At 42.9% G+C, this 125971-nt stretch overlaps 6 protein-coding genes across 7 annotated transcripts; 2 read left to right on the top strand and 4 right to left on the bottom strand.

Moving 5' to 3' along the window:
* Positions 1-18438: 18438 nt before the first annotated feature.
* On the bottom strand, positions 18439-20205 carry Ir94h (Ionotropic receptor 94h). The gene is made up of 2 exons (XM_018098429.1): positions 19373-20205; positions 18439-19315 (listed from the first exon to the last, which is right to left on the bottom strand). The coding sequence occupies exons 1-2, from the start codon at positions 20203-20205 to the stop codon at positions 18439-18441; spliced, it is 1710 nt and encodes a 569-aa protein (XP_017953918.1).
* A 12997-nt stretch (positions 20206-33202) lies between these two features.
* On the top strand, positions 33203-102618 carry LOC108649072 (uncharacterized). Of its 2 annotated transcripts, none has more exons than XM_018098071.3 (4): positions 33203-34934; positions 85904-85968; positions 99497-100029; positions 100126-102618. In XM_018098071.3, exons 3-4 carry the CDS (start codon positions 99592-99594, stop codon positions 102130-102132), a joined length of 2445 nt encoding a protein of 814 aa, XP_017953560.1. In that variant the 5' UTR covers positions 33203-34934; positions 85904-85968; positions 99497-99591; the 3' UTR covers positions 102133-102618. The 2 variants fall into 2 exon arrangements, with proteins under 2 accessions (XP_017953560.1, XP_030247000.1); XM_030391140.2 differs by lacking the exon at positions 33203-34934 and adding an exon at positions 78696-79449.
* Positions 102619-105113: 2495 nt separating this feature from the next.
* LOC108649468 (uncharacterized) lies at positions 105114-107097 on the bottom strand. Its single transcript, XM_018098440.2, has 2 exons — positions 106498-107097; positions 105114-106445 (listed from the first exon to the last, which is right to left on the bottom strand). The coding sequence occupies exons 1-2, from the start codon at positions 107095-107097 to the stop codon at positions 105114-105116; spliced, it is 1932 nt and encodes a 643-aa protein (XP_017953929.2).
* A 715-nt stretch (positions 107098-107812) lies between these two features.
* On the bottom strand, positions 107813-110257 carry LOC108649479 (uncharacterized). The gene has a single exon (XM_089256649.1). It carries the CDS (start codon positions 109160-109162, stop codon positions 107813-107815), a length of 1350 nt encoding a protein of 449 aa, XP_089112775.1. The 5' UTR covers positions 109163-110257.
* Positions 110258-110352: 95 nt separating this feature from the next.
* On the top strand, positions 110353-111044 carry LOC108649074 (kunitz-type serine protease inhibitor PILP-2). The gene is made up of 2 exons (XM_018098073.3): positions 110353-110510; positions 110561-111044. Exons 1-2 carry the CDS (start codon positions 110405-110407, stop codon positions 110785-110787), a joined length of 333 nt encoding a protein of 110 aa, XP_017953562.1. The 5' UTR covers positions 110353-110404; the 3' UTR covers positions 110788-111044.
* An 11-nt stretch (positions 111045-111055) lies between these two features.
* Positions 111056-112187, bottom strand: LOC108649073 (tabinhibitin 2). The gene is made up of 3 exons (XM_018098072.3): positions 111989-112187; positions 111521-111927; positions 111056-111462 (listed from the first exon to the last, which is right to left on the bottom strand). The coding sequence occupies exons 1-3, from the start codon at positions 112142-112144 to the stop codon at positions 111162-111164; spliced, it is 864 nt and encodes a 287-aa protein (XP_017953561.1). The 5' UTR covers positions 112145-112187; the 3' UTR covers positions 111056-111161.
* Between the last annotated feature and the right edge of the window lie 13784 nt (positions 112188-125971).

The raw sequence follows: 125971 nt of genomic DNA, 5'->3' as shown, positions 1-125971 counted from the left end.
CGGGGCGAAGGCGATGCCAGGCGCTGGCACAGGTAGCGCAGCTAGTCGGCCATCGCTTGAGCCCGATACGGCATGGATATGGTAAATATATAGGCATGTTCAGTTCTCATCGCTCGAGGTGGAGCGCCGCTTGCAACATTTAGTGGCAGGCTTGTTGCTGGTATCGCAAGTCATTTGTCAAATTGCTAAACTGACATTAAAGCCGCTTCGGTGGGTCGATAAACGCGCCGCAAATTTGACATTTCGCTGGCGATGATCGATGCATATCCAGGGAGTGCAACCTGGTGACATTTTTGCGCCAATTTCGGTCGCTGGGCCATCAGTTAAGCAACAGCAACAGCAACAGCAACAACTGGCGAGCTCTGTGCGCATTTTTCGCTTTCAGTTTGCATGCGTGGGAGTTGCACGAATTGTGTCGTTAAATAATGCGCCATGTCGGCAAATCCTGCACGAGGAAGAGGCCCCAGACGGAGCGGAGCAAAGGCGAAGCTAAAACTGGTTGGCTGCTTAGAGCGGAAGCGACGATGCTGCCTGCCGTTGTAGTTGCAGTTGTAGCTGTTGCTGATGCCGCAAAAGGCAACGGCCAACGGGCAACGGCCAACGGGCAACTGGCAACTGGAGCAGCGTTTTGGGTGGCCGTCATGCCGGCCTTGCATTTGATATTGCAGCAGCCGCTTTGTTTAATTGATAGACGACCCACGCCGGCGACAAAGCTGCGCCAGCCATGCGGCACGCGATTTAACTGTTGCTCATTGTTGTTGCTGTTGCCGTGGCGGTTGCCGTAGCTGTAGCTGTTTTGCCTTTGCCAAAGCCGCCAGTGGCAGAAAACCCATCGAACTCAAACTGTGCGCGCACGCGCATGCAACAAACGGCGACGGCGTTGACAGATTGATGCCCCCAACAGCCGCACGGGCATCGACTAGTGCAGCACGGCCGAGGCCCCCGCTTCATTATTCAAATTGCTCGTGTGTTTCTGCGGAATTTATCAAAGTCGCTCCGCAGAGACGCTGCCAGCTGAGCTGGAGCACCCACCGGGTGGGTGCCGGGCTGGGTGTGCGGTATGTGTGCCATTTGGATTGAATTCGTGTCGCGTGGGAGTCAACTGTTGTTGTTGTTGTTGTTGTTGTTGCTTTTCGTTTCGTTTCTTCTTTTTTCTGTGCAAACAAAACTATCTGCAGGTCAGTTAAGATAAGTAGTCGCATGTCCAACAACTTTCCTTTTGGCTAAGGGCAGCCTCTGCACTCGAACTGCAACAGCAACAGCAACAGCAACAACTGCAGCAACAACGGCAACTGCATTTTGGGCGCGGCCAAAATTCTCATAAATCTGTGGCCCCAAAATGTAAGCAATATGTAAGAAATATGCCCGCACATAAGTACACACATGTATATGTGTGTATGTATGTATATGTGCACAGTTGTACATTGCTAGCTGAGTAATTAAAGCAGTTTAACATGTATTTCGATGGAAGTTGGCCAGTTTTTGAAGCTGTCACAACATCAACAAGCCTTCATTCATGCGCTGCGACAGGCAGCCAGCCAGCCAGCCAGCCAGGCAGTCCGGCTAGCCAGTTAGCAAAGTCAGGCAGTCAGTCAGTCAGTCATTCAAAAGCCAGCCGAAATGTTGCCATAAATCAACTCATTTGAAATGCATCAACTGCAGCAATCAGAAACAGAAACAAACTTACAAAAAATAAATAAATAAATAAAAAATAAAATAAATATCTGCCAAAAAAAATACCCAAAAATCGAAGTCAGTTACACAAATATTTTTACACGTCGCTGGCGACGATTGCGATTTCCAATTCCAATTGAAAGAGTGACAATGCGCGGGCGGGGCAGCACACAATCAAACATATTCCAACACACACACACATACACATGCATACTATGCCAGCACTGCAGTTGCCAAACTTTTGCCGCCAATTTCCTACAAAACATATGGTATATAAACAGCTGACTTAAACAGCGCTCTATCAGAAAACTATTGCGTCAAATGTTAAAGTTACATATTTTTTTGTCTAACTAGAATGTTTAAAAAATAAAAATTAACAAAATTCTGAAATACCTAAAAAAAAAAAAATTGACTTTATGCCAAAAAAAACTTAAAAAAAACCACAGTGCACTGTCCAGTTGTCCAAGCTGGCGTGTTGCACAATGTGTGAAAACAGGATCAAAGTCCTGCCTAAACATTTGTCAACGTTTTCAGCGTTTATGTAATCTGCATATATTTTTTTTCGGTTTGCTCTTTTTATTCACTTTGCTGGCTTTTGCGGGCTTGTCATGAATATGCGCCAATTAAGCATTTTGTCTGTGTGTGAGTAACATGCATCAATCAAATGCTCGCAGGATAAACATTGCCCCAGTCAGTTGGTCACTCTGTCAAATGGACCCAACAACATGCAATGCTCTGTGCCGTGGGTGACTTGTAAAATTGTTCGAAATCGGTGAATTAGAGACGAACAAGTGAGAGTGATGGAGCGAGTGAAGGCTGACCGACGAAGAGACACCCTGCACACAATCTTACTAAGCTCGTTCGTAAATATGAAATATTTAATGCATGATAATACATTAGATGAATCTATAAATGTTCGTAATATATAGTTGACAAGGATTGATTGGATTAAGTTATTGTAAATGGAAAGAAAATAATATGCGTATAGGTTGTATGCTCTCTAGAGTTACCTAGTAAAGGACCAATGGATAGAAGTTCATATAATATGAGAGACGGTTTCTGATTTTGTTCATATGTTTAATGATTCCTCGATGTGCTTCTTCTTCCTGTTGTATATATATTTTTAAAACCATTATGCCTTGAATTCACTTCTCAATGTTTTTTCTCATCAACATTTCTCTACTTCAATTCCTAAATATAAAATGTGTCAGATAAGAAGCTTTAGTAGCTCACTTTTCATTTGTTGTTGTTGCTAGTTTCAACTTGTCTTGAGCTCATATAACAAAACGAATACATACAAGCCAGCTTCATTGTACGTTCCCATTCATAACCATAATCAATCTTGACTCTAACAAATGCTGCCCCTTGTTCACTTAACAGTCGATTGAGCAGCCCTCGCATAAATGCAAATGCATGCACACACACTGAGTGGACAGCCACCGTCTGTCTGTCCGTCTGTCTGTCTGTCTGTCTGTCTGTTTGTCTGGCTACTCAAATCTCATGTTGAGCGACAGCCTCGGGGTTCTGAGAGGCCGTCGATGAGTTTGGGGCGTGGCATGGTTATTATTAGCATCGCATGGCAATTTCTTAATTGATTTCGTTGCTGGCCATGTTAATTGAACGCTGAGAGTCGGCACGGATGTAACATGTCGATAGTCGTCGCAGCCAAGTCAAACTGAAAAACCTCAGACTGACTGACTGTGATCAGTCCACCCCACCCCACTCCTACCCCATCCAGTCCAGTCCAGTCCAGTCCAGTCCAGTCCAGTCAGTTGTCAGTCAGTCAGCAGTGGATTTGTTAGTCAAACGGGCCAACTAGCTCCACAATGGCCTATGTGGGCCGCCAATGTGTCCAGCTGTTGTTGTTTTTGTTATCGTTGGAAGGCATTGTGGGTTTCACTTATCAAACCACAATAACAGCAAACAATTAAATGCATTTGCACGAGTTATAAATATGAATGTCAGGATGCTAAGCTGCAGAGATGCAGAGATTCGTGTGCATTTTGACCCACATGGACTGGCGGCAACTGCCAGCAATTTGCCACCTAAAAGGAAAATTATGAGCACCAGCATCAGCAGCTCAAAACAAACGATCGGCAATAAAGGCGAACAGGAAAACGCGTCACGTCACTTCTGCACAAATGGCAACTGAACTGAGTCGAATCGAGTGGAGTGGAGTCGAATCGAGTGCTGTGTGGCGCACTCAAGTGTGTTGGGTGGGTGGAAGTGAGGAGGCCGCTGCTTCCCACAATTTCAGCCATGCGGCGCACAAAGTCAACAGCATTTTCGTTATAATTTCTATTATTTTCCCTTTTGGCATAATTGCAGACAATTTACTTAACGATCAATAGCGGCAGGCAAACGGCAAACAGCAAACAGTCGACGAAAAATTTATTAGCTCCCGCAGCTCGGGCTGGCAGCTCGAGCGCAAGGAGCGGGGCACAATCATGTGTTGGCTCCACACCAGCTCTCAGATGCGGCTGCTGATGGTCCACATCGGTTGCATCCGTGAGAGTCGCGAGAGTCGTGTTGCTGTCGCTGCCGCTGTCGTTGCTGCTGCTGCCGGTTTCTATCCTTGAGCTAATACGAATAACTTTTTGCTTGCCACAAAACATTTATTTAAAATAGAGCAGAGCAATGCCGCACCGCCGGCAATGGAGCAGCAGCCATGGCCATGACCATAGCCGGGCTGGGCCCAATGGATGAACGCTGTTCATATTTTAATTACGCGACTTTATCACGTCAATTCACGGCGGTTGTGGCACGATATGACAGCCGGACAGCCGGACAGCCGGACAGCAGGACAGCGGTACTGAACCCGTTTGCAGACCCTGATAGAAAACATTCGATAAATCCAACTGCAATTTGTTCGAGCTGCCTTTCCCGCCAGTCGCACATATCGACAGAGCAGAGAGTAACAAATTGAACCATTAGTTCTATATAACATCTCTGTGAGGCTGGGCCAACATTCAAATTGAGGAACTTATCAACAGCAATATCTAAGCGACGTTGATTGATATTTTTAGTTGTTTAATTAGATCCATTAGTTAGATTGTGTTCGCCGCAAATTGAGGTCAGGCCCATCAATCAGTCAACAACTTGGGTCCATAAATAGAACTCAAATTCAATATTTCGATTGTCTCGCACCTATTCTAACCTGCACCGATAATCAACTCTTCAACGAATCAACGCATCCAAAGTCTTATGCTCGTAGAGCTCACTAATTTGCCATAATGTTGTGCAGACAGTCGCCCGCTGATTGTCGATAATGTCGGGCTTAATGCACATTTAACATACGAGCAGGGAAGGCGGACAACAGTGAGAGAGAGAGAGAGTGGTAGGTGGGGGTGGTTGGGGGAGGGCATGACACTCTTAGGGCTATTTACCTGTCAAAGTCCAAAGTGTGAGAACTGCTTTGACTTTTCAGTCATAATAACAAATGAGCAATAAATTTCTAAATTTTCGCCAATAAACAAACGTAATGATCATGTTCATCAGTTGATGATCGTGCCCAAACAACGGTGTTGTTGTTGTTGTTGTTGTTATAGCCATTGCATTGAAATAGCTAAAGAGCCATGCCCGTGCCCATTCACTGGCCGGACACCCACTGCTGATTATGTTCGTCTGGGGCAACGTCTGTATAGGCCGTGGTGAAAATCTCTGGCGATCTTCGACCATCTTCGTTAGATCAACGGCGGCTGATCAATGCGGTGGTCAGCAATGTTGTTTATGTGCTGCTGATTATGAGCAGGCGTCACTGGCAAACACATAATCGGACAAAGTGGGCTCTGGAGCTGCAGCTGAAGCGAAGGTAGAGGCAGCGGTACAGCGACTGTGACTGAGGTTGCAATGATGTTAGCTTTTTGATGTTTCAACAACGTCGAACTTTGGGGTCACAGCAGCTACGACGCATCGTAAATCATTCATAGAGGCAGCAGAGGCAGCCGCATCGGCAGCATCCTCCGGCGCAGCATCTTCGGCAGCCGCATCGACTGCAACAACGTGAAATTTGTTGCATTGGCCGCACACAACAAATTGATTTTAGTCACGATACTGTCAATTAGCCAGCCATGGGTCAGCCAGCTTGCAGCCAGCCCATGGTACTAGTTCCACTCCGGCCGAGGTGTTGATGCCGGCGAACTTTGCCGGCTGCCTTCTGACCCGCGCATGAGGTCCCATTCGGGACGCAGCTGTGCAGCGTTTAGATGCGATTAACGCTGCAAAATTATTGTTATAGTTGGCCGCCAGGCAGGGCTGCCAGAGCTGCCAGAGCTGGCTACTTTATTAAATCAAAGTATTTTCACATGATTATCACGTGAGTCGCCGCCTGCCACTCGCTGACCTCACACGCTGTCCGTGTTTATGGTCAGCTTGGGGCCGGCCATTGTTTCTCTCTGAACGGCCTTTAATATGCACGTCAGAGCATGGATAAAATGGTTTTTATGTTTTCCGATGTTGCTCTTAATGCCAGCAAGTTATTGCCTCAGCCTTTCGCTCGATCTAATTGAGTGATTTCTTAAACTAAAAAAAAAAACTAAAAAAAAGGAGGCTTCACGGAAAAAAAAAAAACTAATTAACTTTTTTGGTTTGCCTGAGGTATTTGAAATTTATTTGCTTAGTTGGGTGGAAATCGTTGAAATGCCTGGCGATAATTAAAGCCAACTACGAAACGCTAGTACCTGCTCGGCCGATACTCGCTGTGTGCTCCTTTTTGGGGCCGGCGCATTGTCAGGCGTACCTGTTAAGAGATACTTTGAACCTGTTGTACAGTTAGAGTTACAATTTGCAATGGCCAGGCAGGCAGGCAGGCAGTTCAGTTCAGTTCCTGGCTTGTTCTCATTGTATATCGATGGCGATGCACTTGAAAATCGTGATTTCACCTTTTGAGCATGGCAAGGCAAGGCAAGGCAAGGTAGGCTAAGGTAGACTAGCAGCAATTGCCAACTGGCAACTGGCTGCAGCTACAGCAACACCACCAGCACCACCACCAATCACAACAACAACAGCAACAACAACACAAATGCTTCTAAATGGCAAAGTAAACTGATTTACAATCAAAGGCAACGAAGCGCGCAAAAGAGTCGCAATGAGGTTTCAGCTCAGCTCAGTTGAGTTGAGTTCAGTTGAGTTCGATTTAGTTCCGTTCAATTCGTTTGCTAGATCCCGTTGGCTGCTTCTCCCTTGGCGCTGCTGCTGCGGCTGCTGCTGCCAGAGTCGCTGCCATCAGCAGCGCAAAATCAATTGAAGTAATTACGAAATGAAGGCACGAACTAATAAACTTGGTCGTCGTCTTTGGCCCTCGATTTGGTCGTCTTAACGAGCTTGTTGCTTCGCCCGGCGAATGGCTATTGCGGACGTCTCGGACGTCGGACGATGGCACCGCGCCCAATTTACAGTTAGTTTAAATTAATTAAACGAAATGCACTTAATTAGAAGGCAATTCCCATTGGCAATATCCATAGACATCCGACTCGAACGCCAGCTAGTGCGCATTCGGACTTGGATTTGGATTTGGATTTGGATTTGGATTTCGTTTTTGGACTTGGCAAGTGCATGACTTTTGCTGCCCAACCTCAAAATGAAATCAGGTCAAGCCCGGCCCGAGACGCCCAAGCTCGCAACAAATTTGCGCTGCTGCAGCGCCCGGACAGGCGCAATCGATCGCACGTCAAAAACTGGGGCCAGCCAGCATCAGAGAAATATGGTTTTTCATTTAAGCCAGGTCAAGCCGCCCAGCAAAGGTGACCCGTGCTGCTGCTGCTGCTGCCGCAACGGAACGAAAACGAAAACGAAAATGAAATCAGAGAGCGCCATTTGTAAGGGCATCAAACATTTTGACCAGGCCATCAGCGCACCGAGGCTCCATGGCGGCGCTGGCGCTGACAGACAATTTGCTTATAAGGTTTCATTGTTTTCCGACGCGCAAAGATCAAAACAAAACACAAATCCAAAACAAGACCCGAAATAGGAGAAAAAGATGCGCCACACCCGCAACTGAAAACAGAAAACAAAAATGAAGCAGAAGAAGAAGAAGAAACAATTGGACAGCTCGAAATTAAAGCCATTGTCTAGGCATTGGGTCAAGTGCTGACAGCCTCGGTATTGATGTTGGCGCGTGTGCAGCTTTTGGATGATTTAACGCCGGCTCAACGGGTTGGGGTTCGGGTTCGGGTTCGGGTTCTGCTAGATTTATTAACAATTGCATACATACATATGTATGTATTTGTTAAAATAATGGCTGCTCAACCCCAAATTATATTTATTGGCTAACCCCTCTGAAATGAGCCAATCAAATGAGCCAGCCTAGGCTAGCTGCCCTAGCCAACGCCTACGGATCGGGTGAAAGTTGCTCCGAAAACGTGCGCCCAATTTGACACCCAGCAAAGTGCACTCGCACTCGATCCGTGGCCACAAATGGAGTCCGAAAATCGGTTTCAATTAAAGCCGAAACGTGCTGGAGACCAAATTAAATGCTACAAAGCGCGCGCGGCAAAAATTTTGATTATTTGTACAGCTCAAATTAGAAGGAAAGTCGCCAATGGCAGCCAGTTCAGCTGGCAGTCCAACTTCAAGTAATCAACCTCATCATCACCTTTTGTGGCTGTGGTTCAGTGTGGCTCAGTGGCGTGCTGCCAAAGTAGGTTGACCGGGTGGCTGTTTGTCGGTGACCCACAGCGACGGCCACATCCATATCCACATCCACATCCACATCCATAGCCATAGCCATGACTGGATTTCGCAGGCATTGGATGCCAGCGAGATGAAAGCTTGCCGAGTGGCCGAGTGAATGAAGTGAGTGCTCTCCGTTGACTGAGTGCCAAAGTAATTAGTCTACTAGCGAAAATATTTTTGGGCAAGCTTGCAGTTCCGCATAGCTGCTTATTAGGCCTAAATGCCGAACACGGGCCAAACAAATCGACTTAATTGATTAGACATTCAAAATGTTTTTGGGGCTCAGCGAAGAAATTTAAACGATCTTCAAATGCACTTCAACATGCTTCATCATCTGGCAGCGCTTTGCTCTTTGCTTTGGCCGCTTCATCAAAGCGAATAACAAATAAATAAGCTAAAAATAAATCAAGCCAAATGGCTTGTTGTTGTTATTGTTGCTATGGACAGCATCAATCAGAGCTTGAGCTGAAGATGGAGTTGGCGGCGGAGATGGAGGTGGAGCAAAGCCAGTCAGGCCGAAGGCGTTTTACAGTTTCACCGTACGAAGCTTGGCTAAAAATAAATAAACAGTCAAGTGAATAAGCCACATAAACAGCTGGCGTTCAAAAATTAAGTTAATAATTCCTCAAAAAAATGAGTAGAAAAATTAGAAAAAAAAAACTCAATAAAATATTTGTTGAAATCTACTACAAAGCGCAATTGATAATCTGCTCCCCTCCTTCCGTCTTCCTCCTCGTTTGGCTTTAATTGAATATTGCTTTATGGCTTGGCCACTTCCAGCGGAGCTAGCTGAATGCCCGCTGCCTGCTATATTATGTATGTGGAAGGAGTTTGTTTTGGATTCGCGCTTCGAGTGTAATTAAAAAGCCGTTCAGCATCAAAGTGTGCTCAGACAGCGGCCCTGACTCTGCCTCTGCCTCTGCCTCTGCCTCTGCCTCTGACTCCGACTGCATCGAACTTTAATTGAACACCTCAAAATGATGCGCACGTAATGCAGATTTACAGCGGCAATGAGGCAGCAGAAACAATGGCCCGATGTCCGGCATCTCCTCGTGGCATCCTTGTCAAACTTAATGAGGGCAGTGGCTGGCTGGGGCTTAACATGCCCCATCGAGCGGCGGCCCGAAGTTTGCACAAGAAATTAAACGCGAACGATGCGCGCAGCTGAAGAAATACCCATAAAGGCGAAATGAAGTTCCATGTCCGTGTATCAGTTGTGCATCTACTTGCCCTTAAGTAAAGTACAGTATCTTGTTGCAACTTCATTTCGTGGCATGGCCCCAAATATTTTCGCCTCGCTTTTCTGATTTTGCTTTGCTTTGCTTTGCTTTGGCGACCGCAACATCAACATCAGCAACAACAGCAACAGTTACAAGCAGCAACAAGCAGCAGCAACAACAACAACAACAACAACATGCATGCCGCATATTTTTGGTTACGGCCTTGTTGTTGCTGCCGCTGCCGCTCAACGCCGTGCAGAGCCGTCAGGACTGGCTGGAATTATTTTCTCTCCCTCGTCGTATATGTTTCGTTTACGTTTTCTGGTTTGGGTGTTTTTATGTTCTTATAATGCGACTTATCAGATTTTTCGAAGCTGACAATGGCCGAAAAGTGGCCTGCCCCAGCAGCCGGTGGCAACGGCCGCGAAGGTTATCGAGCAGCGCTGCAAGGAGTGAGGGGGCCGAGTGGAGACAACTCTGCTGCGGCTTTAATGCGTGCGCCGACGTCGCCGCATCTTGTATTAAATTTGGTTTTCCCTTGGCAGCTTTGCAAAAACCAAAAAAAAAAAAAAAAAAAACACTCAAGATTCCCTCAGCTCTCGCCACGCGCCTTGATTTTTGCCATGATATTATTATTATTATTTTTTTCGTTCTTCGTTTTTTGATGATTTTCAATAAAATTAAATTGAAAATAAAAATAAAATAAAATTTTATGTTATTATTATGTTGACGCCGCTGTGACGAGGCCTCATAAGAGATCGCCACTGATAGTTGGGCCGAAATGCATTAACAATGTATGTGACCGATAAGACGCCACAGGCAAGACAAATGGGTTTCCAAAATATTGTAAGCAATCAAGAAATATTGTACATATGTACACGCATACATGCAAACATATACACACATGCGAATTGCCTCACTGTGAGCAATGCCAGAAAGAAATTGTGTAGATTCGTTGTCTTTGGACTTGGGAAGTCCACTTAAACTATGCTACGTGTGTAATGTTATTGAGCGAATTGACATAACAAGCTGGAGGAATCGTGGCAGATTGCATAAGCTATAAGCTATATGCATTTATAATCAATTCCAACAACACTTGCTTATCTCTCTGTAGCTGAACACTTGTGATTTCTGATGGTTGATTCTTGTATACCCTAGCCAATATAGCTTAGCTCATGTTCTTCAATTCATTTACATTTTGACCAGCATTTCAAGACATTAAACCAATGTCAGCTGGAGACATCGAATGTAAAAAATGTAATTTACTAGATGAGTACCTGAAGGACGTGACGGACATTTTCTATTTATATTCCTATCAAGTCTGCACTTTTATTAATCTTCACCTATTGCTTAATTCAAATTTTTCTATTTTATTAGATGAATTTTCTTTCAAATACATTTGGCTTAACAATTCTTAAATTTACATTTGGTCTGCCTTTCTGTGTATCATGTCTCTTTGATCAATTAAGCCCCAGAAAATGGAGATTTAATATTAAATAATCAATCTTATATACCATAGGGATTAAGAGTTTTAATTTTGCCTTAAATACCGCATCAAATTTCGTTATAATTTTTATGTTTTTTTTTTTTTTGTTTGTTAATAACGTATTTTAATAAAATTTGTCAGCTCTGATCTTCATGTATGTACATGTACATGTATAAACTTAAGGGAGTATATTTATTTTCATTTGTCATTAACTATAAATTAAAAGTTTTTACTCATTTTAATTTTTTAAATAATTTTTAGCGCAAAATGAAAAAGTGGTGCTATTATTTTTTCGGCATTTTTTCGGCTTTTTTGAGAATTTTTTGAATTATATAAAAACTATGAATATTTTTGTGATAATTCTTTTTTGCCGTAATAACTAATTAATTTCTGCTTATCTGATTGAAAAAATTACATCAATACATTGATAAATGTGTCCAGGAGAACTCCTCAAACTCTGAATATGCAAGTGGTGCTATTTTATTTTTCGCAGCTGTATATGGGCACCTTTTTACCCCATTAATTTGAAGTTGATTTTATTTTAAAATGTTTATAATAATTATTTATAAATATACTATTATTTTGTTATTTATTATTTTATTTTAAAATGTTTATAATAATTATTTATAAATATATGATCTGATGATCAGCTAGAGATTCCTAAAATACCCTTTAAATATGTGGCAGCACACAGTAGATGCTTTCATAGGTTTCTTCACATCCAAGATCCCGCCACTAATGAACATCATCTATGTGTGGGCACTCAGGGTATCTGCTAGCCGCCCACTCCCCACTAGATCACACTCTTACGTGCTGTTGACGGCAAATCAAGTCAGCTTTGCGCTCATCCTTGCTGCGTATCGTTATGTGTGCCACAACTACTCGCATTTTGCTGCCAGATGCAGTAACTGGTAATGATCGTTTAGGCCCTGCCGCAGTTTTGTGTTTTGTGTTTGCGGTGTTCGGCTTATGGTTTTCGGTGTCGGTGTTTTGCGCTTGTCAAATATTTGCAAATCGCTTTGACATCTGGTTCGACAACTTGTTATCGTCCGTGTGTACCGTCGCCCAGTTCACCCGGCTCGCCCGGCTCGCACATATTTCGTTTTTAATAAATTGTAGCACAATTTGATATGGCAACGCCACGCCCGTGCCCCGACTTCAGTTCAGCTTCAGCTAAAGCAACAGCAGCAGCAGCAGCTACAGCCTCAGCATGAGCTTCAGTTTCGACTCTGGCAGCGGCTATTGCAGCTGTCATGAGCGCAATGCAAAAAATGGCATAAAGTCTTTGATTAGGCGTGGAAAAATATTGTCGGAAAGCATTTTAATCGTTTTGATTAAAAGCCACCACGCCTAATTAGTTGGAAGTTTTCGCTTTTCGGCAACCGGTCCGGCCAGCCAGCTCCGCTCGGCATCCCAGCGCCAGCTGTTGGCGTTTGCCCATTGATTGGGCAGCGAACCTTTCGTCAATCGGCGCACATGTGCGGGCAGCCAATTTAACAAATAATTCATAGGAACATAAATCGCGATAACGCCACGGCTGCCACATCGTCATGCCTGTCTGGGCATTGTGACTTTGACTGCGCCACTCTGACTGGCAGTTGTTGCCACAAATTGTTGCCAATTGTTTTGGCCAAAACAAATACACCGAATCCGCCGAACGGGCACGCCCACTGTTGTAAATATTTGAGCGTTTTGTATTTTGTTCTAATTAATTTTGCTGTATTTCTATATATATTTTTTTTCTCTCTACCATTTTGCAACGTTCGCGCACCCGCCAAGCATTCAACACATTTGGCGATAAGCATCGCGAAAAGCTAAGCAAGCGAGCAAACGACATTGGTAAATATGGGCGATTAGCAGCGAAGTCTAGCGGGGCCAACACGTGCTCCACGATTCGCCACTCAGCCAGACGCGAACAATGAGTAGCTGGAAGAGAAGTATTTAACGAACCAATAAGCGATCATTATTCTTGCTTAATTCGCATGGGTCTATTGATTCTGGCGTCGCGTTATGAAAATTGTGAAACTGTACGAGCGGCCCTCGCTGGTGTTGGGGCACACATAACAAAAACGTGCCAGTGCACAAATGACTTGCGGAGCAGCCGCCGAGCAGCGCGAGTGCTTTTAAATTGAAAATGTTGATTGAACTCAAGTTCGTAGCCTAAGTCTTTCGTTCGCTTCGACTGCTCACTTAGCAGACAAATGCAGGCAGCGCCGCCAACGTGGCCCGTTGTTTTTAAGCGTGACACCGAACTGTTGTAGTAATTAATAATAGCAGGCAGCAACAACAAATTATGTTTTTAATAACTGTAAATTTGTAGTTGTAAAAATTTACGATTTAATTGCCGATCGCTTGAATTTATTATGAGCACTAAATTTTATCATATCGTTCATGTATCGTACTCTAGTTATCGTGTGTTTCTATGTGTGCGTGTGTGTGTGTGTGTGTATTTATCAGTTTCCATTTTCGATCTACTTTTTAACTGCATTTGACCTTTGGCAACGCAGCGGCCCACCCAAGCCGCATTGACCTAGGCCTCGGCCAGAATCCGATATCTCTTGGTCCGGCTGGGCAATAGCCATGCTTAGCAGCTAATTGAATGGCGGCTGCAAGAGTCAAGATCATTCACAGCAACGTCAGTGTCGTCTCCATCTCCCTCTCCATGATCACATTCATCTTCATCTTCATCTCCATCTTCATCTCCATCTTTATCTTCATCGGCAATTGCAACTGCAACTGATCCAACTGCTTTTCAGCTGCTTAGCATTTTTTTCTGGCCATTTTGGCTCAATCGTGCCCGTCGACAACGTCGTCACCATCGCCATTGCCGTTTTGTTTAACTACAATTACTTATTTAATCATAATTTTGTTCGCGTTTCAACAATCATCAATCATCAAATGCAATGCCGACAGCGGCCGGCAGAATTCTGTGACTGGGCCAACTGTCAGCCTGACAGATTGCCCGCTTTCGGCGAGAGAGCAGAGGCTGGAAGCCGAGCAGGAAACCGGAGACGCTGAGCCAGGGGCAGATGGCAAGAAGCAGCTGGCCAAGCCAAGTGGAATGCGCTGCATGCCTCAGCTATGCGGCAGCACGGTCTGCTGCCCGCTCGCCGCCCGTTCGCTGCTCCAGCTGTTCAGCGCAAAAAGTAGCGTCAGCGGCAGCATCAGCTTCAGCATCAGCGTAAGCGGCAGAACGCTACAATTATCTAGTCAGCAGTCAGTCAGTCAATCGGCTCGTTGAACTTGCAACCGGCGCTCTAGCTTCAGCTATGGCTGCGGCCACAGCCGACACCACTTCTGCCCCGCTGCTGCCCTCGCAATCGCACAAATCAATCGATCACGTTTTATAATGCTGCAGCAGACTTGGTTTTCGAGAGAAAAAAAGCAACAACAACAACAACAATGCCGAGGAAAAACAAAATGAAAATAAATAAAAATAGAGGAAAAACTGAAGCGCAACTGAATGAACTTTCCAAACGGACAGCGCGCGGCTCGCAAAATGCTGTCGGCGTCAACTGAGCAGCAGCAGCAGCAGCAGCAGCAGCGGCAGCAGCATCGCGGCTAGATGGATTGATTGATTGCCTGAAACAGTTAGCAGACATTGTCTGGCTTGGCTTATTGCTATTTATGATCTTGATCTATGGATCGAGGGCAAAAGCACATGCGGCGACGTTGTCGTTGCCGTTGTCGTTGTCGTTGTCGTTGTCGGCCAGCCAGTGCACATGCTGATAATCAGCACGAAGCCAGTGCCGATGCCGATGTCGATGTCGATGCCGATGCTGAAGCCGATGCCGATGCCAAAGTCGAAGCCGAAGCCGCAACGACTGCAACTGAAACTGATAATGATGCCAGCACTGGCCTTGATTGCGGCTCTGGTCGAGGTTTCTGTTATTTTGGTGCATTTTTTGTTTTCTTTCATCTTTCAATCATGCTCGAGTGCCGGGCAGGGCAATCAACGCTCGCTACATGCAGCAGTTACCGCCTAGTTTTTGATTGAAAATATTTTGAAAATCGTTACAGAAAAACCTTTAAGGGTAACACTGCCCCCAACTCGCTCGAGTCCGATCCAGAGCACAGGTTAAAGAGCTGACTGGTGTTAAGTGCACGATAATCGATTCGACTCGCTGCAGACCAGCCCAATTTTGGTGTTGGCGTTAAACGGCCAAGCGAAAATTGCCTATTTATGGGCTGAAGCATTTACTGACGTAGTTGTTGCTCTGTACGCTGTTGTTGTTGCTGTTGATATGGCTCTGACTGCCAGCAGGCAGGAAACCATATATTTGCATGTCCACCGAAAGAGTCCATTAAATATTGGGCAGCAAAAAAATATGTGTATGAATACGAAATGGAATCAGAAAAAACGCACAATCAAATATGTGCATTGAAATGCATTACAACCGCCCGTATTGGGCATATAGAGGCGGCGCAAAAATTGAAAATTGACAAAAAATCGCATGAAAACATTTCAACTGGTTAACACAATTCGCGAGTTTTTTACAGCGCTTTAATTACGCATGTGCCAAAAAGACGGCGATGTTGAAAAGAACTGTGCGTTTTTTGCTGTCTTGATGTTTGTTTTTTTTTTTTTTAATTTTTAATGTGTGCTGCTCGGCAGCAATCAATGAAAAGTCAATAAAAATCGCCAGACAGACGTTCACACGATCAGTCAGTCGGTCGCGCACACACGAGCCAAAGAGTTATCATTACGTTTGAGTTTAACATGCGACATAGGTGCCGCAGTGACAACAGCAACAACAGCAACACCAACAACAACCACGTCGACGACGACGACGTGTTAAGTAGCATTTTATGAGATCATTTGAGATGTCGGCGCTGGCGGAAACGGCAGCAGCTGCAGGTGCGCCAGATCAGCGCTGCAAGCTGGCCGAAAAAGTTAGCCAAACTGGCAGCCAGTTAGCATGCTAATTACACGCCAGCAACATGTCGCCAAGCACTTGCTGTTGTTACTGTTACTGCTGCTGCCGCTGGCACACACGCACATTAAAAGACTTAGGCAACGAACAGCGAAAGGGAACTCTAAGATCAAATGTAATGTAAAGCCGCGGAAACCAAATTAATTACACCAAAATAATGTATACACACATACATGTGTATATGTATATATATATTAATATGCAATTCACTTTGAAATTAGCGAACACAGAGTTCGTTTATCGATCGGGATGGCAACCGTTGCGGGCTGCTGCAAATGCGCTAATGATTTATTTAAAGCATATTGCCACGGCCACATTGAGGCAGCCCGACCCCGAGCCTAACTGATTGGCCGGCGGGGGCCAACGAGGTGGGCGTCATAGGCCTGGGCCTGGCCGCACCCTGTATGCGTGGCATTGGCAACGACCCAGCCAAGCTGACCCAACCCCACTGCTCTATCTGTGGCTGCGTATCGGCGCCTCGGGTGCAAAACGAAATCGACATTGAATGCGCTACCACAAAATTTGTGTGGAGTCTGGCTGTGGGGGGTGGTGGAATGGGCTGGGCCATTTCCGTTCGTTGAATAGCGGGCAAACATGATATCGCACATTTCAATCAATTTACTTATTATTGCCGACATCGACGAACGGCCGGCCAGCTCTGGGGGCAATCCCGTTAGTATAATAGACCATAAAGGTGCGCTCGAAATGTCGGCGAAGAAATTTCACTGCCACAGCATATACATACATACATATATATATTTATTTATATTTCGAGATATGCATATAAGTTTATGCGAAGCTTTCGTCTGAGGCGTGAGATGCGACCGCATGCAAATTTATGCACGACGCGACGCTGCGGCCCAGCTCCACGAAGTGTTCGCCTGACAGACACTTGTCAACATTTCGGCTCAGCCATTTTGTTCTCGACTAAACTATGCAAATATGTGTCAGGCCCGATGGCAATGGCAGAGTCATGTCAGCTGCTTGACAACAACAAATGAAGATCAAAGTTGGCTTATTTATTTTATTTTATATATGCATCACAGCAGAGATGCAGTCGGTGTATAAAAGCCGTTACGCCCCTGCAACTGCAACTGCGACTGCAACTGCAGCATCGAGACGAGGCAGCTCAGCAGCTCAGCAGCCAGCCAAAAGCACTTGGCAAACACTTGGCCTGGCTAAACTTAATGCAACAGCAACACTAACAACAGCAGCAGCAGCAGCAGCTATTGCCGGCAATGGCAACACATTTTTCGCGCCCAAATGTGTTGGAGGCGTTTTGTTGTCCACTTAGAGACGAGGGGCTGTCTGTCCATGCCCCAGCAGCCGCCGTCGTCTGGCTGGCAGGCTGGCAGGCTGGCAAGCAGCCAAGCAGGCAGCCACTAAGCGTCTTAGGCACACGTCAGACTGTCGCTTCTGTCGGTGGCGTGTGTTGCTGTTGCAGCTTGCCTTTTGTTGCCTTTTGGCGCCCGTTGTTGTTGTTGTTGTTGCTGTTGTTGCTGTTGATTGTGGCATTTTGATTGATTTCTTTTGACTTTTGGCAGCAGTCGCAAATATTTGGTAATCCCACAATCCAGCCAGACTACAAGACGCTTCATCAGCAATTTTAATGCATACGTTAGTATTTTAACACCTTGGAATTGGCAGTTGCAGCGGCCGATGACTATTTTTGGTATTTTAATGCCAGCTTAGTGCAACTTTCTACCACAGTCGACAATGCGATAGAGTTGAAGTCAAAAACAGTTTCATATGGCTTATTCTGCCAAAGCCCCTGTGTGTGTATGTGTGTGCGTGTGTGTGTGTGTGTATCAATGGATACTTTTTTTAAAAGTTGCTCAAGCAAATTGACCATAAACTTGATTTCTGCGCACATTCAGCGACAATTTGTCAAAAATTCTGGCCGCCTTCTCCAGCAGCTCGAGTATTAAGGTCAGCGTCAGCATTGAATTGAACACCTGGACGACCACTGCGATGACGCGTTGCCCATTCCGGTCAGCTCGACCAGGGCGGTCGCCATCTGACAGTGACTCATGCGCTTGGCTTCAAGGTAAAGGCGAACCTTTTGCCGTTCTGCAATTGCAGAGCATTCGTATATTTCTGCATATGCAAACGAGAGCGAGCATATTTTGCATAAAGACATTCGAAAAAGCGTAAGCCTCAAGCACAAATCAAAGAGCTGATAGAATACATATTCATATCTCATATTTGAGATAGTTTCCAATTATATCTGACCGAGTGAGTCTCTAGCGAGGTGTTGAATAGCTTGGAGCCTTCATTTGCTTGTGCTTGCTGCCTGGATTTAGCATAATTCGGTGGTTTTCTTGTGGTTGCGACTCAATTCTGTGGCCGAAATGAATCTTCGTGTAGTTCGTCGTGACGTTGCGGTGGCTTCCTGACGGCCAATTTGCATTCATTTTATATGCCACAAAGCAGCAATGACTTGTGCAGCTCTCTACAAGCTATCCAGCCACACATTGACATAGAACGGCAGCAGCTCGGCCACGAAAACAGTGGCTGCCAGAAGTAAGCCGCCGCCAAGGCAGAGACCCACATACCACAGGTCCTGCAGACGCAGCGGCTGCACCTGGCTGGCCGTGCTGTAGTCCTTGATTTTCATGCGATCAGCTTGGACCATATCGATGAGGCTGTGTCGCATCCAATGGTTGATGAGGCCCGACGAGCGCGATCTCATGGTGAACATCATCAGTCTTTTGCGGAAGATGGACTCGTCGGCCAACAGGATGCTGTAGGGATAGTTCTGCGACAAGCATAGCTCGGAGTAGCGAAAGACCGGCCTTTGAAAGTAGCTCTGCAGCTCTTTCATTACGACCCATTTGATGGCTGTGATTGGGTAGGCCCAGCTCGTGTTGAAGCTATTTCGCAGCTGGAAAAACTCCGTGTGATTCCGAGTCAGCCTGAATGCCGACGCATATCTGGCGCGGAATTCGTCGTCCATGTCGTAGAATTCCTCGCGCAGACCAAATATACGAATATTCGATGCTAGCAAGGCGTCAAAGCTGTCGATCGGTGCTTCCATGGGACACATGTTGATCAAGGAAACTAACTGGGCCTGGCAGGCGCACAGCACTAGTAGAGCTAGTATCCAGGGTGTTATCCGCAGGCTACGCAAGCAATAGCGAAGCCAAGCGGGAACGAGCAGACGATCCAGATAGAGCCAGAGATAGTAGGAGCCTAAACTGATGAGCAGCAGAGCCAATGCCTTTGCCTCCAGGACTCTCGCGAATACTGCACGCAGATCTATGTGACGCTCGATTGGCAATATGATGCACCAGGCGCCATAAAAGATGGGATACGAGTACTGATAGTACCTATGAGGAGACATCCAATGACAATGGGCTCTAAGGTCTGCCAAGTACATTGCTTACCTGCTCTTCAATCTGTGGGACATTTGTGTACTCAGCAGTCCAAAGTCAATGCTTCCATTCCTTGTGAACTCGAGCATATAGGCCTCGGTTAAGACTCTGCCCGGCCGCCAAGTGGGCAAGACGATTGAAATATTGGCCCCAAGCTTCTGCGCAAATGTCTCTATCAAGCGCCATCCGTATCCCGAAACTCGTGGCTCTCCGTTTGCATCGAGCTGAATGATTGAAGTTGGCTCGGAATAAACGGGCATGATGCGCACAGTGTAGCCTCCAAGGTTGGCCAGCTGGTCAGGAAAGAGTTCACCTTCTCCTCCAGCTAATCTAGAGTGCAGTAGGTTTCGTTTGATCAGCGTGAAGCTGGGGAATGCTGAGAAGCTGTAGAGAGTCAAATGGCTTCCGTCTTGCTGAAAGTAGAGCACCACATTGAGAATGGAATTCTTCAGGCAATAGGCTAGGATCTGAGTGGCTAAGGAGTCCTTGTCCGATTGACGAATGGCGCTGCTGTGCAATAGCTCAATGAGCACAGGCATATCTCTCAGGTGATTCAGACTCGCAGATAACCCAGCCAGGGCGGGCACGTCGAAGCTCGCTGGCAAGCAGGCCAAAACAAACAGCTCGCTGGACTGTTGCTCTTTCAGCTGGGCAAAGGGCATTCGACTGTGCCACACCCACTGCGGTCGGTCGCTCAAGTTGCCCCACTGCTGCCACCGCTGCCAGTCGCAGTCCAGCCTGCCGGGATTGTAATAAAATATGCTTCTTCTATCGACGAACTGCAGCACCAAGGCGTACAGCTGGTAGATTTCCGCAGCAATGCTGGCATTGCCGTTGACCCACATGACGTCCGCCAGCAACCACAGAGCACTGCAGCACCGCAGCGAGAAGTCGTAAGTGTAACGCAATGCATTTCACATTGTTTACCCTTGTAATTGCTTGGGGATATGCCAATTATGGCAATAATATGTTGCCCGAAAATAATGATTGCTGTATTTGCATTGACAGCGCGAATAAACAAACAAATTTACTGTTTAAACATGCATTACTGTTAATCAGTTGTGGTTGCATATCGCACACATAAGAATGCAAGCCTTTTGTATGGCACAACTCCTGCCCAACTGGCCAGGTCAACCCAAAGGGCAGCCGCAGGTAAGCCAAGTTATTTTTACACCAGAGTATTAATGCCCATTGATGAAATGAGAGGGTATATTGGTTTAGTACAATGCTACTTCTGCTATAAGTTCGCCTGAGCGGAAGTCCTGGGTATCCTCGACTACTATATCTAAAAGAATTAGTAGATATAGATATACTATCTTCATCCATTGGGAACAGGGTGTTTCCTAAATCTTGATCCCAGAATTATTAGCTCTTCTGTTGAACCCTGAAGAGTATTGTGCAGTCGTGTATGCCCGCCTGTAACATACTCACATATCTCTGTTTCGTTTCGTTTGGCTTATTTCTTGTTTCGCTGGATGCCAGAGTTCATACGGCGTTCTTTATGGGCGCAATAAAACATGATGGCCATCTCCAGTGATCCTTCTGGACAGCAATCGCATAGCAGCAGGAGAAAGTTTCGCTTACAATATTAATTTCAGGGTCGAAATTGAAAATCGACTTTACGTTTCATCGACATATCAAATCATTTGCAGCAAATTATGAGCGTTAGGCCAAACGAAATAGTGTCAGCCGTCTCCAGTGACACCTACTGCACGATTACGGTCCCAAATTGCCCCACATGTCGTGCGGCTCGCCAGATCGGCGGGGCATCCCATCTCTCTTTGGGTTCGCTTTTCCACAGGCAGCCCACGGTCACGGCCACATAATTTATGGATCGTGTTGTGAGAAATTTGTCAACAAATCGTGGCGCCATAAATTGTTGATTTTTCCTCCTCTTACGCTTCCTCTTGCGCGCCCACTTAATTTTCTTTTCTCCCTCTCTCTCTCTCTCTCGCTCTCTCCATCTCGCTCTGTGTGGCTCAGTATGGCAATTGTCAGAGGCTTGGAAATATGTGAGACTCTGTCTACATTCATAATTTCAATTGATTCATTTCGACAATGATTAACACTCAGAATCCCTCCACGGGTATAGCAGACTTTGTGCTTTACAGTTAGCTGCTGCCTATTGAGTTATTCATTTGGCCAAGCTTGGCATCAGGTGTCGACTCTGCTGCCTAAATAGTCAGAAATCGTGAATACAAATTTGTATTATGCTGCTGCAAGTAAATGCCTCTTATTATGGCGAATAGTAGTTCTTCGGTTTATGCTAATCGAATTGGCCCAGGCACAGACAAGCAGCCAGGGGGAAGGGCACGGAGACAACATCACAGCTTCTCAACGGGCACTATAAGCCACAATTTGTTAGCTGATACTTGGGTGCCTGTTGGCAGGGTTTTACATAATTTGGTTGTTTTCTTGCGGTTTGCCTGCTCGCTGCTCATTTCTGACGCCGAATTGAGTCTTCGTGCTGTTCGTCGTGCCGCTGTAGTGGCTTCTTTGCAGTCGATTTGCATTTATTTTATTTGCGGGCCAAACAAACAGCAGGCAAAAGACAAGCAAAACAACAAACAACTCAAGGTGTAAGTTGGTAGCTTTGTTTACAGAATTTTCACCCACTGCCAGCGCCACAGGCGGCAGACGGTGTAGAGCTGCGACCAATATCAGCAGGACACGGCTGGCCTAGACTTGGCTAAGACTAATTCTCATGTATATCGAAATCTGATATACTGACAAACAAAAACGAGCTGATCTGTCCAGAACTGCCTGGTGGATTACGCAACTTTGCCTGGACATTCGAGCAACTGTTGGACTGCTGTTGCCCAAGTTGTGGTGTCAGCGTTTTTAAGGGCTGACTTGCAAAACTCCATGAACTCAATTAATATGGCATTGTTCAACATTGTCTAGCACAATTAGATAAAGAGCCAAAGAGTCGGGCTATGAAAGCAAAAGTTTCGCGTTGGACAAATGCTGTTTGGCCTGACCTGTCGCCGGGCTGCCCACTTGGCTGGGCCAACACAAAGCAAGCGCGACGACAATGGTCAAATGTGCTGGCCAAAGTGAAGATGCAGCTGGGATCGCAGACCCCAAGCCACGACAGCGAGACACTTGCATACAATGAATTGTTTGTCTACACACACACACACACACACACACATACATGGAGCAGAGAGCGAGAGAGACACCCACATGGCTGCACACTTGTGACTGTGGCTCGGTCTTAAGCTTTGCCCCTGCACAAGACGGGCAGCAATGTCCATGTCCATGTCATCATCATCATCATTATTATCATTGTTGTCGTCGTGCTTGCAGTGTCTCTATGGCCATGCCACTGTCCATCCATTCGTCCGTCTGTCCGTTCTGTCTGTATGTCTGTCTGTCTGTCTGGCTAGCACTTGTTTTATCGTCATTTTACAAGCATTTTTCATAAATTACAGTTTATTGTTGTTTGATAAACGGCCAACGGTGGGCGCTACTTGTATTTGTATTTTGTGTGTCCAGCAACAACGACACGCAAATAAAACCCAAACAAGAAATTATTGTAGTTTTTATTGTATTAACGTCAGCATCGTTGGCGTCGTCTGCCGCTGCTTGCCTCACTCGCTTGATAAGTTAAGCGTTGACATCTTTATGTGCGTGTGTGGGCACTAAACAAGCAAACAAACCCAGCGTCATCATCGGCAGACGGCACTCGGCACTCGGCACTCGGTCTGCAGTCTGCACTCCGCTGTGGTCCAGCTGCCCAGCTGGCCAGTTGGCAACCACAAACCGAGCAGGAGCCATCATAAAAATCAAATAAACAAATGCGTGTTCAATTTTGGGCTGCCTCGTGTCATGGCTTGATGACAATTAAAAATTCATGATGCGCAGCTTAACGAGCATGAGAACTTCTTGTGACTTGGCCTGAGATCTTGAGGTGAAACATTTCGAAATGGTAAACGGTTTACATATGTATAACAGAAGCTGCAGCTCAGGGCATAATCATGGATAGAGAGTGAGAGAGAAAGATTTAGTAATCTATAAACACTTTTATTTCATGCCTTTATTCGATAATCAGATCTGATTATGAGATTATAAGCCAAGGATTTGCATAATGACATAATACAGCTTGTACTTTTTTATGGTCGAGTTTATTATACCAAAGGCTAAGCACTAGAACTAAACATGACTTCTGATAGAAAACATGGCTTAGATATGGATATATCAGCAAAAATCTATTATTATGTTCAACTATCATTTTAAGAAGAGACTTTTATGAATTTAGATTCACAGTTAATACTTGATATAATATAATTATAATTAATTATGCTTAAGATATTTTAACTGACAATTTGAAAAAAAAAAAAAATTAGTTTTAAATTTGTTTTCAATTAAAATTTTTTTTACATATTTGACACTTATATTTATTTATTCCTAATTAAGTAAATCATTTTCATTGGACATTTTAAAATATAGCCTATCCAAATATTCTTGAAAAAAATATTAATATATATTTTTAAAACATATTTTTTTTTTTTTTAATTTAAATAAAACCGAAATTAAAATGTACATTCTATACACTCCTAGTTATCCGTCAAAGGCCAGGTTAATGAACAAATTTGTAGGCCAACTGGGTGGAACCGAGGCTCAATTATTAGAAACAAAAATAAAAATGAAATAGAATATTTTGAAAAATGTATCCTTATTTTGAATGCAATGCAAAAACACAGCCAGAGCTCGCTCCACCCTCGCCGAATAAATATATCAGAATATGAGCTGGCGCTATTCAAATGCTAAATAAAGCCCAACTCGCCCAGTTTTGTGATTTACGATTTCGCTGCTGGCCCCTCAGGGCGCCCGAGTGCAAATTACCAATGTAAAAATGCATGGAGCCAGCGAGTGCCGGGAGCGGGGCGTACAATGTGCGCTGTGCGGTGGCATTTGCATAATTTTATGGCCGCAAATTCCGCTAAAACAACTTAATTAGATTTAAAATAAAATAAAAAAATCGAAACTATAAAAACAAGAAGTAAAGAGACTTATTTGAATGCACTTAAATAAACAAAATCAAATCGAATATGGAGAGCATGTCCCTTCGGGCAGCCTGCCAATGATTTATCGCCCCGCTGCCTGCCAATGGCACCGTTTTGGTAACTGAAGCTGAGTGATTTAGCTGCAAAAGTAGCCGATTGAGCGAGTGACTTGGCTGGCCGCAACGAGAGCAACGCCCGCCGTTTAGTTGGCCGCAACGCGTTCGTCTCTAATGGCCGCTAATCTAGTTAACAGTTTTTCAATTATAAACGATTTTGTGCAGCTGATAATAAATGCGATAAAACATATTTGCGGCCGGGCCGATGCCAAGCGGCTGATTACATCACAAGCAACGGGCAGTCGGGCAGTCGAGCAGTCGGACTGTCGGGCGTATTGCGGTTGCAAATGTCAAAATAATTTGCTTTTTAGCCGTGCCTCGTTATCTCGCCTAGTTGGCTGCAGGCGTTAATTGATTTAGTGGCTACGACTACCATGTAGTTACAAACGAATCAGGCAAGAGAGATACATTTTTAATGCTCCGATTGGAGCTGATACCATTAGAGGGCCGCCCTTTGATTGGGGCAATCTCTAATTGGCATTTGGGGCAGCAAATCTCTGAGTCATTTCTCAATTCAATAGATGGCTATAAAATTGCGTATTGAGAAATCGCCACATTGCGACCGCCCAAAGGCGGCAAACAGTCTTTACTTGGCAACAAATAAAATTAATGAGCTTCGAGCTGGACATGGACAACAGCAACGAAATGAAAAAGAAAATGAAAGAGAGGCAAACTGCTGCACCGCTAACCCAGTTCAAGTGACTTGCAAATGTCAGTAAGGCATTTTTTGATAAATGTGCCAAGCGGCGACGTTTCTATGCCAAACGAAAATGAAAATGTTTATGTGGCCCCTCCCGAAAGGTTGCCGCCCGCTCCTTCATCTCCATCTGCATCTCTGTCTGCGTCGCCGTCAGAGTCACAGTCACAGTCACATCATAATGATGCCCTCAATCCGTGCCAGTCAGCCAGTCCTTCACCAAGTCGTGCGCCGTCAACAAGGAATATGTCAGAGGCTGAGGCTGCTGCGGCTGCTGCGGCTCAACTCGAGTCTGTTCGGTGGCTCGACGTGTGCCTGTTTAGCAAACATTGTCTGGGCCGTGCGGCAGCCACATTTGACGAGAAGTCAAAATGTTGCAAATGTGTTTGCTGCTTTACATTTATTTTGTTGTTTAGTTTCTTTTTCAGTTTTGGTATTTTTTGGTTAGCTGCTATCCGCGTGACAGCTTTGGGCCATCAAATTGTGAGCTAATGTCGAAAATGCAGCTATATGCAAAACTGCAGCCAGACAATCGCACATGTCTGCGCCGGCGGCGCTTCTGCTGCGCCGAATTTCGAAATTGCGCCACAGAACTCGCCATTAATCGACTGTCGACTGGCAGTCAATCAAATTACAAATGGCCCTCGTTAGATTGAACTATTTTCGCATATTTTTGAATTTTTTTCTCTTGAATTTATGTTTTTTTTTTTTTTTTCGATTTTGCTCTCTGTTGGTTCCAGCAACGCTTCACTGCATCGAGGCGTCTGTTGAAATGCCGCGCATTTAAAACTAATTAAAATATTACGGGGCGTGGGGTGTATGTGTGTGTGTGTGTGCTTCGATGCAGTTGTAATTAAATTAATTGCCAGCAACTGCCTCTGGCCTGGCCCAAGCAGTTGCATAATTCAGCTGGCTTATTTGCTATTGTTGTTATTACGGGCAATTTTATGGACTAGCAATGATTTATGGAGTATGCCAAGGAGCTGGCTATGAACTGTAGATGAGTTGGTTAACCCATGTGGAATAGGGAAATCCTAGGCAAAGGATACAGCTGTGATCAGTATAAGCTCAGTCAACCTCTGATTAACTTAATTGCAATTGTAAACACATAATAAAATCTGAATAATCTTCCAGACTATTGACAAATGACCTGAGAATGAAAACAAAAGCAATTTCCTTACCTATGAGCTCATGAGCGCGAACAAAGGCAGCTCCCCCATAGCTGAGCTAAGTGAGCCCAACAATCTTTGTTTGCTTTGGGGCAGCTCATGATGGGGGCTGCACAGAGCTGCCAAGGAGCTGAAATGTATATGGCATGAATGCGATTACGAGCACAAGTGTGTAAGGCATGCAGCTTACAGCTTGCAGCTTGCAGTTTGCAGTGCTTTTGACTGGCGAAAACCAGGAAGTCAGTATGACAATTATAAATCATCTTCGCCTTGGCGAATTCACAGCTGTCATGATGAGCACTTCACTTGCCAGCCGCAGACAGCAATAAACAGTTGCTCATTACACAGACACCCACCCAAATAAATGGGGTAAGGGTAAGTCAAGCGTTGCGCTAAATGTGTGCACCTCAGCGCAGCAGCATTTGAGTAAACACGAACACCAACAATAACAACAGCAACAGGAATAACAACGATATGAACAACATCAACAAAGCAACATCAGTGAGCAGAGAGCAGAGAGCAGAGCGAGGCTAAGCAGGGCGTTGCAAGTGGTATTTATTTTGGGGGCCGAGGCAGCTAACTGGGTTTTATTCCCGAGACGCGGCGCGCACATAAAACACAAAATAAAGATTTGTGCCCAGCCGCCCCGCGGCCCGCTGTCAAATTTTAGCTTTTTGGACATGCTGCAAAAGGTTCTTCGCTTAGATTAGAAAAGCGTGTGCTTGTAATTTCTTCTCCTCAAGTATTTTCACATGTTGCAGCGTCATAAAGCCGGGCCAGGTCGTCGTGTCGACTCTGGCTGGTGCAGTTGCTGCAAATACCCTGTTTGCCATGCCAACAGGTAGGCAAGGTATGCTGCTAATGAGGTACTGAATGTAATGTAATGCAGAAGGTTTTGTTGAATGCCAAGAAAAGTTGAGTTTCACATCAGATTCAATACACTAGGTGAAGTACCGATTGTTAGATAAAGTATATAGCAACAGCAAACTATGTGTGAATGAGATCCATGCAAGATTTTGTTTTATTATAGTACTTTTCTCTGTTTCTCTCTCTCTCTCTCTCTCTCTCTCTCTCTCTCTCTCTCTCTCTCTCTCTCTCTCTCTCTATCTGCCCATACATATATACAATATAAGTTCTAGTGAACAACTTTACTAATCCTCAACTCAATGAATGCACTCTATATGCTTTTATTACTAAGAACTTTAATCTCCACATATTTATTAATAAACATTTTTCATATAATCTGATCAGCTCTTTGGGCTATCATAGTCTACGTTTCTTATTGATGGTCGCATGCTCTAAGCTTCCACTGAATTTATTAAATATAATAAGAATATTCCTCTGCATTCTCACAGAATCTTTCTTCGCTTTCTCTCATTCTACCTCGGTTTCTCATAAAAATTAATTTGCGGGCACATATTATATTAAAATTGCACAATAAAATAAACTTTATAATTCAAAAGGAACATTGAATGTATAATAATACAAATTCTTATATACATATTCATTTCTCGTCATAGAAATGAATATGAAAAGTCTAAGCAAAGCTGGGAAAATTAATATAGTCTATGCTATTTCATAGAGAATACTTTATATTAAAAGTGTATGATATAAATTATTGAGAATATATGAGATTTAGCTAATTTTGTAATACTTGCAGCAATACCCTATGGTATCTACTAGTCGTAGCCTCTCGACTTGTGCAGACGAAATTGTTGTTGTTGTTACGGCTGCGTCTATTAAAATGCTATTTTGACTGGAGTAGTTTAGTTAAACAGCGCAGCAAGCGCATCAGCAGCCTCTGCCGCCGTCGCCGTCGCAGTCGCCGCAGCAGCAGCAGCAGCAGCGTCATCGTTTCGAGTGCGAGTGCTGAAAAGCATTTTTATGTTCTCGTGGCGTCAAGTGCCGCTGCCGTCATGCACCGCACAGCAAAACGTTAGAAATTTCGCTAGACCCCAAACAAGAACAATGTTGATGATAATAGTAACAACAACAGTCAACAGTAAACAGTCAACAGCAACAACAACTGCAGCGTGCAAATAATGCAATTTGTGCAATGCGCCTGCGCAAACGTGGGAGTCGAAACTGTGTTGTCGGAGTCGGAGTCAGAGTCAGAGTTGCTGCCTCTGCCCCTGCCCCTGCCTCTGACTTTGACTCCAACTCCAACTCCGACTCCGAGTCCGACTCCATATTTTAGTGGCTTCCCCACTGTGCAGCCAGCTAGCTAGCTACCAACTGCTGTCAGTCAGTTAGTTGCTGCTGCCGCTGTGTGGCATTCGCTGCGACTGAGACGACGACGGCGACGGCGACGGCGACGGCAACTGCGGATGCGGATGCCAGTGCCACAAAACAAATAAGTGCATTTAGTGTTTAACAAATGTTCGCTTTTGCGCTGATGGCGCTGTTGATAAGCGCGAGCAAAATGAATTAACACAGCAATGATGCTGCTGCTGCTGCCGCTGCTGCTGCTGCTGAGGCTGACGATGACAATCACTGATGCTGATGATGATCAACAGTCAACAGCGGACAGTCGTTTACACCATTAGCATTCATTTTTCCAATTCATTTTAGATACAGATTGTTAAAGAGCCATAAAACGTTTAGAGCGAAATGCCTTAGACCATTTATCAAACGACTAAAACTTTTTTTTTTTTTTAACCGTCTGTTTTATTATTTTATTTATCTCACTCTTTAATTTTAGCATTTATTGTGAATTCCAAAAAACTTTTGTTTTATTTTTCTATTTATTTCACTCTTTAATTACACAATTTATTGTGAATAGTAGCTGTAGTAGAAGAAGTAGAAGCTATTTATTTTATTTATTTCACTCTAAATATTATGATTTTATTTTATTTTTTATCTATTATTATTTCTCTGTTCTAATTTCTAAGGTGGGTAGGCAGTAAATTAAAGGTAATTACAAGTATTATTTATTAACTTTCCATTTGTTGTAAGCTTAAAAATAAATACCTTTAATTCATTAGAGTTTTTTAGAGTTTTTATTTGGGGTCTTGCTTGGGATGTGTCGCAGCTTCTATTTGGCATCTCGTGCTCGGACATGATTCGCAATTGAGGACTCAGCTTGATGCCGAGCTGCAGGTACATTTTAATGGGTTAATGGCCATGCCAGTTCGGCCATTGCAATGCAGTGCAATGCAATGCGATGTTTGCCCGCCGAGAGACACAAAATTGAAGTGCATTGTGAACGACGGCCATAAAGCTGAAAATATTACAAACGCCCACGTCAGCTCAAAATTTCACCTAGTCAAGCTGCAGCAGCCGACAGCCAAGTGGACGTGGACCAAGATCCGTTTGCCCAGCTTGCAGTCGCAGTCGCTGCTGCTGCTGCTGCCGCTGGCAGACAAATGTGCAGCTGGCGGGCGCGGGTGTGTGTTTTCTGGTGCTGCAGAGAGTTTCATTTAAATTAAATTAGAGCCGCCAACTCTCTAACTGTAACAATGAGTGATGCACGCACTAAAACCTGACAGCCAAATGGCCCACAGCCAATGACAGCCGATGGCAATGCGTGGGCATAAATCAGCCCGGGTCGGGCCGGAGCCGATGTCCTCGTAAAAGCATTCGAACCATTCGGCGTTGTCAGGCAATTGTAATTAGCAATGAAGCTGCTGGCGGAGGCTGCCGACGATGCTCGCTCTGCTAATGGCCGGCATAATCATTATGAATTGAGATTGCGGCAATCGCAAACGCTTTGGCGTGCCACTGGCGCACTGAGTCCGCCCACACGGCGCGACAACTGGATGCTGACTATGCGCATTTCTGTGCCCATATATGTGTGAGTGTGTGTGCGGATCTTTCGAACCGAGCCAGTGTCAAGTAGTTCGTCATGGCATCTGGCAGACATCGATGTCGATGGCAGTCCGGCTTCAGTTCCGTTTGCTGCATGCAAATTAGAACAAGCTGGAAAAACACACGCGACGGCAAGCGCTGACAAACGGATTTGGCATGCACCTGCTGAATGGCGCTCGCTTTGTCTAGGCCTGACCCCAAACCTGACTTTCACAAGAGACTAGGAGCACCACTAGCAGCACTAGCACTAGCCGCAGCAGCAGCAGGCACTTTCAAGTTCAGAGACAAATGGGCGCGCATTCGATTCGATTTACTTTTAATTTATAATTTGGCAAACCTTTTGAACTCGACTGCATTGAGAAAAATGAAATTGTCGATGGGCCGCCGCGCAATTTGTGGTTGCAATTTCATTTCGAATTCAGTTCCGCATCAGTGTGCCGCGCACAGTATACAGTATAGTAATAAAAGTAAAATACTGCAAATAAAATCAGGTCAAATGGGGCACAATGGGCAGCAGCACGTAGCCAGAGAGCACTTTGGCCAAATCTGGCTGGCATTTGGTGGCTTTGCTGTGCGCGCCTTTCTAGTCAGCAGCCATTGACATTGACCCTGGCTGCATTTAAATCGCAGCTTAATTGACTTTTGTGCTGACGTCCACTTTGGCTGCGTATCCCCAATAGGCAGCAGGCAGCAGCAGCAGCAGGCAGCAGCAGCAGGCAGCAGTCAATGGCAATCAGATGAAGTCGACGTCGCCGTCGCTGCGTCAAGTGTGTCGCGTTGTCAAGGCAACGTGGACAAGACATCAATCATCACTAAATTAAAAAACATTTAAGATTCCTGCATGGGGAAATGCTAGAGATGCTGTTGACTCTCATAAATAATGCAGGAGGCAGCAACAAGATGCAGCTACGAAATGTCACATTAAACAGGCAATATTAAAGCTGAAAAGCAGATGACACCGAAATCATGTTAGGCGGCACTTGAATGAGTATCAAACGGCAGCTGCCATAAACACACAAACACGCCGTCAACGTGTCGACGATAGCTGAAAGGAGCAGACCAGATCAGGCCAAAGCCAAGCTAAAGCAGGAGCTGATATTGATGCTGTTGCTGTTGCTGTTGCTGTTTGCCGCCATCGACAGTCGTTTTACACTTGTCGCCGCCATTGACCAAAGTTGGCAATTGCCGCGCCACTTTTATGTGGCCTCCGCCTGGGGAGCAGCCGGGCTGCTGCCTCCGCCAACCGCGCTGCCCCAGCTGCAGTTGCATCAAAAACCAAGTAGGTGCAAACGCCGCACGTCAATTGCCAGCATTAGAGCTGGCAGTCCCAGTCGCTGTGTCAGCTCCAGTCCCAGTGCCAGTGCCCAGTCCCAGTTCCAGTCCCAGCCCCAGTCCCAGTCCCGATCCCAATCCCAGCCAGCGACCAAACAAGTTGTCATTGGCGCGTTATTTATGACAATGTTCAAGATGTTTCTTTTGCTGTTATGGACGCCCCCTTCTCTTCTCTGTTTATGTTAATGCAAAGTTCGCGTTGCAGCTCCCTTCTACCCTCACTCTCTCTCTCACACACACACACACACTGACAGTTGGGCTGCATTCAAGTGTCCGTCAATTGGCATCGTTAATAGAGTTCGAGCTCGAACCCCGGCAGCGAGTTCGTGTGCTGACCAAAAGCGGCGGGCGTGTGACAATTAAATTGTCAAGCGCAGGCCTTTGACATTGACGCGTGGCAAGTGTCACAGTTGTTGTTGTTGTTGTTGTTGTTGTTGTTGTTGCTGTTGCTGCTGCTGCTGCTTGGCTGTTTGCTGTCCTTGTCTGTTTAGCCAGTTAGCAGAAAGGGGCGCATTTCAATTATGATTTTAATCACAAAGCAGTTGAGCAGCAGCAGCCGTAGCAACAGCTTTATATATATTTCTCTTTTTTTTTTTCTTATATTTCTTTTTGCTTCTTTTAGCTGTTTTTATTCCGCTCGGCAAGTTGGTTTCTCACCAGAAAATTGGCAATTTTTTATGTGCTGATAAATGAGCCTTGATACGATTCAGCCTGAACTTGTCGAGAGGCGTTTGTGGAATTACCTGCGAAATTATGCCATAAACTGTACGAAATAAAAACAAAAAGACTTGACGCGTTTCAGCTAATAAAATTCATATAATTTTATTCAATTTCTTATCAACCAAATGGCCAGCGGGCCTCAGGTCGATTCTCTTAACGTTCACGCGTGCTTTGCTGTTTTTGTGTTCAGCCAACTCTTGTTGTTCTCTTTCAAAGAGTTGCGCTCGCGCACTCTGAGCGCCGCAGTCAGCAGCGGCTGTTGCGGCGACTGCGACGCCTTCCAGCGACGTCGTCGAAACCTCTTTTTATTGGTCAAAAGCTGATCGGCAACTGATAGCGCAGCTGCGAGTTGGAAATGAACCGCTAGGTCAGCCAGGCAGAGCGTCAGACTGGAAAATCACCAACGAAACTCAACAACGCCACAGCGAGAGAGAGAGAGAGCGCGACCGAGAGAGAGAGCCAGCTGGTGCTGAGAGCTTGCGAGCTGGCAGAGAGCGCCGTCGATCGGCGATAAACGAAGCAACGAACGACGCTGGCAGAGAGACTAAACGGCGACCGCAGCCAGCTGAACAGGTTTTTGAGTTTTAGCGGCTTTTTTGCCGTTGCTCCCAGGTTCGTATGCTCGCGCTCGGCTCCTCAATCGTAAGCCCTGGCTGCCTGGCTGTTGGCTTTTGTTATTGTTGCTGGCGCTGCTGCTGCTGCTGCTGCTGCTGGACTGTATTACTCGGTCAGTCGGTCTTTGAGAGGTTGTTGCTATTTTGCCACTTTTTTGCTTGGCGATTTTTGCTCGCTGCGCTTCGTTGGTGTTTTGCAACTTGTTGTTGTTGTTGTTGTTGGTGTTGATGTAGCTGTTGTTATTGTTATTTCTGCTGCTGCACCGGCAACGGCAACGGCAATTGCACTCAACTGCTGCTGCTGCCGCCGCGACTGTTGCTGCTGCTGCTGCTGCTGCCGCAACTTCGGCTGCGCTGGGAGCTGCGAGCTGCGAGCTGCCTGCAGTTTTCATCCTCTTGCAGTTTCTGTGCGACTTTCTTGCGGGACTGTTTAAACTTTTTGCGTTTGCGCGCGTTGCAAAAAACTTGGGGTTTTTTTTGCTGTTTTGTTCACGCGTCTTCGCAGTCGCGTGCGCGCGTTTCAGTTGCGATTTGCGTGCGTTTTGCATGCGATTTGCGTGCGTCTCTTAGCGCAACAGTTGGCCAACGAGCTAGCCAGCCATCGAGCCAACGAGCCAACGAACTGCATTCATAACGCATAGCAAATAATGTTTGCAGCTGCATCAAAAGCTTAAAATTTTTAATGTTTAGCCATCTGTGGCTACTACGAAACCCAAATCACTCATAAAAGCAGCCAAACAAGCAACAGTAAAAAGCAATTCAGTGCTGCCATAAAACCAAATTAATACACATACACATGCAAACACATGTACGTCTGCATGTATCACATTCGTGTATGTAAATCAGTGTGTACATGGGATATGCCCTTCGTCCAAATACCAGACGACTATATATATAACTATATATATACGTGTGTGTGTGTGTGTATATATCCGTACGTATATGGCCACATAAGTAGTGTAATCAAAAAGACAAACTTGTTTCCATCAACGGCATCGCGCAGTAACAAATATAAAACAAATTAAATTAAATTAATTTTAATTGCCGCCAAAAGATCACATAAAAAGCGTGCAGTAAAAAGAAAAATATCAGCAAATTAATTATATTGTATATAGAAAAACATGATGCGATAAAAAAGTTTACGATATAAAAATAAAAAAAAAAAAAATAAGAAATAAAAATATATATGCTAGTAGTAGTAGAAGCCCAACGACAGAAGCGATATCAACGCGACAGGCACGCTGCTAAACAAAAGACTTAGGCAACGAACTTGCTGCCGTTTCATTACTCGCCTGCATTATGTGCTTTAGTATTGGGTGTTGAGAGAGTTGCGCCAGATAACGGTGCTTCGGGTGATAGCAGCTAAACGAACAACAGCAACAGCACCAACAATAATAATAGTAACAACAATTACAACAACAATAACAAATGCAGCAATGTCGGCAGCAACAAAATGCAACAAGTAACAAACTAATTGACAAGTCAAATCCTGCCTGCCACAAACACAAACAGCTGGCAACAAGCGACCAGCTAGCAAGCAAAAACAACAACAACCGACGACAACAAAAACAATCGCCGGACAGCAGCTCGTCGGCTGGCAGAGTTGTGTGGCTTCAGCTTTAATCAAATCGCAGCGCCCCGAACGACAATTGCAAAGTGTGCCTCTTAATGTTTCCAAATGCATTTTACTGCCGCACACAAAAACACCAACAACTGCAGCAACAACCACAACAACAACAACAACAACAACAATATCAACAAAAAAGAAAAGAAACCAAATAAATTTACATAAATATTTCACGTGCTGCTTTTTGCAACTGTTGCACTGACGACGCGACGCGACGGTCACATCCGCGTTTCAAAGATTGAGATTTGCCAAGCTGGATAGTTGCAAGTGTTTGACTGTGTGTCTCTGTGTGTGCGTGCGTGTGTGCTCGCGCCCATGTGTGCGTATATTCCCCCAAGAATCTCAATCAGCTAAATGCCAGTGCCAGACAAATCCAAATAATAGTTCCAATCAAAATAATAAAAAACAAAAATAAAACAGAGAGCCTCGAGTGCGTGTGCGAGAGCGAGAGCGTTAATTGCTGTTCATTCGAATCGAGCTGGGGTAAGTGTAATTGTCTTCAATTCGTTCATAGTTATTATTTAGTCGTCTCTGCTTTGCTTTTATGCGTCTTTAATTGCACTTTATGTGCTGCAGCGGCCAACTAGATGCACAGACTCCCTGACAGAGCCGCAGATTCATCAATTAACAGACGCAACGATTTCAATTACAATTAACAAACAAAACAGCTGCCGTGTTTGTTGTTGTTGTTGCTGTTATTGTTGCCTTTGATTTTGCTTTAGCTGCTGTTGGTGGTGCGTTTGGCTATAAAACCGTTATTTAAAAGTTTGCCACAACAATTAATTGCAGTGATTTGAGAGAGAAAACATCAACTACAAACAGGCCAGTTGGCTTTTAAGACGACGCTCGCTGTCATTTCCTAGCTTTATGTAGAAAACTCAAAGAGCAGACTCTGTCCAGCCAATATCAGCAGTAGCAACAGCAGCAGCAGCAACAACAAAAAAACGCGCCATAATTACAAGTTCAGTTGAGCAATTTAAATAAAAACACTTCAACACTTTAACAATAGACGAATCAGCAGCAGCAGCAGCAGCTGATTGCCAGCCTCTGGCTGTCTGCCGCTCTGTCTGTTTGTCTGTCTGTCTTTCTGTCGGTCTGTCCAGAGTCAGAGCTAGTGTGTATGCCCAAGTCTGGTGATGCAATTTATTGGAAAAACGTTTTAGCTGGCACGCTTAATTGAAATGCAATTTAAATATTTATTCGCACAGCGTGAAACAAATGTAAAAAGCGACTATGCTCAAATATAAACAAATGAATATTCAATATTGGTATATACATTATATAAATATATATATATATCTTATAGAATATCTACACTTTATACTAAACAAATTAAGGGAAACACATTCAAAAGCGGAAATAATAGTGCAGTATTTTAATTACTTCTTAACTGCCTAGAAAAAATATACAAATTATTCACTTTAACATAATATTTTATAGAGTATCAAAGGGTGTTCTCAGCATAAAAAATATGGAAGAAAAAAATTCAAAACTATTTTTTTAATATTTTTTCTTTTTAAATAAATTTTTTGTATAAACAATAAATCTGAATGAAAAGATTATTTCTGAATATATTTTATATATTTGTAGTATTAAAAAATCATCATTTTTTTTGTATAAAAAAATTTTTAAATTCATATCATTCCATATCAAATCGTCTAAAGAACATTAAAATTTGAACAGAAGTTAAGTATTCTTATTCTCTTGTATTCTTACTATTTTAATCATTTTTCGAATAATTATATTTTATATAATATTCTCAATATCCAACAATACTGACTTTAATATATATATATAAAAAAATAAAACAAATAAAAAAAAAATTCAAAATTATTTTGTATATGCTTAATTAATTTAGTATATATATTTGGCGTTTTATTATATCGTAGGGTATTTTCCTATGCTGTGTTTCGACCTGTGCATTTATTGACTTCATATTTTTTATGTGCCACCAAATCAATTATAATGCTATAATTAAAGCAAAGCTGCAAAAAAAAAATATTTAATTAAGAGTAAGGAAATTACATAAAGTGTGCAAAAGTCACTTGCAAATAAATATGCAAAGAATTATTTAATTCTCACAATTGCGAAACACAAGTCACGAGATTCCGATGCCAGCTCCAATTGGGCGTGTGCTTCGCTCAGTACATAAAGCGCATTAAATTTAATTTATTGTCAGCAACAACAACAACAGCAGCAACAGCAGCAACATCAACAATAACAGATGCATCAGTAACAGTTAAAGCAACAACAACAATGTCGGCAATGGTTTAATTGCAGCGCTGACAAAGAAATTGCCAAGCTCTGATACAAAACGCCGCAAATGAGTTCAAGAAATGTTGGCTGACAATTTCTTGGTAGCTGCTCCGACTGTGTCTCTGACTCTGCATCTGCCCCGGCTTCTGACTCTGACTCTGACTCTGGGTTGTTAATTGTGGGCCGCCGCCGCCCGTCTGCCTGCCTGGTTAGATGGATGAGTCAACAAGAAATTTTCTTAATAGCCGTCTGGCTGCATTTTTTTTCTGCTCAAGTTTAATTTCATTTGTGGCTTTGCATTTGTTACCGTTGCCAGTTTTTTCTGCTCTTGCCATGCATTTTATGTTGTTTTTTTTTTTTAATTAATTCTTTTTTCTACTGCCATAATTTATGAACCTTTTTTGCCCGTGCAATTATTGTGACTGATTCAAAGTGCGACTCGTAACGCGTTGCATTTGATTTGCTTTGCCTGTAATTGTGCTCATTATGCCAGCTTTTGTTGTTGCTGTGGTTTTTGCACACAGTTTCGCGTCATTACACATGTTGTCTAGGCGGCGACAGACTGTCTGTCTGTCCGTCTGTCTATGCGTCTGTCACTCATTTGCTGATCACTTGCACGTCTGTCAGCCGGTCCATCCATCAGCCAGTCAGCCAGTCAGGCAGTCAGTGGGGCTGTCAATCTTATTTAGTGCCCATTTGGCTACTGCAAACGCTTTGATTTCCAGCTAAACGCTTAGCTGCCCTTTGTTTGTGGAATCGATGACGCACTTGACTGACATTTGCTGTTGATCTCTGATGTCATCGCCGTCATCGGCTGCCAGTGCAATGCCAGGCAGCGTAAATGTCACGCACTTATCCGGCTTGATCCGTTGTGCAGCATATAATACACAGCGACAAGTTTTGCTAATTCTAAGCAGCTGAGCGACGCGCAAGTTTGTTGCCTAAGTCTTTTGTTTCGCCATACCAGCTGGAATTCCCGGAATATTTCGCTTATACTGCGCCCGCGTCGATTACGGCAACAAAACCAACTGTAATGAGGCATGCGCAAATATTTCGTCTATTACGCAATACAACAACAACAACAAAGCAAAGAAAACCAACAACAACAGCAACTTTGGCCAAAATCGATGAGCTTGGCAGACGATACAAGGCGCCAACACAATATGCATACATTTTGGTTTGCTATTTGTTTTCTGTGTGTCCTAAGCCAACTTCATGCCACAAATGTGAAGAGTTTTCACTAATTTCGAGTTGCTGCGAAACAGAACACGCGAATAAAACAACAACAGCTCCACCAGCAACAACAACAACAACAAACAACAAACAGCAAACAATCAGCGCTGCTGCATAAATAAAAGTAAATTTAATGACAAGCAAAATATTTCTTGTCATGCCTATCAGATTACAAGATTTCTATATGAACTCGCAGATGACGCGCCTGTAAGTCTGAGTGTGAGTGTCGTTAAAACATGATTACTGGCGCTCACACAGACTAGGAGATGGACAGACAGAACCGTTAGTGTCATTTGAATGTGGCTGTTGCTCATATTACGAGTGCTATAATGCCCCGAGGCAGCCGAGAGTCCAGGCATCGGCGACATTGAGTTAGCTTTTGATAAAAACCACTTCAAAGAGCTCGCAAATGCTTTGCAGATGTTGCAAATTGCACCACGTAATGATGCATCAAGTGTTTCGCAGTGGACATTGTGGCACAGGCACAGGCACAGGCACTGCCATAGGCATGAGATCACATTTTTCGGTAACTTCTTATGAGTGGCCCAACTAGCGGCATCTAAATCCGTTTAATACACAACTCACCCAGCCATTTGCCATTAACACAGTTCAAATCGTTTCCCAGACAATAAATAAGCGGGGAAAAAAATGCCCCAGCTGAATCGAATACAAGTGGGAAAAGCTTCGGTCGTTTCTAAGCCCAATTGCCAGGCATAATCAATTTCACACATTACAACACCAAAAAATAGACAAAAACGACGCATGAAATTGCTAATTGTAGCGGAAGGGCCCGGCCCAGGGACTGGCCCAAATGACGGGCCTATTGGAGCGCCGTAGGCCACATCAGCGCCAATCGACAATTAAAATCGTAGCGAATTCCCAGGCAACAAAGGAAATTTAATTACGCCGCATGCAGCGACGCGTCGACCCTTCCGACTGAAAGCCAACAATCGAAAAGGGCCGAGGGAGGCCTTGTGGCCTATAATCAAGTGAGAAACTTGTGCGTTTCCAGCCTAATGAATTTTTCTGCCCAGCAAATGGGCGTGATAATTATTTATTAGAAATCCAAATCGAAATCACAATCAAATTGGCTGCGAAAGGAGGTCGCAGGCAGCTGGGAAATGTGCGCAGTTTAATAATTTATGAATTTTATTGCCTGCTCTGTGAATCCCATAATTAGCAATAAAAATTAAATAAAAATATCAAAAATAATTCACAGCATTACGGATGTGTTTGTGCCATTGGCTGTGACAGCTCTTAATTGTCAGCCGTGAAAAAAGACTCTGAGGTCGGCATCTCTATGCGTATATTAGCTAAACGGTCGATCAGCTTGGATGCTGAGCTGAGAATGAAAATGCTTTGCATTCATAATTTTGTTGAGCTGGCGATTTGTTTTTGTTTCGTTTAATTTAGCCATAAATAATTTATACACTTACCATAAGCATATATGAATTTAATAACGCTCTTAGTGGTCTCCCGGCCCATCAGAATTTCAAGCACGTCTCGCCAAATGCTGCCTCGTGTGAGGCGCAACGGCGCATAAATCTTTGTGTCAGCAGCTTGTTTTTGGTGACATCAATTAATTTGGCTTTGATGTGAATGCAGCGTGAAACGCCAAGAAATTAGCCAAAAATAAATGGAAAAATGGCCAAATTCATGCATACCAATTTTATTTTTAGTTTCTTAGCAGCGCATAGACAAAAGCTATAAAAATCAAATCAAAGATTAGTTTTCTTTTTGTTTCGGCTCATTGTTTTTGATTTTTTTCTCTCGCTCTCAGCTTTTTGTTTTTGCAACACTCGATTTGCATATTTCTCGTAGGTGGTTCAATGAACTTGCTGCTACGGTAGAGCGAGTCTCTGGATTTGGTGGGGGCGTCAGTCGATGAGGCGACGGCGACGGCAAGGCAAGACAACGACAGCGACACTTCCAGCTCGCGGCTCGAGTCGCCTACGCGTAATTTGACAAATTTGCAAACATTTGCATAAGATCTGAAAAATCAAAGCTAAACTAAATCCAATCAACAAATACAAAAAGCAATTATTCAACCCTCAACTAGCCCAAATATCGAAAATAATACAAACACCAATCTCCATCCATCCAGTTTCAGCTGCAACTTTCAAAAGGCCTGATAGCACAACATCTGACCAAAAGTCGACGCGTCTTTTGGCCCGCTGACAATTTCTATTAAGGCATTTTACGCGGACTAACGAGCCGAGGCAGGCGGAGATGCCCGACACCCAATTCACTCGCTTTTCTGCGACTCTTAATTGCAATTGAGCTGCTGCATGAGCTGCGTGCATTTGCGCCATGATTTGCAGATAGCTGGCATGGGAAGCGTCTGCGACGCTCTCAGGCTGTGCAGCCAACTTGGCTAATTGATAACGCCTCTTTAATTAATGTGCAGCTGTTGCCGCTGAGCGCTGAGCGCTGATCGCTGAGCAACGAGAGCTTACTACATACATACATAGATACTCATACCATACGTATATATATAAGCATTTTGTATATTGGCAAACGGGAAATAGTTCGACAAGAGCGTATGTAATTAGCGTACTTAGTGCACTCATGGCTCAAGAAGTAGTTGTTTATTAAAATTATTTAAACGCAATTTAACTGCGGCCTTCGGGCTAACCTCCTAAGCTAACTTTTAGCTCAACTCTTGCTACGCACTTGCCACAAAGTAATCTAAAATGCTAATTAAGCTGCCGGCATTATTTGTTGTTGTTGTTGTTGTTGTGGTTGTTGTTATTAACGCATGCAAAACGTATGTTACGTATACGCACCAGCAGCCGGTCGATTTGGTTTTCGAGCTCGGGCCGTGTCGCGTTTAGCTGTGCTGCGTGCATTAATTAATAAATGTCGTGATGTCGCTTTTGAAGTGTCTGTCATTATGAGATCAATTAATAGGAAAAAATTCTAGATCAAGGCGAAAATGTACAAAAATGTCGCACACACACGCACACACACACGGGACAAGCGTGCGTTGTTGTTATTGATCGACACGTAGTAGTTATTTTATTTCTATTTTATTTTGCTTTATTTTTTTTGTCCTCTATACAAACATATTGTAACTGCAGTGCGTACCCGACGACCCCTTTTAACCACAGCACACACATTTTAACTGCGTTTCCATAAAGTCTGAGCAGTCGGCGCATTTTATTTATTTATTATTTTCTATATGCTTTTGGGGTTTGCGCTTAATTGACGCAAAGCGTGCGTGACGTCAGCATAGGAATTACATCAGACACATAAATGGTCGGCAGATAACGAGATGCTGGAGAAATAAATCAACGAAACGATTATGCTCTGTTGACGCACCGGGATTTGGTTTTCTCAATTCATTAAATATTTGATGTGATAAATGCTTCTGCTTAAAGTTTGTAAATATAATTACATTGTGGAAAAATCGAACAGAATTTTTTATAATTGCAACTTACAGTAGTTGATATAAATTATAAAAAAAAATTTTAATAAATTGTAAAATGCATTATTTGAAAATTAAAAGTGTAAAATGAGAATATATCCAAATAAGCTGAACTGTCAACAGTATAAATACACTTTTTGAAGCCTTGAAATATCTTAAATCCCTTCCAATAATTTCTGAAAAATATATATTAAGAAAAAATATATTAATAACATATATTTATGTGGAAATTACCAATAAATAAAATTTTAACTTAGTGCTATCGGAAAATATGTAGAATAAATGAAAAATTACAAAAAAATATATTATTAATATTATTTAAACTATATTGTAGCTGCATTAAAAAATAAATTGAAAATAGAGTTCATAAAAGAAGGTTCAAAATAATGAGTTTTAAGGCTCTTCTAATTTAGCTAAATCGACTAAAATTTACTTTGACTGCATTCACGATTTAAATCATGAAAATTCCATATTTTTTTATTCTAGTCTCTAGCTACAGGGTATCTGCTAGTCACTCGCTATGCCTAGAGCGTGACTGATATTTACCATAATTTAATGTACAATTTGAAATACGCACTATTTGAGTACGGCTCGAAGTGCTGTACGTTTTGCATGGCTGTTGTAATTAATGTTGTTGATACGACGAAATCGCTTTGGCTGCGATTTCGTAGCTGATTTCATGTTACAAAGTTGCGTTGGTTGTTGCACTTGTTGCACTTGTTGCACTTGTTGCTGCTTGTTTTTGAGCTGTTATTGCAGGCGGTTTTATGTTACACACAAATATTTTGCGCTATTGACAAAAAGGCGAACAAAATCAAAATGGGCAGCTAAAAAGTGTGCATAATCTCTATTTGCCTTGCAAATGAGTGCGCAGCTAAGGCGACTTTAGATTTGAACTTGATTTTGGTGGCGGTGTAACAAAAGTCATGGGCTCCGCCAGGGGGGCGGCTCGGGTCGGGGACCGGGGTCAGCGTTAAACCTGACGTTGTCCGAATGTGCAGCTGTGCTCGATCGCTGTGCGTGAGAACCAGCTGGCCATTAACAACAACAACGACAACAACAATAACAGCAGCAGCAGCAGCAGCGGTGTGCATACTGTTGCCTTATATATATCAAGATTTCAATTTTGCATTTGTGTACTTGAAAATTGACGCCGCACGGCACGCACGCATTATTGTTGTTGCAATTGCTGTTACTGTTGTTGTTGTTGCGTCTAGCTGGTTAATAAATTTTAAGATACTTATCAATTAGCATACGAATTACATGCCTTGCAATCATAAATAATGCGTACGTTTTGCGCTGTTTGTTTATGAAAACGAAAATTAAAATCCAAAAAGAAAAAAAAAACAAACAACGCATTGATGCATTTACGTTGATTTCAATAGCTCTTTGGCCAGTAAGAATTGTAATTTATATGCATTTGTACACACACTTGGGCTGTGGGTGCGTGTTTGATTTGCCTTTGATTAGAAACGACAAATAAACAACAAATCATGCAGCACGAAACGGATGGAGTCGGAGTTGAGTTCAATTGAATTGAAACGAAAGACTTAGGCAACGAACTTGATGGCATGCACAAGAAATTGCCGCACCGAGCACTCAAACCCCGCCCACACCGCCAATACCGCCCATCCCACCCGATCAGCTCATTGTTATGCTCAACACTTTTGCGCTATATTTACAAATTGGGCCAATAAAACGAACACCAAGAGACCAGCAGCAGTCAACGCTAGCTGCACAGATACCAACAACAACACCAATCACAACAACATCAGAACTGTAAGACTATAAAAATCAAGCAAAACGGAAAACGGGCACATAACTAAAATCAACTCACAACTGCTGATGAATTTTTATGCATGTTTATATGGTGGTCATAAAAGTTGACTGTCCGCCTGCCTGCCTGGCTATCTAGCTGCCTGGCTGACTAGAAGTCAATGATTGTTTAATGAAACAACGGATAGTCTCTTGTCCAGACATTAAAATAACCAGCAAATAAATCAAATCCGACTCGCGATCGCCTGACCAGCTAGCTACACTTGATTATACGAGATTCGGCTTACAAATCCGCCCGCTTCGTTAGCCACTAACAATAACAACAATAACAACAACAGCAACAGCAACAACAACTCACCTGCTGTGCGTCCGCTACGAAATCAGAAAAGAAAGAAATGTCAATGGCGCGTTAATCCCTGCGCTATAAATGTACTGCTGTAGCTTTAGCTTTTGCTTCATCCGATAGCCGGCGATCTACGCAAAATGAATACGTTTGCCAAGGGATTAGCGCTGGGCGAGGGCCCGCGCGAGAGGCTGTGAGGCACGCGCTAAAATGTTTAGAAACCGTAAACGTTGATAAATTGACAGCGGGACAACGTTGCTCAAGTGCGGGCGCAGGCCAGGCCGAGAGCAACAGATTCCGTTATTGGTCAGCGATCCACACGCTCGCCCCGCCCCGCAGCGATATTGACAGCAGCCTCTCCATCAACCATACACACACACGCACACTCAGCATATATCTTTCACTCTCTCGCCTCGGATTGTTTATAAAATACGAGTCATACGCTCACATATTTTATCTGCTGCTCCAGATCTGAAACTGAAACTGAACTGAACCGAACTGATTCGGAATTGATATTGGAATCGGTATCCGAATCTGGCACCCGATTTTGTGTCTCCGCTGTCAGCCGCAATGACACTCCGGTCCATGATTTATGCGCGCACAATTCTCTTGTTGGCAGCCATTCAACGTGCTGTGCGTAGTTCGTATCGCTGGGAACAATGTGTTGAGGCAATTACGCCCACAAGCTGACGCTAATACGGTTTAAATACATATCGATGTTGGGGCATTTAAGCGTGTACCAGATGTACATGACTATGGGCTGAGAGGGGTTGATGGAGACGGGGGAGAATTTTTGTAATTTGACAATTGGAATTTCCCACAATTTTGGCTGACTCAAAGAAATGTGTCAAAGCTTTTAATATGACGTTAATTAAACGACCATAAAGCAAAGCCAACCAGTTGGCGACTCATCAGACGCCGCTGCCTCTGTTTCTGTCTCTCTCTCTCTCTCACTCAGTGTCTGCCTCTGTCTGTCTGTCTGTCTGTCGGTCTGTGTGACTGCGGTAAGTGCTCCTAATTGGCCGCCAGCTCGTCCTAAGCATTTTTTCGTTAATTTGCGAAACTGACAAACGCTTAGCATCCGTCTATCGTTATCTGCTCGCAATCGGAGCTCTGCTGCGCTAGTCTCGTGGCTTTTATGATTTTTTAAATGTAAGTCACGCTTTTGGCAATTAAGTGCCCCCAACACCAGCAGCAACACTGAGCGAGACGAGACCAAGCCTAACCGCACTGACTGTGGTGGCCTGTGGCCGCCCTCGACAGGTGGCAGCAGCCTTTCTGCCTCCTTTCTGGGCGCTGGGGGGTGTTGGCCATCTGATTGCAGACTCGCCTGCCAGTTTGCCTGCCTGTTTGGTCTTTCTTTGGCTGCTGCTGCTGCTACGGCTGCTGCTGCTGTTGCCAGCCTTCCTGGCTGCCTCTGTGCTACGTTTTGGCGACATGCGCCGCATTTGCAATTATTTTGCGGCTCATTAAACTTTTAAACACGCCGCTCACGTAGTGACGCGTCTGTCAGATGGCTGCCATGTAGCCAGCACTGGCCGCCGCATCCCCGCACCTGCCATCCTACCAACCGCCTGCCTGCCTGCCTGTGAAAATGTCATAAAAATCTCTGGGGAGTTAGCAGTCGGTTTTGCTGCTGGCTGCTTTGATTTCTGTGCTTGCTTTTTCCCAACGTTTTTAGCTTGCGAAATCGCAAAAGATTTCTTTTTTATCGCACAAGTTGCCTTTGTTGCTGTTGTTGCTGTTGGTGGTGCCGCTGTGGCCGTTTGATTGTTGCCAGCTTTTTATTTTATGATTATTATATTTTTTGAAAATTGCCAGCATCTCGCTGCTCGGCCACCCCGTCATAGTGCACACACACACAGTTGACACACGGAGGCACACACGCTGACAAAAGACTTAGGCAACAAACTTGGCAGTTTGTATATTTTTTTGTTGCCTTTGCTTTTGCGTGTTGATATAAATTGCTTGCCGACGCTGTCAAATGCAATTAGCTGCAGTTTTATTGAAAAGCGGGCAATCACCAAATGCCATTGACCAAAAATTGAAAAACCAAAATTGAAAAATACTTTTCTGCGCCGCATTCCACGGGACATTTCAATTAATTTTACTACGCGGCCGGCACTTTTCTCTTTCCCTCACGCATTGTTCGCCTGTGTGCCACTTTCTGGCCGTGACAGGCAACGGCAACAACAACAATAACAACAACAACGGCAACAACAACGGCAACGTTTCAATGTCGGCTTGCATTAAAGTGTCGTTCGTTTTGTGGTTCAAGTACGTTTGTCGCAGATAAGTCGACATCGCGCGGACCAGGCAAACGAGCAGATTCCATTTCATGGTCATTTGCATGGAAATCGCTCAGCTCGCGCCGTTGACTCCCAGCCGCCGTCTGCTCCAGCCGTCGTCTTCCGTTGTCAATAACGATTTTCATCATCAACGTCATCCTGGCCGGATTGCGGGGCACGGCTGCACAGGCACAGGCACAGCCACGGGCACAGGCACGGTCATGTATGAAAGCGGCATGTGAACCAGTTTGGTCCGCACACAGCAGCGCCATCTAGCGTGCAGTTTTCGCCATTCGCATATTCGCCACTAATGAAATATATGCGAAAGCCAGACGATGACCGCTATCAGCAAACAGCTTCGGTTTCATCGTTTCGTTCGTTCTTTTATTATTGTAATTTCAGTGCTCCTATCGCCGCCACCGTCACCGTCGCAGTCGCAGTCGCACTCAGAGTCCGAGTCGTAGCCGCAACGGTTTCGTTTTGTCCAAAACTATGCATAATTTATGAGAGTCGTTTTGGGCTGCATCGTTTTATTATGCTAATGCCTGGGTAATTTGTACGTTTTGGGTCTAGCAGCTTGGGCTTAGTGTCACTATTAAGCGACTAATTAATTTGTTCAAGACGACGCACAGGTAGAGATACACATGAATTGATTAGCATTAGAGGGCTAAGCGTGGAGGTGCCAACAGTACCATCAATCAATTAGCATGAAATCCGATCTGCACACAACTTGTGGAAGATTTTGCAATGCTCAAATACCAAATACAGTCAGTCAGCCATACAGCTATAGCTACAGCTACAGCTACATCTATGCAATGCAATGCAAAAAGAGAGCAATGTGCAGTGGAAAACGACTTGCTCGATTTTACAACAACATGGCATGGGGCTGACCACGTCGCCGTGTCTAGTCGGGCAGCGTGTGTGCCCCCGCGAGAGGTCGCCCAGCCTCAGATCCGGCTTTGCGGTCGTTCCGTCTGTTTGTCGCTCAGTCGTTCAGTTGTTCAGTCGCTCTGTCGCTTAGTCGCTCGGTCGATCTCAGGCCTTTGAGTTATGAACACATTGGAAATGCTTTAGAGCGCTTAATAATATGCAGTCTATTATTGTTATTGCTGGTGGTGTCGCTGTTGTGGCACATAAAACTTGCAATTGGCATTATTAACGCCATAGGCTCTGGCCATTCAATAATTCGTTATTCCAGCCGCAGCCGACTCTAGTTGGGGCGTGTGTGGGAATGCAGCGATTTGCAATATTTTGGCACAGCAAATGACGCTGATTGATTATGCCCATAACAGTCTCCGGTCTTCGGTCTCGCCTGCTTTTGTCCCTGTTCACACCTGGCAGCCAGCGCCTTAATGAACATTCAAATTAACTGCACTCTAATTAACCATGTACGCCTAGTACCCCCCACTCCATGCCCACTTGGCACGCAAATCGCGCGCACTGATTTTGTCAATGAAAAAACCATTTAGTTGGCCAGCTCGGGAGCTAATTAAAAGCCAAAGCGAGCAGAGCCGAGCGTTGCTAATAAATATATACATATATAGTTTTTATATAATGACTTCATAAAGTGCGTGCTCTGATTCAGCGGGGCGTGAAGTGAATAATGAAATCCATTGCGCTCGAGGCTTAGCAATGCGAATGCGATTTACCAGCCAAATGAGTGCAGCAACAGATTTGCGTGACTTGCAGCAAATACTTGCATGAAATTATTTATATATATATAATTGTTTTTATTTTTAATTTACGCTTTGCATTTACACCTAAAAGAATTGCAGAGGCTTTAAGTGAAGTACAGCAAATAAATGCAATTTACAGAGTTGTAATAGAAATTATGAAAAAAAAAAACTATATATACATTTTTGTGTTGATCTCGTGGAAATATTACAAAAATAATTAATTGATATATAAATAATGTGAATTACTTTTAACAATATTTTTACATTTATAAATGCCGCATGTTAACATCATAATATAAAATAAAATATATAAAATAAATAATATAAAATTAAAAATTAAAAAATCTGAAAAAATACGAAAAAATTATTAGCTATGCGAAACTTGACTCTATGATAACTTACTTGTAAGGAATTGAAAAATAAATCTGAAATAAACAGACAAAATCTGTTTTATATTACATATATTTTTGAAAGATTTTTATACATTTATATTTTAATATTAACTATATTTTTGTAATATTTATATGACTTAGTTTCGTATATTTATATACTTGCCGTAGATGTAGAAGTATAATAGTTAATAACATCGAAAAAACATCGTTCATTCTCTTCTCTCTCTCTCTCTCTATCTATCTATCCCCTCTCTCTCTCTCTGTCTCTCTCTCTCTGTTATTTTTTTCTCTTCTTCTCTCTCTCTGTTATTTTCTCTCTCTCTCTCTCTCTCTTTCTCTCTCTGTGTTATTCTCTTTATCTCTCTCACTCCCAATGCCTCACTCACTCTCTACCTTAGCACTTTTGTAAATACAAATTTTCCTCCGATAATTGCAGTATTAAATATTTGTTTAAATACACTCCAAGAAGTCCGTTAAATACTCGTATATACTCGGCTTTCAGCTGCCTCCCCCGATGTCGCAGGCAGTTGAGAAAAAAAGCCAAAATCAAAATGGAAATGAGTTGTTATTGCCAGATGATGCCTGCATTTGATTTCCGCGTTGCCTGGCGTTCGCTTTCAACTATGCCGCCGACGCAGACGCCGATGGTGACGCCGACAGCTCTAGGCTAGAGCTTGGCTGACGCGGCGTATGCGCATTTTTAATTGCCACAGCATGTTGCAGCGAAGATTGGCAGCATTTTCGACTGCTTTTTATCAAAGCGCTCGCGCAACGGTAAACGGCAAACGGCAAATTGATGTTGACATTTCAACAACGGGCCGTCGCTCGCTGGCGCGCGTTAATTTCAAATGGTTCACCAAAAATGGTCGCGTTATGAATTATCAATATGGTGCCGCCCCTGGTGACATCGGCCGGGCTGCAGAATTCGCCTCGAGTGGCTTTTCGCAACGCAGGAAATTGTTTTCATTGCAGTGAGCAATGGTCAGCGGCGGGTGCTCCATATACGGTCTAAATATTTGCTAAATCACACGCGCTCCACAGACTCGCAGAGACACAAGACAATACAGTACTTGTCGTCGTTGTTGCTGCTGTTGTTGTTGTAGCTGGAAGCTGAAAGCATTTGCTTTAGCTTTTGCTTTTGCTCTATGGGTCTACGTCTACAGCTACGTCTACGTCTACGGCTATGGCTATGGTCACGATTTTAACATTTTTGCGCATGCGCAGCGAGCACCCCGAAATTTTCGGCGTTGCCCATTAATTTTCATTGAAAAACGTTTTCATATTTTTGCCATAGCTGTAGCGCTGGCCGTTGTTGCCACATTTTCGTATAGCACAATATTTTCATTGTAGTGTTTTGGCATATATTTATGTGCCGTAAAAAATGCGATCAAGATTGGGCTAGGACTACAAACTGCTGCACACCAGGCACACAAGGCGAGGTTCGCGACTTATTTCTGCTGCCAAGCAGCCAGCTGCCAGCCAGCCAGCCAGCCAACCAGCCAACGAGCCAACTTCAAGTACACACAACATGCTGGCTGCATTGTTGTTCAACTTTGCACTTCAATTGGCTTGCTTGATGGCGAGCGAGCGTTTGGGGGAGCAGGCGTAAATTAATGGATTCATCGAAGCAAAAAGCAGCGCCGCAGCGCCGCAGCGCACCGAATTGAAGTTCAATGTTTGTGTTAACAACTTTGCACCTACATGTGCTGGCGACAAATCCAATCCAAGCGTACGCTGTATATATCTCAATTTCATTAATCAATTAGAGAGTTACTTTTTAATTAAGGCCAATTAATGCTAACCAGAAATGGAAACCAACAAAAATCTGTTTGGCTTGGCCCCACTTTTTGGGGTGTGCCCTCCTCCATGGCGAGTTCGCTCAGCAAATGCTAATTATATGCCAGCCGAGTACGAAGTGATTCCCTCTGTGTTTGCTTCGACCTGGGCAAGGTTATGATTTGGACAATACAAGAAGCGGTCTAGCTGGTCCAGCAGTGCGCCCGTCTATCTCTCTCTTTGCTACAGTGTAGCTGCGGCCACGCCCATTTAATTGCCACCTAGCGTTTGAGTTAACTAACTGTTCATAAATAGTTATGGCATACACGGACAGCGGCTGCGCCCACAAAGTTGCCACTGCAGCTCGGCTCGGCTCGCCTAGGCCCTACCCCCAATGCTCCAATGCCCAGCGCAAGTCCGAGAACGAGTCAAAGTCAAAGCGTCCAAGAGCCAAGTCCGAGTGCAAATCCAACCAGCCCCACCAGAGTGGCTCCAATGTGCCATTGTTAGTGCAAGACATTTAATTTCCCACTCTTGACTTGGCTTTGTTTTTAGTGCTGCTGCTGCTGCTGGCTGCTGTTGCTGGCTGCTAAAACTTGGTTAATTTAGCGCATTTTGGCTTAATTTGTGGCGCTGTTACCAATTTGATTTGCAGGCCAGGCATTGATTGCTTTATTAAGCGCGTCCTTGGCGCTAGCCAGCAAAATGTTGCAAGAATTGTCTTCCGCATGAAGCTGAGGCGGACTGAGTCAGTCAGCTCGTGCCCAAATGTCATAAAAGTGACTCAGTCTGGCAATGCTGCAAGACCTGACTGAGTGTTATTATGTACATTGAATAGTCAGCTTGATGGACAGATTTGCGTTGCTCTGAGAGGTTTTTAGTGTTTTGGTTCCCAGCGCCGTTTAACAGTTTTCAGTTTTGTGTAATTAAATTATGCGTTCTCTTTCGAGGCAATCCGAGCTGTGTTTCCCACTCGCATGCATTCGATATGCAAGCGCAGTGCAGGCTCCCAGGCATAAATCACACAGAGAGACCCCACACTCAGTCAGAGAGAGAGAGAGAGAGAGAGAGAGGCCTGGGCATCGCGGCTCCATTCATGCGTGGTCCCAGCGGCCCATTCAGAGGTGTCGCTGCTTGGATCGTTTATGCAAATATGCAAACACTGAACACAAAAGCCAACTACTACGCCCAACATGTCGCACTCGGCAGTCAAACAGCAAACAATCCGAGTCAGTCGTCAGTCAGTCCGTCAGTCAGTCAGTCAGTCAGAGGGCGTTCATATTCATAGGTCTAATTGGCTGTGTTGGGCCGTGAGATTCTATGGGGCATTCAAATGCAAAATGTTTTCGGGCCGCTTATTGTTATGCAGAGCAAACACTGATCCAGCATTTAGCTCACTTTGTGCGCACTTCACTGCAGCCAGCCACTCGAGAGATGGAGGTGGACGAGAGTGAGATAGAGAGAGCGCGAGAGAGAGGGAGAAAGGGATCTCAGGTCGATCTGCTCAAGTGGCATTTGCATAAATTAAGCCACTTGCTTAAGCCAATCACAGGCGCTTGGGCAGCAACTCAGCTATTCGTCATGCCACTGACAGTTGGCCAATATTTATGAGCCAGCAATAACATCAGCAACAGCAACAACAACAATGGCTGCTTTAAAGATGCGTTAAGCACCATTGCTTAAACATCGACTCCTTGTATCTATGTATTTATGGCCCGCTGAGTGTTTGCCTCTATGAAATCATCACAACAAAAAGTGAATGGGTTTTATGCTGTACTTATGGATACGTATAAATACACATATATATATATATATATGTATATGTATGCATAAATGTGCTCATAATGCGTCAATATACAGTTGTAGCCGCAATTATGGCCCGAAAATGTGTTTTGAATGGTTTATGGCTTATAATTTGGGTCCAAAGTGGCTTTGACCAGGTGGTTTTGTTTCTTTATAACCTACACACGCATTTAGAGTCGCGCTTAAGCCTAGAAAATTGTTGACACTTTTTCCACACGCAGACAACATTTCAATAATCGATCGTAAAACTTGGCAATGGGTGTGTCATTTCCGCCTCAAAGGAACTAAGCCCAAAGCCCATCAATGTGTGAAGTGCCATAAAACGATGTGTTAGACTCTTAAGCTCGCTAAGCCCCACACAAAGGAGCTGTTGCATTGTCTGTGGTCTTTAAATGTTTGATTTCGTATATTGTCGGGGTATTCCGATTTTGTGGGGTATCTGCATATATATAGAGGAATTCTGGTCGGCCATTGTCCGGCGATTCGCACTGAAATTAAGTCCGTTGTTTGCCAAAGTGAAATCGTTCATGAACTTGTCGCCCATAAGCCCGCCTCTCAAATGCAAATCATTTTCGGAAATAATTAATTTTAACTCCAAACGAAGACCATTAGCTTCATAACCGAAGACGTATTGATGGCCAGCCTGATTGATATGTGCATATATAATGACTGCAGTTATCAATAGCCAGACGTGATCTAAACACCCCACATGAGGGCTATAAAGCGAGATGAACTTTGCGAAACTCAACTGGAGATCTGCGCAGAGTTGTCATAAACGTTTCAGCGGCATGTAAATGGCCTGATAAGTATTAAACGGTTCAGCTCGACATTTTTATGATCTTTCACTTTTCATGCCGCGAAAGGCATTTTGTGGCTGGCATTAAATATTCTTGCCATGCTCAATTCACTCTGGCAGCACTTAAGATCCAAGTTGTACAAATTAAAAATTGCACTGAACTTATATCGAGTTAGCTAGCTGACTGTCCGGACGGACGGACGGACGGACTGTCTGTCTGTGCTGTGACCAACCCATTGGCAAACCAAAAACGATTTTGCCATTTTGGCAATTTGGTGCAATGCGAGCAACAAAAATGTTGAAATACTTTGCAAAATGCGAAAAGAAACGCAACTACAATAACAACAACAACAACAACAAAAAGCTGACAAAACTGAATGAAAAAGAAAAATGAACGAGTGTTTTTATAGCTGTTCAATTGATTTTGCTGCCGCAATAAATAAAACAGCGCACAGCCTATTATACAATATAATAAATCTCACATACTATGGGAGAGATACAAAAAGTGGGCGTGCTGCTCTGCTCTTGATGTTGTCTGCTGTCTGCTGTCTGCACTTTGCACATTAAAATGCCGCGCATGCGTGCCGCAGTGTTGCAAGCCGCACATGCCGCGCCTTCGCCCAGGATGTGGGCAGCTGAGGCCGTTGAGCAATTCCCTCGACGACAAATTTTCGACTAAGCCAACTCCCAATTGGCCTAATAATTGCCCCACCTACCCGCCCAGCTGATTGGGCCCGTCTTTGGTTGGCTGGCGGCGCAACGGGTCGAATCTTTCCGACTCGAGATTCGCTGCGCCTTTTGTTCGCGCTGCACGCTTAATTAAGCGCCGATATTTATTCGTAATAAATTCACTTTAAATGCATGTTTTCTCGCACATTAAAAGCGCATAAATTATAAATTAACACCCAAGTGCGTAGAGCCGGACACGCGGACAGCCGCCTCCTGCCGTTGCCGTTGCCGCTGCCGTTGCACCATCATCACTCATACGCAATGAAGACATTTATATGGCAAAAGCGCTTGGCGCCGGCCAGTGGAGCTTCTGCCTCGGCGAGTTATGAAGTAGTTTCAATAGCTCCAGCCAGTGGCGCTGGCCGCTGGAGAAAGTCAGCAAGGGGGGGGCCGCAGATAGACTATTGAAAATGCCTCTCGAGACGAGTGGCATAACATGCTATTAACATTTGCTGCTTATATAAGCGGGGCTAAGACATGTCATGAACTCTCGGCTTTGGCTTTGGCTTTGGCTTTTGTTAGAGCGCGCGCGCCCCCTGCAGCTGCCGCCTCTGTGGCAGCTTTCGACTTCTCACGCACTCGCCTGCCGTTGCCCAGTCTCGGCGGCAGCCTTCAGCGCGACTTGCAACTTATCGTCAAGTTTTTCTGTTTTTTCTAGCTGCCGCTGCCTTTGGCCGCACGCAATGGGCGTAGCCGGGCACCTGTTGCAGTTGTTGCAGTTGTTGCAGTTGTTGCTGCTTGAAATCAGAGCAAGGCTCTGTTGCTCTATGCGCGTGTGTGTGTGTGTGTGTGTGTGCGTGAGTGTGTCTTGTGGCCAAGTCCGATGACAGCATCTTGGGCAGCGACTTGTGCGCGTTGGCTTTTTGCTGTTGAACATGTTAATTCGCTGTGCGTTGCATAAAGAGCTAAACGAGCGGCCGTTACATGGCAGCCGCTTGCTAGCTGCTCCTTATTTTATGTAATTGGCAACTAAACACTTTCTTGCTCCGATCAACATCAGCATCAACATCGTCATCATCATCATGCGTATTTATGTGTGATTAAAATCGCGCACATTCCACTAACTGGGCTCCAATCGGCAATGTATATATGACTCTGTGCCTGCTTATATATGCTAAGTATGTGCTTTGCGTTAATTATAACACTTAAATGCTTCGCTTTAAACGATTTGCGGTTCAGACGTCTGGCATTTCCTGAGCGCGCATTCTTCCTGCTCGGGCCAATGAATTAGTGCGGTCAATAAATCTATGCAAAATCACATGACAAACGCAATGCGAGGCGTTTAATTGTGGCCTGAACCATATCGGGCCACAGGGTCGTATGAGTAACACATAATTGGGGGCTTATGGCAGCCAGGGGGCAGCACTTGAAAGAATTTTCAACTGAAATAGCTCATTACGCGCTCATTTCGGAGCAGCAGCAGCAGCACCAAAAATGGCAGCCACAATAATAACAATAATAACAATTAAAAACCAATTTTGTTGCTGCATAATAAACTAACAAGAAACTGGGCTATAATCACACATGGCTCAGACAAAAATTTGCTTAGTCAAGCGCCAAGTGCTAAGCGCTGACTGGGCGCAGCTATTTGGCCCACGGCTAAGCAGAAATGCGGCGGCAATGCACAAAATGTTATTGCGTTTAACAATTTGGCAATAAAACTTCATAGCTGCCACCACACATCGCCCAGAAATTATAACAAAAGCATTTATTATTAATAACAATTAAGTGCGCCACTTGAGCAGATGCCAGCCACCAGACACAATATGGTTTGCTTCCCCCCACGGCTATTCTGGCTGCAACTGCAACAGCAACAGCAGCAGCAACAGCAGCAACTGAAAAATGTTGTTGCTGCTGTTGTTACTGTTGCTGTTAAGCAATAATTAAGCAATTTTCATAATTACGAACAATGACCAATTTTTTGACACGCTCGCAAATCGCGCAAAATTTTTTTAACCAGCGGCAAATAGCGTCGCTGCCGCTGCCAGCGCCCCTGCTGCTGCTGCTGCTGCTTCGACGTCGACAGCGTTAAATATAAACGTAGTTTTGTGCTTTGCCAGTTGATGCATGCTTAATCAGAAATTCAAACACTGCATTAAATGCAACACGAGGCAGCGCTGCAGTTTCCTTTGGCTCTTGCCGCACTTTGAATGCGCTACGATTGCACAAGTTGCCACGCCAAGCTGTGGCGGCAGTATATCAAGGCGCGCTACGAATCGAAAGCTTTTAGCTAAACATACCCTCAAGCCAAGGAAAATGTGAGTTTGGGGTATGATGTTTGTGTGCAAGTGTATGTGACAGGCAGAAGGAGGAGTGGAAGAAGAGGAGGAGATGAGTTGATCTAGGAGGAGATGAGTTTACCTAGGCTACAGCAATCAATGCTCTGCTTATTCGTATGCCAGAAGAAGCTCTATTCATACCTAATATAATATTTGATCACTTTGACTGATCTTAATCTTCTAATTGCTCTCAAATCAAACCACCTGATCTAACTGCAATACATCCAAATATCAAACAGCTAAACCTATGTTACCCTCAGATCGAACAGCTGAACCACTGTCTGCAAAGCTTGAAATTTCAGACACCTCCCCCTACTAACTGCTCAATACATCCTAATCAATCTTCATATAAACTATCTACATATATCTTAGTCTATGCAAGCAGCCTAAACTGCTATGGGTATCTACTAGTCGAGCACTCCCCACTAGAGCACTCTAGCTGATTTTGATTGCAGCGCACTATATGCATCCGAGTGCAGTGCCACCTGACAATAATCACGTGCTGCATTGGCACCTCGTTCAGCGACCAAATTGACCAGGGGCTGCTGCTGCTGCTGCTGCTGCTGCCGATGTGTCGTGGCCGTGCTGCAGCGGCAGCTGATTTGGCTAACAATTTGTGCGGCGATTTATATAATCAGCAGCGACACAAAACGTGGCAACAATGCCGCATGTAATTTGCCATTGCTTTGGGCCAATCTAAAACAATTTACGTTTCGTTTTTCGGCTGCGAACAATTGGCCAAAATAGAAACCTGGAGCAGATACGTTTCATGTTGCAATTGGCCAGCTAGCCAGCTGGAGAGAGAGAGAGAGAGAGAGACAGCGAGACGCGGGCGACATCCGAGACATCCCACCCACAATTAATGTATAATAATTGCAAATTAAAACCGACGAAACAAAAAACCAGCGCGACTCAAATTGCAACAGCCAAACGCCAAGTGTTGCGAATGCAAGCCGAGTGCGGTTGGTTTTCTTGTGTTTTTCTGTTTTTGTTTGAGCACTCGTATTTGTTAAGAGTCGAGCCGAGTCAAGATATTAAACAATAATTGTAACTGTAAAGTGAGCTTAACGTGAGTGCATCAAAGCATAATTTTCTTGCAACAGAGCTGCCGCTACACACTGCAACAATTCATTGAAGAAAAAGAAAACGGAGAAGAAGAGAAGCGAAGAGAAGAGGAAAAGAAAAACACAAACAGACACAGGCAGACAGACAGAGGCACTGTGACTAACTGACTGACAGACAGACAGACAGACCGAGAGTTGGACAAACGGATAGAGAAGTCAAGAAACTCAGCTAGCACGTTAAACATACCGCCTTATAATTAGAGCAGAAATTCTGACGTTTCTATTTCAATTTTCCTAACAAACGCCACGCAAAACTGCCACGCCAAGTGACGTTTTGATTGAGTGATTGGCAACGAGTCAAGAGTGAGAGAGAGAGAGAGAGAGACCCGAGCAGACCCGGCTGACATGGTAGCCAACCAGGCAGCAAGTGTTGCCCACTGCGGTTGCCGTGGCTCTGCTCTGGCTGTGGTTACAAATATCTGCATACCAAGCGCTGCGCCTGCCACGGCAATAACTGAATGAAAATCATTTTTTTCTTCCATGTCTCTACTCATACACATAGATATATATGTATATATGTATATTTTGTTTGTAAATGTTTGCTGTTGTTTCGTCTCCTCTTGTGAAAGAAGGCATCGCGTTACCTTCGACTGTTCCAGCCGCATTGTTTTGTATCTCTTTTGAGTCCGGCAGGTAATTCAAGCACCAGAGAAATTTCAGCGCACATAACACATGAACTAAAGCGTGGTCGGGTCCACTTGCAGCCGCATTTATAATTATCACAAGACAATTGACCAAACTGTTGCTAGTTGTAGATTACAGTTGCTGCTGCTGTTGTTGTTGCTGTTGTTGCTGTTGTTGCTGGGGCGGCACACCCACTTTAATGCCATACAAGTTTCAAGTGGTAATTGCTCCAATTTGAATACGTAATAAAAATCGAATGAGCAGCAAATCGATTAGCAATCTAACGCGCCCATTGTGTGGTCGGACTTAGACTTGGCCTCTGCCGGTGTCGCAGTCAGCGTCGCGGCCAGCGTCGACGTCGCAGCTCAATACCTATTGGGGCTATCTCTATGCACGAACCAGACGTCGCGACGTTTGTCTACCGGATCGATCGGTTTGCGGATACTGTCCGCTGCTGTTGCTGCTGTTGCTGCTGGTGTTGCTGCTGTTGCGGTTGCTCAATGTGAAGGTCAGTAGGTGGCGGCCAGCAGCAGCAGCAACAACAACAGCAATCAATTAGACCCCTGAAACGGTAAAGCCAAGTGCAAAACTTATTATTAGACGTTTCACATGACTCAGGATCGGAGAGAAAGGCGTGTTGGCTACAAAACTGAATTCGTTTCACTGATTATAGAGCACAGAGCAGATATACTATATGGTATATAGCATATAATACGGCTAATTTTGGGCAGCTGTCATTAAAACAACTGTCGGCAGCACAATACAATTTACAATTGCTAATTTAAAACAATTATGTTTAACTGTAAACTTTAATAACATGAATTAGATCCATATCGTATGAGAGCGTTACAGCTGATAGGCAAATAAAAATTAAGTTTTAAATCCCTTAAGCAAATGGGTGCGACTGACTGTATAATACTTGTTCATGTTGACGGGAGGGAGGGAGTTTCGAAGGAGGGCGATTTGTGGACATAGGAGAAATACTTGTACTCAACATATTTATAGCCATGACAATAACAAGTTAACAATTTTTTATAAATAGATCACCATTTGCAGAGTTCAGCTTCAAATGTTCTATCTCAATCTAATACTAATATACCCCATTTATTTTTATGAATGTGTATTACAATGCTCATATTTGTGGAGCAGGATCTGAGACTCAGCTAATTGATTGCTAATTATGAAGATTTCATATCTGGCTATAATATGTTAATTACAGCCATTTAATAGGATCCATTATTATTATTATTAAAAAACCTTATTCTTTTTATATTTCTTTTAAATTAACATTTCATTCTTTGTATATAATAATAATGTTAGGTTAATGAACGCGTTCTTTTGATAAGTAGAGTCTGTTAAGGCTGTTGATCTTTGAAGGATTTTTCAAAATTTCTTAGATGTCGAAATTGAGAACTTGAACTAGAGGATAAGAATAAATGAAAATTTAGCTACTGCTAAATTGAAGTGTTCCATGGTTTCTTATTACTAGGAATATCCTTAGGATAATTATATTATATTTTATTTGATTAAGACTATTTTTATTATTATAAATAAATATATTACTTTTTTGGATTGGCAATGGAGTACCCCCATATTTTAACCCATTTAGTCGGGTTCATTGTTGCCGACTATTTCGCTAAAATCGTTTTCAACTGCGGGATTAATGTCGTCTTAGCTAATGGCGCACCCAAACCTCAAATTGTAATTGTAATTGGTAATTGCTTTCTTTTATGTTCGATGGGGCAGCTACGTCTTGGAGCTACGCGACTCTGACATAAACACGCACCCACGCAGCCAGGCAGCCAGCCGGCGACTTGCTGCTCCAATTTGATTTATTGTAGTCGATCTCACTCACTCTCTAGCTGAGTGGATCTATAGCTCTGTGTGCCTCTAACTCAATCTCTGTGGCACGAAGCCATTTCAATCGACCAAAAATGTTTTGACAGTTTGCAGTTATTGTTTGATGCGCTGTCATGTGATGAGTTCATTAAGTGTACAATAATTGAGCGTTAAATGTAAAGCTCGAGCTCAGCTTATGAATGAATGGGCGTGCGTTTTGACAGACATCGAATGAGTGGACTGAACTGACTGACTGACTGACTGACTGATGGACTGACTGATGGACTGAACTGAGCTGAACTGAGCTGACTGACAGCCTGACACTGATGGGCAAGTGTAATAGATACAATGAAAGTAGACGAAACCGAGCCCAAGATCGAACGCTTTTCGGCTCTGGCCACTTCCTGCTTAGCAGTGCTCTCAGTCGGTTATTTTATGCGCCGCTATCTAATTAAAACAAAGGCTGGGCTTATTTCTCAGCCTGGCCTTGATAAGAGCGAGCGGGCCGCGAGCTTTGAAGCCGCAGCTGCTCCTTTTTTCGTGGCCGTCGGCCGTCGGCTGAAGTGGAGCGCATTTGTTGTATTGAATTGCCAAGTGAAATTACAGATATTTGATGCTATTAACACAAATCTCGAGTCGCTTAGATGCCGCCACGCCGTGATGCTGGGTGTCGCTGTTTGCTGCGGCTATTTACAGTAGGCCAGGCCCAGCACTCCCACTCCGCCCACCTCTCCATTCCCTATCGCTCTCACTGTCCCTCCAACTGCATCGCCCTCCCTCCCTCTGCCACAGTTCGATATTGTTTTCCATGCGCGCGTGGCACATCGAAACGTATCGAATCGCGCTCAGGCTGCCTGATGAAATAGATCCGCTTTAATAGCGGTAATTAGGACCACACCTATGCGAGACTCAAAGTGATTTTTATTACAATCTGTGCACCTTCCAGTCGCCTCGCGTAACCTCGACTCGGCTCGGCTCGGCCCGGCTCGTTCTGTTTTATAGCTGCTGCCTTTGGCCAAAACTCGACTAGTTTCAATTTGCCGTTGCGATACACATACATATATTGTTGTATTTCATTTTCTCTGTTTATTGCTTCGCTTTTGCATAATATATGGATAGCCATACACACACACGCACACCTATGTACACACAGAAGTATTGACGCACAGCATTGACGCAATTACATGGAATATCAAACAAAGTCTTGGCCCCATATCAAACGACAAACTGACCTTAAACTTGCCAGGCGGCTTTTGTTATGGCAAATAACAGATTCAAATAAACTATGCAGCGGTCAGCTTCTATGTGCAATTAGTTTTTACTATATAAGTCTTATATATCTATTTTTTTTCGTTTCTATCAAACTGAGTTTTTTTTTATTTTTATTTTTATTGTGTTTCATTTTGTTTAGCTTTGTTTTTTGTTTTTGCTTTTTTTGTTGGTATCGCGTCGTGTGTTGAAAGTTTTTTGATTTCATAGCCAGGCGAGCGAGCAGCAGGTGGTCCCCTGCTGCACCGCCGCCAAAAGCTAATTGTGTTTTTCTCACATTTGCAGTTAGGCACCGTTGCTGGCAGCGTTGTTATATCTGTGTGTGTGTGTGTGTGTGTGTGTGTGCTCATATGTGCGCTTAAAACAAACACACAATAAATTGCCTTCGCACAGCATGCGTCCTTACTGTGGTGGTGCGGTGGTTCGTTCAGCGGGTTCTTTTTCATTTTGCGCCTCGGCTGCATTTTGCATGCTGTAAATTAAAGCATGTTAGCCAAATGTGGTTCCTTTCTGCAGTCGAAGCTTTCACTTAGCTTGGCGGAAATGGCTGGGATGCAACTGCAACTATTAAATAGGTTTAATTGCCTGTTGGCCTTTGTGCGGACGGCGAGCGAATAAATAAATTTGTCTGCGGCTGAAAATGAAAATCTCCAGCTGAAGCCGCAATTGTAATTGTGAAGAGCCGTTATGTAGATGCCGCGTCATGTTACAGATAAATTGCATCTTAACTAGATCAACAGATCAAAAAGGTCCGCAGCCAATAGTCAATTAATAAGCGCTGCCTCGTCTCATGCTAAACGGCTCGCTGACAGCCAGCCAACTACCTGTGTTGCTAGCCAGCCAGCCAGCCAGTCAGACGGTTATCTTCCGCATCCATATCAGAAGTTATCGCCTTGCGTCAGCCACTTTTGAAATTCTTAGGCCCGAAACCAGTTTTCGCGCAACTTCAGTTCCATCCGACTTCGGGCTTCATTAGACATCTGATTTGGAATGGAAACAACAGCAAAGCTATAATAATAATGTCACATGGCTCGATACGCCCTGTGACTGACACAAAATATGCACATATGCATGCACATATGTGGCCGAGTTTCACAGATTTTCACTTTGTATGCAAATGCTGGAAATGCAATGAAAGCAAAATTAATTTGCAACATAAAACGCAACAGAGTCGAGCTGAGTGAGGCTGAGGGCGGGGATTGAGTGGAGCAACAGGTGCATGGCAGCCTCCGCTGAATGAAAAACTCATCAAGCGCTCATGCAGATAAACAGTTAGGAAAGCCATAGGAGTGCCCCCAGCAGGCATTTTCTTTGCCTTCGCCCGACAAGTGGATCAGCAGCGCCGCCGCGAATCGAGCTGACCGACTTGCCCGCCGTAACTTCATATCAAGTGGCTGTCGGCAACTAGGACGGGGCGTCTCAGCTGCCCAGTTGAACGAATGCTACATCCCGTCGCCACGTGCAGGAATTTCGCAGAGTTGTGTCTCTCGATTCCAAGTCCAAGTCGATTGTTTGCATGGCGCAAACAACTGCCCGACGGCCAGGCTGGCTGGACGGCTGCTTTGACTCTGCGGCCGCCGCCAAGCTGTCTGGACGGCCGGCTGACTGTTGACTGTTGACTGTTTTCAATACCATATTGGTGGCAACTAGCTGTAACAGGCAGCCAAAGTAAACGCAGCTCGCTCGCTCGTATTAGTTTTAAATGCCACATTGGCATTGGGCAAATAGCTTGAACTCTGGCTCCACAGTTGAAGCTGACAAAAAACAAGAGATGAAAAGTCAGAAAAGTCGACTCTAGCTATACACTATAATGAGAGCTGAGCAAGAGTTCATATGCTATACATATATAATATCTCAGTTGCAAAGCGAGCTATTTAAAAAAAATGTGTAAGAATAAAAAAAAAAATAATAATAATAATAAATAATAAAAGTAATAATAATAATTTATATAAAAAGAAGAAACAAAATATATACTGTCTAGTCTCTTTACTTCGTATCCCGACAAATTAAAAAAATGTGTAAAAAAAAAAAATAAATAAGATAATAAAAAAAATAATAATATTAATTTATATAAAAAGAAGAAACAAATTATATACAGTCTAGTCTTGTTACTTCGGGTCCCGATAAATAAAAATATATCTCCGTTGCAAAGCAAGCTGTTTAAAAAAAATGTTAAAAAAAAAAAAAATAAGAATAAAAAAATAATATTTTATATTATAAGAAGAAACAAAATATATACAGTCTAGTCTCGTTACTTCGTATCGAAAATCGCGCTATATTGAAAATTCTCAATAATTTTTGTATTTCTGTGTTAAGAGAAAAATAACAACTTATTCCCTTTAAATTTCGAATTATCCGGATTTTACTGTAGTATATATCATTTTTAAAATATTTAAAAATATTGTTTAAAGTCTGAGGGAGACAAAACGTAAATAGGAATTCAATTTAATAAAGAAAACGTCAAAAATTATATTTAAAAAATAATAAATAAAAATAAATAAATAAAATAGTAGACTTGTTATATACATATGTCAAATTGTTATATATGTCATATATATCATATATACATATATTTAAGTTATATTAATTCCATTTCGTGACTGAGCATAAAATTGCAATTAATTTCGGCCAGCTCTTCGCATACTTACTGATAAAAGTCTGCATACCCTTCGCAAGGCCAACAGATGCCCTAACTGGCTTATTGACTCGAACGGTTTAATGCGCAGTGCAAACATAGCCACCGTTGGGACCACACACACACACACACACACACACATATATACACAAAGATAAACACATACTCATCATACAGGTGGGAGATTTAGCCACCGTTAAACAACTCGTGGCCATTGCCAGTGCTAATTGCGCAGAAAGCAAACAGTCAACAGCAGCAACAACAACAACAGTTGCAACAGCTGTTGACGGCACTACAATGTAAATCGCTGTAAATTGAATTTTTGCTGCTGTTGCTAGAAATTCTCAAGCACTTATGAAATTTTCACTTTTTTGCTTGTGCTTGTGCCATGGCGTGCGCCAATCCAAAACTAGGAAAATATGCAAAGCAAAAAGCCAGAGAAGAAGTAGAAAAAGAGAAATACAATTGGCAAAAAATTTGGCAGCTCTGCCATTTTTGGCCAAGTCGAATTGTGTTTTGTGCCATTATGGCCATTGGTACAGAAAGTTGTAAATTAATAGGCGAAAATACGTGAGGTTTTCTCTACCAACACACAGCTGTATTTATACGTGGCTGACTGTCCACCTTTTGACAATCAGTAAACGCCCATTGCGGAACTTTTCAGTCAAATGGCCGAAAATGGCGGCCGTAAATTGCCAATGCATTTAATGCGGCAAGTTTTTTCATGGGCCGCGGCACTTACAAAACAATAAACATTTATTTTACTAGGCGACAGTGATTTGTTGCACTCACTGTAACAACTATAGCAGCGGCAGCCGAAAAAAATTTATGCAGTTGCAGTCGACGTCGATGTCGAGAACACGCCGAATCTCGACTCTAGATGCGGGACGACCAACTGGGCGCGACAACTGACAATGCGGCAGTCAATTTTAATTATGTGTCCAAAAATAATGACAACGTCGAGGGTTGCCCAAAAATGGCACAGCTCGAGCGGGATCCAGTTTTTGTGCTGCGCTTGTGTGTGGCAGTTGCCTTTCAGAGAGACTGAAACCGAATCTGAATCTGAATCTGAGCTGGAGTTGGAGTTGGAGTTGGAGTTGGAGTCGGAGTCGGAGTCGGAATGTGTGACTGGATTGATTTTGTTTATTTATTTACTTTGGCTTGTGGCCTGCACTTGCTTTGCATTCGCCACACGCCCGCGCCCAGGCCAGCTCCAGCAGTCCAACTGCCATTTTGGCTTGTCGCTACATTTGGGTGGGTGTTAGATGCAACACTTTCGCCAATTGGCAATTGGGCTAGGCACTCACTCGCCTCGGCAGCGGCCATTGATTTGTGTGGGAATGTGGCGTTAATTTGATTTGATTAATCAAAATGCACATGCACTGATTTCACCTTAGATCTCTCCCTATCTCTCCAGCTCACTCTCTCTCTCTCTCTCTTCCTCTCCCTCCTTCTATCTTCATCTGTCGACGAGCTGACATGGGTCGTGCCCGGGCGCTGACTTACGTGTGTCTCTACGTACGTACGTATTCGTATATGGCCAATAATTCACTCGGGCGGCCTAACGGTTTATTAGCATAAATAAAAATAAAATTGATATGTTTGAACTATTTCCTGCAGCAATGCGCGCTACAATTTTCGTACATGACAACCAACAAGCGACTCCAACAAGAACAACCTGCAGCCAAACGAGCTACAACTAATGCCAGACTACAGCCTAACTTAGTGCACAGCAGAGCAGAGCAGCAACAACAACAACAACTACTACTGCGGCAACTGCAACAACCACTCGCGACTGCGGAATTGGTAGCCGGGCAACAAAATGTTGCGCTGTCAGCGGCGCATGCAAATGGCGTGGCCAGCCAACAGCCAACAGCCAACAGGGAACAGATAAGAAACAAACAGCGGCCAAGGGGCAGGCTGACAGGGCAGCACGAGAAGGGTGTTAACCAATGCAAGAAACAAGCATCGTGTCTAATGCTTTTATACAGACCAACATTTGCCACTTGGCTTGTTGTTGGCCGCTGCACGGCCTCCATCTCGGTGGCTGCAATTGCCAAGCGAGCTGTAGTCCCAAATTATCCTGGAAACAGTTTTGGAAATTCACTGAAAGTCCAAGTGAATATCAAAATATCCAAATATTTACATGAAAAAGGTTTTTGGTTCAACTGCAGATATCAATTATGAAAAGCCTAATCGAAATTAAGTATTAACTGTAAAGATTAGATGAGACTTGCTGCTTAGAGACAATATGAAATTCACTTATTAGACTAGGGACAATCCTCAGACTGTGAGTTCAACAAATAACGAAGAAGAAGCCAAAGTGGCCAGGATAGGTCTTCCCAGGAGTCAGATGAAAGTCTTCTAGATGGATCAATTGAATAATTATTCAGATTTTCTCTAATTCGCGCTGTGTAACTTTTCTATCCAAATGTTTCGTTGGCTTTAATTGTTTTTCTCTTCCTCTCTCTCTATTTCTTTCTCTCCATCTCTCTCTATCTTTTTCTCTAGCTCTCACCCTCTCCCCCGCTTCACATATGTATCTCTGTTTCTCCCTCGAATTGCCATCAAAAATTAATTTTGCTCCAGTTTGAAAACTTTTACACTTTATTGCCTATTGCAAATATTTTGTGAATGCCACGCCCATTATGTAAATTTTAAGCTCATATAACAGATCATTTAGATTTTTGTGCGCTGTCTCGACAATTTTGAGTGACATGTTAATTTTACAATGCCCCAATGCACGAGTCAAAATGGACAAAACACAAAAAAAAACAACACGAGGCGACACGCACGTTGACGCTAGTCATGCCACGCCCCCTGTAGACAATTGGGCCATTCCGATAAAGAAATCATTTATGCAAATTTACAGTCAGCAGTCGCTTAAAACTTGACTTCCAGTTTGGCCCCAGTGACGTTGGCTGGCTGCCAAATGACGCAGAGTCATCAGCTTTTGATTAAAGCACGTCATTCCGTGCATTATAAATATTTTATATCTGATGCCAATGCGTGGCTTGGCATTTGCATAATCAGGTGAAGTGATCAGCATAAAGCAGCTGCGTCAGAGACTCACTTGAGTAGGCTGAAATGCAGGCGTTAACTGATCTGAACGGTACTGATGCTTAGCCAGCTATTCATATGCTAAAGCCGAAACTGTTAATGGCTCACTGAGCGCTCGATGGGTCTATGGCTAATAGCAGAGCCAGCCAGCGCCACACTCTCATTACGGCTGCTGTGTGTGTGGCCCGTGCGGCCGAAAAGCAAACAGAGTAACTAATATGCAGTTAACCCATAAATGCCAGTGCAAAAAACAACAACAACCACAAGGGGGCGGGGGCAAAGTAACAACGGCAACAACAACGAGCGACGCGTGCTATTATTAACATTTTTCGAAAAACTATCAAAGCTAACGGCAGTGTATCACAGGCAGCACAATAAGCCCGGCCATAAGCCATTCAAAGTGTAATTGATGATGAAGAAAGAGATCGATCATATTATGCGATCGTATATCAATCATGGCCACGACAAACTATGAGCACCTACCTAGTCTTCTAGTCTGTGCCTCGTATGGCCGCGCGTACGCGGCGTATGCGTAACGTGTCGCAACGGAGGCATCGCATCGCTCTCGAACTGCCCCTAAGCAACACAAGTCAACATAAATATTAGCGCTAGTGGCAGGCAGCGTCAAGCAACGCGTTGGCTTGGCTCTATAGCCTCAGCCCGGCTCACGGTGCGTATGAGTAATGCTTTGCAACACGCCGTGGCTGCAAAACTGTAATAAGCCCCGACATTCCATTAAAACGAGTTATTCATAATAATTGGCCTTTTCATAGCTCAATATGTATCGCTGCTCTCTGCCACTGCCGCTGCCGCTGCCGCCGCCTCTGCCGGTTGCTAGCTGGCGGCTGCTGTGGGGGTTCGATTGGATTGGACTACTTTCGAGACTCGCAGCGAAGCGTGTCGGCATCTGCTGCTCAAAATTGCCAAAAGATTACGCAGCAAAACAGTTGACGCCCTTGCGTGACGCACAAAGGGCAGGCAAGGAGAAGAGGAGACAGAGCAAAAGAGGGGGAGAGAGAGATAAGCACATAAATATCTGGCCAACGCTTTGGTCATTCAAATTTGCAAATTGGCCCGAGGCGAACATAGCATTCTGCAGCATCTAGACCCAATTTCATGCTGCCTGGTCTCTCTGTCCGTTTGTCTGTCTTGCGGCGTGGCAAGCTTTTTATTTGCTTTAGGATTTCTTTATTGCTTGTTTTGATTAATTTTTTGTGGGGCATCAAAATTTTTTTTCATCTTTTTTTCTTGTGTTTTGGCCAGCTCATGATTGTGGCAAGCCGAAGCTTCCGTTGTTAAGCGTTTTGATTTAAGAGCGCTTTCTTGGCGAAACGCGACCATAACAAATCGTAGCCATGCCATGTGTTGTTGCCCGAGAAGGCGGAAATAAATAAAGCGGCACGCCGGGTCAGCTTTCTTTTGGCTTTGGCTTTGGCTTCAGCTTACGGCGCCAACCAGTGGCATGATTGCTAAGCCAATCAATAGAATCTCTGCCCATCTCTAAATAAGATCTCAGATGCCTTTCAATCTGCATAACTAATTTGTGCAAATAAATAGATTACCATGAAGAACAAAAAGCTATTCGCGCTCAATAATTTTATTTACAAATAATTTATGAAGATCTAAATGAAAAACCCATGCCAGGTTCAGAATCAACTTAGCATCAGGCAACCAGAATTTATGTATGAATTCAAATGTTAATTAGTTTGCTGAGAGAATAACGTAGGTATGAATGGGTTGTCTTTATTGTCAATCTATTTTACACATTAGAAGAATGATAAAGCAGAAGGTGACAGATGTATCATATAATTAACTATAAAGTAGAGTAGAAAGAGAAGGAGAGCGAATGAAGAATGGCGAAATAAGACGAAAGGAGAGAGAATACAGATATAGAGATATATGTATATAGGATAGAGCAAAGAGGTAAGAAAAAAGTGAAGAGAGAAAGCAATATTTATAGCACAGAGAGAAAGGATAAGTCGAGGCAGAAGAAAGGATAATATACATGATAGAGAAGGAGAGAGAGAGAGAGAGAGAGAGAGGAGGAGGCTGCTAATATTAAAAGAGATTAAATAAGGAGAGTAGGAGGAAGGAGTACAATAAGAGAGTGAGAGAGAGAGGAGGAGGAGGCTGGTAATACTAAAAGAGATACAATAAGGAGAGTAGGAGGAAGGAGTACAATAAGAGAGAGAGATAGGGAGAATAAGATGTATTATATGCTCATATAGAAAGAGATGGAGTATGACAGCAAGAAAAAAACGAGAGAGAGAGAGAGAGAGAGAGACATACAGAGAGAAATTGAAAAAGTTATAAAAATATGCTAATACGATGGGGAAAGAGAGAGAGAGAGAGACGCGTAGACAAAGGCCTATATTGTTGTCTATCCTTACCCGTCTGCCTGTCTTCATCATCTGGCGTGATTTATTGAAACTGCAAAAGAACTCAAATTTTATCTAAGGCGAAACAATTTATTGGAGCAACTTGAGTGCTTGAGCAACGCATAGTCAATCGCATCGCGTCGACTGCGCATCAAAGATAATTAATTGCAGAGAACATAGCACCAAATATGTTGTACAAATGTCGATCTAAAAACCTAAAACAATAAATCTTTTTTCAAAGCATGCCTTTTAATTGCGGCCGATGGAGCCGATGGCCGGCTCCGTGCATTGGTATACATATTGGCAGAAAAACACCTGTTTTGGCTGATATCGATTGTTTTTGTTGCCGTTGTGCTGCTGCTGCGACCTTTATATGAACGAAGCGCTTGCCAATATCGTCTGCACTTAGCGGGAGAGAGCAAAGAACCAGTTGGCCATGTCTGTGCTCCCAGCCGGGCTCGGAATCGAGCCGGGGTCTGTCATTGTCGGCCTTGTTGCTGTTGTCGCTGCTGTCGCTGTTTGCCAAAGCAAAAACAACAGCAACAAACCACAGCAACAGCAACAGCAACAAAAAAAGCCGTTAAAGTTATTTTGCATCATTAGTATGATATGTGCGCTTGTATTGCTGTTGATTTCTGTGCGCCGGCTGTGAGAATTACAAATGCTGCATGTGTGTGTCAGTGTGTATGTGTGTGTGTGTGTGTACTTGCACCTCGAAGCTCACATATTTCTCAACATTTAATATCCACCTTGACTTTGATAGGCCATAATGCCATAATGCCGCCACATGCACGCGGCAATCTAAAGCCAAAGTCAAAGCTGAGACTGAGACTGAGACAGAGAGGCTGTTGCTGGGACTTTTGCCGGCTTTGGGCAGCGCCTAGCTGTGCAGCGGTGCTGTAAATTATTCGCAGTTAGTGACCCGGCGTGGCTGCATTGGCATATTTCAAGCGCTAAATGCATCATTAGGCAATTTGATTTACAGCCAGAGCCACAGCAAAGAACACGTGTTCCGATGCCGCCGATGTGAATATGCATAGGGTACATATCTATTAAGTGGCCATAGATGTATGAATATGACTGTGAGAGATAGTGGCCATGCAATTCAATTTGAGACCATGTTGATAACATGCGTTTATTTATGAGCGAAATGCATTTTGCAGCCAGCGCAACAATTTAATTAAATGTTTTCTGCGTTTTTCGTTATTCGCTCTTCGCTGCTGCCTGGAAAAATGTTATCAAATTGTGTGGCCAATCTGCAGCGGCTGCTGTGGCAACTGCAACGGCAGCCAATTGGTTATGGCCTGCAGCACTTGTCGTTAATTTTTTTTTTTGGTCAAAACGAGATCGCAGCGAGTGGCACGCAATCCAGCAGCAGCAGCAACTGTTGCTGTTGGCTGGCTGCCTGGCTACCTGATGCGTATCGAGCGGCATTTTAAATGAAGCGATTAAAATCGAACGCCTGCACAGTTACACATTTTGGCAGGCTCACAGCTCAGCTTAGCCAGCCCGTCCCCCACTGGCCCCCTCTGGCACCCTCTGGCCAATAGGCAGCCCAGTGTATCTTTTAATTCAATCATTTTTCTCACAGCTACCGCACTGGACAGCACATGTATCAAGTGAATTGAGTTACATGAGATCATATTCCGCATTGCGCATGCCAAAGTAAACAGAGATGAAGACCGAGACAGCAGCATAGAAGGAGCAAGAGCGACAGAGAGAGAGAGAGAGAGAGGAGAGACGGTTGCGCATACGCCATGTGTGCCGCTGTAAGATGGTTCATTAGAATAAGCAAACATACCGCTATATCACATTGGGATAGCGGTCAACAAGCCGCAGTGCGTGCGGAACACCCACAGCTCGGTAAACACTGACGCGTATCAATTAGAGCCGTAGAGCTCCAGCACTCGGATGCCAGCGTCACTTACTTATGCGACTATTTGCCGTGCGAGAGACACTGATCGATGGCCAACTGGCGATTGGCTGTCATTGATGTTGGCCACGTTGTAGGTGGCCCAGCCGTCAGCCAGTCAGTCAGGGTCCTTCCACGCAGTCTAGATCGCGTGGCATTAATCAAAGGTCGCTGAGCGACCATAAAATCAAATAACGAAAACTAGAATTAGCTACCCAAAAAGATTTGCTTGTTTATGCGATAGTAATGGGCTGGCAGCTCCGTATCGGTTCGGTTCAGTTCGACTGGGTACGGAATCAAGTCAATTTGATGCTGGGTAGCTGCTGCTGGCATCTCGGATGTAGTTCGTTTCATTTTCTCATTATTGGGCTTCGTTTGTTTTATGGCCGCCTACGCACTTCGTAGCCTTAAATTTGTCTCACGTCAGCATAAATTTGGTTTGATTTTAAATTTGAGCATTTTTAATAGTTTCCGACACGAGAAACCTATGTGTATGTGGTGTGTAGATAGATTTTATATTTCTGCTTAATGGAGCTGCATACCAAATAAGCTCGAGTCCCTCCATCACTTTGATTGAGCATGAATATGCATGCTAAAATTGTAAATGTAAATTAAATAAACGAGCTTTAAGCACTCTATATAATTTATTTGGCCTCTTTTCCAATTATGCTAATTGGATCATCCACATGCTGGCCCATTCCTCAATCGTGTAATGTTTTGACAAATGCTTTGCACTCAGCAGGGCTCCAAGTGGAGCGATTAATCGCCTGTTACAGATGGAGCGCCAAATGCTCAGCCTTCCATATAGAAAACAATAATGATAACAGATAAGCAATCTGAAAATTTAATTAAAATACACATATTTTTCAGCCAAAATAGTTATGCAAATGCATTTTAGTTATTCTATTTTTAGACATATTTTTTTAGTATTATTCATTTATATTTATGTGGCCAAGATGTCATCAGCACTGGGCAGCAAATTATCAGCGCCACAATGCGCCATAAATTAAGGCAAAAGCTAACAACAATCAAAATTGAGCAAAATAAAATAAAGTAAAATGAAATATTATTAACAATAACTGCGCGGCCAACAACTCTATATAAATAATCAAACAACCTGGCATCGCATTTTGGGGAGGGCAATTTATAAGACGGCAAATGGAGTTGCCGAACAGCGCACAGCGCTCAGCGCTCAGCTCTCAGATCGTCGCACGCTTAATGGCGGGAATTATTTACAGATTTTAATGTCAAAGCGAGAATTCGAAATATCGTCTCGTATCGTATCGCCTGGTATTGACAGACATTGCTGCGCCTTTGTGATTATGTGCTGCAATAGTGTTGATACGTTGGCTGGCTTGCGATTGCTTTTATTTAAAACAAATCGTAAATGTTGCGGGCTCTAAAAAGAAGCCGACGCGTCGCAGTCGCCGTCGCCGTCGCCGTCGCAGTCGGTGTCGGTGTCAGTGTCGGGTTCAGATTTGTTGCTGCTGGTGCTGGTGCTGGTGGTGGCTCTACGGTGGCTATCAGTGGCAACCGTTTGTGGTGTTACTCTTTTTGAGGTGTGTCCCAGGCCCGATTCGGCCAGACATTATGAAAATAAACAACAACAAAATGGAAATGAAATGAAAAAAAAAAATCATAATAAATAAACCCATGTGTAGCATTGAATGCGTTCAATATTGAATGTGGAGCAGTTTGATTTGAAAAGCCCAGCTAAGAAAACAACAATGAAACAACAAGCGGAGTCCGAAAAAAAAAAAAAAATACAAAATAAAATACCAACAATAAATTTCAAGCGAGCTGCGGCTGCGGCTACTTAAACAAACAGCGCGCTGGGATAATGAAAAATATAGCGGCATCGAGTTAAATAACAAAAATAAACTTCTTTTCGGTTAGATATTTTAATCATAATAATAGACAACAGGCAGCAAAGCTGACAAAAGCCTTTGTTCAAATGTCAGAGTTAATAAAAGCGCAAAAATTTATTTTAAACGTTTTTTAATGACGTCGCTTTTATGTTTATGTGTGAGTGTGTGTGTGTGCGAGTGTGTGAGTGTGATAATGCTCGACTTGAGCAATTTGAATAAGCCACGCATTTCATGTACCCTCCAATGACGACCAACTTTGGCATAGTTACTTGCCCCCATGCCATTGTTTTCGACTGTTCTTTGTGGGTTATTTTTTGGTTTTGGGTTTGTTTTTTTTTTTTCTCCTCTTAAATTGGACGCTGTAACTGGAAACCCAAAACCCAAAAACCGAACCGAACTGAACTGAACTGAACCGACACCTACAACATGGCATCACGTACAAATTTCGTATGCACGATTTTGCACTATTTTGATATTTATCCAACACCTGCGCATAAAAGCGAAGATGGAGTCGGAGATGGAGATGCACAGCTCACAGAGAGATCTGCGTCTGGGTGAGATGCGACTGGGCTGCCATTGAATGATCACGCTGAACATGAAAAGCATGAAAGCCGTCGACAGCAACGACGACGACGACGTTTATTTGTAACTCTTCTACAGTCTTGATACTATATTCAAATTTCCTGCCAGAATTGACATGGCTAGGCTAGGCCAAGCCAGTCAGGCAGTCAGCCAGCTGTGGGCCTGAGAAACTGCAGTCGGAGCCTCTCAGGCAACAGCTGGGAGTTTGCATTGAAGGCTTCTTCAGCGCAGTTGCATTTATATTTACGACTGGCAGACAACATAAAGCCGTTTAGAGCTTTGCCAAAATAAATATGATGTAATAAATGAGCGACGGCTCTGGCTAAGACATTGAGTTAAGAAGGTGACTGCCAGTTGCCGTTGCCGTTGCCTAATGACATTTTTGCGTTGCCTCTGAGCAATGTGACTCGCATTTGTTTCGGCTTCACACTTCGCGCTGAATGCCAAAAATACAAAACGTCAAACATTATTAAGCCAAATTCACAGCATTTCCGTTTTAATCAACCACCCGCTACCAAGAAACAACAATGGCAAAAACTTAATTTACAAAGCGGGAAAATGGAAATCAGAAGTCCCAAAGAAACAGACGCCAATAGACGACCAATGTATACCCTAGCAGAGCAACAACTACTATTGGCAAATTTAATATCTATGGCATTCCAAAGGCTTATTGCCATTGGCTTATAAATATGGATATGATTGCTTTAATTTAGCACCATCGCAAATACACATTCTTGGCAAACAAACTGAAGAAAACGGTATTTCATGGCCCAATGGCAATGGCACAGGCAGTCGAAGAACTAATAAACTTGGACACTACGGACAGGTTAGAAATCACGCTACAATCAAACAGCCATCGAGCAGCGACCACAACAGCAACAACAACAACAACAACAGCAACAATAACAACTACAAAGAGCAAAGAAATAAAGCCTGTCTATGGCTTATAAGCATTTTGATTGCCTTCAATAAATTGCAAATAATTTCGACCTCATTTCGCTAGGCGTCGTCGTCGTCGTCGTCGTCGTCGTCATTGTTGTTGGTCTGCCGCCACACGGTCACGGACGGTGTTCATATGCGTACCAGAGCCCACCTGCCCGCCCGCCGATGCCCGCCCAGCGCCTTTGCTCTGGCTACAATGGCTCTGCGTGAAATAATTTTGAGTTATTGGCAAGTCGAGGCGATTGAATTTTGTTTTTGGTTAGCATTGGGCCACGCACTGACAATTTTTGCGCGCCGCCATAAATTTTCACCGCTTCCATTTGAATGTTCGAACACTTTTTAATTAAAATGCAATCAAATGTCAAGTTTACATTCGCTGGAGCGCCAGCTGCATGTTGCAAGCAGCGAACAGCAAGCAGCAAGCTGCAAAGCAAACACTTGTCATCTTGACAGGCCAAACAAAGCGTGACTGACGTGCAGCGAACACACAGACTGGCAGACAGACAGACAGACACACAGACGGCCAGACACACAGTCAGACAGTCAGAGAGTCAGAGAAACGGGCGAACTCACGCAGTAGGCCTAACGAGGGTCATTCAATGAGTTGAGCTGCACACGCACACGCAGACACACACTAGACACTCCAGCTAAAATGTGGGCACATGCTTAGACTTAGACCAACTGGCCAACTGACTCCGCTTGAAACTCGAGCTCGCTTGTGTTTAAGTAAATGCGCGCGTGCGTGGTGGCTAACAATTGAGAAACACTGTAAGCCTTTGTCTGAGCCAACAATTTCTGAGTTTGGCTTTTATTTTCTTGCTCTCAGTGTCCGTATCTCTCAGTGTGTGAGTGTGTGCGTGCCTCTGTGTTTGTTTTGTTGATAATTTTGCGGCGATAAGCGCGACATGTCAGCGTCAGCGTGGCAGTGGCAATGCCAGCTTTAGATTGGACCACAATATATTTTGTCAGCTCAAATGGTGTACATAATAGCCCAGAGATAAGATAGTAATGGCCCGGTTAAGCGGCTCATAAATCATTGGCATGGAAATTGCTTTTCTATGATAGACAACTTGTTAGCGTTTGCCAGCGTCCACTTCCGCAAGGCGAAACCTGCAAACTAAGCCATTTTAAGCAGTACTTTTCACTTTCCGCTAAACACACTCCACATCCGCCCAAAACGAGCAGCCGCCAAGCCACAACAACAACAACAACAACAACAACGACAATAAAGTCCCCCAACGGGAGCTAGATCGCTGCATGGAGAAGAGTTCATTTTGTAGGTAAACAAAATGAAAATAAACTTATTTTCATACTCACCGCCGCCGCTCAGTGTAATGAACGTGCAACTTTTTGTGGTATGCGCTTCCTGTGCTAATTTTTATGGCCGTATTGAGAGAAATATGCTAAGAAAAATGAAACAAAAACACATTTCATGCATGCACATAATCAAATACAGTGTTACACAAATATCCATGTATCACAATTATTATATATAGATAAACAAAAATACTCGTAGAGAGATGTATCATTAGAAAAATTATGTGAATGAATGTGGAAAAAGTCTTGAAAATGATTTGGAATTTCAAGTATGCAACATGAATTGGTTAGCAAACATTTGTTGTTATATTTTGAGAACGAATTAATTTTCTTTACAATCATATTTTATTTTTATTTTTTTCTGCAATCATCGCCTCTGATCATTAAAAAAAAAATTATACGATTTTCTTAACAAAAATGTTAATTTCATTTTATTTTATTTAGTTGTGGGAAGTTATAATATTATATACATACATATTAGCTGTTAAGTTCTACAGACCATACATGTTTTCTTGATCATGAAATAAGTAAGCATTTCATTACTCATAAATATATATTTATGTTAAAATGTATTTTCATTTAAAAGATCTTAAGTATTTTTCTGTATTTAAAAAATTTTTCAACAAAAAAGCAATTGTATCATTTTTCTATTTAAAGAAAAAAAATAAATAAAATAATAAAAAATATTAAAAAAATAAATAAATCTAAAATAATAAAAAAAAAAAAAAACTAATAAAAATGATAAAAAAAAATTATAATAATTAAAATTAAAATAATAATAAAATTGGAGATAATATTAATAATAATAATAATAACAACCCAGTAAAAATCTTCAAAATAACGGAACATTTATACGAAAAATATAGACATCTTTATTCATAAATATTTTTTTTTTTTTTCTTTGTATTCAACCTAGTTTTATCAAAATAAAAAAATAATAACGGCTTTTGTCCATGTAAACTAGCAGCTCGTCTTAATATATATATATATATATATATATATATATATATATATATATATATATTTTAGCCAAGTTTTTAATATATTAATAGAATCTGCACCGTTCCAAATAGAAACATCAAAAAAAAAAAACTTTTCACCTTATAAAATCGAAAATGAAAACAAATCCAGAAAAACTGGAATCAAAATTCAAATTAATAAAAAACCAAATCTCGAAGCATTTAAAAATTTTTTGAAAATATATATTTGAAAGTGGAATTTTTATGGGCTTTTAATGATTTCAATATTTCGATTAATTTAGATGGCCATCAAAATAAGCTCTTAAACAAGCATTTAAACAAAATCAATGCTGCTGATCTGAAAGCTGAAGCATCGAGTTATTGCATACTTAGGACCGTTAGGGCATCAAGGTATCGGCCAGACTTTCATCTGTTCAATATTATTTTCCATATTGATACATTTTTTTTGTTTTTTGTTTTTTTTTTTTTCTGTTTACTTCATCTGTGGCGCATTTTATGTGCGTCGTGCGGCAGTGGTATACAAATTTCTTACACTGTAATATGATTGATTGCCCCGTTGACCTGGAAACGTAGCACAGAGCGGCCGAACTAATAGTTACACTTAACAATGAGCCACAGAAGATTGAGGAGCGCAGGCAACAGAGCCGCTGAGCAGCTAAATAAAATGGGTCAAGCGGGGCGGCAGACCAGCCCAAAAAAAAAAAAGAGAAAAAAAAAAAAAACAGGCGGAGAGAGAAAAAAGCTGTTTGAGATCGGCGGCTGAGGCTGAGTGGGCGCTGCATGCCACAGATGGACCTGCAAGGGGCAAGTGTTTTCCACCAGGTAGCAGCTTGGCCATGTTGCAGGGCAGTGGCCATGACGTGGCGCTATTTGGCATTTCGGCAGTCGCACAGTTGACGAAAGCGGCAAGTTAATGAGCTGCCTCCTTTATTATTATTCTTGTTATTATTACTAGACTTTTTTTTTTTATTTTTTCAATTTCACTTTTCTACATAACTACATGCAGGCAGCAGTTGGACAAGACAGCTTGTCATGGCTAGCTGGCTGGCAAAACAAAAGAGCTGGCCAACAAAGTCGAGAAGCCAATGGGGCGCATAGGTAATTAAAAAACCGTTAATATTGGAAACGCTCGTCGTTAGGTGTCAAATCAAACATAAAAGATATTATTAAGAATTCATAAAAAAGTGCTCAGAAATTGAAAAAACGCATCGCATCGCATCGCACACTGCGTGGAAATGTGAAAATGTAAAATGTGAAATGTGAGAAAAACGCAGCCAGCCACTAGCTGTGGCAGCGGTGGCCAGCTAAATGCGCTGTAAAATGCAAATGAGCGGGTAGAGAGTAGACATACCAGATGACCCTAGATGGCCACAGATATGACAACTAATAAGCAGGGTAATGGCAATGCCGAGCTGCAACACAATGAGCCCCCTTAAATGTAGCGTTAAGTGTGTTCCAAAGGCCAGCGAACGGCATTAAGCCATAAAAAGCCGATATGGCCAAAACCGAAAAGAAACCACATCCAAATGGAAGTTGGGCTCAAATGCATATTGATTGACGTTGAAATGTTTTAAATGGAGCAAAACTCTAAGAGCCAGGTGCAAGTGGATTTCGTTATTGTTGTTGCCGTTGATGTTGTAGCTAATAAGTGGAAGTGAAATGAATTAGTGAACGCTTATGGGGGTCGCAGCGACGCGGCGCAGCGAGGCAGCGTCGCAGCGGCACTCAAAGAACGGTTCAATGGAGCCACAGCCGTTGAGTTTTTGGAGACCCCCGGTGCCAGTTCCACCAGTTCCAGATCAATGGGCCATTCAAGCAGCTCGAGCCAACCGAAATCGTAAATTTGAAATCATTGACTAAAAGCTTTTGATAAATTATTCGAGAGAGATACATTGTTGTTGAAGAAGTGCGAGAGAGAGAGAGAGTGAGAGAAGGGGAGGCGAGAGGTTAGCTACTACAACATCATTGAACACTAAATAATATCAATGGGGCAGCATAATTGTGTGAGAAAATATCATGCATATTGGAAAGTTAGAGAGCTGGGCGTGTCCGTTATTCCGGCCTTTCGAATTCATAATTCTAGAGGTCAAAAGGTGTTTTCTTTTTAGCGAGCACAACGAAATTTGCACAACCCTTTATGCGGTTCATTCACAGAAAACCCCAAAACATAAATTGTTCAGTTTATGGGACGCAGCGTAACAGACATAAAGACATACATACAGATGTGTGTATGCTCCCCCTGGCTAACTATGCAAATCCCCTACATCAAAATAGAAAAGGCCACAATGGCGTGGCTAAAAATAAACCACACTCTTCTTTGCTATCACAATAACTCTTGCAATTCAAAGAAAAGCCCACAATGAGAAATGCTACAGCCCAAAATGATGTTGGGCCCGAACAAAAGACTTTGGCAACGCACAAACATAAAAATAATTGACAAATATATTAAGAGCATAAATCAGAATGGCTAATAGAGCGCGAAGAGCGTGTAGCCGACTCTTAGCTCAAAAGCGCCCCGAAACACAGCAACAACAGCAACAACAACGACAACAACAACGACAACGAGAAGATCAACAATAAAGATCGAAATGTTTTCATTGATTTTTCGCTGTCTGCGCCGGCGTCGCTGTCGCTAGCGGCGTCAGCGTCAGCGTCGACCAGAAATAAAACCTAGGCAGCTTTTATTATCATTTACCGCTTGTCCGCAGTACAAAACCGAACCGAACCGAAAAAAACAAAAATAACAAAAACAAAACAGAAATATCCCAAAACTCAGAAGAGGAGAAAAAAAAAAAACTTTTACGAGTAGGTCTCGCTCTTCCAGCGCTGCCGTCATGCTCTCAGCAACGACTTAGACTGCGAAGCCAGCAGCGAGCGCTGCTGCGGGCCAGCAACTTCTTGGACTTGCTGGCCCGGGTCCGAGCCCGGCCAGATTTAGTTCAGTTTCAAGTGTTTGTGCGTTGCGTGCGCCACGAAGCGGAGAGCGGAGATTTTCTAGAGTTTCGTTGTCGTTGTCGCTGTCGCCGTCGTTACCGTTGTCGGTTGTCGCTGTCGGTTGTCGGTTGTCGGTTGTTTTCGGCATCGTCGAATCCGACTTCCGTAAAGTTCATTTGCCGTCGGCCGCCGACCGGCCACCAAAACTGCGATCACGATCTCTGTCGTGGGCGTCGCGATTCCTGTCGCCGAGTTAGCGCGCAAAACTCAACGTAATCCAACGCAACGGAAACCGAAAGCCGAAACACGAGCGGAAGTCGGGTGTGCGATAGCCACCGACGCTTATTTGCAGTTAATATTTAATTAACGAGCCTCGACGAGCCAAGCCACAAATTTGTTTTCCAGAATTTTTAATGAGGAATGAAAAGTGCAAAAGTTTCTGAATAGCTGCAAGAATTATGTATTGTATGATAAGTTGATAATACCCAGCTAGTAGCATCATGATATGTGTGTGAGTGTGCCCAACAATCGAGAGCCATAAATAATGCCCATAATGGGCTGAGTTGAAGCCATGTGAGAAACTCAAGCTCAAGCCCAAGTGTGAAGCCAGCCAAACAACAGAATTGTCTGCCTTATCAATTTCCACATCTATATTTATATATACTCAAAAAATTAAACATAATATACAGCTGCTATCACCTCTTTATGGATTTATTAAGCTATTCAAATTGGATACAAAATTTCCTACAACTTTAAACTGGTGAGTGCAAGTTTCTGCCAAGTTCGTTGCCCAAGTCTTTTGTTCAGCAAGAGAAAAAAACCACATTAAAATAGAAAAAATAAAAATGCGGCTATGAATTTTCTATGGATCCAAATAATATATATAAAAATATTTCGTGGATAAAATAAAAAGCTTGAACGCCACCAACTTATTGTGCGAATAAATTTAGATTTTATCTCCGGCGATTTGTATTGGCAAATAACAGCCATCGGATCGGACTGCGAATTTGCAGATATCTGTTTACCTAGTTTCATTAGTTATAAATGCTCCTCTTCTTTTGTTCCAGCTATTCGTTTGCTCACTCAAAACGTATGTTCCTATTGTCAGCCAATGGCAGATAAATAACCAAAAATTGATAACTCGTGCTAAGAGCGTAAATCCCAGAAATGAAAACATTTTAAGCTATTCTCTCTCTCTCACTTTGTTCTCTGATCTTTGGCATATATATATATATATATATCTATCTACTCGGCATGATCACGCGCCTAGCTCGCAATAATTATACAATAATTTAGCGTATAATTAGCTAATTAGAACTGCGCAGCCAAAAGCTGAAAAGCCAAAGTTTTAATATCTTCCGGCTACACCTTTTGTGCAAAAATGCCTGCGAAAATAGAAAACAGCAAGCATGACTAAACCCTTGACAAGCCGCAAAAAGCAATTAATCAAATTTGCTCGCCTGTGCTTGGGTCTTAGTAAATAAGTATTAATGGCTTCATAATTGAAAATTTGCGAATTGCTAAAAATATCGATATCCATAGACGAACACATATGTCTAATTGGACTAGTCCAAGTTTCTATTTCAACTGTATGCTGACCTTAGACATATAAAATGTTAGCTGAAATTAGTTTTAGTTATACTTTTTGGTTTTCATTGAAATTGAAATTGTATTTATTTATTCACATTGAATTGTGAAATACATTTTTGGTTGCTTAGAGCTCAGACTTTATTGTCTTTTCCGCTATGATTAATTATTTTTATGACATGCACTCGAGTTTCGAAGAGGTATAATTTTATACACATAAAGAAGAAAAAAATACTTTTAATAGTTTTGTATATAAAATATTTTCTCCACCAAAAACTCTTTATATTATATATATTATATGGCATGCTGTTATTAAACCTGTAAATGGCAAATAAATCGGCGGTAGTCGCATTAAATATATCCAATAAATTAAGCCACAATGAATACTAAACAGATTCAAATTAAATCGTTAATGCATAATGAACTAAACAACTTTATACCCAATGCAGAATATATGCACATAAAGTATTTGAATTTCGGACGAAGAAGCCAAAATTTAGAAAGCATTGCCATTAACAGATTTATTTTATATAAAAAAAAATATGTAAAAATTATATTATTGACAATATGCTAACTGTAAACACAGTTTTTCATGTTATATAAAAACATTTGAATTTCTTATACCTCTGATTTGTTAATCGCTTTGCGGACAACTTTCATGAGTCCAATTCTTAGCTTGACATGACGATTAGCAGTTAATCTATTCACAAAGTAGGACGATTCTCGAATGAAAACAAATAAGAGTCACACTTAAGACTGCAAATAGAAGCTGTTGATTCGCCGGGGCATCTGGAGTCAAACTGATTAATTTGGTTATTTACAATAATATTTAATATTGATAATTAATAACTGACGGCTGCCCCGTGCTTTTCCATTCAACAGCTGAAAATTAATATGTGCTAAAGCTGCCCGCGGCGTCATATGCAAATTTCCATGTTTGTTCGGTTTCGTTTATAATTTTCTATGAAAAATGTTGCTGGGTTATTTGATGTTGATGTTGGTGTTGGTGTTGGTGTTACCATGTTGTTGATTTCTCACATAAATTTGCCACAGGCGCAAAATTTCACTCAAATGAAACCGGAAGCGCGACCGTCAAGTGGAATGGACTTAAATAGTTGCTTGGCCGTCCGACGCTTGCCTGAATGTTTCAGTTTATCTGTAGCAACAACAGCAGCAACAGCAGCAGCAACAATGGCAAAAGAAATTTTAATATTTATATACAATGCACGCAGCTCAATTTGCACTAAGATTTTCTCACTTTCGCATGTTTCTAGACACACACGCACATATGTATATGTGTGTGACCTGTGTGCCGTATTTTTTTCCACGCTCCTCATGTCAAACACTTAGTCAAAACAGCATTTGTTACGCTGCCAGTACCAGCCACCAACGCACTGGACAGCAACAGCAACAGCAGCAACAACAACTACTACATGACAGCAATAACCATAATAATAATAACAACAGCAGCAACAACAGCAACAACAACAACAACAAGCGAAATAATAACGAGCGTTATCCAAGCATCATCATTATCAACTTTTAACCATCGGTTAAAGTTGTGTGCCACCGAAATGATTTAATTTTGACAGACCTTTTTTTTTCAAGTCTCTTTCTCGACTTTTATGTGTGGGAGTTTTTGGCTTTTAATTTAAATTTTTCTGTAGTCTTTTTTTTCTGGAGTTTTTTTTTTAATTTCGTTTTTTATTTGTCTATTTTGGTCATAATTTTTGTCGTCTTGTTGGCACGCATTGTTGCTGCTCCATTGCTGCCTTTGTTGTTGCTGCTACAATTTTATTTGATATGCATTACCAGCTTTCGTCTTTTTGTTGTTTTATTTCTTCTACAACTTCTCCTTTTTGGCATTAAGTGCTTGTAAATTGGGTCAGTGGGAAGTTACACTTCAGTCGTCGTCGTCGTAGCTCTTGCTGTTGCTATTAGAGTAGCTGTTGCTGTTGTTGTTGTTGTTGCTTGTACAGAGCAACGTCATGTGTCATAAATCATTTGTTGCTCTCAGCGCTGTTGGTCCCAGTCTCAGAACTTTTGCCACAGCTGCTTTTGGTTTCATTGTTTTATTTATTTATATACCTCGAGAAGCTCTGCTTGATGCACTTGAATACATTATCTACGCTGCTGGCTGCTTTTCTTATCGATGATCTGTAGAGATTATTTTGAATTCATAGATTCAAAATGAATCTATATATATTGATATGATTGCCTTGTTCCAGCTGGATAATGCAGTAATTAATTAGCATTAAAAACATTTTACTGTCAAGTTCGTTGCCTAAGTCTTTTGTTTGACAATGAGTGAAGCATTTGAGCTTTTTATACTTATAAAGCGATCTCACTTTTTGGCAACGCAGAGGAAAGCAACCTGTTTATAGGAAACTGCCTGATGCTATTGGAAATCCGCCAAGTCTTGGCGTACTGACAACAACCACAGCCAGAGCCGCAGCCACAGCTACATCCACATTCACCGTTCGTCCGTTGCAGCCAGTCAGGAAGCAATGTGCAATGTGAAGTGACTTTGGCTGTCTGCTGTCTAGACATTCTTCGATTTTTCCTGCCAGCTGCAGCAACATCAACACCAACACCAACACCAACACCAACACCAACGCCAACTACAGCAACAACAATATGAACAGCAGCAAGCGCGATGAGTAGAACAAGTGCAACGGAGGCAGCTCTAGAGTGAAGAATATGTACATACTTACGAGTACATCCATGAAAGCAATGCATTTCAGTGCTTCGCTTGATTTTTATTGACACAAGTCGTTAGCGGACTGCTGACTGCACGGCCTGGCACACATTTTGCATATTTTACGAGCTCGTGTCGTTGTCGTTGTCGTTGTCGTTGCTGTTCGTGGTGGTGCTGGGTACTGGTACTGGTGCTGGTGCTGGTGTTGCTGGTGGTGCATTTTGGATGTGCCTGAGCCGTTAAGCCATTGCCGAAAGACTAAACGAAGTAAGCCTAAGCCGTGTCTGGGCTTGTGCAATGGGGGCTCTCTGAAAATCTTTGCATAATTACTGTGGAACATTTTGATTTGAATTCTATGTACTGCTGGCAGCTACTGAGGCATGAAGATTGTTTTATGTGCGCGTTAAGTTGGCAGCGCTCGTCAATGCCCGACCCTGGGGACAGTTGACCCACTTGCACTCAGCGACTCTACGCTGTGTGCTTTATATAGCAGAGAGCCATGCTCACATAAATCAAGAACAGACATTAATGTACAAGATGTATGTAGGTGTGCATGTATGTGTGTATTTATATATAGATTTGTATATATACAATATATGTATATGTATATAAATCATGCAAACCCCCTGCCAAATGAGTTTTCACATAGGTACACGGCGATTTCGCTTGTTAACATTAATAATAACTTGTAATTTGCAGTTGTTTCAAAGCGCCCGTTGTTGAAAATCACTGAGAGGGCGCCACAGCCAAAGTACCCAAAGCAGCAGCAGCGGAGAGAAGCAAAGGGGAAAAAAAAACTAAAAACTAAAAACTAATTACAACATTTTTCACATATGTAAACATTCATTCATAATATTAAACCACACTGGCCAGCATAATGTGAAACTAAGCAACCAAAAAGTTCGAAAACTCACTTTGAAGATCTTCCGCGTGGCTCTGGCATGGCTGGCATGGCTGGCATGGCTGGCACTGCTTACCAGTTGATTTCTCAGTGTGTTGTTAATTTTTCGTTCATTAAGTCCGAAAATGGCCAAGTTTAATGTTTGACCGAGGCACAAAATTAATTAAACATTTATCAAAATCAAAGCCGCATCGCTAAACGAACCAGCCAGCCAGCCAGCCAGAGTGAAGCGAGCAGCGAGCAGCGAACAGCTCCCCTAACAATTTCAAAGATGCCCGCGACCTGTTGACATTTCAGCATTTTAAATATACTTAGTATTTATATGCATTATGATTGTCATTGTTTGGAGATGCGCTTCATTGTCTTCGCTTTTATTGCCTTATTAACTTGGCTAGTCCAAGTGCACATTGAAATTGAAACTGAAATTGAAATCGAGACGAGCAGCGTCGAGTCCCAATCAGCCAAAAGCGATTCACATACCGCATATCTCGGTCATCCGAGACTCCAACGCGGCTGGCAATGGAAGTGGACATCGACATCAGTTTGGCTGTCGCTTTTAAATGAAAAATGCCCAAAACAAAAACTCAAATAAAAAAGAAACACTCTGTGTCGTTCTTCTTTATGTTTAGTGGCATTTTTTTGGCTTTTTTTCCGTGTGTTTCTTTTTTCGGGGCCCTCGTTTTTGCCTGACGGCCTGGCTTACGGCCCGCAAGACGGAGCTGAAGTCGGAGCTGGACTTGGACATTGGCGGGCATATCGCTGACTTGGCCCAGCACTTGAACTGTACTTGAGTGTTGTAAATATTTTTTAAAGCTGCCTTATTGTGTCTCTCTGTGTGCGCCACAGTTGAAACGAATACCGAATGCCCTGAACGTACGCCAAGCTCCACTGAGTGATAAGCAAGGCTTATTAATAGATGACAGCCGCTTTGAAGATACCCCAACTGATGCTCAAGTGCATCTCAGGGTGGTCCATCTGTTCGATAACGAATCTTGATAGAAATACTATGAAATACGATTGAGGCCTATTGTCTCAAATCTTGTGTTTCACTTACATTGTGTTGCATGTAGTGTCAGCAATGGAAAATTTCTTTTTTGGGCTAAGAGCATGTTCCGCAAAAATGTTGTTTCTTTCCTTCGGCTTCAGCTTCTTCATTTTGTTTTGCGTTTTGCAGTTGTGGCTGCTCTCTGTGCTGTAACTCTTATTTTTTTGGGTGCCTTTTTGGCTTTTGTAGTTGTAGTTGTTGTTGTTGTATTTTGGCAATTTGGGTTACATTGGCTGCTGTCTGAAAAATTATCTGGCACTTATATTCACGCTTAATTGGCATTTTTTATGAAACCCGAGCGTGCCGAAAACAAAATCAACAACATTGAGACCCATTCGTGCTTCTGGGCTCCCTGTTTGTAAGTTTCACTGCAGACTCCACCGCCGCTCCCGGAGCGCTCTGCAATGACACTCGCACTCAAAATCAAAAGAAAAATCAATTTAATGAGCAAAACATGCAATAAATTACACCGGCACAAGGCGAAAACAATTCTGCAGTAAATTTCTTTTATTTCCTTTACATTATTTTTTTATTTATTATTCGTATTATTATTATTATCTTTTGTTTTGTTTTGGAATATTTCCCGACAATTTGTTTCAAGAAACTGGGTCAGCGCGTCGTAGGCTTTTTTCTGACGTTGGTAGGAAATGCGTGTGGGCAAATGAATTGAATTTTATTGCTTGAAATATTTGAACATCGCCAATGACGTCAAGAAAGATTTAATTTTCAGTTTCTGTTTTTTTTTTTTTTTTTTTGCAAATTGACAAACCGGTTTCATTTTATTTGTGTTTTGACCTTAGATTTTTACTTTTTGTTATATATATGTATATATATATATATAGGTATATATACTTTTTTTACCCTTTGCTTAGCTGTTCTTAATCTTTTTAATTATATACTTACTTTTGTTGTATTTGCTTTGCCCAAGATGATGTGTTTTATTGTTGTCTAAATGTTTCTTCTCTTTCTGTATTTCGTTTCAGCTGGCATCCGAAGCAATATGTCAAAGCTGCCTCAGCAACAACACAGAACCGAACAGCTATAAAATGTAAGTCAAACTCTTTTAGCATTGGCTCTTAGTCCAATTCATTTCACATCAATTAAAGGCAGAGCAGATGCAAATCTGATTCGGATTCGGATTCCGGCTACACAGTTTATGCTATCAAAATGATGGATGAGACTGGTCGCCAAACTGGTTGACCTGCGTGGGGGTGTTTTTGTTTTCTTCGCTCTGATAGCCGAGCGAGCAATATTTTGAATGGATTTTAAATGCAAATCGAATTTAAACGTGCTTCAAACTCGTATATTTTAATTAGTCTAATGCGTGTGGCTATTTTTTTTTTCCTCCGAACCTTCTATTTTTGTTTGTTAACATATTGATTTTGTTTTCATTTTATATTTGATTTCTATTTTGATGATGTGGTGCACCACTGTGCCAAAAATAAATCAATAAAAAAATCGATAATAAAACAAGTTTCCTTGCGCATCTCACACAAGCCACAGCCGACTGATATTAATAGATGGGTTCAGAGTCGGAATCATCTCCAAATTATATTCGTAGTAGGCTTACGCGCATTAGAGTGCACCATTGACAAATTGGTGGACCAAAGACCTTTGCCATGATTGGGCTTAAGTCGCGCATACATGATAAATGGCTTTTGAATGTGACTTGGATTATGCTATGCGGACATCGCCAGAGACTCAACACTTTGACGTGTGTGCGTTTCTTCCGTCATGAAATACTCAATGGATGAAACAACAACAACAACAAGAGCAGAAACAGCCGCAACAACAACAAGAGTAGCAATCAATGAATGAATAACACACGAGCTTATCTATATATGTGTGTATTTATAAGCACATGCGTATGTGTGTGTGTGTGTGTTGGTTATACAACACTCGTTTGGCTGCGAGCTCAGCTTAACACCGTGCATAAAAAACAAGAAGCTTATAGCACCTGATAAGCCGAGCCGGGGCTCGTCTCGGTGCGTTCGCTCGCTAGGCTCAATAAATTCTCGGGTTGGGTACATAAAAATTTGTCACATAAATTACAATTTGCATGCCTGTTGGCTGTCCAGCAGCAAGCACACTTGTCACACGCACACAACCACACAGAGAGAGAGGGAGAGAGAGAGAGAGACGAATATTTCGCAATGAATTTGGTAGAACCAGCGACCGAGACGACCCTAATTGCCTTTGAGTGTTGTCCCCGGCCAACAGCTGTCAAACATTAATTGTGCGTACAACGGCCAGCAACAGCTCAATTTGCATGCACAGCTGAGAGAGGATGCTGCATGCTGCATACTGCATGCTGCATGCTGAATGTCCGAGACAGACCGTTAGAGAGGCGTCGCGCATTCTGGGCAATTAGCCTGGCAGCCAATTCAATTGGCAGCCTTACAAATTCACGAAATGGAGCGCGCGCATAAATGTCAGCTCCGATTTGCTGTTGGGCAATTAAAAAAGTGCATAGAGAAGCGACCGGCGAGGACACTGACAGATTGACAGAGCAGCCGCAGCCGCAGCAGCAGCAGCTTTATTTACAGCTTAATCTGCTTTATAGCCTCGACTGCAAGATGAATGACGCTGCAGTGGCCTGCGGCGATAGCTGAGCAGCGATAAAAACCGTGGTAGAAAGTATTGCGAGCGACTTTCTTTTTGCCTCATGTCAACAGCCTCCGAAAAAAATAAGAGCCAAGCGAAGATAAATGAAATTCCTTAAGAGGCTTATAAATCAATGGAAGAGCTTCGCATGCCAGGTTCCAGGAATCGACTGTCCTTAAAAACAATCAAATCAGTATAAAATCCAGATGTCTAGAATTTAAATATTTTATTTACTTTATTTTATTGAACGCATTTTGCGTTCTGCGCCCTCTCTAACGAGCAAAACAAGATTTCACTCACATTAGCTGGGGTTTCTGTCTTTGTTCGACATTTATGTAAATTAGCATATCGATTTCCATTTGGCACGAGCTGCGCGTTTCATAATTAAAGTGCATTCGGAGCGGGAAAAGTTTGCGGTCCGTTCAGGTTACCGCAAAGATTATGCAAGACGAAACATGGCTAAAGATGCAAGAGCCAAAACTCAAAACAACAACAACCGAAAACACAAAAGAGAAACAATAACAAAAAACTCATATTTCTACCTAATGTCGGCATTATTGTTGCTATCGATTGGATGGTTATTGTTGTTGTTGTTGTTGTTGTGTTATTTGAATATTAGTCAAGCTGGTCAGCGATTGGTCGTCCAACCGCGAGTTGGCTCATTAGCATGTTTGGCACACGCCCCAACGAGCTTTTCGGGCTAGCTACGGCTCTGATAATGGCTAACCGAGCGTGTGGCTAGATTGAGCTATCTGGCCGAGATTGTGGGCCAGGCCAATGCTTGGGTCGCTTTGGCAATAAATCAAAAATTATTATCCACACATTTGACTGTCTAAGGCTACGTATGCTGTGCAGCCATTTATGGACCTGCACTGGGTTCCTGGTTGAATCCGTTAGCCAGCGCAACGGCCTTTAAAAGAATGCCTAGAGACGGCCAACAGTAACAACAGTGGCGCTGCATTATCTGGCGAACGCAATCTACAGACTCTTGGGCCAGACTCCCGACATCAGCTCCACATTTGAATATGACGCACGAGTGCGCCGCATGTCCAACTAGGGTGTGTGCCCGTGTCCGTGCCCATGTCCATGTCCGCGTCCGTGTCCGTGTCCAAGACTCCAAACTGCAACTCCAAACTGCAACTGCAACTGCAACTGCAACTGCTGCCAGACGGCCAGACTGCCGCCGGCCGCATTCGGTTTTGGCATGATTTTCGATGTGCGATAAGAAATTTATAGTTTCGGTTTAAAAGACATTAGAGTGTAATATATTTCGAGTTTGGAGTCGGGGCTCCGAGGAGGCCTCGTTTACGGCCGCCTTGTTGCCAGGCCAGCCGCCTGTGGGTGTGTAGCCGCTCAGCTGCTCAAGTACTAAATATACATAAATAGATATGCAAATATTTGCATGCCCTGCGCATGTAATACGAAAGACTTAGGCAACGAACTTGCTCGACAACTCATCGGCATGTCATAAAGGCATGTCAGCACAGCACAGCACAGCACAGCACTGACTATTGTAGTTAGATATATATATATATTAATAGACATGTATGATAAGCAAATTCAAGTATTATATAATTAGAAAAAATGTAGATTAACGCAGAGATTGTTGGAGCTTGGCTTAAGTAGAGTAAAGGAAACTTTATATATAAAATAAATGCAAACAATTTTGATTTCAATTTAAGCTTCACTAGTTTTATTTGTATGTTTAAATTTTCCTCCAATGCATGCAGCTTTTCCATAGCTCCACTTGGCTGATTATGAAAGAAAGCATTTGCTATGCTTGATCAGTTGGATTTGAATATACTCTTAAGTAGCTCTTGGCGTAACATCTCTTGCAAATTGATTTCTATGCAAATTTCTAGTTTCCATTTCGGTTCTCCTGAGTTTCACTTTCAGTTTGGCTTCTTTTTGCTTCATTTTTTTTTTTTTTTTTTTTTTTTTTGTTTTTTAGCAGTTTTTTGGACTTTTGTCGCATTTTTAGCGGAGGTGCTTTGTCTGCCGCTGTCCCATATGCATCTGTTTTCTTGTTGTATTGTTTTAGTTTTTGTTGTGTGCTTGGCTTGCCTTTGTCTTCTGCTGAAATTGTGTTTTATATGGTAAAATGCAATTTGTGCAACTGGCAAACGCGACAAACAGCAACAACAGCAACAACAACAACAACAAATAGCATCCTTTGCTATATATTGAAAGTGAAGTCTCTTAGCATATTTGTAGCTGTCGCTGATGTTGTTGTTGTTGCTGTTGTTGTTGTTGTTGTTGTTATACTCTGTAAAAATTTGCATTTTTGTGCACAGCTGCTTTTTTTGTGCTTTTCTTCACTTGCTGTTGCAATTGTTGTTGTTGCTGTTGCTGTTGTTGTCTTCTATTGCATTAATTTTGGCTTCTTGTCGTCGTCGTCAGTGTAGCTTATATGGCCGCTTGGCTCTGGTTGCCTGCTGTCTCTTTGTTGCTGGGCTCTGGGCTTTTACTGTAGGCTCATGCACAGCAGTTGTCGTTGGCAGGCACTGTTGCCACATTCTGCCATTCAGGCGCTTTGTAATTAATGGTTAATTAATTGAAACGAAGTAGCTGACAATCTTAATGATCCGTAATTTGTTATTATGGTAATTTATACAAGCAGCAGCTAAGCCAGCCAGCCAGCCAGCCAGTCAGCCAATGCCCACAACACCAACACAATAAAGACTCGGTTGCTGTGCTGCTGCTGCTGCTCTGCTGTTGTCTTGTAAGACATACACGAGTACAAATAAAAATTCATTAGCTACTGATCCATGGCTGAGTTTGACGACAGCCGACAATTGTCTAATTGCAGTCACGAGCAATTTATGTAGTTTGCTTTAGCATGAGTTATATGAGTGCTCATATAGTCAGCAGAACTAAATGGGCGAGCAACAGTGTGCATAAGGCATGTGGACGCCCACAGCTGGCCCTAACAGCCGGGCCGTGGCAATAAATTGTGCTCAAACTGCAAGCCGACTGTCGGCCGGCTGGTCTCAATCTGTGCGCCTTCCTGGAAGATGCGCACGACTGCCAAACAACAGCAGCAGCCGCTGCAGCAGCAGCAGCAGCCGCGACAACAACAAAGCAAACAGCCTGTCGAAAAAATAACGAAAAAAGAAACAGCAAAAATTTGCATCTTGACGAATTTAATGATGATGATGAAAAAGACGCCACAAACATTTTGATCGACCCACAAGACGAGCCAGCCTCAAGGAGCAGACAGACTGCACACGATTGCTGGGCATGTGGGAGTGTTGCGGCTGCCACAGTTGCCGTTGCTGCTGCTGCTGGTGCTAGTGATGCTGCAGCATCAAATTTATGAAGATGCCTTTTGGGTGGCATTGCGGAATGTTTGACGTTGCTGTCTCATGTCAAGTGTTGTGTGTGCACCGTTTGATGGGCAAGTGAAAATATTTTCATTGCACTTTGACATGACAGCAAACAAATTGCTAGACAGACACACAGCCAGCGAGCATGAGAGAGAGGGAGAGAGAGAGAGAGGGGAGAGAGCAATATGCACACACCTACAATCTGAACAGTTAAATGGCTTTAATGAATGGCAGCCTTCAAATGGAATACATGGGCTCGTCGTCAAGCGCTCACCTTTTGTTGAAGTTGTAGTCACAGTTGGAGTTGGAGTTGGAGCTTGTGCTGATTAGCCAGAATTCCTGGCGTGCTGTGTGCTCTGACCTGCTCTTTTGTTTGGCTGCCAAGTGGCGCCTGCAGCGATCACGTCACAGACACAACAACAACAACAACAACAACAGCAACAAATATTATAAACTCTTGCCTTATTGTTACTATTTGCTTTGATTGTTTGGCCCGACTCACGATTCGGTTTCAATGTCTTTCAGCTCGTTTGCCAAAATCAATAAAGTTATCAGGCTACCTCTGGCAGAGGCGTCACTAGCGTTTAGCCATATGAGTCTCCATATAAATATTCATATATATCATGTATATAGCATGTGCTCTCTCATATGAATGGCATTTGAAAGCAGCAAATTAAGTTACTGCCTCAGACAGCTGTCAAAACTTTGCCTCGCTGGGTTAACGCCCACCCGAAAAATAGGAACAAATCAAAAAAAAAAAAAAAAAATTGCTACAACAAAAAACTACAAACTCAATTAACATGTCACGTTTGGGCAATGAATGCAGTTTTGGTTTCTCATTATTATGTCGCCAGTCAAAAGCAATTGAAAGTAAAACAACCGCAGCAACAACAACAACAGATCTTGGCAAATTCGTGCGCTACTGTTTGGTAAGTTTTTTAGAATCACAACAAGAAGGACAACAACAACAACAACAAATTAACTTGTTAAAATGCAAATTTTTTGACTTGAGGGGTTTCGCCCGCCTTTTGAACTGGCATTGAGACAGGCAACTTATTGATTTTGATTAATGTCTGCCGATTTCTATGGCCACGAATCAGGGGCTGGGCTGTGGCTCAGCTTAACTGGCTCTAATTAATACATTAATCACACTGAACGAGCGCCAACTCCTGCCACAGCTGTGAAAGCCAAGCCAGGCACAATTTTCACCTCCGCCGGCATCTCTGCATATGTGTGCCCGTTGCGGGGGCCAGCCAAGATGGACATGTTCTGATACTAGTTTTGTGTAGCAAATTCGAAATTTATCATGGCATGTTGGCTGCATCACAGCATCACTCACAGCAGCACCCACGAACAAGGCCACACAATTGCAGCCCCACATGCGGCTGGCCTTATTTGGCGGCCAGGCTTTATGCAGATTTCAACTCACTCTCTCTCTCTCCCGCTCTCTTTCTGTCTCTGTGTGGGTGGGCAAGACGCGACACTTTCTACTTGTTGGCAATTGCACAATTTGCATTTAATCAACTCGCAGCTAAAACTGTTGGCCAAGTGATTGCTTTATGATCTTGGTGCACAAATTATTTTTATTGTTTGTCATAAAAAAAGAGAGAAAAAAAGAAATAAAAATAAAAATAACTGCGAATAACTAAGATGTTGCATCTGCAGTAGTTGCTGCTGCAGCAGCAGCATCTGCAATTGGCAGTTGACAACAGCAATGGACAACGGGCCAATCAGCAACATCTTCGTTTGCTGCTGCGGTCGCCGCAGTTGCTTTTAAGGCTTTGTCATTAATCAAATGGAATTGAAATGCACCGCGTGTACATCACACGGCGTTACTTCTCCTGCTGCTGTTGTTGTTGTTGTTGTTGTTGTTGCCTGTGTTTGGCGCACAACAACATGCAGCGCCCATTTGGAGTTTGCCATTTTTGCGCATTTTAATCATGCTTGTCTCGCCTGAAGTTATTTGGCTTTATACGTTTTTACGTTTGCTTATGCCAAAGATCTGCGCGCTCTGATAAAGCGCTGCCGACGCGTCTGCAGAGTCATAGCCCCAGCTAGAGCCACTAACCGCCAACGCGAACAGTGGTCGAAATGATTAATACATCTTGATGCCATTTGGTTTGTAACGCAGGCCAATAAAAACGTTTCTTTTGATTGACAATGCCAGGCAATGTTTGAGATGCTGTCCGTTGATTACTTCATTAGGCCGGCTCCGCAGTTCGAAAGTTGCAGCTGAAAGGCCATTTGATTCAATTATGCATTTGCATGCAATTGAAACATAAGTCCGCCTGCAACAGCTGCCCATCCGCTTATCAACCTGTCCGTCTATTGGTCAATTGGTCAGCACTACTCTCCTACTGGAAGGAGGAGGAGCAGGAGGAGCAGGAGGAGATCAGCAGCAGCAGCCGCTTTTCAGTCGGTTGGTGGGCGATAATTATCTGACTGAAAAATGATCGTCTGGCCAAGCGGCAGAGACTAGTCCCACTTCGCTAACGATCAGCATTTGCATGGGAGAAATGAATGTGAGCGCAAATAAAAAAAAAACTCAAAATATAAAAGAAATCAATAAAAAATTGATAAATCTGCAGCTGCATTGAATCGCTTTTTTTTACGAGCTTTCATTTGCTTATGATGCGTTTTATAGGCCGCTGCGGCATATTACAATTTTTATTCGAGGGGTTTTCGTATCTATCACGAGGTGCAAAAACATATGATAAATATTTGATAGTAATAAAACCCGGTGGCAATTTCAATTAGCTTAGATAATTACATATTTTATTACAAAACTTTATATTCAAATTGTAAAAGTTGTAAGGAAACTAATATTATTGTAATCTAACTGTAATCGAAAAGTTTATTTAAATGTGCAAAAAGTTGAGCTCTATGGGGCCCAAAGCTGCCTCGTATTGTTGGCTTTTTTATGGGCTTACAATTTCGATATATATAACTCAGTGGATTTCGGCTCTGCTCAAATCCCTATCGCATTCGCTTAAAAGCATATATAAAGAAGAGCAGTTATCAGTGAAGAGAAATACGAAGGCTGTACGCAGTTAATCGGGCTCGGCTCAATAAATATTCTATTATCGACAAGTGCGCACACAAATCCATAGATATTTTCGCTGATGCCTCCATTTTGGCCAATCGAAGTGCAATTGGAGTCAAGTTTTCTAGCTGTGGCCGCAGCGGATTCTCGGCGTCTCATCTGGATCGACAGGTTTTTCGCCGCATTGTCTTCTTTATGTGTCTATCTTTTCTTGATTTTCTCGCAACAATTGCTGAATTATTTTAATTGATTGCAGTGGAGCTGCGACGGCGACGCCAACTGGTTTTCATTTGCAGCATTTCTGCAAACGGCATCTGTACGCATTTAGCCATCGCGGCTGCTGCCTATTGGTAATTGAAACTTGTTAAGACATTAAAAAATCGTTTAGCACGGAATTTGGGCTAAAAATGCGTGGAAAATCGTGAAAAAATCAAAGCAAAGCAGAAATCAGAAAACCCATACAACAGACAGCAGACAGCCAGAGGAAAAACCAAATACATTTGACAAGAAATCGCAATCGAGACAGACAGCAGCAGAAGCAGAAGAGCTCAAGCGTGTGATTTTGAAGACAAAACTTGATCAGGGCAAGGAGCCGAGGCGCAGCTGGGGCAAATTGTGCAACCACAATATACAAATTCCTGCACATAAACTAATCTTGGCAACAGCGCCGGCTCTTGACTACCGCATTTTATTTTTTATATATTTTTTTTTATTTTTTATTTTTTGCATCTTTGTATTTGACGCCCGCAAGATGGAGGGATGCTAATCATGCTCGAGCCAGGCAGACCAAAGAAATTGTGCCGAAAACTTCATAACTTTCAGCTGCCGTTGTCTGTGCTCTTTTGCATACTGCAATAAATTTCCCTGGCAATTTTCCTTAGCAATTTGCATGCCAAACAAAGCCCCAGCGCAGTGCACTACACATCTATAAGTATATACATACATATGCTTTTCAGTTACTAACTGTATGTCAAATAGCACACGATAGATAGTATCTCGCTCGTACTTCTGTGTAAATAAATATGCCAAAATTTCGTTTAATTAAAAAAATTATTGGCGCATTTTTATTTATGGCCCATAATCGAATAGGCCCCCTTTATGCAATCAAACAAAATTGCAAGCTGCATAAACAAGTTACTTTGCAGTCTTCTGCGAAAGAGCAGCGAATATCGAATACTCTTTCTATGTGAAAGATTTTTTTTTATTTTAATTTTTTTAATGAGAATTTAAACATTAAATTAAAAAAAAATATATTCGCTTTAGTGAAATTATATTCTTGAAGAAAATTGTTCAAATGAATTTTTTTATTTTAATTCAATAAAAAAAAATAAATAAAAAAAAATACGCATATGACTTTTTTTTTAATTCAATAAAAAAAAAAAATTAAATAAAATACGCATATGAAAACAAGATTATATATTATTTTTAAATTAAAAAAATATTTTTACAGATTTTTTTTTATTATCACAAAATATTGTGAACAAAGTTCTTGATTCCTTAACAAAAATTGTTTACATGAATATTATTATTATTATTATGCATTCCTTAAAATTTAAATAATAAAAAAAATAGCATAACATACATTTTTTATTTTTATACCTTTGTGCTCACTCACCTGCCACACATGCTCGTCCCTGGAGTGAAGGGAACCTCTTTGGCAGATAGTGTAGCCTATCATGCTATCATGTTTTTTAAATGAAGCCGCTGCAGGCTGTTTGCATTGGCCAAAATGCGCTAACAATTTCTACGATTACGATTGCAATTGCTATGCGGCATAAAGAAATAAACTGCAATCGCAATCGGAGAAGCAGAAGGAGAAGGAGTCGAAGATGGAGTAGAAGATGGAGCTGCGGCCACATGCATCTTCATCTTGACTCATGAGGCATGTGCTGGGCACATGCACGTACATGATTGGCCGCCAGGCAGCCGATCAGCCAGTTGTGTCTGAGTGTACTATATGCACGTAGCACCGTAAACTTTCTTTTTGCCCGGGCTGTAGTCAAATAACAATAATCGTGGCCAAATTAGTCAATATTTGCGCCCCAAAAAAATCTCTCAAAGGAAACGCTTATTATTTTATTTACTATTTTTTTCTTTTTTCTGTTTGCTGTGTTTTTTTAATGCATTTTATATGCATATACTTCACAAGCGATCCTCCCTCTATTACTCTCCGTTGACCATAAAATGTGTATAAAGTAATTTTTCGAATTTAAACATCATGATTAGCTAAACTACCAAGCGGCAGCCAGCCGGGCCAGGCAAATGACTACAAATGATTACGCATTTGAGCCAGGCCAAGCTCAAGTCTCTTAACTTCTCTCTTTTTCTATTTTTTTTTTTTTTTTTTGTTATTTTGGTGAAATTTCAGTAAGCTGCCTTTGCCTTCTATGGCCGGTCAGATGAACGGGCGATAAGCTGTGGAAAACATTGAAAACGAGCTCAGTTCGAGAGTCTAAAATGCAGACTGGACCATCGCTTGGACTCTGACTTGGCCATTGGCCTGCACTTGTTGTAACTACTTGTTGTTGTTGCTTTCATTCAGGCTCTAATGGGTCGTGTCTTTGGCCAGCAGTGCCGCACTTTAATGTCTTTGGAGATCAGGTGTTGATGCTGCAGCCTGACTCTGCAGCGGACAGCAGCGGCCTCAACTAAGCATTTCAAAGACCTGGCCTCACATTGCAGTTGATTTCTGCGTAGATTGCACTTAAATGTTCCTAGCAATAGCATCTGAAATATTTATACCCAGCCAGGCATTTTCTCTTCGCTTTGCCCTTATCTAAGCTATGCGCCAAGCTCTTTGCTCTCTGTGCTGTATGCAAATTTGTTAAGTCATTTCTGTTTGTGGTTCTCACGCTGCCACACCAGGCCTCCAAATGCCGTCCATATTTCTCCTATGAGCGGACCCGAAAAAAAAAATATCAAACAACAAACAAAAACAAAAAACAAAAAATTACAACAAATATTTCAAACAAAGGCAAATCAATTGACAATTTGAACATTTAGTACTTGCTGCACGACTTTGACAGGCCAGCAGCAACAGCAACAACAACAAAACACATGAACAACAGATCAAAATCGCCATCGCAATCTGAATCGCTGCCACAGCAACTGCACGCAGGCTGTCAATGCAATTTCGATAGCTCGATCTCGGACTGACCAAATGGATTTCTAATCAAGGCAGCAGCCACCCTGCAGTCCAAGTTGATTTTATTCTCTTTTGTTTCTTTTTGGCAGCGCCAGCTAGGTTGCCTATTCTAAATGCGACTCGCAGAATCTATGCAAATGAAATAAAAAGCAGAAAAAACAACAAGTAAGAAAACTCTAGTCGAGAGTGCTCGACTAGATACTACCCTGAACCAAACTAATAGAAAAGCACATTTAGTATGGTTCAAATTTCAATTTCGATGTATTTCAAAATATAAATTAAATAGAAAACTCATTTAATTAAATAAATAAAAATTTTGAAACAATTAAAAAAGATAATTCCGACACGCTCCGGGTTTGAGCACGAGACCTTGTGATCAAGCGCCGCGCTTTCTACCTTGACGCCACCCTTCTGTTTTAATTTTCAATGTCAAAACTGAAATAGATTCACTGCTACAGCGCCATCTACCAAATCTAAGTCAAACTAACTGCTGATGTGACTTTAAGAATGTGCAAGAACAACCAAACTAATAAAAATGTTAAAATTTCAATTTCGATTTTTGAAAAAATAGAAGAGAAATTAATCACAAATATATAAAAATTTTGAAGCAATTTAAAGAAAACTACAATACGCCCAGCAGGATTTGAACCGGGGACCTCGCGATCGAGCGCCGCGCCCTCTACCATGACGCCACTCCTCTGTTGTTATTCGCAATGTCAAAACTGAAATAGATTCACTGATGCAACGCCATCTAGCAGAACTAAACGAAACTAACTGCTGATGTGATTCTAAGAATGTGCTAGAAGATATTTGAATGTATGTGTGCACACGTATTGGAAAACTGCTGTTGCTACAGCACGTGCGTTTGTTAATTGGCCAAACATTTTGTTATTTTTTAACGTCGATTGACTAAACCGAATTTAATGAAACTTTCAGCATATGATCTACATATTCTATTGAATATTTGGCATTTAAAAAAAAACATGTCAAATCATTCACAATTAGCTATACTAGAATCTGACCTTCACTGGGGATTCTGGTGAATTTGGAGCCGGTATCCAAAATATAACAAAAACCGAAATTGTATAAAATGCATTGGAATATACTTTTAAAATTTGGAGACTATAGCTCTAAAAATGTAGGAGTTATAAATTTATAACCTATTGCGCTTGGGTTGCGCTGCAGTGTTGGCAATATTAGGAGAACTTATTTGTTGAATAATTTAATTTCTAGACGTACGATCGTAATGAAACTTACAGAACGTAATCATGATGTTTAAATGTATGTGTATACCGAAGCACAAGTCTCTAGTATTTGATATACGACTTTTACAAAGATGAGGGTGAGGGGGTGGATTTAGGGGTGGGGGGTAAATTTTAACAAAAACCGAAATTGTATAAAATTCATCTTAGTATACATTTTAAATTTGGAGACTCTAGCTTGAAAGATGTAGGAGATATAATGTTTAAACTGATCTTCGATAAGGGTTTTTATCGATAAAAAAGTATCGGAATGAGTTATCGTTTTTTAGTGAAAAACTCGATATGCGCGCTGTTTTTACGGGCATTTTAAAAAAAAGTTGAAGTCTCTAGCTCTTATATCTTCTGAAATCGACGCGTTCAAACATACGGACGGACGGACGGACGGACGGACGGACAGACAGACGGACAGGGCTAAATCGACTCAGCTCGTCGCCCTGATCAAGAATATATATACTTTGTGGGGTCTGCCACGCCTCCTTCTGCCTGTTACATACATTTTAACAAAACCATTATACCCTGATTTCCCATTTTCAATGGGTTCAGGGTATAAAAACGAATAAAAAATCGAAATAAAATAAAATAAAAGACATCGTGTCACCGCGTCAGCATTTGGTTTTAGCCAAAGTCCAAGTGCGGCTTCGGGAGATTTACGAGCCGGGCACGCCAAATGTGTTTACACTCTGTCACCCTTCTGTCAGTTTGATTTATTTGTTTGCAGATAGCCAAGCAAAAAGCTGAGAAGGCTAAAGTAGCTGCTGGCCAAATTAAAATGCAAGTATTGCTGGAATGCACGCTGGCGAGCCGAGGTGAGCCGAGTGCAAGAAATGGGCGAATGAATGACTGATTGACTTATGCAGCCAGCTGACAAGTGGCTTAAATAAATTAATGTACACACACACACACACACACACACATACACACACACATGCTTGCATGTCCCCAAAGAGATTCGAGGGAAACTGTTTACTAATCAGAGGCGTGGAGGAAGTTGCCAACAGCAACAGAAACAACAACAACAACAGCAGCAGCAACAAAACACTTAGAGCTGGTTTTTATTTCTTTTTGTTGCCTGTGAATGCATTAAATTTCAATTATATAAATTACGAAAGCAATATAAATCTTTATTTAAGAAATTAAAATAAAATAAAACGAATTACATTTTAATAGTTTTTTCTTGCCATCTTTGTCGATTGCAGCTTGAAAGAGGCATACGCAAAAAAATTCAGCAACATTTATTCTCCTGGGCCAGCATTAAAGCGAGTTTTGCGAACTGGAAATATACGCACAACAAATGATTGGCACCGAGGATATGTCCACATCGACTGGCATGGATATAAGTGAATCCTTTCGTGCCGAGGATCTCTCAAAGACGGATTTCTTCGACTTTGTCACGGCGCCGGACATGGGCATTGGCATTGGTGTTGGTGTTGGCGTCGACGTCGGCGTCGGTGTCGGCGTCAGCCTGCAGCAGCAGCAACAACAGCACCATCAGCAGCAGCAACACCACCACCAGCAGCAGCAGCAGCACAGTCACAGCCATAGCCAAGGTCATCAGCCAACGACGTCACAAACGCCGCAGCAGGCGATCTGCGGCGGCGGCGCGCGAACCACCAGCAGCATGACCCACGACATTGGCGAGGGCGGTGGCGGTGGTGCTGGCATTGTCCCAGTGAGCAATCGCAATGGCAGCAGCAGCAATGGCGGCGATCCCACGTTACAAGGCTACGAGGTGAGTACGAAGCCATCAGCAGATCCTCGCGAGACTTAAATCACTGCTTATCTAAACCGAATCTTCCCACTCGTTTCATTCCATTTCATTCGACAGTTTTGGCATCAGGACAAGGACAACAGCCGCCTGGACTCGAGCTCGATTTTCGAGGACCTCGATCGCTACTGCTGGCAGCAGCAGCCGATCACAGCAAGCGCCACGACTACTGTCAATGCCAACAACGTGCGCTGCAGCAACCAGCCGAGTCCCACGTCTCCGCAAACACATCCACACTCACACCCACATACCCATCAGCAGCAGCAGCAGCAGCAGCAGCAACAGCAACATCAGCAGCAGCAACAGCAACATCAGCAACACCAACAGCAGCAGCAGCCAAACGCCAGCAGCTCGTCGAGTGCCGCCGGCAGCAGCAGCGACACCATCAGCAGCCTGGACACGACGGACGGTCAGATCTACACATTGACAGTATTAAATGGCGGCGAGCCTTGGCTGAAGCGTGCCGAGGCGGAGCAGCTGCCCAGCGCGCTGGACTTGGACAGCTTGCTGGGCAGCTTTCCGGGCTACATCAAGTCGGAGTACCCGTACGACGACAGCGGATTCAGCACGGATGGCAAGGATGTGATTGTCAATGGAGCCGATGCCAATGGGCTCAGCAGTATTTCGCAGTCGCAGTCGCATGGCCAGACGCTGCCCTCGCTGGTCACGGCCATTTCCATAGCGGGCGGCGGGGTCAATGAGCTGGGCCAGCAGCTGGCCCAGTTCCAGAACAACAACAACGACTGGCACATGGCCGATCACAATGCGGAGGCGGAGCAGAACACGGCAGAGTCCCTGTTGCGCAGCGCACTGCAGGGCAAGGGGTATGCCAAGGGTCTGCACATGCAGAATGGCCTGGCTCTGCCCGTGGTCAAGGACGAGGAGATGCGCAGGCTGCTCTTCACGCCGGACGATGCTGCGGATGCGCTGGGCTTTGCGGACTCCACGCTCAGCACTGCCCAAATGTTCGACGATGCCCAGGCCATGGCCCACGGTGGATCAAACGCGCACATGGCTGGCTCGAATCACGGCCAGCACGGCGGCAACGCCAGCATCATTGTCGACGACATGTTCCTCTCGCTGGAGAATGCGTTCAGCGACGACTTCGAGAAGATCAAGCGCATTGCCAACGAGGTGCAGCAGTTCTGCAGCGCCAGCACGGGCACGCCCACGTCCGGCGACTACGCCAGCGGCGATGTGCTCATGCAGCTGTCGCCGAGCGGCACAGCGTCAAACGCAGCACAGCAACTGCAGCCGCTGGCCAATGCACAGCAGCAACAGCAGCAGCAACAGCAACAACAGCAGCAGCAACAGCCACCGCCCCCGCAGCCACTAAAGCCCGAGGTGTCCACGTCGACAGCGGCCACTGCTGTGGGCACAACTGTGCATGGAGGTCGCCTGGGCGGCATTAGCAAGCCCAAGAAGCAGTACAAGCGCAGCAACAGCAGCGCCAACAACAACAACAATCCTAATGTGGCCAACAACAACAACAGCAGCACCGCCAACAACAACAACAACAGCAGCAGCAACAATGTACTGGGCGTGGTCATAGGCAACGGCGGCAGCTCCTCCTCAAGCGGCAGCGCCAGCAGCAGCAGCAACAGTCCGCCAGCCAACTGCAATGCCAACTCGGGCGGCAGCAGCACCGGCGGCAGCCAGCGGAAGGAGCGCTCGTTGCACTACTGCTCCATCTGCTCGAAGGGCTTCAAGGACAAGTACTCGGTGAATGTGCACATACGCACGCACACGGGCGAGAAGCCGTTCGCGTGCTCGCTGTGCGGCAAGAGCTTCCGGCAGAAGGCGCATCTCGCCAAGCACTACCAGACCCACATGACCCAGAAGAACAATGGCAGCCTGATCAAAGGCAGCTCCGGCAAGCACCAGCGCGCGGGCTCCGGCAACGCCGCCGCCGCCGCCGCCAACAGCCTGGCCCAGCAGCGGCAGCTGAGCGCTGTGGCCACCGCGGTGGCCAGCCCCAGTTTAATGAGCGCCGGCGTCGTGCTGAGCGGACCAAACACGCCGCCCGGCGTCTTGCCGCCAGCTAATGGCCTGCTCGCCAACAGGTAGTAGAGCCGACCTTGGCTATATACATACATATACATATATAATTATATACACATAGGCTATGTTCCACAAAAAACAAAACGTAAATGAAAATCACAAACAGCAAACTATTTCTTGTTCCTTACTAACAACAAAACGAATTATATAAAAAAAAAATATATATTAAACTAAGCTAACTTTTTGAATACTCTTGGGAAAGTGTTGAATGTCATTGATGAATTCCTATCTCAGCTTTCTGTGCAATTCCTATATCACAAATACATCAAGACACACTAAATGCACTTCCACACACACACACACACACACACACACACACACTCATACATACACACACAAATTAATTTTAAATGTGCCAAATTTAATGGAAGAGATATTAATTAAATAATTAAAAGTGAAAACGAAGCTAAAAAGCAAATGAATGCGAGGTGATATCTAAATGAGGCCAAACGCTTCCTTAAAAAAAATTAAAAATAAATAAAACAAAAAATATTTTTAAAATCCATGAACTCACCCACATTAATCATTTACATAAATTAATACAAATTTATGGTTAATTAAAAGAAATTAAATATATTTTGTGAAGCGTTTCCTGTAAATTAAAAGTATTTCATTTTAGTTGCTTTGCTGCCCCTAATTAGCATAAGGTTAAAGTTCGTCAATGTAAATAGTTAATAGCTTAAGCTAAATGCCAGCAATGAGAAGAAGCTTGAACACTTCAGAAAAACTTAAAATAAAAATATAAATAGAACACTCTGAGAAATACGAATTTATAAATGTCTTCTCTTCAAGGATCTCTCATACCCAGGCACAAGCTAATCTTCTATTCGATAATACTCACACACTTTTTCGCCAGCCCTGAGAAGTGTTCATGCTATCCACGGCTCAACTACTTGCAGAAAACTTTGAAAATGCTCCAATGCATTGCACTTGCCATTATTATTTGTTCGTATTTGATAAATCGTCTATGTTACTCGATTAACTATACATATGTATATCCAACTTCTTCTTCTGACACTCGCCGCTGTTTGTATGTACTATAAATAAATAAACAACTATACACAATATCTAGGCTAAGTAAAACAAATTGAATATAATTACGTTTAGTTAATGATTAATTAATAATTAATTAAACTGCCAATTATTATGTGATAGTTTTAATAAAAAATTAAATAACAAGAAAAAAACTTTACTTCCGGTGTTTGGGTTACGTTACACATATTGTTACATATATACATACATATATATATATTTACTGTGAATTTTGCAATATTTTCTAATTTATTGAATTTAATTTATGTACATAATTAATTTTGTATCTAAGCCCTTGTTTATACACGCTGCGAATCGAATTACATTCTTTAGTTAAATGTTTGTTAGTTATTATTTATGCAAACAGAGAAAAAAGAGAAAAATATAAAAAAAAGAAAAGAAAAATTTGAACAAAATTACCAATTAAGTCTTATAATAATTTAATTTAATTTAAGTATTGCAAACATTAAACATCAAAATAAAGAAAATAAAAAGTTTATTGAATCATCGCAATTCATGGCCGAGCAGCAGAGTCTTGGAGCAGAGTCTTGGCATTGTGTTAATTAGTTTTGCAGGCCGCTAGCTGGACGGAGATCATCAGGGGCATATAAATAATTTTCTCCAATAAAGGAAGCGCATGCAAGCGCATGCAGCTGCGCATGTCAACAACAACTGCAACAACAGCAGCAGCAGCAGCAACAGCAACAGCAACAGCGGCAACATCGGCTGCAACATTACACAGGCGGCACTTGTCAGTCAAAATCAAAGTGCGGAGCTACTGCTGCATTAACAGCATCATCAGTGAGCTGTGCTGCAGATTTGTGGCAGTGGGGCAAGAGGCAGGGGAGAGGCAGCAAATGCGTGCCGCATGCGCCAGCAGCACCAACAGCGCCAACAGCAAACATCAGTGCAGATTAGAGAAAATGTTTTACTTGCAGCATCTGGCAGGCAAGCGGCAAGCGGCAACTGTGAGCGTAGTGAGCGGCAAGTCATTTGAGATCGAAACATGTCGATTAGGGAATTTTAAGAGGCGCCAGTTGCCAGTTGCCGGTTGGCTGTTGCTGGCGCAGGTGGCTCACATCATTCGAGACGTCGCGACGTCTTCGTGGCACCTTGGGGGACCTGCAGCAGACCCAGCCGCAATCTGCGGCGCTCGCCACCGCACTCGAACAAGCATCTTAATTGCATTTGATGAACTTTGAGCCAACATCTCCTGCCAAATGGCCATTTGCACAAAGAAACGCCGAACTATGCGCACTTTGCACAAGCTTTTGACAAATTAATTATCCAAGATGAAAATAAGAGTGGGAATAAATTGAACATGGGCTCCCATGTGATCGACTCGCAATAGACAGAAAAAAAGCAGACTTCAATATATTGTTGCGTCTTTTAATTAGATATGTAAATAACAACATTGCGGTAGGCGACTTGATAATACTCATTCATCCATATTCTACGGGTGAATGGAGTTTTCAGATTGGTCCTTATATGCATGGGTAGTTCTGGGAACCTAACAATAATTCGCCTACATCACGTCATGCTGCTAGCTCCAATACTGAATCCCTGGAAGAGTAGTATATACACTTCTATATAGAGAGGAACAACATAATCTTTCATCTCTATAACTTGGAAGTTGAGGAACAGAGGCAGAATTTCACTGATCCCAATAGAACGTAAGTAAGTATATAAATCTATATTTTTCTACACAGTGAACAGTGAAAGCAACTCCAAAACTGACACGCCCCTAATAGGCGTGTACAAAAGTCCAAGTGTCTTTCGCCTCAATAGCAGCAAAGTGGCCAAAGTTCATATTGATAGAAAGACGGGTACACAGAGGGACTCAGGAATGGGCGTATAGACGAATAGATCGACAGCTAGAAGTGCAAGGGCAGATGATTAGAATTCCAGGCTAACACCAACCACTTTTCATTACATGAACGAGTCAACAATCATATCTAAATGGATTTACGCTGGCGTCGTAGTTTCAAGCGATTCCACATCACTTCGAGCAGAAGCACAATTGAGGAGAACACGACCATGAAAGCATAGCCGTACCACACATACTGCAGATCCTGCAGCTGCATGGGTTGAAAGTCTCTGCGTGGACTGAGATCCGAAAATTGCAGCTCGCCCGACTCGACCATTTCCGAGAATCCGAGTTTTGTCCAATAGTTAACGATACCCGCATCAGTCAGCTGCAAGATGAGTGTGGCTATGGGCTGCTTGTAAATGGCGTTTTCGTTCACCGGAAATCCAAGGGGAATATTATTGAAGAAACAGAAATCGTTGCGCATCCGAAACAGGGGTCGACTAAAGATGTTCTGCTGAGCGTTTATAACGACCCATTTGATGGTTGTCATCATGTAGCCCTGCGAGGTATCCCAGGAGTCACGCATGCGCAAGAACTTGTTAAAGTTGGGCTCGACCAGGAACATGCGCTCGTATCTCTTCAAGTCCTTGGCACGTGCTATGAGCTCGTTGTACTCCCCCTCCCAGGCGAGCACTTTTATCTTAGAGGCCAAAATATCATCGTAGGTCCGGAAGGGCGCCTCCTTAGGGATGCTGGTCACGAAGGCCGAGAAGTAGGAGTTGTACCAAGCTGTCAACAGAAAACCCAGCACACAAATATGCATGTAGGTTGCCCGTAATAGCAACGAGGCGCGACGAACCTGGTAAAAGGATTGCCCCAGAACGCCTCTCAAGCAGTTGTCGTGCAGTATGAACTCATACAGCTGCACAGAGTAGCCATGGTGCCTCAGAACCCCCGACAGTGTCATTGAAATCACAGATATGGCGCCCAGAGTGAGCAGAAATGCCCCAAGATCGAACACATTGATGTAATACTCGGCGCGTGGTATGTCCGCCTCCACAGGCAGCATCACACACCAGTTCAACTGCTCGTAGGGATAGGTATACTGCAGCATATCATATCCTTCCGGGAACGTGATGGCCCAAGATATGTCCACAGTCTCGTTTCGCACAGCTGCGACCAGGTCCGCCGATGGAAGCAATGCATTCGGCTTGAGAGGAATCGGCTGCGTAAGAGTGCAATTAAATTTCTGCTCAAAGACCTCCATGAAATGGCCCAAAGTGCCCTTATACACGATATCTCCCTGTTTGTTATAATAAATTATGATGCGCGGAGTGGCACCACCCAGTATAATCCTCACTTTGAAACCCTTAAGATCACGCAGACGATCAGGAAAGATGATCGAGTTGGGATCAAACACGCGTTGCTCCAATTGGTAGCTGGGGAATGGCGAATAGCTGTAGAAGGTGTTTGTTAGCTGGAATATACAATTTATGAGTTAATATCTCTGTAGTGGATCTGCCGTATACCTCAAAGTCATCGAATATCGCCAGCACATTCAGCAGCCGGTTTTCCCAGCAGTAGGTGAACAATTCGTATAGGAAAATCTCGTTTACTTGTTCCAGTTGCACCATAAATACGACCCGCGAGACGGTCATAACTCTCAGGTTCTTGACCAGCGACCCAAGCAATCTTTTATTCATCTCGAAATCCGTTCCCAGCAAATGTGCCACAGTGAGTATTATATTACTATTTTTGTCATACAAGAAGTAGGTAACGCGCTCATCCAGTTGAATCACAGGCGTTTGCAGCTGGTCTATTAGACTCTTAACAAAGTCTTGGCCATCATTGAGCTCCCTCCACTCGCTGTTATTTTGATGTTTCATCAACAACATGTAATTAAAATGTTCCTGATGCTTTATGGTGCTCAGCAACTGCAGAATTTCCGAACTATTCGCCTCGCCTGTCCAGCTGATAGTCCAAAGCAAAATAACCCAATGGCAGACCATGGCGGGCATGAGCGAACCACTGCAGGACATCGCAACATGCCAACGCCTTTTTAAAGGGTTACTAATGATCCAAGGAAACACAACAAAATATGTCCAATTGGCGCCTAACACGCGTCCCATACAAAGCAAATCCCAGTAGATTACAAGCAAACGATGTTAACACTGCTCGCAGTGAAATAACTTGTGTCGGTGAGCTGTCATAATATCGTTGTAATTTGTTTTTTTTTTTACCTTTTTTTCAATCCATAAAAGGTAGCATTACATTGTGGTATGCTAGTGCAACATAACTACTTATGTGGCAAAATTTATGTAAATTATGTTAAGTTTGTCAATGTTTTAGAAACGTATCCTAATCAAAAATTAACAGCTAGATAATGAATACTTTAATTATAAATATTCAAATTTAATTTTTTTTTAACTAAGACAGAAGTTATTTATAAATTTTTGATAAATTTTTAATGAAATTAAATATTATTTATATATACACATATGTATTACATATGTAATCTTTCACGGAAATAAATGTTTCTATATATATGAGTATTAATCAAGCCTTTTACTAATGAATTTTCGATTTTAAAATAAAATACAATGGGGTTTTCTTGTTTTTCATAAATTAAAAAAAAGCCAAGTTTATTTTACAATTTACTATTAAATTGTGTATTTTTTATATATATTTTTTTCAAATTATTTATTAATTATTATTATATTTATTTTTATTTATTTATTATTATTATTTTTTTTTAGCTTAAAAAACTGAGCATTTAATATAAATATTAAATAGTTAAACTTATAAACATAAAATATTATCAAATATTAAAAATCACTAACATAATTAGTTATAATTATGCCATCTACTCTCTCTCAGCCAATTCACAAACACTTCAAGCAAGAAGACAACCAAGGATAATACCAGCATAAGACCAAAGCCATATAAAACGTATTCCAGATCGTCTAGCTTCATAGCGCGGAATTCCCGCCGCCGACTGTGGTCCAAGTATTGCATTTCACCAGCTTCGACTAGCTCCGAAAATCCCTTCAGACTCCAGTGCGACTTTAGGCCCGTCTCTTCCAGTTGCAGGATCAGCTTTGTAATGCTATCCTTATAGATGGAGTTCTCGTGCAGTGGAAAGCCGAGCGGGACATTATTGAAGAAGCACAAATCGGTGCGAATGCGAAAAAGTGGTTTCCTGAAGATCATCTGCTGCTCATTGATCACCAGCCACTTGCTGGTTGTCGTCATGAAGCCATAGCGCGTGTCAAAGGAGTCGCCCATTCGCATGAATTTGTTAAAGCTCGGCTCTATAAGGAACATGGACTCGTATTGCCGAATGTCCGGCTGGAATCTTAACAGCTCCTCGTACTCCGCCTCCCATACAACAACCTTCAACTGGGAGGCCATGATGTCATCGTAGCCTCGGTAGGGCGGTACCTTGGGTATGCTAGTCACATAGGCCGAAAAGTAGGAGTTGTACCAGGTGGTAATCGAAAATCCCAATAAGCTGATCTGCAGGTATATGGAGCTCAGGTGCATCGAAGCGCGACGCACCTGATGGACAGACTGTCCCAATACGCCCCTCACACAACTCTCGTGCAGTATGAACTCATGTAGCCGAACCGAATAGCCTTCGGATCGCAGAACCGCTGAGAGCAGTGCTGATATGATCGTCAGGAGAACAACCGTGAGCACGAATGCCTGCAGCTCAAAGACATAGAGATAGCAGTCCGCACGCGGTATATCCGCCTCCACGGGCAGCATCATACACCAGTTCATGAGCTCGTAGGGATACGAATAGGGCTGCATTTTGAGCTGTATGGGGTACGTAATGGCGAACGAGATGTCCACAGTATCGTTGCGCACGGCTGCGCTCAGTTGCGTCGACGGAAGCAGCTCATTCGGCCTGGCTGGCATCGGCTGAGTAAGCGTGCAATTGTATTTCTGACTAAAGGCATGCATGAAGTGGCCCAGGATGCCTCGATAGGCTATGTGACCCTGTCTGTCGTAGTAGACTATGATGCGAGGAGCAGCGCCACCAATTGCAATGCGCACACTAAATCCCTGAAGATCTCGCAGACGATCGGGAAAGATGATCGAGCTGGAGTGAAATGCGCGCTGCTCCAATTGATAACTGGGAAACGGCGAATAGCTGTAGAAGGTGCTTGTGAACTGAAACACACAAAACATGACTATATGTCCATCTATTGCCCATTAAGTATACCTGAAAGCTCTCGAATATCGCCAGCACGTTGAGCAACTTCATTTGCCAGCAGATGTTGAACAATTTGTGGAGAAGCGTCTCGTTGGCTTCTTCCAGCTGCAGCATGAAGACCACCCGCGACGTGGTCATGTGACTCAAGTTGACTACCAGGGCTCTGAGCAAGCGCTCATAGTCGTCTATATCTGCTCCGATCAGATAGAGCACAGACAACGCCCGACTGCTTTGCCTGTCATAGAGAATATAATTAACGCGCTCGTCGAGCTGCATCACCGGCGCTTGCAGATCTTCCATTAGAGTTCTCACAAAACAATTGGCCATAAATTTCTCTGACACAGCAACATTTTGATATTTCATTAGCAATAAATAATTGAAGTCGTCTTGTTTTTTAATGCTGCTCAGCAGCCGGAGCACTGTCGAGGTGTCTGCCTCGACAGTTGGCCTGATAATCGAAAGCAGAACCCACAAAATAGTTCGCAGAGAATTCATTGCCAGACTTTGACATATTACTGCCTGACATTGATTGATGGCTCGCGGCTTTTAAAGGATTCGCCATAAATCACAAACTCTAAAAAACTCTAATTGGCCACTGTCCAAATAGCTCCCAAGAGGCTAGAGTATTACGCGGCATATGCAAATGCATTTCAATTAAGTAAATTAACAAGACGCGTCGTCGTTTTTATTTTTTCTTTTTTGCTGCCTAATGACTCCTTGGAGAAATTATGGTACTCTAATAATATTTCATGCATTTCAAGCATTAATTGTTGTTAAAACTAGTTATAATTGCTCTACTCCAATTTCTGCTATCACGATCATCAATCTACGAGCTCCATTAGAATGTGGAGCAACTCCATCAGGTGCCTGATGCAGCCTCTCCAACCGCTCCAGCTGGACCAATTGCAATTATGGCACTAAAGGCCGGGTCACGTTAATGAACCACGAACCCATTGGCAATCAACTGGCTTAAGCAACGCTCTGGAAAAGCAGACTTTGCCTTGGAAAATGCATTTAAGAAACAGTTAAGGAGATCAACAGAGTTGCAGGCAAACAATTTATCGCTTAGATAAGACGTGACTCTAGCAATAGAAGTCGACTATAAAAAAACGTACCCAAATATATAATCTAATATATATTTTCTGAGCAAGCTTTGAGTCAGGTTTCGAATCGAGACAAATTCAAAATTATTTTTGGCCGATAACACAACAAAAATTATGACGTCAATTAGGGAAACATTTATGGATTTCCTAAGAGCTTTACTCTTCTGTTGCTTCTTAGGCCTTCTGATGACAGACTTTGCAGCCTCGCAGGCCAATCTGTGTAAGTGAGAGCTGAATGAAATCAACTAAATGCTAAACATAACATTTCAGCTCCATGCATAATGATGCCGGACCGCGGTCCATGCAAATCCCATCAGAAAATGTTCGCCTATGACACTTATGATCAGCAATGCAAAGAGTTTCCGTACAGTGGCTGCGGCGGCAATCCAAATCGCTTCAGCACCTATGAGGAGTGTATGAGAGTTTGTAAGCCCCCAATCAAGCCGAACCTGCCCACCGAATTTGACTTGGATGAAGTAGAAACTATTGTTATCTAAGGAACTGAAGGTTATTAGGCATTAAAGAAGCACGCCAGCAGTAGAAAACAAAAAACATCAAAATGCTAACCTAGACGTCGGATAAGCTACGCATATTATATGATAGACAGGTCGACAAAAGGATGGAAGAATGGGACAGTCGGGTGAATAGACAATGGTAAATCAACTCAGCTTGTCACCTTGATCAAGAAAATATATACTTTATATGATCTGCCACGCCTTCGTCTGTCTTTTAAACTCCCATTATACATATAATAAAAAATCCAGCTACCATATAATACTGATACAGATATCAGACGAATCTTCATTTCACTTCAATTTGACAAAGCTAATCGGAAATGCAGTTTGGTATTTCACCTCAGTAGAACCTTTTATCACGCGTCTATTCCGGAAATGTGTTCCGACTCAGCTGGCAGCAGCTCGCCCGGCCTGTACACGTGCTTGTTGTTGTAGACTTCGCCAAGGGCGCAAAGGTTCTTGTAGGTTCTGTCGCGCGCCTTGCACAAGGCGCCAGGCACAGCCCAGGGTCTGTAGATGGCCTTCTGCAGCATGTTGTCGGTGGCAAAGGCGCAGACTAAGTTGAAGTTATGGGAAATGCCAGTGGAGAATCGCATGCCGCTGCAGCCGACGTGCGTATTGCGGTCCGCCATGAGCAGCACAGCCTGACGCACGGATCTGCGAGAGTACGGTCGATTAGCAAAAATCTATTCAGATTGATTCATGGCTTACTGACGGCTTGGGAAATTCATTGGTCAGACTCATTATCATGGGCCGGGTCACGAGGCGCGCGTCCTCAAACCAGCCGGAGAGCAACTCCTCCGTAATCTCCGGCACCTTGTGCGACTTAAAACTGCCCGTGTAGGTGAGTCCGTCGTAGATGCTGCCAATGGTTGTGAACTCGGGCGAGGACATGCAGGGACGCGGATAAAACCTGCACCTCTTCATATATATGATGGCAAAGCTCTCCAGCTCCCGGGACCAGGCCATCCGCGCCATTCGTCCGGCCGGATGCAAGCTGCGCGTATAGCCCAGAGCCACCTTGTTCCGAAAGCTGTTGAACAGATGCAGCAGGTGCGCTTTGTACATGAACAAGTTGACCATCTTGGCGTCTGGGGCGCATGTGGCGCTCATATTCATATTCTGCACAGGAGACCAGAGCATGAGTTAGCCACAGTGCCTCATAATATATATGCATACCTACTTTAGTACTGTGACATCCAATATTCCTGTCGCCACAGTGCACGGTTTTGCAGTAGACTTCCGTGGGAATTTCTGGCGTTGTCTGTACTGCCAGGGCCAGCCCCAAGAGACACAAATGCAGCGCCAGAGCTAGCTGTTGATAATTTACGGAGGACATGTTGAGTTGACGCCTCCACTGGAAATTATAACTGAAACTCAATGAGCAGGCCCATTTTTATAGATTTCTATGACTGTGCCCTGGCTGAACGGAAAGCAAAACACCTGTGAAACCTTAGCCATAGCATATGAACAAACACTTTTTATATTCCCAACTGACATTTCGCATTGAAGGCTATATAGAAAACTAGCTTTAGACTTGTATTACCTTTTGTTGTTTTAGAAAACAGATCAGGGAATTGCTCAACGTTTGCAGAAATGTGTGGCTGAACGAATATTCTTGGCTTTTACTAGTTCAGTCTCAGTTCTTCCACTCTCAGTTCTTCCACTCTCAGTGACAAATACATCATAAGCAATTGAAGGATTCATATCACACCCATGTTCAACCTTGGAAAATGTCAACATATACATACATATATTTGTAAGTGCTTAGCCTACAACTACTGCAACCAAGGCATGTCAACAAGCTGAAAACGTGTGCTAATAATATTATTATTTTTAGTATTATTATTTATTTAATATGAATGTTAATGCCAGATCCCATTAACAAGAATTGTTCCTCCCGCGCCATACAATGTTATGCTATTAACAGCACTCTGTTAATAACATAACCTTAGTTCTCCTACTGGTTCACGGGAAACTGCGTCTCACACCCGCACACACTGGTCACTTGCCTCTCCTGGCCTATACTTACTTTGCTTACATACGAGCTGAACAGCTACCATCCTACGAATAAAGACTGGAAACTACACCCCGGTCTTTGTACTTATCGGCGACGCCATCACTACAACAATGAATATTAGTATTATATTATCGTCTGCAAGCGCGTGTTAATATTATATAAATATTATTATTAATATATATTTTTCTTATGAATCTCAATATATTACTACCATCAAAACAAAGCTATAAACTTGAGCTCGTAATTTTAGTACTTTTAGTATTTTTTAATTTTTTTTATATAAATATCAGTACTATATTACCATACGGGCGGAAATTTATATTATTTATATGAATAATAAATTCTTTGCAATTATAATTAACAATATTTCCTTATTATTTCACCAATATGTTTTTATGTTTCTCAAACTGTCAGCTGTATAATTTTTGGTACTTGCAGCACATCGAGTCCACTTATTTAATTGAAAATTTCACAAGCTCATGGAAATATGGATGTATAATCGTAATGAGCTGTCGCCGAGCAACGCAACAGCGCGCCGACCAAGACCAGAGCCAAAACCCAAAGCAAAATCAGAAGAAAAAAAAAACCAAAAATGAAAAACATAAATGAGGCAAAGATCTCGTTCATGTTTCATGTTTCAAGCCGCCTGACAGATGATCACTCTTAATGATGCTGCGAGCTACATCGCCGACGACGAGCACAGCACAGCCACAACTCTCATTATTTTTCAAGCATTTTTTATTTTTGGTTACTACAAGTTTTGGTGCACTTCACTCAATTTGGCAGATGCGTCAGCACTTGACCCGCGCCGGCTCAGAGCTCGAGCCCGAACTCAAAGTCGAACTCGAGCTCGAGCTCGAGCTCGGACTCGGACTCGGACTTGGCTGTGGATTTGGATTCGGACACGGACTCCATCTTCGACTGTGTCCCATGCTTGTTAAACGCCAAATTGAGTTGACGTTGACGTAATGCCGCGCCACTCGACCAGGTCTCACTTTTTTTTTGCCCGCTGATGAAGTGCAGCATCTGCGCTCGCTGTTGTCGGTCAATTAGCTGCGCATATCCCAAAGCCAGCCCAGGCACGGCCACAGCACAGCCGACACTGGGGAGGGGGTCGCATCGCATCTTTAATTGGCATAAGTTACGTCCACGAAGACAATTTGTTGAATGCCTCAAAAGTTCACAAGTGCAAGCTAACTACGAGCTTGTCAGCTTAATGCGGAGAAATATGTTTGTTGAAAGCTACCTGCACTTGAATATAAATATTTTAGTTAATATATTCCTTTATTGCTGCTGTTATAAATATAAGATCTTAAAATTTCAGCTGGAATTGTAATCTGGCAATGACTCTTATACTCTGTCGAGGAGCGAAACCAGTTGAGTGAGATATAAATTTGTCCATGAATCATTAAGAAGTCCAAATGCCTTTTCATATATTCTTAGAGTCCACTGTAGATTATTGATATTAAATATGCTGATAATTATTATCTTACATTATCTATAATTAATAAACCTTGATAAGCATTTTCCTATTTAGAGCGACATTTCATGATATCTATGATATATTTAAAAACTATTTATAATACATTTTTAGCACAAATTCAAAAACGTTTAGTCCTTTACCGAGTAATATATAAGATAAAGTATCTATAAGATATTGTACCTACAAGATAGGGCACGCAAATGGAACATTTCATAATGTGTTTAGCTACTGCAATTTTAGCACAGATTGGATAACTGTCAAAATGTATCAGTATCTCTAAGGTGGAGTATATATATAGAGAGAATATCTATAAGATAAAGTACCTCATGATATCTAATAAGTGTAACCACTGAAATCCTGGCACAGATTCGAGAACTACTTACTTGTCTTTGTAGAGCAACTACAGGGCGAGCACCTAAAGTCAAATATATCTTCCTTGGATTGGTTAGGCAGCTCTAGATAGCGGCGCATCGAGTACTCCTCGAATCGGAAACTAGGCGAATGCTGCCAGATGCTGCAGAGTCTTTCCATTGAGCATCATATTTGAGTTTGTTAGTGGCTCTGATCTGGTTGTCCACTCATTGTCGCGGCCCAAATGCAGCACCACCCAGGCTACGCAGTGCGGTCAGTGGATAAGTGGCGCAAAGACAGAAAAAAAAGCAGGCGCTCCACAAAACGGTAGCCTTTTTGGAGCTAACAACAATGGAATTGTTGTCGTTCGTTTTGAAAAGCGAAAGAAATGGTGAAAATAGCAAAAGGCCAAATGCGGACTGACAAAGTGTGCATAGTATATATATAACTATAACTATCTGTGTGTGTGTGTGTGTCTATATAGTACGTATGTATATCGGTCGCTCTGTGTATGATAAATGGCATAGTTTAAAGCAAGTCAAATGCTGGCGATTGTCCAGCGTTGGCTTGTGGCGGCACAATGTAAATTTCCATGGTCTATTTTGGCCAGCCTTTTGGCCTTTAAGTAGTCCTTCTGTGAGCGCTGCCAGCCGTCTACTGGGCTAGGTCGCTGCATCTACAGCAGCAGCAGCAGCTGCCCCCGGTGCTGATTTATGAAAGGGTCTCATAATTTACCACAAATATGGACATAATTTCATATATAAATACTTTTTTTTCTTTCTTTGGAGGCTTTTACTTTTTGGTGCGCTAATGAAGCGGCCGGCGAAGACAAAACCCCGAAAAGAAACTGAAATAAGAGCGGACTGGCTCAGTGCTAATTTAAGTGTCCGCCCGATGGCCACTTGTTGCGCTCGTTGCTGGCCATCGTTTCCTAGCAATCAGCCAGAAAACGTGTCACTCCTCGACGGCACACTATAATCGACATTAAGCCAGTCGGCCAGCCAGCCAGCTAGCTAGTCAGCCGGTCGGTCGCCTTCAATGTGGAGCAATGTGTACAATCACGTCCGGCTGCATCCTGGCATGAGACGCTGCCCGCTGGCCCTCGCTGCACAGCCACGCTTCAATAAATGTCACTCCTCGAGCTTTGCATCTAAAAATTGATGACAATAATTTGTTGCATTTGCCCCAAGGGGGTGTGGCCAACCAGCTAGGCAGCCGGCCAGCCAGGCAGTCAGCCAACCAGGCTGGCAGTCAGGCCAACAAATTGTCTTGGCAGACAGTTGGCTCTAACTGTCCCTGGCAGCGTTGGCGTTCGAGTTGGACGCGACGCGATGCCCGCTGCCGTTTTTCGACACAATTTATACAAAGTGTCGCAGTTTTTGGCGCTTTGCATTTGTTGCTGACAGGCAGCAGGCAACATGCCCCGCCCTGCTGCACTTTGCAGCCAGCCAAAGCCAAAGCCGAAGCCGAAGCCAACAAAGCCAAAGAAATACAAAAATCAAACATAAATTTCGTCATTTTGTCGCAAGTCGTTTCGTATACGGTATACCCTAGCCGCAACAGGGTTTAGGTGGGGCCAGGCGCTGATTGCCAAGCGCTTGGGGAATTGTTTCATGCGAAGTAAAAACATTTAGCTAATTTATTTATTTACATGTTTTGTGCCATTGTTGTTGTTGTTGTTGTTATTGCTTTTTGTTTTTGTTGGCTACGCTTTGATTTGATTTCGATTGCATATTTTTCAAATTGATAAATTTATTGACTTTCCGGCCGACAAACAAATCACCTGCGATAACACAAACGAAACTCAATACAAATTATAATGGCCAATATGCTGCCACTGCCACTGCCACTGCCAGAGGCACTCTTAATGCGTTTGCCACTGCAACTGTTGCTGCCGCAGGCATTGGCACTGGCCGCTTGTAAATGGCATCAATTGCGACCTTTTGGCATTCTTACGGAAACATTTCGCTAATGAAACCGATACCTCAAGTGTCAAAGCTAGCCGAGACGTTGCTCCTGCCCGTTAGCAGAGCCACACTCACACTCACACACACACACATGTACACTCACACCTTGCCACATTCTAGACACAACTACTAACTTATGTTGGTCATAAAAATGTTAAGCGCACAACATTTGCCACATTGCCACCTCTTGGCCAAAATGAAATGGAGCACGCATGTGGCTCAGCTCCATGGCCGAGATAAATCCAACGAAATTGGATGCCACTGCCACAGTCGAGCCGAGTCCAGAAGGAGTGGCAACACGCAGCTGCAGCTCATTAGGAGACATCAAAATGTGTTCGCCTGGAAGACTTCATGACTCTGCTGCTCCATAAAATATGCTAACTTAGTTAGAGCCAAACTATATTAAATGCCTAGAAGAAAGCGGAAACTAGATCAGAGACAGTTCATAAAAAATAGAAGCAATGGAAAAGGTAGGAGCTGAACTAAAATATCTTAAAAAGGAGATATATCTTTGATATAGATCTAGGTATTGTCATAAGTCATTAAGTGTACCATTAAGTTGACCAAAGCGAATATAAAAGATTATATAGCTCGTCTTGACATAGATGTCTTTTGGATTAAATCATTAATAAATCATATATGCAGTTGTTTTTAGGAAAGTCGTAGTAGTAATAGTATTAATAGTATTATTAGCAGTGGTTGTAGTAGTGGTAGTAGCAGTAGAAGTAGTAGTAGTAATAGTAGTAGAAGTAGCAGTAGTAGTAATAGTAGTAGAAGTAGTAGTAGAAGTAGTAGAAGTAGCAGTAGTAATAATAGAAGTAGAAGTAATAGTAGCAGTAGTAGTAGTAGTAGTAGTAGTAATAGTAGTAGTAGTAGTAGTAGTAGTAGTAGTAGTAGTAGTACAGATTTGTCTTAAACTAAGTAACAATTGAACAATATCAGACAGACATTTCCTGTGATCTCTTCACATTGAGGTAGTAGTGTCTACAGCAGCTAGTTGTGTGGCTGATGGAGCCTTGACTGCTGATGAATACGTTAGCTGATTGATTGCTCATTTAATTATTTCATTACAAAACGAACACATCCAGTAATAATAATAATAATAAAATAATAACTATTTGTGAACAGACACACTTGAGGCGGCGGCGGTGGATGGATGGATGGATGAACTGTTGGATGCCAAAAAGCCACGTCAAGCCATCATTCAAAGCTGTTCCAATGGGCAATCACTAAACTTCTCTTTATGTTCAGACAATGGTCGAGTGTTTACGTGGGCGTGCAGCGAGCAACAGCAACAGCAACAACAACAACAACAACAACAACAACAGCAACAATGGCAACAACAGCAACATGTTAGTGAACATATAAACAACATGCGACGTGCGCTGGCTTGATGCCAATTTCGTGTGTGCCAAGCTGAGAGCCCAAAGCCAACCAACTTATGCACATAGACAAACAGACAGGCACACACACACATACACATACACAAATATAGAAACATTGGTCGGTCCATGTGAACGTGTTTAAACAAATACAATTTGCAATTATATGGCAAGCAAATCAAGTAGAAATCAGCATGCGATTTCCACCTGTGACCGGCGTCATAATTCGTGGCTGTGTTTTTGGTCATAAATCTAACGATTTACAATTATTTTCGTGCATACATACATACAGAGTCAGAGAGAGAGAGCGAAAGAGAGAGAGAGCGAGCGAAAAAGAGTTGAATGCATTTCGTGGCACAGCGGGCAGCTGCAATAACATGCACATGCACAGCAACAACGGAAAACAAAAAACAAATGCACCTAATGGCCATTATGGTCATTTCGTTATCACATGGCCAACACACACACACAGACACTAACACACTCACACACAACTAGGAAACACACCGATCAATGCGAGCTTGTCATAAATTTGCATAGATTTCGCAATGTTCAAACTGCTAAAATTATTTATGATGACGCTAACGAGCGACGACAGGTGGCGCTGTCTACGCACCAAAAGCGTCCCCTCTGCCGGCGTAACAGTGCGCACATCATTCGCTCGCTGATGCCATCCATCCATCCATCCGTCCGTCCATTTCATGCATCTATCTCGCTCGCACGCGCACTGATAACGCATGCAGTGCGTGGCAGCAAATTGATTTTATGGCGCCGCCCGTGCCACAGCCACAGGCATTGCGTGTGTGTGCGAGTGTGTGTGTGTGTGAGTGTGCAACTCATCCACATTATGCAAAAATAGACAAGTGAAAATGTACGTTAAGCGGCGACAACTGCGATATTCAGCCGCTGTTGCTGCTGCTGTCAGGGATTAGCGTGCAAATATATTAGTGTAGTTATGTGTATGTGTGTGTGGCTGTAAGTAATTAAAAGTGAAATTATTTGGCTTAGGGGTACCAACGAGTTAGCAACGAGCAAAGCTAACTGCACTGCGCTCCTTGATTGATGGATGAGTTTGAGTTTGTCATGCAAAATTTGCAGCATGCGCTGCCAGCCTGCCTTCAACTGCCTTCAAGTGCCTTCAACTGCCTCCAACTGTTGCACGTTGCACGTTGCACGCTGATGATGTTGTTGGTCGCGGAGCCGGCGAGCTAACGAGCGGCGCGTGGTCGTCGCTGTCGTTGTTATTGTCAATGCCTATTTTGTTGTTGTTTTTCTCTCTTTTGCCATAGATACATGTGTATGTACATATATAAATTCTGATATCATAAATATAAAGCTGTTTTTATTAAAAATTGCCAGCGAGGCCAGAGGCAAGGCAAGGCAGGGCGAGACGCACGCGGGCGCCGCATCGGCATGTGTGTGGCATATAAATTGCAGCCCGTTGGAATTTTAATGACAGCCTTTGGAAATTAATCTAACGCGACTGACACTGGGAGCTAGGCACTTGGCCGGGTATCCACCTCCAGCCGGAGCGCGACTCGCATCGATCTCCGCATAATATCGTTGTCAAACGAGTTTCAAAAGTGTCGCAGCTGTAGTTACGTTGCTGCAGTTGTTATTACGGTTGATTGTTAAGTGATTTGGCGTTTACTGGGCTATCTGGGCCCAGCAGATTGATCGCACAACCTCTCTATCTATCTCACTCACTCACTCTCTATACATACATACATATGTATATCTGTCTATCTTTGAAATGCCATTAAAATAAAGATGCCACTGCGGCTTTCACTTGCCGCGCCAATTTTGCGCAATTAATCGCATAGCTAGTCCGATCTGTGCCGCCTCCATCCCTGCCGCCGCCCCCGCCTGCGCAGCCGCTGCTCATTTGCATTTCGACTTAATTAAAACAGTGGGTGGCAACGTCTCAGGCAAACGTGTTGCTGCTGCTGCAGCTGGGCGGTGCTGCTGCTGGCCGTGTGGGCCGCAGTTGCTGCAGTTGCTTCGCTTTCTTTCATTTGCCAATTTCACTGCGTGCAACGGTTTTTGGGGGAAACGGCAGGTAAATTGAAATTTATGTGGAAATTCCATGGCACATCTGCCTGGCGTCTTCTTCCATTTAGATACTGGCTCATAATTTAGTTACGGAAATCTATCGGGGCTAAAACAGTGGCAACTGGGCGTGCCACTTGATTTGTGGCCATGAGAAAAGAGCTACTGCTCAAGCTAAGAGAACGAAAATGAAAATTTCAATCAAGCCGGCAAGCAATTAAACAGAAGTACACTGAGAAAAACAAGACTGCAAACCATGAATAGATGACCCCAGAAAATTTATACAATTTTCGCTAGCAATTAATTTGATTTGTTTTAGATTTAATGAATTAGTAAAATAAATTAAAAACGAGTTAAAATTCCTGCTTAGTTCTCCTCTAATAAACAATCATTTTAATGATCTATCATAATTTCTATATTGCCATAACTAAAATACAATTTAATATTCAAATAAATTATCTTTTATACCAATTTCTTATGGCACAGCTCTTAAAGAGTCTGCATTATTTTTCTCTAAGCCGAATATAATTTTCTAATTTACCTCCATTCAGCTTTTCTGAAAATTTCTTCTCCGAAAATAGAATAAAGAAACTTCAGAAATGGGTATTAATTAGCTGTAATCCAATGTGACAGTGAGTTATGAGACTGAACGTAATAAATTAAGCATCAATAATGCGACAATTGGCATACTTTCAATATCGAGCTCAAGCAGAGCGAATCGTGGAGTGGAGTTCACAATTTTTATTTCTCATTTTTGTTTTTTTCTTGTTGGTGTGGAACCAACGACGAAACCACAAAATGTTGTCAATTGATTTTATGCACCATTTCAATTGACCTGCTGTTGCTGTTGTTGTTGCTGTTGGTGCTGGGGAGTGCTTGGAGCAACGGTAGCTACAAGACTTCATATCAGAGAGTGCGCGGCCAGTGCAAAATGAAACGAATTAACAATTTGATGTAACTGTGATTTTTGGTGTGCACACGCCCTCAACAAAACGAATTCAAAAGAAATGCTTATCGTGCTTCACAGAAACCCAGCAACAACAGCAACAGCAACAGCAACAGCAACAGCATTGGCAATGGCAACAACAGCAACAGGCTAAACATGAAATTGAAAATGCCAAACGCTAAAAGACAACTAGGGGCCGTTCGACAATGTTGCCCATAGTAAAACTGTAACGAAACCCGATTGAACCCGCCATGGGTGGCTCGAGCTGCGAGCGAGACGGCAACATTGGCGGAACAGCAACAGCAATAGCAACAGCAACAACAGCTAGAGCAACAAAGCTCTGGACCGGGTGGACATGGACAATAACATGTACGAAAAATTTCATTGCTGGTGTGCTTTTTGCTCTATGCCTGGCCACGATTCGCAACAACGGCACAAATCTCTGCCCAAATATCGCTGGCGGGCGTTTTGACCATGGCGCATGCAGCTGCTGCGGGCCCAAAGCCAGGCCCAGCTACGGACATATCCTCAAGAGCAGCAACTGCAACAGCAACAATAGCAACAAACACAACGACAGCCAACGACAAAAGCCCGAAAAAAATAATTAATATGCCTCAAAAAAAAAAGGAAAACAGAAAAAAAGCAAAACAGAAACCGGGCAGCCTTTATGACAGGCGACAAGGGCAGGGTTCGCGGCAACATTCGATCGGGATGCAGCTGCAGTTGGACGCTGGCCGCTGGCCGCCGGCAGTGGCAGCAGTTTAACTAACGGCTTCTGTGCTTGTTGTGCTGCCGTTTCCGCATCTCGGTGTCGCCTCAGAATGTGCACGATTTTACTTCAGATTCAATTTCAAGTGCAGCAGCAGAAGCAGCAACAGCAGCAGCAGCATTAACAACAGCGCCAAGCGCCGCTATTAAGTCGACAACAACAACAAGCAATATGGCCCTAACTGAGCCAACCGAGCCGCCAGCGCCGTGTGCCTGTTTGCCACTGTCTGCCGCTTCTTGCCGAGATTTCTATCTTTGATCTCTTACTCCACATGGAGCAGCAGCAGCAGTGGAAGCAGCAGTGGCAGCAGCAGTGGCAGTGGCAGTGGCAGCGGCAGCTCCGCTTGCAGCTCAGGCTGTCTGCTTGTTAAATTGCTCATTTAAACCATAACGAAACGACTTGGATGGCTGGCTGCTTGGCTGGTTGGCTGGGCATGGCTTGGCCAGGCGCAGCATGTGCCGCCGGCTGCACTTCCTAGAACCGCGATCAGGCACTTGTTTGCCTGCCCCATTTGCTAGGGACACACTGGCTGCAATTTGCCCATCGGCAGTCATGCCATTGGCACTTTTAATTAGCATACAGCGGAAATTAGTTTGCCCACTTTATGTGACATCCGAAACAGCAGCAGCAGCAGCAGCAGCAGCAGCAGCAGCAGCAACAGCAGCAACAGCAGCAGCAGCAATAGTTGCATCGGCAGTGCCTACAATAGCCTCTCTCAAGCTGCTGCCTATGCCTGGACATAAATAATGATCTATGGCATTTATTGTTGACATTGCGTTAACGAGGCAACAACTGAGCAAATAACCAGCGACGCCTGACATCCACAATTATATGAGCAATGCCAATTTCTTGTTAAGGTTGACAGAAACAGTTATGAGCAAAGGTAAACGTTGACTATATAGAATATGCCGCAAACAGAAAGAATTGAGCAAAGGCGAAAACTTTCCTTCACTCATATCAAGAAAAAACTGTTTAAAGGGTGACCAAATAAAAGTCACTGGAAGAGAAAATTCAAACAATGTATTTTATATCCATATATATAGCCATATACTAGTCAAGGCGTATCACTCTATGAGCCAAGTTGACTTTGCTGGTGCCTCAATCATAGGGCATATTTGAAGGGCTTTTACAGCAATACCGTCTGGGTAGATGTGTTCTTCACTTTAAGTCAAAATATGCATATTAAACTCATAATTAGAATCGACTTCAAGGTCAACTCGCATACTAAAGATTTATTAAGCGAATGGCAAATCCTATTGAGTATTTCAGTAGCTTAATTAATGTTTCGAATAACTTAAAGAGCTAATGAAATATTTCTATCGATCTTAGTATTCAATGTATATTATATGGGCCCTTCACATCTAGGACTGAAACTAACTACTGAAACTAACTCTTAAAGATGCTGAGTAATATAAAATTTTTACCCTATAAAATGGACAAAAAGATATTCTATCTCCTTTTATCCGAATCAAGAATATTTTCACTATATATACTTAGGCACTTGCATACAACATCAATGTAGCCAAAAGCACTTTTACCTTATTTAAGATTATTTTTGATGATCTACAGATAAGAACAAATGAACGCACGGACGAACGGGTGGACAGAGCTTGGGTGTCTCAGCTCATTCTCTTTATTTAAAATTAGGCATATACATTTTGAGCTCTACCACGGCTGCCTCTGCCTGTTATATACATATAAATTATACCATTATACCCAGAATTATCAGTTTCAATGGATTCACAGAGCACATAACACCGTCCAAGTTTTCTCATATTAAATTATCTCGCCATAATTATATACCAGAAATAGAACTTGGCCAATCGAAAATGAAACTCTTCGAATCGCATTTGAATCTAAATACCCCAATCACATTTAAATCGAAATTCAAATTACTATGAGGTAGCTAAATGGAGCAGCAGAAAATCTGTAATCTATAGCTAAATAATAATTTCGCATAGAAATTGAATAAAATCGAGCCGTAAACGTGGTCAAGCCGCCAAATTGATGTCACAAAACCAAATCATAAATCAGGCAAATTATAGTTATTATTGCATGCCATATGAATACATATGCAGCTATATAAAGAGATATCTGTAGACAAGAGCTCGTAGAACAAGCGCCGCTGCCAAAATAAAAAATGGGAAAAAAACTGAAGAAAAAAAATATCTTGCTTAGAAAAAGGTCATAAATCTTGGCTTGGCAATGCTGTGGCCGGCAGCAATCGGCATCGGTATAGGTATCGGCATCAGCATCGGCATCGGCATCGGCATTGGCCTAGGCATAGGCATCGTCCATGCTTGACTGGACAATCATAATAATCACAGTCACAACGGGCTGGCCACTCGCTACAGCAGCAGCAGCAGCGGCAGCGGCAGCGGCAGCAACAACTGACAACAGGCAACAAAAGCTACTTACTATGTCTATGTCAAGCCGATATGCGACTGATAAAAACCTGTGCAGAAAACAATCAGATATAGAAATACACTAACTGAGAGCGGGCTATAAAAGCTAGCGCAACAATTGGCAAAGATGCGCCAAAAAACTTGAGTTTTTCTTAAGCAAAACGAAATATTTTTCGATTAGGTAAATGCTCTATAAATACCTATATAAATATTATATAGATTACAAACCCTGTAAAGGCCTTTACTCAAGCATTTAACAGCCTTTGGGCATCAGCAAGCGTATTCGAGCTTCGTTCATATTCAGTTTCCTCTTTTCCGGCTTGTTATTCATTGTTTTTGTTGTGTGTCTCTCTATATTTCTCCTGCAGCTAGCAAGAAAATTGACAATTGCGCACCTGCTTCATTTTCTTCTTCTCTTAGAAAGCGGCAACACTGCGACTGCAACTGCAACAGCAACAGCAGCAGCAGCAACAATGCCGCAGCGGTTGCCTGTTTAATGGCACTTAACGGTCAACATGCTCACTGTGTAGCAGTAAACTTTGTGCTTATAGCAAAAAAACTTTCCAAAAACAAACAAAAAAAATAAGCAAAAATAAAACTGAAAAGAAAGAGAAAAATCTTGCGCAAATATATGCCTATATTTAGCTATGCAGCTCATATTGTACTTGGACCTTCGATGTGAGGCACCTTGCATTTGCATAAGAAAGCCACAATCCAAATATTTCCATATGCATGCATTTACATATGAAACAGTGTATGAGCAGTATTTAATAAAATGCAGCAATGCTCTAATTGTATGTTAATCGGGCGAGCAGCCAAATAAATCTGGGCTGGAGACAACGATCCAAATTGAATTATGAGCAGGATCTGGGTTGCAGCAGCAGCCCACTTGGGGCGGCATCCTTTGTTGATTTATTTTGAATTTGATTTTATTTATTTTGCTTTATTTCCTAGCTTTTTCATTAAAAAGTACTTTCAGGGTTCGGGCCAATTAAGCGAGCCAAGTCAGTGGCTGCTGCTGCTGCTGCTGTCGATGATGATGATGAAGTTGTTTTGATAAAGGCCCTGCCTTAGAAAACGTGCTCAATTTATCGAAATCGGTGCAGCATGCTGCATGCACTTTGCATGGCCTGCTGCCCAAGATAAACATCATAAATGCATTGAAATGTCATTGCCAATACAGTTGGCTATCAGTGCCGTCTACGCTATGAGATGGCCAAAACCAAAACCCAAACCAAACCAAAAATAAATAAATAGAAGCAGTGAAAGAAAGCGAGCCCATTGCCGATGGCGATAATAGCGAGTCGCTTAACTTGGCCAACAGTCGGGCAGGAGCAGCAAGTGCCGTTACTCCTTATGCAATTACGAGTACCTGCTATTGCCGCTGCTTAATTAGAAGCACATGGACAGACGAGGGCAGCTGCTCTCGAGCCACTCGGGCCTCAATTGTGCTCGTACCGCTGCAGTCTGCAGTCGAAGCCGCTTAGACAGATGATTATTTATCACCGTCGTGACTCGTGCGACAATGACGAGACGGTCAAAGCACCAAATGCCAGCCACACTGGCACACACACACACATGAGAAATAAAATATAAATAAAAATAAATATTTAAAATAAATAAATCAAGGTATAGTAAGAAAGTACTTAAGTTAATAAAAATAAAAATAATAATATATAATAAAATTATTTTAATTATTTGCAATTTTTTTAATATTCAATTTTCTAACCTCAACCACTGTGCATTTCTGGCCACATTCGTATTGGCAACATGTTGCCAAGCGGCTGCTCCCTG

This window comes from Drosophila navojoa, chromosome 2 (assembly GCF_054131105.1).
Source record: "Drosophila navojoa isolate 15081-1374.11 chromosome 2, UAZ_NAV_1.0, whole genome shotgun sequence".
NCBI lineage: Eukaryota > Metazoa > Arthropoda > Insecta > Diptera > Drosophilidae > Drosophila > Drosophila navojoa.
The sequence above is the reverse complement of the archived record's forward strand: the minus strand, read 5'-3'. Positions and strand labels throughout refer to the sequence as shown.

Coding starts and splice junctions, on each gene's coding strand:
- Ir94h (XM_018098429.1), bottom strand. CDS start 20,205: ATGTGGGTCAACGGCAATGCCAGCATTGCTGCGGAAATCTACCAGCTG. Junction 19,316..19,372: donor TCCCACAGATTGAAGAGCAG/GTAAGCAATGTA, acceptor GTCTCCTCATAG/GTACTATCAGTACTCGTATC.
- LOC108649074 (XM_018098073.3), top strand. CDS start 110,405: ATGACGTCAATTAGGGAAACATTTATGGATTTCCTAAGAGCTTTACTC. Junction 110,511..110,560: donor AGCCTCGCAGGCCAATCTGT/GTAAGTGAGAGC, acceptor ATAACATTTCAG/CTCCATGCATAATGATGCCG.
- LOC108649479 (XM_089256649.1), bottom strand. CDS start 109,162: ATGTTTTGTGTGTTTCAGTTCACAAGCACCTTCTACAGCTATTCGCCG.
- LOC108649073 (XM_018098072.3), bottom strand. CDS start 112,144: ATGTCCTCCGTAAATTATCAACAGCTAGCTCTGGCGCTGCATTTGTGT. Junction 111,928..111,988: donor TTGGATGTCACAGTACTAAA/GTAGGTATGCAT, acceptor TCTCCTGTGCAG/AATATGAATATGAGCGCCAC. Junction 111,463..111,520: donor ACCAATGAATTTCCCAAGCC/GTCAGTAAGCCA, acceptor GTACTCTCGCAG/ATCCGTGCGTCAGGCTGTGC.
- LOC108649072 (XM_018098071.3), top strand. CDS start 99,592: ATGATTGGCACCGAGGATATGTCCACATCGACTGGCATGGATATAAGT. Junction 100,030..100,125: donor CCACGTTACAAGGCTACGAG/GTGAGTACGAAG, acceptor TTCATTCGACAG/TTTTGGCATCAGGACAAGGA.
- LOC108649468 (XM_018098440.2), bottom strand. CDS start 107,097: ATGGGACGCGTGTTAGGCGCCAATTGGACATATTTTGTTGTGTTTCCT. Junction 106,446..106,497: donor CGATATTCGATGACTTTGAG/GTATACGGCAGA, acceptor TGTATATTCCAG/CTAACAAACACCTTCTACAG.